The 144,179-nt window shown below is 38.8% G+C and overlaps 4 protein-coding genes across 5 annotated transcripts in view; 2 read left to right on the forward strand and 2 right to left on the reverse strand.

Moving 5' to 3' along the window:
• LOC145779319 (dynactin subunit 1-like) overlaps nucleotides 1–21,340 on the forward strand; it is a 23,132-nt gene extending 1,792 nt beyond the window's left edge. The window contains exons 2-28 of one of the 2 annotated variants that reach the window (XM_082590875.1): nucleotides 1,977–2,071; nucleotides 2,800–2,856; nucleotides 3,600–3,637; nucleotides 4,977–5,224; nucleotides 5,701–5,809; nucleotides 6,083–6,208; nucleotides 6,480–6,608; nucleotides 6,724–6,878; nucleotides 7,652–7,778; nucleotides 8,077–8,214; nucleotides 10,410–10,559; nucleotides 11,102–11,260; nucleotides 11,961–12,059; nucleotides 12,734–12,911; nucleotides 13,273–13,420; nucleotides 13,924–14,092; nucleotides 14,329–14,460; nucleotides 14,957–15,091; nucleotides 15,794–15,952; nucleotides 16,357–16,482; nucleotides 17,054–17,216; nucleotides 17,722–17,830; nucleotides 18,234–18,430; nucleotides 18,764–18,888; nucleotides 19,243–19,384; nucleotides 19,734–19,915; nucleotides 20,474–21,340. In XM_082590875.1, the coding sequence (XP_082447001.1) occupies nucleotides 1,977–2,071; nucleotides 2,800–2,856; nucleotides 3,600–3,637; nucleotides 4,977–5,224; nucleotides 5,701–5,809; nucleotides 6,083–6,208; nucleotides 6,480–6,608; nucleotides 6,724–6,878; nucleotides 7,652–7,778; nucleotides 8,077–8,214; nucleotides 10,410–10,559; nucleotides 11,102–11,260; nucleotides 11,961–12,059; nucleotides 12,734–12,911; nucleotides 13,273–13,420; nucleotides 13,924–14,092; nucleotides 14,329–14,460; nucleotides 14,957–15,091; nucleotides 15,794–15,952; nucleotides 16,357–16,482; nucleotides 17,054–17,216; nucleotides 17,722–17,830; nucleotides 18,234–18,430; nucleotides 18,764–18,888; nucleotides 19,243–19,384; nucleotides 19,734–19,915; nucleotides 20,474–20,653 (3,775 nt within the window). In that variant the 3' untranslated portion in view covers nucleotides 20,654–21,340. The remainder of the gene's footprint in view (nucleotides 1–1,976; nucleotides 2,072–2,799; nucleotides 2,857–3,599; nucleotides 3,638–4,976; nucleotides 5,225–5,700; nucleotides 5,810–6,082; nucleotides 6,209–6,479; nucleotides 6,609–6,723; nucleotides 6,879–7,651; nucleotides 7,779–8,076; nucleotides 8,215–10,409; nucleotides 10,560–11,101; nucleotides 11,261–11,960; nucleotides 12,060–12,733; nucleotides 12,912–13,272; nucleotides 13,421–13,923; nucleotides 14,093–14,328; nucleotides 14,461–14,956; nucleotides 15,092–15,793; nucleotides 15,953–16,356; nucleotides 16,483–17,053; nucleotides 17,217–17,721; nucleotides 17,831–18,233; nucleotides 18,431–18,763; nucleotides 18,889–19,242; nucleotides 19,385–19,733; nucleotides 19,916–20,473) is intronic. The other variant, XM_082590876.1, reaches the window with a different exon arrangement.
• An 11,240-nt stretch (nucleotides 21,341–32,580) lies between these two features.
• Nucleotides 32,581–92,354, forward strand: LOC145779530 (uncharacterized). The gene is made up of 28 exons (XM_082591135.1): nucleotides 32,581–36,193; nucleotides 38,067–38,144; nucleotides 41,495–41,680; nucleotides 61,646–61,762; nucleotides 65,464–65,556; nucleotides 66,483–66,579; nucleotides 66,800–66,879; nucleotides 67,546–67,599; nucleotides 68,313–68,425; nucleotides 76,007–76,101; nucleotides 80,206–80,321; nucleotides 80,778–80,899; nucleotides 81,437–81,528; nucleotides 81,735–81,892; nucleotides 82,776–82,859; nucleotides 83,533–83,669; nucleotides 84,139–84,218; nucleotides 84,831–84,893; nucleotides 85,916–86,032; nucleotides 87,487–87,715; nucleotides 88,188–88,290; nucleotides 88,623–88,716; nucleotides 88,999–89,147; nucleotides 89,852–89,990; nucleotides 90,423–90,665; nucleotides 90,974–91,055; nucleotides 91,133–91,243; nucleotides 91,780–92,354. Exons 1-27 carry the CDS (start codon nucleotides 32,741–32,743, stop codon nucleotides 91,215–91,217), a joined length of 6,459 nt encoding a protein of 2,152 aa, XP_082447261.1. The 5' UTR covers nucleotides 32,581–32,740; the 3' UTR covers nucleotides 91,218–91,243; nucleotides 91,780–92,354.
• Nucleotides 92,355–101,633: 9,279 nt separating this feature from the next.
• On the reverse strand, nucleotides 101,634–109,519 carry LOC145780366 (uncharacterized). Its single transcript, XM_082592065.1, has 6 exons — nucleotides 109,386–109,519; nucleotides 106,938–107,082; nucleotides 105,517–105,647; nucleotides 104,680–104,799; nucleotides 102,823–102,888; nucleotides 101,634–102,027 (listed from the first exon to the last, which is right to left on the reverse strand). The coding sequence occupies exons 1-6, from the start codon at nucleotides 109,507–109,509 to the stop codon at nucleotides 101,750–101,752; spliced, it is 864 nt and encodes a 287-aa protein (XP_082448191.1). The 5' UTR covers nucleotides 109,510–109,519; the 3' UTR covers nucleotides 101,634–101,749.
• Nucleotides 109,520–110,421: 902 nt separating this feature from the next.
• LOC145779955 (gamma-butyrobetaine dioxygenase-like) lies at nucleotides 110,422–125,788 on the reverse strand. Its single transcript, XM_082591649.1, has 10 exons — nucleotides 125,644–125,788; nucleotides 124,242–124,378; nucleotides 123,838–124,063; nucleotides 117,657–117,732; nucleotides 117,225–117,269; nucleotides 116,582–116,703; nucleotides 115,396–115,606; nucleotides 114,654–114,776; nucleotides 112,523–112,627; nucleotides 110,422–111,731 (listed from the first exon to the last, which is right to left on the reverse strand). Exons 1-10 carry the CDS (start codon nucleotides 125,724–125,726, stop codon nucleotides 111,624–111,626), a joined length of 1,236 nt encoding a protein of 411 aa, XP_082447775.1. The 5' UTR covers nucleotides 125,727–125,788; the 3' UTR covers nucleotides 110,422–111,623.
• Between the last annotated feature and the right edge of the window lie 18,391 nt (nucleotides 125,789–144,179).

Here is a 144,179-nt window from a genome sequence, read left to right on the forward strand (position 1 = left end):
ATCTTCAAGCCACCTAACGGAGTGGAAGGTCTGCGTGTCATGGATGACGAAACCAAAGACTGGCTGCTCTCTAGTAGCCTTCCAGTGTAGTCCGGGAACATCGTGAATCTGGAGTGGTAAAAGGATAGATCCTCGGCCCCAGAGGCTCACACGACGACGACGCCATATTTTAAACTGATTGTCCTGCTTCATAATAATAATCGTGTTTTTATTTGCGCCCATTGCGATAACATACAGTACACTGCGATCACAGATGCGATACAACAGGAAGCAGCGAAGTGACATTTAGTCTTCGAGTCAGCTGTTCCTCTTATTTTGGCTTGCCATTAAGAGTCTTTACCGAGATATAGCCGCGTCCTTTCGAACGGCGCGCAGACATTCTCACCACTCGGCTATCTGGTATCATGCATGGTATAACGTCCGCGTTTTGTCACTTCTACCTTTTTCTAGATCTCTGCTATGTTTGTCATATACTGTTTTATTGTTGTGATGTTCAGAATTAAAAACAAACTAAACGGCCACAAAAATGCGCAGCCTAACGATTGAGTCACTTCAGGTGAGAATTTAGCTTAAAAAAAAACATACCTCTTGGAAGTATCGAACTCATATCCTTGGGAGTGCGAGTCAGACGCAGACCACACGCGCCACTGAATCACTTGGCAAAAATATTTGAATTTAGTTAATTTAGTTATTCTGAATTTAGTTATATATGCACATTATGCAGCTTTTTTCAGCAACAGTGCGCATGCGCACTAAAAGCGATGTAAAGATTATAAAAAAGGCATGGAACGGCTGTATTTACGGCGCCGTAAATGCAGCCACTTCCTTTAAAATAAGTAATATGTAATGTAAGCCAAGCAAAACTCAATCACTGAGGTGTATTTTCAGTGGTTCTTGTAACTTGATAATGTTTGTATGAGCAATGTTTTATTTACAATATTACTAACAGTAGGCTATATTGTTCCATCGCCTCGATTGCCCTGTTCATTTGTAATTGTGCTGATGTTGAGTTTGCATTGTTTCTTTTTTGTTCTCCATAATGTTGCCTGCCTGCGACTCAGGCATTTCGCTTTTAATTGTTGCTTCTGCTGCGTGCCAGGAAACGTTGTGTGAGGAGAGACCACTTACCTTTTTGTGTTGAATTCTGTATTGGTAAAACAAGCGATAGGAATGCCAGGACACCTTTGCAATATGTGTGTACTTTGGATTTGAGTTTAACCGTTGTGAAGTTCATTAGTGTGTACAAAAAGTCAGGTTTTTATCCCCACTTCAGACTCAATAAATAAAAGATTGCAAGTTATGGTTATGACAGGAAGAAGGAAGGATTGTAAACAAGCATTAAGCTCCTACTTTTTTATCAAGACCGATTGGTTACTACAATGACAAAAACAACAAAACGAAAACTTTGATATTCAGTTAATGTTAAAGCTTTCTGACAATTGTAAATCGTGTAAAAGCCAAATCCTTACTGAAGATTTGTTTTTTTTTATCTATAATACTTACAATAGGCTAGTAACATGGTGTGGCTTATGTTTTCTTACCAGTTTATCCCCCAGTGATACAATGAGGTGGTTTGGTCACTGTTATTATTACTGTACTTACTAACACTAGTGTTCAATTGTACTGTTAGCATTGCCCATACCAGCAGTCACTGCCTAATTGATGCATAGGGCTAGGCCTACCAATATTGCTTTAATCCGATAACATAATTTTTGGTATTGTTTTTTAGTATGTAATTTTTACCTACCCTCGTCCCTCACTGTTATTACATAGTTATTTACTTTTGCGTGTGTATTACTGTTTATACCAACTGTTAACTTCAATATAGTTATTGTCTTTATTAGTTTATTATACAATTGAAAGATGAATGAGCACTCTGCTTTGCAGCATCTCATATGTGATTATTATTATGATAAAAACTAGAATTGACAAATGATGATAAAGATGATGAAAATAAATGTTTCTATATTTTGAAGGGGGAAGTGGATTGGAGTTACATTAAACCAACCATTGGGAAAAAATGACGGTGAAGTTCAAGGAAAACGATATTTCACCTGCAACCCAAACTGTGGTAATTACAATATTCATATAGTTATGCCACGGCAGTGGACCTTGTCTAAACAATATTTACGTTTTAAGGACTTAGCAGACACACATGATATATATATTAATATGAATAACCAATAAATACTATTATATTATCTATTAATACTACCAAAAGTGCTCAAAGCAAAAAGCCAAGCAGAGCGAGTTAAATCAAATATAGTTATTACTCTCTAAAGTAAACCCTTGACACCCTGTTTTACGCATCAAAAGGTCCTAAAAAATATACAAAAGCAATTAATTGATAATACCTGAAAAGATATTAAACATTACTAGACTTGAACACCTTATTACTATATGATATAAGTATATAATTTAGCGTGGTGATTTTTCCATTTGTGGTATTGGTAATCCAGGAACCACATTTGAATACTTTCACTTACCTTGCCAAAGTGCTCAAACTGTGAAGCAGTGAGCTATGCGCATTGCGCAATGCAACAGCAAGATGTCTGCTAGCAAAGTGCTCGATTGGCGAACCAAGAGCATATTTTTTTAATGCTTGACAAACTTTTTTAAATGTACCGATTGCGTTTTCTCTGTAAGTTATCTGTTTCTCTACAAGTTCTCTTTATCCCGATTTCACTACAATAGGGATTTCTCAGTGTCACTTACTGTTGAACCGTTCAAGTTTCACTGAACACCATCGAAAAGGTTCGACAGTTTTTGGATGGTTTTAGACTTGTTCAGTTTTTTCAGGAGTTTTTGTTCGGCCACCACAAGTGCAAGTACTGGACTCACCTCAATTACCTAAACGTAAGGCAATATAAGTAGATTAAAATTAATAATGATATAGACAATATTAAGTTCAGGTCAGATATATCATGCTTGTTTGTCGTATCCAGGCTTACACCCGGCGGTTGAAGATTTAGATTAAGTGGACGGGAAGGCAAGGAAGCCAATCTTCGTGTCCACCTTCAGGCATGCCTCTAAGTGTCCTGCCACAGACACAGCCGCATGCTCTTGAGCGGTGTCGAACCGGCGCCCTTTCGATTGCTGTTCCAGTGTTCTCACCACTCGGCTATGCAGCCGACAAATGTTAACACCGCATGTTAACACGGTTAACACCGCATGTTATCACTGTTAACATATCATGCTAACACCGCAAGGTCAAGGCAGACCAAAGCTTTCTTGGAACAAGCTCATGAGTCGAGATTTTGTAGCTTAGAATATGGTCTTCACCAATGCTGGATCATAAGGCATGGAAAGGAAGACTTTTCTCTCTACAGACAGACATTAATCCATCGCTTGTATACTAATCAACACTGGTTCATGATAATAAAGGCAATAAAGCTTAAAATGTATTTTGACTCTGTTTCCTTTGCATTCTTTAAATAATGATAATGGGCAGGATATTTTTCTAATATTATATACATAGTTTTCCTCCAAATGCATTGGCTATTCTTGTCTACCTTTATTTTTACAAAGATTAAGCTGACTTTGGTTGGTACGCTCTCATTGATACTACAACCATTACGCTTTGTATCTTCATTTGACAGGTGAAGAAACTCGAGGAATAGCATCAAAGTTGATACCAGTAAGTGGATGTTTCTGTCGAGTTTATTCAATTTATTAAAGCACAAAGCAATCTTGCATGCCGGTTTTATACACTAACCTGTCTTTCCCTAATCGTTTTTTCAAGTGATAGTAATCATTATTATTTGTTATTACAGTAAACATGTTTTCTGTTATTGCTTGCACTGACATAGTTACAACTTCAATTGCTTGTTAACTTGGCCCACATAAACAGCTTCATTTTTGGATATCCTGAACCACTGGCGTAGAGTAAGGGAGTGCAGGGGTGCGGCGCACCCCCTGCTCTTATTGGTATTGACATATGGTGAGGAAATTTCAAAGTAGAGCGTACAGTAACTTACCCTGCTGAAATAGTCACGTAACAATGTTTACGGCAATAATAAGTACCCTAAACCAGCTAAATTAGACGCGCTATTTCAACGAGGTCTTCCCACTGTGAGATCAATGATTCAACAGAACGCATTGTTTGCTATCAGACGCACAAGAATCGAAATCCGCTCATTAAACACATGAACACTCAACACTGGTAGACATTGAATCAATGTAAAAAAATGGGCTAATGTCCGCCAACGCCAGCAATTGTTTATCTCGGGCAAAAAAGCTAATTCAGTAGTGCAAAGGAAAAACTTTAAGTTCTGATCTGAGGGTTGAACTCAAACAAAACTAGGCCAGCAAATGTGCAATTATGACTGCCCACGATGTTCTTGAAGCAAAGATAGTTCGCTATGTGTGTGAATTAAATCGAAAACCGATAAAAGAAGAAAAGGTGTTTAATGGTCTTGGCAGCCGATATTGCCTGCATTAACGACGTCTCTTACCACCATTATTACCTAGCCAACCTGATATCATTGATTTATGTGGCTGCTAAGATTTGACATCGACTTCAACGAAATAAAAAAAAAATGATCAGTAAACAAGTGTATAAAGTTTAGAATTGATAAGAAACCAATATATTTGGAATTATTGCAAATAAACGTATTCAAAACTTTTACTTCAGCGGACGCCATTTCACAATCCGTAATCTACTGATTTTGCCGTAGCAAAATGAGTTAATTTTGAAGGCTGGCGAGCTGGAGACAACAGCTTGTCCCATGCCTAAGTCGAACCTGTTTTATTCAAGGTGAAAATCACTTGCTTAAAATCTCCACCTATACTCGAGTATATACAGTATGATATTTAATGTTTATACGTGTGATATTCTGATATAACTGCACCCCCGGCAATTTCTAAAACTCTACGCCTATGTCCTGAACATAAAATAGTTTTAGAGCTTTGTTGCTTTTTTTCTCATATTGTTTTATGAGGATAGGATATTACAATGAAGTCGATTCATATTGCAGCCTTCATCAAGGAGTGACAAAGAGCGGAGTTCCAGCCCATCTCGGCAGTCACGACTTGTAGCCCCTTCTTCTTTACAAAAACCTAAAAGTAGGTTATCATATGCCCCAAAACCTTCTCTATCCCCTGACCCATCTCCACCAAAGTCAGAGCCGGTTATTCCTAAACCTGTAGAAGTTGTACCAAAACTAGAGCCTCCTGCACCAGAGCCTGTTCCATCTCCAGCAGCTGCACCTCCAGTGTCGTATAGGTATGTTAGATCAAAGTTCATGTGCAATTGTGCATGGTGACTATGCTGGGGTTAATTCCAAATGATTAATAGATTTTGTGCATCTTTGTTTTCTCAAACTGGAAAGGTCTCTTTCATAATCTTGGCGGTTTTGGACAATGGACATTTGTGTAGGATTTGAACCACGACGGTTGACAATTTGAAATTTCCCTTTGAATGATTCAATTCAAGAACTGAGAGAAATTGCATTATTGAAGTGTGTTGTTAAAGCATACACTCTGAGAGCTGAACCGGTACTTCTACATTAAAAAGCTGGGTGTTTGTCCGTTTCTCCTCTCAGTTGTAGTTTAACTGTTAATTTTCAAAATTCTACTTAGTGAAAAAAGTAAAAATAAAGCATTGCACTGTTTCGATTCCAAGTATTTTTGCAATACTTCTATTCAATGCAGCAGAACCTCTCCTAAATACGTTCATTATCTTTATTTTTGACTCCTAAGCTCTATGCCCTCTCTTGCTCCTGGGGTATCTATGATCGAAGTTGAATCCTTGAAAGGACAAGTTAAGGAATGGAAGGAGAAATTTGAGACGATCCGTATCAAGAGACAGGTAAGCCTTGATTCAGTTGTAAATATCACTGCTTAGTGTATATTCAAAATGGTGTTTGCACTATACCGATATAGTGATGCTATCAATATTGATATTCATTTCAAGATGTTGCAAATTGTTTTGAAGTATATAGTACACTATTTAAGAAGTAGGCTACTGATTTGTTTTAATTTATTCTTAGACGAAATGAGTGCTATTGTCTTGATTTGAGTTTTCTTATCACTGAGTTAGCTTAATCAGATCAGATAGAAATTATATCAGCATTGATTGCAGGAAGAAAGAGCCAAACTGAAGGATTTCGAAAAGATGAGAATACAAATTCAACAACTACAAGATACAAAGTCTCGCACTTCGGAACAGATGCAAGAACTATCCAAGCAACTTCGTGAAGCAAACAAGGTTTCACATTGTACAACTGCCGAGTTTAAGTTACTACACTTTACAGTTTTCCTGTTGGTAAAACCATCTAGATAGAAACCGCTTTTGCATTACATTGGTCGTTTTGTTTTTACCAAGAGTTGTGTGTTATGGTTGTGGTAAAAAGCTAATGAAACATTAATCGTGAATAGAAACCCATTATGCGTTGTTTCTGTGCAAGAAAAACTTTCATATATTTAGTCCGTATATATTTATCAACTGACTCTCAAACGTTATTTTCGCACCGCCTCAGATGAAGGATGAAGCCATTGAATCTAAGGATCGTTATATTGAGGAAATGGCCGATGTTCATGAAACTATAGAAATGGCTACTTTGGACAAAGAAATGGCTGAAGAAAAAGCGGATATGCTGCAAAAAGAGGTTAGTACCATTATCATATGTTCAGTGGCATCAGTTTACTTTTTTGGTAGAAAGGTTTTTAGGGAAAGTTAAACACAAACCGCATAGCTGAACGTTGCATTTTTCGTTTGACCAGGTTGAACATTTGAATGAAAAAGTTGAAGAGCTCCAAACTGACCTTGAGATACTGAAGGCTGAGATTGAGGACAGCGGGACTGAAGGAACAGCCACCAACTACCAAGTGAAGCAGCTGGCCGAGCAAAATACCAAACTGAAGGAAGCTCTTGTTCGGTATGAAGCGATTGCTATAAGTGGTCGTTTTTACGTCTTTTCAACGTCAGACGACGTGTAAACGATGTAAAAAACGCAACTTTTGCTGTCTGTATTAGCCGCAGATCTTCTCTTTTGTAAAATGCAACATTGTTAGATGTTATATTTATGTAAAAAGATGAACGGGAAAACCATTCCGTGGATCATGATCGATGGCATAAAAAATTAATGTGTTGCCATCCAAGAAAAACAACCCAGCGAGCAAATCAGTCCTTTTGTACAGTACATTGATTCAGCATCTGCAGACTTTGAATCAATAAAGGGCTAATTTGCTGCCTGGGAACCACCTGGTGTACCGGAGTTGTCTGGCGAAGCAATGGAGGCGCTCAACCGACACCTTGAAGGTTGTCAGTTCGATTCCCATCGAGGTGCATGACTTTATCTTGGGAATATACATATATTCCAAAATTGTAGCAGGTGACCCGGCAAGTTTACAGTACGAATAGTCTTTTGTTATACAATAATACCTGCTTATTATGCCCACCTCGGGACCGGACGATTTTGGGCCTATTTATAGGGGGACACAACTCTTTGCCACTCCTATACAGCCAGTACTTCCGGACGAGACCAAATTGAGCTTAACAAGCGGGTGGGCCTATTGACCGTAGGTTTAACAAGCGGGGACTCCCGTATTTTCTACGGTGATGTTGCAATAGGCTCTAAATTTGATGCTTATTTTTATGCTGATCTGTTTTTTACGTACTATTTTCTGAACGGATCTTGTGTTTGGACAGAATGCGGGACTTGTCTGCTGCAGAGAAGGCTGAGTATCAGGCACTTGAAAAGCAATTGGAGAAGCGCGCAAAGGAATTGAAGGAAGTCTCCCAGAAGAAAGAAAAACTGGAAAAGAAATTAGAAACAGTAAAATACACTTTTTGTCACTTGGACTTTCCGTATATGTTCAACTGATACAGAATATCTATTTTTGATTTTTATAATCTGTAGATTGCAACGGAAAGAAAATTATCTTGAGTTCTTAAATTCATCGACTTGTTAAGAGTCACGCAGAGCGCTTGCGTTATCAGATAAACGTTTCATCGTTTTTTTTTGTTTTTTTTTATTGCACGTGTAAATGCACATTTTTTATTCAATAAACCGAATGAAGCTGCAACTGAAATAAAAAGAATATCTTTCTACCAACTCTCCCATCTCCTTCCAGGTTGAGTCCACAGTGGATGAGTTGAAAGAGCAGGTGGATGCTTCTCTTGGAGCCGAGGAAATGGTGGAAGAACTCACAGACAAAAATCTTCAGCAAGAGGAGAAGATAGTCGACATTGAGGAACAAATCCACGATTTGGTAAAATAAGCTCTTTGCGCCTATTTTTTTTTTATTCCATGTACTGAACCTAGACAGCAAAATCCGCCATTTTTACATTGATTCAACGTCTGCAGACGTTGAATCAGTGTAAAAATGACGTATTTTGGTGTTGTCAGGAAAGGATACATAATGAATGACAGGCATACATTTCCTTAGCAAGACGTGACAATGCAATGCCGAATGAAGTTAACTTCACTAAAACAACTAACCCCTTTGTGGGTATTGAAACTTAATTCTACCTAACCGTAAGAGTTGTTTTGCTCAAACTGTATGGTTGGCCGTACCGCGATTGGAATGTTGGTATGGTCTTGTCTGTAAAGCAACTTTAAGCATGTTGTTGTGCAACTTTTGTTTGTTGCATATGTGCATCAAAAACATATACAACACTACTTAGTACCATTACTTATTCCAACTCTATGTCTCTTCAAAACCAAAAAAACCCACTAAAACAACAAATAACTTTCCACGAAAGCGTATCTGTGCATTTCGTACATATACGCAAGGGAAATCCCCAACTGTGCGACAACCATCGAGGAATCTCCCTCCTGACAATTGCTGGAAAAATTCTGGCTCGTGTCTTACTGAACCGCCTCTTGAACCATCTCGAGCAAGGCCTCCTCCCTGAAAGCCAGTGTGGATTTCGCCAGGATTGAGGAACTGTAGATATGATCTTTGCGGCCAGACAGCTTCAAGAAAAATGCATGGAGCAACACCAAGACCTCTACACTGTCTTTGTCGATTTGACAAAAGCTTTTGATACAGTGAGCAGAGAAGGATTGTGGAAGATCATGCACAAATACGGATGCCCAAACACATACATCTCCATTGTAAGACAATTTCATGATCGAATGATGGCCTACGTTGTTGATGACAATGAATTCTCTGAAGCCTTCCCAGTTACAAACGGCGTTAAACAGGGCTGTGTCCTGGCACCTACCTTATTTAGCATGATGTTTTCAGCAATGCTAACAGATGCTTTCAGAGATGAAGACTGCAATGGTATTCCAATTCGCTATCGTTGTGACGGAAAACTTTTTAACCTGAGACGCTTCAAAGCAGTCACCAAAGTGACCGAAACTGTCATTAAGGAACTTCTGTACGCGGATGACTGTGCCCTGAACGCCTGTTCCAAAACCGAAATCCAACAACAAATGAATAAGTTCTCCTCTGCTTGCGATAATTTTGGACTAACAATCAGCACTAAAAAGACAGAGGCAATGTATCAACCAGCCCCTGGAAAATCCTATAGCAAACCACTCATCACTGTAAACGACCAGAAACTACATGCATGTCAAAGTTTCAAGTATCTCGGTAGTACTCTTTCTAACACAGCCACCATTGACCTGGAAATCAACAACAGAATCGTCAAAGCATCTATCGCCTTCGGCAGATTGAGGTCTAACGTATGGGAGAGGCGTGGAATCAAGCTGCCCACAAAGCTAAAAGTTCACAAAGCTGTTATTGTGACGACCCTTCTGTATGCATGTGAGGCCTCGACTCTTTATAGGAGACACGAAAGGCAGGTGAACCACTTCCACCTTTCCTGCCTCCGAAAGCTGCTCAAGATTCGATGGCAGGACAAAGTCCCAGACACCGAAGTTCTCAGTAAAGCAAACATGCCCAGCACTCTTACCCTCGTAAAAAAGGCACAAATAAGATGGGCTGGGCACGTCCACCGGATGCCGAACCATTGCATTCCTAAACAACTGCTCTACGGAGAACTGACTAACGGCAAACGTCATGTAGGTGGTCAAAGAAAACGCTTTAAGGGCACTTTAAAAGCTTCCATAAAAGAATTCGCCATCGACGTAGACTCGTGGGAAGACTTAGCCGCAGAACGACCAACATGGCGCAGTCTTATTTATAAAGGCGCAGAATCAGCTGAGAAACACCGTACGCTATCTGCTGTCAGAAAACGAGAACATCGCAAGGCCCGAGCCTCAAACAACCCTGGCCCAAGCCAACCATCCTTCCAATGTCCATTCTGCAGTAGAAGATTCACCGCACAGATAGGCCTCATCAGCCATCTCCGCACTCACGTAGCCTACACTGACCAAAGCCCACACTAGAAAAAAAACAAAAAAACTTGATCTCAGTCTCATTGGCCATCTTCGGAAACGAAAGGCGAACATCATTATCTGTGCATTTCCTACAACGTCGTCTAAATTTGTCAGGAATCGATCAACGAAATGAACGAGGAGCTGCTTGAGAACGCACGCGACTCAGAGCTCGAACTTCGGGAGGAAGTTGATCTCATGCGGGCAAAAGTCCTCGAGGCCCAACGTCAAACTGAAGCTGCAAACGACGCTGTGGCCGATTATCAGGTATGCATGCGACCCTGGTTCGACACCTCGGAGAGGTAATCAATTTTTTTTTTGCGTAAATATGGAAAGGGGACGGAAGGAAAGGAAGCCGTTGTATCCATTTTCAGGCATGTCATTACTGCTTTTGCAGGAATGACAATAAATAATGCTTGCCTTCTCCAGACCTCATTCAACTGGGTCAGCATAGCTCTATGCGTTATACGCGTTAGCTCTAGGCGTTATACGTTTAACTGAAGTGTCACTAAACTTACTTTAAGAAGCGTATAAAAAATAAATTTCCCTCACACACCATCAAAAGATTTGATGGAAGCTTATCAGTACGAACACCGCTCAAGAGCATGTAGCTGTGTCTTCGGCAGGACACTTACAGGCATGCCTGTAGGAGTGTAGGTGGATATGAAGATTGGCTTTCTTGCCTTCCCGTTCACTTCATTTAAATCATCATCTGCAACCACGAGGCGTAAGCCTGGATACGATTAGCACAGTGCATATGTTTTCGAAACCTAACTAACTTTTGTCTCATTTACGTTTTCCTTTCTCAGGATACAATCCAGAAGTTTCGCAAAGTGGTCCAGGAGCTGCAGGAAGCCAACCACGATTTGAGAGCGGCCCAGAGTGAACAAGAGGAAAAGTCGGACTCGGACACTGCAAACATTCAAGCACCAGCATTTAATTATCAGATTAAAATGGTGGAAACTAAGGTACCTTTCAAGCAAGTGGCTTGTGGTTGTAAATCAGTGATGTTCAAATGATTGATTGAATTTTTATCCTCGGACTGGAAAAGCTTCTTGCAGAGCTTAATCCTGGCAGTTTCGCATACTTGTAGAGGCTTTGAATCACTGACGCAGGCCCGGTCACCGAGATTGACAGAGTGAAGTTTCTAACTGTTGAAGTCTTGTTGCCGGGGAATTATTCCACCCATTAGATGCCGCTGAATGGAGAGCACTCCTTAAAGTGCGTTGTTCAAGCGCACACCCCGAGAGTCGTACCAGCGCCGGTTGATCTTGAAGCTTCTTCGTTCCAGAAGGCACGCGCTAACCAACTGAGCTATCGGGGCGGACAATGCGCCCAATTTCGCTTTGACAAGCATATCAGATATTTACAACATGCATTAAGAGTTATCGTTTACAGCTTATTGTAATAATAACCACTCATATATATTAAGCCTTGATTTAACTTCGAGTAAATGTGTTTCCTTATTGAAAGTCTGGTATGACCCGACCTGAAATTGAACCCAAACCTATCAGTACTAGAGCCGAAGGTACCAACTACTCAGCCTCTGAGCTAGTTTTAGATGATTATTAATTATCTTACAAAGCCAAACGCACAACACTAAGCATTGCTGTTATTTTGCAAACAACTTTTTTGAAGTTTTCTTAACAAGTTCTTGTGATGTGTTAGTTTCGTCATCTGAATAGCATGCTTCACCGCACACCACCCGAAAAATCAATCAAGCGTGGCCGAAACCCTCCAGCTTCGCAAGGCTGCTTGAACGTCGAGGTTACCCGTAGCTGTGTGGGTTTGCACATTACACTTAGCCACTTAATAAGTTTGAAGTGGTTTTGCCCATTTTTGCTTCTACTAAATTAACAGAATAATAACAGTTGAAAACTCACGGTTATGGTTTTTCAGTAGTAATAACGTCTTGGTTGGTGGGAGTAGATTTTAACTGAACTCATTGCGTGCCGTTATTTTTCAAGATGCAAACGTAACTATACACAGTGAAGCTTTGCAGTAGTTTCTTATAGTTATAAATTGTGTTCAAACTATTGTCTACTGAACTGTGAAGAGTTGCTTCTCATCGTGCTGGATTTTGGAAAATCCCTGTAAATCCCTGACTTTGCTACTGCACCACTCAACTGCTCAACACCTCTGACATTATTGCTTCTTTGAGTTGTTGGTTTCCTTACCTTGGAAACTCTTCAAACAAGATAGCTGAGGATTTTCGCTGGAACGGACAAATGCTGTTTCCTTCCCCTCATCTTTGCGAATGCATTCATAGAACTGTCGTAAGCTATGGTGCGATTTCCAGCAAGCTTGCAAGAGTTTTGTACGTTTCTGGGCCACACTTCAGCATTAGTTTCAGTAGAATATTAAAAAAATAAGTAAAATCGTTCGTTTTGTGTGAGCTTGCTTTCAAATAAGGATTATAATTTTCCAATTTCCATTACCAGGCTACAGCGCGTTCCATAGACCATGACCTGCGCAAACTGGATGTGAGCCAAGCCAGTCTCCACACCAGCCTGCTGCAGATGTTCATGCCATCCAACTTCACCAGGAGGGCGGGCGACAGTGACTGTATCCAAGCTATCCTACTGGTCAAGCGCTTTTCGTCCAAGGCGGAGATTATCGGTAGCTACAAAGTTTATGGTTGAAAAGTTATTCAAGACACTGCGTTTGCACGACCAAAAAGTGTTAGATCCATGTTATAATCCCGCGTTAAAGGAGTGCACAATTAATCTATGACACCGCATTTAGCCGCCCTGGCTTGAGGTGAATGAAGAATCACTTCTTTATATCAAATATTACTACAACATTGTTGCTGCTGAGCTCATTTTTGTATGGATCTCTATCGCTAAGAACACGTGGACATTAATTTTGTGCAAGACTTCTTATTTTATGTCCCGTTTCTTCTAGAAACTAGCACTACTTTTATTCCCGCGACTAGCAACATGTTTTTTTGAAATTGAAGTTACATTTACACTTGAAACAGGGAAACACATTGCCGAAAAGTTTGATTTGAGCGCGGATGTCGTGAAGGACGTGGCATTGCTGGGCGTCAGAGGAGACCAGTTAACTTTTGCGTCATCATTAGTCAGCAAATTAACCGGGCTTCAGATAATGATGGACTGTTACGATGAGTAAGCTTTTTTGTCATCTTTTTTACGCACCGACCGCATAACAAAATGTGACATAACGCATTAAGAATTACGTTGATACAACGCAATTGTAGCGTTACATTAATGAAAATAAGTCAACTTTTGGAGTTTCATTTAACAACGCAATTGTTACAACAATGAATGTAGAGTATTTTTACTGCGATTTTCTCGATTTTGTGTATGCTGACCGGTTTTTGTTTCATACATTACCTCTTCCATCCATCATGAACCTCCACTTCACTTCTCCCAACTCAACGTTTCTCTATCCTCCTCCATTCCTTCAGCTCAACCGTGATCTTCCACTATCGTTGCTCCCATTTTATTACTATTTTGACTCAATTCTTCTCGTGTCTTAGAGTGAACATCCCTACCACAATTCCCTTGGCACAGAAACTTCAACAAATCAAATTCGTAACGTATTCTGCATAATATTGTGTCTTTTACATGGCAAAGATTCCTAACAATTAATCGGTGTTTTCTTCCAGGGCATTAAGCAAGTGTTCTGTGGAATTGTTCCAGAAGATTGGAACCCTCTACACCGAGATGGTGCCTTATGAGAGGGTGTTTGATCATTTAACTGACTTGCTGCGAAAAGACACGCTGGATGAGACCACTAACACAGACAGCGTCGATAAAGCTGTGCTCTTTTTCAAGGTTAGTCCATACGCATAAGTATCTGCTCTGTTGACAATGCCGATTATACCAAATAATTGCTGTTGAGATTTGCATATGAAGTGGAAGTAGTCACATTACTCACATTATTCCATCCAGGTGCTGCAGCCATTGGACTGTGTTGCTATCAAGCGCTGGTGATAAGCTTTTCTATTCATCCTTTCATTGCTCTCTGTGTTAATCAAAACGATGTTAGCATTGGCATATTTTTCTTTCAGCATCTTTATAGCGTTCATTTGAGCCACGAAGAATTTGACTGCACCAAATCCATGGAACAATATCTCAGCCAGTGCCAAGTCTTGCTCACTGCTCTTAACACCAACACCACTCGGCTCAAGTCCTTCATTCAGGTTTGCCAATTTCTTATTGAAAACATTATTTACCTTTTTTACTCGATAAATTTGGGCTTGAACTTTTAGAATGTTTCGTTTAGTTAGAATATTTCGCTCATCCGTCTTTAACCCAAGCTAATTTGATGTTGCTTGAAGTGTAGTTGATGCAATAAAATACCTCAAGCAATGGTTTTAGTTTGAAGTTATATTACAAAATGAAATGATCCTTGTTGTGTTTCTGTAAATATGGAAATTTGAAACGATTATTGAAAACTGATATGTTTCGCGCGTATGCATCACCATAACATAGATTATGATTTTATTGTCTTTGTTTGTTTTTTTCGACTAAGAAACGACAGTTTTTATAGGGGTGCTATCACAAGCTGTGGCTGCCCAGACAGCAAATCAGTCGTTTTTACATTGATTCAACGTCTGCAGACGTTGAATGTAAAAACGGATGGTTTGCTGTTTGGGAAGGTAAAACAAATTCATTGATTCATGTTTTTATGACCAGGCCGGTCACGAGACCAGTGACGTAGCGATACTTCTGAATGACGTGGCTACGTCCTGCAATGACGTGAAGCAATTTTGCAAGAAGATCAAGAGACGAATTCCTCAGTCTTCCTCAAGGCTCGACTTCTCACAAGAGGTACTTCCACCCAGACAACAATGATTCAACGTCTGCAGACGTTAAATCAATGTAATATGACCGGTTTTGCTATCTGGGCATGCTGTTTACTTATTTCTTGCTGAGAATATGGAAATATTTCGAAAGCAATGTTTTGGATTTCACCCTAACATAACCATCCGCATGATATTGTTGTGCAGTGCTGTTTACGTCAACATAACCATCCGCATGATATTGTTGTGCAGTGCTGTTTACGTCAACATAACCATCCGCATGATATTGTTGTGCAGTGCTGTTTACGTCAACATAACCATCCGCATGATGTTGTTGTGCAGTGCTGTTTACGTCAACATAACCATCCGCATGATATTGTTGTGCAGTGCTGTTTACGTCAACATAACCATCCGCATGATGTTGTTGTGCAGTGCTGTTTACGTCAAACTAATTTTTTATGTCCTTGGTAATATATTTTTGTTAAAAATACGGAACTGTAAAAAGCGCGGTGGTTTTGGTTTAACTTTAAGGTAACTATATTGTGCCCAAAATATATGCTCTGGCATTTGAAATGTTTAGCTTTTAGTGCTACTAATATTGGCAGCGATGCATTGATAAGCTTTCACGAATTATGTTTTTGCCGTTTTAATCTTTTCAATTCAACACTTCGCAAAATTTTTCCAACAAAATATCATTGTGATCTTTATTATGAATACATTTGATCAACAGGTCAAAGATCGTTTATCGAAGAGTCTCAAGTGCTTCACTTCCGTACATAACCTCGCTCTGGCCTGGGTGCAGTCATGTGCCAAGGTTAACAGGCCTACAGATTCGAGCTCACTATCCGTGGTGAAGATGCAGGAGCTCTTGCGGAATGTAGCCAAAGAAGTATGATCTTAATTTTTGCTTCATTACAAGATGTGGTGACACTTTTGCATCTTTGTGTGCACTAAAACTCTCAATCTCTTAAAATTTTGAGATCAGTTATAATTTAAGAGGCTGGACTCGGTATTTTTTAATCATCTCTTCGACTGCATGTGTCAGACTCTGTGCTATTCATAGTTTACCTTGAAAGTATTTTACATGTTGTGGAAACATGATTTGGATTAAAACTACTTTGTTTGTGTTACAGATTGTCTGTTATTAATTACAATTTTTTTTTATCGTAATATCACTATATTAATATAAAATTCATGGAAAAGGCGATGTTTGTATGTTTTAAACTTATTATCGGTAATCTTGCATCGTCAAAGCTTTTCTTTATGGCTTGCTACCTGTACTTTCCTCGGCAGGTCTATGAAGGCGAAGAAGTGTTTGGAGCTGTACGCGTATCCTTAGGCAACACCATGGCAACCATGAACACCCTGGTGATGGCAATGCAGGAGGGAGAGTACGACACAGATGCTGCTTCTCCTAAGGTGAAGAGGAATCTTTTTGTCTGGTCATCTAATTTCGTGTACGGTTTGTAATCTGATAATCGCTTAAAGGAAAGAATCGGCCACCCTCACTACGGCAGTGGGGTAATACCGATTTTGGATGATGACGTAATAGAGCAATGTGTTTCAACGTCGTTGGTGAATTAACGGCTCTACGAGTAAATACACGTCAAAATCAACCGACGATGATCCAACTTTTGAGTCGTCTTTCGTGGGACAAAATTTCCCAGGATTTATCATCCGGACTGGGAGAGTCTTCATCCTCGTCATTGATAGCACTTGCTAAGTATGCGGCCACACTTTTGACTTGCAGAACCAAGTACAGCAGCCATAATTTTACAGTTTTTTTGCAGTTCTTTGTTGTGATTAATGAGAACAGTTGTACCGTGAAACAATGTATGAAACGATTGGAAATAGTAAGAAGAACAAAAAGAAAAGGTTATAAAATAGTTAAAAAACAACGGCTAAATAACAACTACCACTGACTGCTGTGCACCAGTCCAAACATGCTTCCAGACCGCTGTTTCCTAAACTTTTGTTCATTCTTTTCAAGATTCAAAATCCTGTTGAGAAGCGCTCCCAGGCGGTAAAGTTGGAGATGTCGGATTCAGAGGGACTCTCGTCAAAGTTGGAGGAGAAAGATCAAGTCATTTTGGAGCTGAGAAGGATGTTAAAAACGAAAAGTGATGATGTGTCCGAATCAAAGATCAGGATCGGTAAGACTCCGATGAACAAAGTGATTCTCAGGAGCAAATGGGTGGAGCGCCTGGTTAAGCTAATCCAAAAATAAAGAGCCCAAAAAGTCCACACTGAACTCATGTTCAGCAAACGTTTCAAAAACTATACTGTCTTCATTAACACTGAAGATGAAGACCGAATAGTTTTCGAAACGTTTGCTGAACCTGAGTTTAGTATCTACATTTTGGGTTCTTCATTTTTTTATCAGATTAACCAAGTGATTCTGTTTCAATATTTTGTATGGGAAAGAAAAATGTGTCAACAATATTGTGCTCATCTACGTTTCGCGCAGCATTTTGATGTGCGAATGCTCAGGACGAAGTCACAAAAGTTACTTTTCTCTTTAAACAAGCATTGAATGGGTCAATAGTTCTCATGAAGAGTGGATTTGTTTCTTCTGTGCTATGGCAAGCTTGAGCACTTTGCCGTGTTTCGCATTAGAACTTTGACCACTATCCTGATATGAGATGTCTTTACTTTCAGGTATGTTGGAGCGGAAAGCAGAGAAGGCCGGCAAAGAAGGAAACGAGAAGACGAGTTTGTTGCAGCAAAAACTGGATTCCTTGACCGAAGATTTAAAGAAAAAAGACAAGTTAGTTTGTTATTTAATTCCCAGAGTGTCAATTTACCCGCAGAGGTTTTGATGATTGGTGGTGCGGCACTGATGCCACCACCCTCAGCTAGAAGCGGTTTCTGCACCGCATATGTGATGGGTTGTGTAGACTCGGCTTTTTTCTTAAAGTTTAAGCTATGACAACTCAAATTACAGCGTGAATCTAAACTCTCACCCATTTTAACACAAAGATTTTAATTTTCTCGTAAACCTAACTCTTCCTTCATTATCAGCTAACTGTCTGTGGTATTAAGCAATTGTTCCACCTTTGCGTTGTGTACCGCAGAACTGCAGGACCTTTAGAAAGTAAACCTATACTGCAACCATGCTAACCCTTACGACTCTTTATAAATCATTTCATCTTGTTATTTTTTGTAACTAGAGAGTATGACGAAACATTGGATGCATTGCAAAACGACATTGACACGCTTGAAGCGGAGAAGGCCGAGCTGAAACAGCGGTTGTCGTCTCAAGCCAAGCACAATATTCTCTCGGATCTGGGAATGAAATCCCCCGGAATTGGAGCTGCTGCTGTCGGCGCAAGAACAGAAATTTCTTCGGTCCTAGCAAATACAGCAGGTAAAGTATTATTCCACTTACGCCCGGTTGGCAAAATTGGTTCTTTTTACATTGATTTAACGTCTGCATGCGTTAAATCATTGCAAAATAAACCAAATTTGCTAGCTGGGTGTTTATACAGAAGACATATCTATGGGGTTTTTCGAAATTGCAGATTATGGTTTTCTTGGGAGAGTTCGCTTTATTGTGTAATCTAAGCAGTTGATGACACCCGCAGTTAAAACATGTGAAGTTGTGTTCAAGTGTATGTGACAGAAGTGTTAGCTTGAAAAATGGGCAGAGAAATGTGAAATTCATCGCCAGTCTAAGCAGCTGCATTGTTGTTCATTGCAGGACCGACCAAGATCGCCGACTCCCCAATGTTGCGTCAGCAGATCGAAGTTTTGCAAACCGCGCTAAGAGTCAAACGCGCTCAGTGTAGTCGACTTGTTGGCGAGAAAATGGTGCGAGATTTGAAGGTAAAATTTCAGTTTCATTCCAATATGTTTGGCTTCCACACAGCACCAGGGTTTTAATTTTCACAAAGGTAATTTTTCTCTCGAATTTAATTTTCATACTATGTTGAATCACGGTTGAATCAATGTCAAAAAACTGATTTGCTGCCTGATATCGGCGTTCTAGAGTAATTGTTTACTTTCGAGATTAAGCTTAGAGTTTTATGTCGTTTCCTCGTCAGTAGACGTCTGTCTAACCACGTTGAAATATTAAAACACCAATTATTGCTGGCAGAGGCAACGCAACCTTAATATTAACATTTTCTCGCTATTTTCAACCCTTGAGTTACGATTAATGAAACGTTCTTTTTAATCCAGTCACTCACGCCTCTCCGTCTCCCTCAAGTGGCGATAACGCACCCAGAAATCGAGAACGTTCGTTCCCAACTCAACAAGTTGTCAACGTCATTGAGCGGATATGCAACACCGCAGGTCATTGACATCAGCAAGAGGAAAGCAGGTAAGAACTGTGTTGGTTACTGCCCAGACAGCAAAATCCGTCATTTTACATTGATTCAACGTCTGCAAACGTTGAATCAATGCAAAAATGGCGGATTTTGCTGTCTGGGTGCAAAAAGAAGAAGGGCCGACATTTAGACAAACACTTAGTTTGCGGTGTAGTCAACCCCAGAACCACGATGCCTTTGTGAGCGCCTAATCACTTGCTTTAGTATTTTTCATTCAAAAGGCAAAAACATCAAATATTCATCTGAGAAAACATGCGAAAGTAATTGAACAGCGTTAGATCTGGCTTTTTAATCAGATGAGTCTTGTTTGGTTTGCGATGATTTTTCATCTTTTTGTCGTAGGTCCATATCCAGTGGGTAGCAGCGCCCCCTGCCGGATGGTTGCTGACCAGCAAATGAAACTTCGTGTCCTCGCCGACCAAGTTGAAAACCTCACCATCAAGACTCAGCAAGTGCTCGCCAAAGGGAAGTGCAGCGAAGTTCGTACAGATTTTGTAACCTTCCCGACCCCCCAGTTTGTTAAGGTTAGTCATGAAAACTTGGTAAAATTTCATAATTTTTTTTTTCGAACACCCGTGAATGTTATTGTGCCCCTAGACAGGAACCCTAATTTATCTTTTTGTAACTAGAGACTCGGAGTCTCTCAATAAGCTAAAGAGCTCAATAATCAAAAAAGCCTACATTATAATAACATCACTGTTTGTGGCAAGTTTTTTGATTAACGTTTTCTGCTGCTTATTGGGGTGATCCACTGATGTGTAATTTCATGACATCATGTTTTTTCTTTCTGCGTTATCCAAACTCTAGTGTAATCGACCTCCGTCCTGGTATTTTAAAGTACTATGCTTGGCTGGATCCAACAACAAGGCTTGACATTCGTGGTCAAACAAATGGCGTCTCCAAGATAAAAATTTATTTCCTTGATACTCAACAATGCGAAAAGAAGTTTTTTGTGCCTCAGTTGCATGGCGTACTGCACTCAAACTGTGTGCGTTGGTTTGCTTTCATTGTTTGTTCATTACTAACTACTTCATTATTGTGTTCACCGTTGTATGATATCTTTTCTTTATATTCCTTTGTAGAGTTTGACTCCTGCTTCTGCGCAATTGGTTGGAAAGTTGCAGTTGAACGAAAAAGAAACTTCGTCCAAAGCTCGCTCGGGCGGGGTTTCGAACCAAGGGCAAAAGTTATTCCTCGATCTCAAACAGATGAACCAACTGCACGGGATGGCGCTCAAGCGAGCGGTGACGATATCATCTTGAGCTTGTCCAATCACCAAAATCTTGATAAGCATTTTCTTTATTGAAATCTTGCAATGACATCGGTTTAATGTAATTTTTTGGCGAAAAATTGGCTGCTGTCTACACTTCACCAGTTCAGGGCAAACAAAAGCTTTTGTGACGTAGTTTCGTCGTCATGAATTTGTGTCCTAACTTTTAACCTTGCTATCATGACGTCAATATGTTTATTCACCCATGACGGACTTATTTTTTCATTTCATTTCAGTGTCAACCAATGTTTAGTTCAACGGGTCCAGTAGTTCTGTCGTGATATAATTTCTTTCTAAATATCACGAATATCCATCGAATTAGTCCACTTCACCTTGTGAGTAGGACTGTTGAAAATAGAAGTAAACAGCAGATAACTCGATTTTTTGGTAAACTATTTTGAACCACTCGTGACTATGTTGTAACATTTAATTTACCTTATTTTAAACTTGATTTTTTTAATTCTTTGATGAATTTACAGAATTGATTCTTTTTCCTTTTAATAACAAGACAATTACGTGATTGTAGATTTATCTTTCAATAAGTTACAAAAAGTTTTGTTTGCATTTTTTGTCTATTTTTGTTTACAAACATTAAAACTCCATATAAACAACCCTACCTACGTTATTACTTGAACACGGTAATGTGGTTGCACTTCAAAATATAATGCTTCTTGTTGTGCATGTGTTGTGCATCCCAGCCTATCTTACCATCACTAACATGCTGAGTTGATGAAGATGTTAGGGAAGGTGTAGCGAGGAGATTATTTAAAGCGAAGCTGATATTTGGACTCAACTGAGTTGTTTAAACCATTTTTTAAAGCCTCTGCTTGTCTTCCAAAATTTCTGTTGACCTTCTCAGTTGCGGTCACTGGCTTGGAATGACCTTCGGTTTCTATAAGACTACGTAGGCAAGAAACTGTTTTTCCTCTGTTTGAAGCTTCACCAAAAATATGGGTCTGTTCGCGTACCATGCGACATAATCTTAAATTTTCTCCCCCAGGCATGACTTTCCTTGATAGCATATACATTATAGGCTACACTACGGATTATTTATGGTAACTCAATAGGTCAGATCAGTTTGTTTTTATTTCTGACCATCACAACGAAAAAAACAATATATAACAAACATAGCAGAGGTCAATAGCACTGTATTAAGCCCATCTTTATAAAAGACAATGTGGTAGCCTATTTAAACAGCCCCAATAACGCACAACACGACCAAGCAGGCTAATGCCACGTTGTTTAAGGTTACTTTAACTTCCCTGTATTTTAGTCAAGATTAATTTTTTTTTTGGTATCTAAAAATTTGAATTGACTGAAAGGAAAAAGCCAAATCTTGTGAAGCTTACCACTTTTGTCGGGGGGAGATGCGGCAGCGCCACTATTTTTCGATTTAACTTTTTCACTCATCCTTGCCAGTTATAGATTGTAATCCAGTGGACGAAGACACAAGAAGGCCAATCTCTGTGTTCACATTCAAGCATGTCATAAAGTATCGTGCGAATGCAGTTGCGTGCTCTCGAACCGGCAGCTTTTGGAGTAGATCGCTGATCAAACGCTTTTGGTCCGTTAGTTTTGTGTTTGTTTTACGGGACATCTTGGCTACAATTATAGTTACAAATTCCAATTCAGCGCAAGCTTCCATGTCTTCTGATGGCCAAATAATTAATGCAAAGATTGGTTCATTCTTATTTGTCGACTTTGTAAAGGTCATATGCCTTTTACAATGTTACCAAGTTGACATATCATAGTTATGAGCAATCACTGGTCTATTTTGAACTTTACGCGGACAACTAGCAGGGCGTTTAAAACGAAATGTTTCACAAAAAAACATAATTCGAAAAAAATAACTTTGGTTTAAAACGAAAATTTATTTTTGGTCATTAACTCGTCCGGGACGAAAAATATACCATCGGTACTAACTACATTAGTCGATATAGGCCTACCAGCAGGTTAATGAATGGGAAAAGATGGTAAAACCAGTTTGAAACGTGCCTGAATAGTAAATCATGTTGTACCGTAGGCTATACGTCTGCAGAGGTGGGCAGTAGGCCTAACTAGTTACTTTTTGAGTAACGGTAACTTCGTTACTATTTTCCTAAAGTAACGAAACGCGGTAACTAGTTCCTATTTTAGCACTTTTTCAACAGTTACAAGTTACTTTTGTATTGAAATTTCAGTTTTTAATTGCCGTTTATTTCTCTGCACGTGTTTGTGTCTTGCTTAGTGCGTGTTTGCTGCGTTTTGCGCAATAATGCATTTTTCTCGCAGCTGTATCGGCGGAGCACTGCGCATGCGCGGTTCTACTTTTGTTTTGTGGTCTGGTGGAAAAGGGTTGCCACATTGGCGAATTTATCGCCAAAGTCCAGAAATCTGGCGATTTTTTAAGACGTTTAGCTTCATATTTATGATTTGGCTCTTTTTTGGCGATTTTTGATAACTGATTTGGCTAAATTAATTGTTTTTGGCGATTAATCGATATGTACCAAAGACGGGCAAGACACAACAATACAACAGGGTTGAGCATTATAATATATATTTTACATATTTACAAATGAGTTTAACAGTCAAACGTTTTCGGTTTAACTTAAGCCCTCATCAAAAACCTGAAAATATTTATAAAAATGCAGTAAATTTCAACTTCTTGAAGGTAACTAACTAACTGACTATAAGCATCAAGAAACACGCAGCGATTAAAAGCAATTTGTTAATGCTTATTGTCAGTTAGTTAGTTACCTTCAAGAAGTTGAAATTGAATGCCTCTAAAAAGATTGTCTGACGTTAAAACCAGCAACAGCATTGCTGTTTGCTTGCCGTTGGTGGACGTTCTTGTGGAAGCAATACAAACCAGATTTGGTCATTGGTTCGAGGACAGCGACTTTCAGCTTGCGACTGCATTCCACCCACAATTTAGACTCATCTGTGTTTAATGCCTGATCATTAAGCGACACTGCTGAATTGAAGATCAAAATAAAACAGAACATGCTTCAAGCAATTGAAGAAGCAAACTGCTCTGCTGAAGAGGGGAGTAGCAGCGACACTGAAGTGGATGGTGGTAGGTAGAGCCACGGAGGACTTTTTGCACCACTTTACGCAAAAACCAAGAAAAGAAAGCAATGCGCGTTGAATCTGTTACAGGAGTATTTGGAAGCGGACCATGCTGAGGACAAGTTAAGCGGATCCAGATTCACAATTGGACCGATGAAAAAACTGTTTTAAGAACATAACACTCCCATTTCGTCAAGTGCTGCAGTAGAAATATTGTTTTCATTGCAGCACTTGTTCATCACCAGACTTTATTCGTTCATCCCCGACGCCGACACACGCTCCATCGACCTGACACTACCAAGACAAGCATGGGTGCGCCTCAACCGTCTCCGTGCGGGCGTCGGGCTTTTCCGCTCAACCATGCACCAATGGGAAATGGCCTCTTCCTCCTCTTGTGAATGTGGTGCCGAGGAACAGACCGCAGACCACATCATTGATTGATTGATTGATTAAATCTTTATCCTCGGACTGGGAAAGCTTCTTGCAGAACTTAATCCTGGCAGTTTCGCATACTTGTAGACTGAAGACTTTAAATCACTGACGCAGGCCCGGTCACCGAGATTGACAGAGTGAAGTTTCCGATTGTTGAAGTCTCGTTGCCGGGAAATTACTCCATCTATTAAATGCCGCTAAATGGAGAGCAGTCCTTAACGTGTGTTGCTCAAGCGCATGCCCTGAGAGTCGAACCAGTGCCGCTTGATCTTGAAGCTTCTTCGTTCCAGAAGTGAAGCGCTAACCAATTGAACTATCGGGGCGGACATCATCAATGACTGTAACATCTTCAAGCCACCTAACGGAGTGGAAGGTCTGCGTGTCATGAATGATGAAATCAAAGACTGGCTGCTCTCTAGTAGCCTTCCAGTGTAGTCCGGGAACATCGTGAATCTGGGGCGGTAAAAGAATAGACTCTCGGCCCCAGAGGCTCACACGACGATTGGGCAACGACATTTTAAAGCCCAAAAGGGCAGGCCTGAGTGACGAGCACTTTGAAATGCTCGTATTTCTCAAAGGAAATAAACATATAAGCTACTGAGTATTTTTTTTAAATAAAACCTTGTTGGTTTTGTAGTTGTGCTGTTATGTTAGCATGGATGGCTCTAACACTATATATCAAACATTGCGGTTAAACTGGACTTGCATGCAGAGCTGGCCAGGTGCAGAATTTTATGTTTAGATTTGTGAGTAACTGAAAGTAACTAGTAACTGTAACTAGTAGCCTAACGGTAACTAGTTACTTTTTAAAATCGGTAACTGTAACGGTAACTCAGTTACTATTTTGGCCAAGTAACTGTAACTGTAACTCAGTTACTTTTGAAAGTAACTTTGCCCACCTATGTACGTCTGTAGTTAGCACGGCCACAAAACTTTAACAGCAAACAAAAAGAAGCACACGCGTGGTAATAAATGACAGCCTCATGAATAGTGTTGTGGATTGAATTTGCCAGTTCCAATATTGATGTGGATGAGCAGTCAATCTAGACATCATAATAACATCATCACATCATAATAACATAATAACATAATAACATCATAATAATAGTAGGATGGAGAAACAAAACCGGACATAAAAGAAACCCATCCTCAGGCAAAGTCCCGTTTCAATGTGGCGCAGGAGAGCAGGTGTTGAGCTCTTTCTATGGTCAGACTGCACATCACACAGTAGCCTACGACGATTGAGGTTCGAGATCCAGTTTAAGTTATTGTTAATATCCCTGCTTGTTGTTTTCATGAAGTTGATTAATTGAGGAGATTGATTATGAGAATTATTGTCCTCGGACTTCTTGGCAAGTTTATCCTGGCAGTTTTACATGCTTGTACAGGCTTTATATTACTGACGCAGGCAGGGCCGAATTTAGCTGATGGGGGGCCCGGGGCACTTTTAGATCGGGGGGCCCCGTGCAAAAAAATTTTTCAAGCCTACGGCGCGAAAAACCATTGCTACGTCTACAGTAGTATCAGTCCAGTGCTGCACAGCATTTTGCAGAAACTTTAAAGACCAAAAGGAAAAAAGTAACACAAAATCACATTTTTTTCCACATAGGGGGCCCTTCAAAAGTCGGGGGGCCCGGGGAAACTGCCCCCTCTGCTCCCCCTAAATCCGGACCTGGACGCAGGTCCAGATTGACAGAGTGAGGTTTCCACTTGTTGAAGTTTTGTTGTCTTAAAGTTTTTCATCCACTAGGTGCAGCTAAGTAGAGAAGTAGAGAGTTGTCTTTGAAATGTGTTGCTCAAGCGCACACTCACGGGGAGTCGAACCAGCGCCGCTTGTCTTGTCGTTTCTTCGTTCATGAAGTCGAGTAGCTTACATTACTAACTGAGCTCTAGGGCGAAAATTTTGGCTATAGCCTACTTCCTCCCTAATGAGTAGTGAGTACCTCACAGAGCCCACTAAAAATACATTCAATATCCCCGGTTGTTTGTGTTTGTTTGTTTTATTATCTTTATCCTGCATTGCGGGAAAGCGGACTTGAGCGCTATGCATCGGTATACGCCTTCCGACGTACACCTGACCCACGCTGCAGCCGACTGCAATGTTTGTTTCCGGTTATCTACTCTACATATGACTTAAATTTGCTACTACCCATTACTCGAAATCGATCACTGGGAAGAGGCAATTATCGTAAAGTTTCTTGCCCAGAGAAACAACAGCAAGTGCGGGTGGCTGGAGTCGAACATGCAGGGTCTCGACTGCGAGCCCAACGCGCTAACCACTCGGCTACTGCAACACTGGTTGAAAAGTGTTAGGATTATACACTCGGTTGGCTACCACAGGGGTTGGGCTAACATATTGCAATTAAGCTAGAAAAGCGAAAACAGTTTGTCTGAATCACAAGAAAATAAATTTTTCTTGCTTTTTTGATGGGGGACACCGGGACATGTCAACCCGTGCTTCCCTGCATCCTGGATTCGCTGTTGTGGTGGACAATGATGAGCAATACTGAAAAGAAAGTAGGCTACTACAGTCATAGCTATCCATTCTAGTTCCTACTTGAAACCGGCTGCTTATCGTTTTTGTTATTGTACAAAACAAAACAAGCCGCGGTAGCTCAATTGATTAGCGCGTCACTTCTGGAACGAAGAAGCTTCAAGATGAAGCGGCGCTGGTTCGACTCTCGCGGTGTGCGCTTGAGCAACGCACGTTGAGGACTGCTTTCCATTCAGCGGCATTTAATGGATGGAATAGTTCCCCGGCTACAAGACATCAACTCCATGTGTTTTATTGACAAGTAAACAACAATTCAAGTAGGCTACATGCCCACTGCCTAGGTGGGTAAGAATTGTCCAAAATGCTTCCTTTTCAATGTCGCTTTAGCTGTTTGAATAAATTTTTAACATATAGCACTATAGCAGGCTAGAAGCGACAGCAGCAGAACCCATTCTTTCTAGCTGACCACGACAAACAAATTGTTTTGTGTTCTTTTCTAGATAATCATTAACACTTCAGGTCTTCTGTGGACCTAAACTAGTTTTTATGAAACAACTTAAGGTGACAGGATTGCCTCCGATCTAGACATTATTATAGAGAGTGTTGTATAGATTTTAAGAAACACAGTAGCCTATAAACAAAAGTAGGTAAATTTAAGGATAGATTAAACAATATTGTTTTTTATTGTTTTTGAAATATTTTTTTGCTGATGAGGCCACACTTCTAGACTAGTGGTACCACCTTGTTGCTGCAGCCACTGCAGTGTTTAACTTAATTGACAAAGCAAGTGTTACGTCAGGTAGCAGTTATAGCTTACCGCTTGCCAGTTTGTAATACATTGCACACGCAACCTGGTTCTTTCAGGCAGGGCTGTTAAAAGGTTAATTTCCGCCCGGTGCCCCCTGAGAGGCCAGAGTCTTCCAAACAAGACACCTCAAAAGAAAACACTTAAACTTCAAAGAATAAACATCGTTTTTTCTTGACCGGACTTCTTAGAAAAAATTCTCCGAATTTTTTATTTTGTATCAGATTTACGATGTCATCACATTATTACCTGACTTATTCCCGCTGCGTTATATAAGAAAGAATGCAATCGGTAACATTTTTAAATCTTTTGTGTGACCCGACCTGGCATCGATCTCTGACCTACTGTACCAGTTCCAGAGCCGAAGGCGATACTCACTTGGCCACTGAGTTGGTTCCATTGGCTTGTCAATGGAGAAGAATTGGCTATCGAAAGATATCACCACCATGTTTCATGCAGTCTTTCGCGTTATGCCCATGCAACTTTGTAAGGCAATCAAGCCGTTGAGTTGTTTTTGCGTCAGATTACATCTAAACCTACTCATAAAAATGAGGTTTTACAGTAAGTCAATCTCACACACGCACAATGTAGTGGTGGCTGGTGGCCAACGCAGTGAAGCCAATAACGCAATGAAAAAATTTTGCGGCGTTCCAGACAGAAGTCACATTGAAGCAGATTTGCACTTGGTACATTGGGAGACACGGTCGATTGGGTCTGAAGCCGCAATTCGCTTTATGCTGGCTGAGGCCTCAGGGTGAATGTAAATGTTCAAGCTAAGCTCTTTAAAGTTCGTTAGAAAAACGGCAAAAAACAACAACATACGCGACGTGAAGGAGAGAGTTATGAATTCAAAAGACACCAGTTGGTTTTCAGAAAGGAAAAAGCGCATTTTCGTTTCACGATTTTCTGTTCTTATTTCCCTTTTTTTCTGTACAGATAAGGGATTAGCTAGTAATCCTGCGTGAGAAGCGTTCGATCGCTAAGCCATATCGCTAGCGTTGTAGATTCAAGTGGTTTTCACAAAAAAGCTCAAGCCAAGTGTAGCGGAGTCTCATTGTAAGTGGTATGCTGGACAAGCACAAACAATTTTCGAAGTGGAGACATAGCAGAATAATATAATTTCGGGAGAGTTCGCTTTTGTGTATCGCAGGCAAGGCACAATGGCACAAGAGGATTGAGCATTATCATAATATAACAAATAGTTTTAAACAGTCGAACGTTTCTGCTTAGCCGAAGCTATTAATGAACTTTGTTTACAGGCTTTGAAATTGGAGTAGGCTACAGTGTCATCATTTGTTTAGGATATGCTTTAGCTCAATCTATCAGATAAACTGGATTTTTTGTGTTGGTTTGTTCAATTTTCTCCAAAGCTACAACTTTTCATTAGTTAAACAACAGACTCTTTTTCAAAAATCAAGTCAGCTGTGATCAGATAATGTAGCGATTAGTATTTTCTGTTGTCTACTGAAGTTGTGCAGATGTAGTTTTCTTTGGTAGCTCCGTGATGAGATGCTTTTCTTTGTAAAGTGAAAAGAAATTCCTCAACTTAGGCCTACTGGTGGGATGCGCTTTTGCTTCAATTACCTGTGTACTGTAGACAAATCGTCAAGTTACCTTTAGGGTTAAATAGCATGATGCGTTCTACTAGTGCAAATTAAGCTGAACTATCACAAGATGTATAAAGTGACAATCTGCTTTTATTCTGACGTTTGGTCAATCAGACACGACTGACTTCTTCAGGGAGCTAGACCAGGTAGTGTCTAGCATGGCAAAACACAGGACCATGTTGCTGAAATTAAGTAATCATGCAAAATGAAAATTCAACTTCTATTTAACTAAATACCTGGTGAAAAACCTCATTCAATTTTTTACCATTATTGTATTGGTGGGAGTCACCATTATTGGCAAAGGCTACACTAAACACGTTAACGTACATTTTCAGGCTAGCCTACATCACAGGCTATAAATGCCACTGAATGTGTTTTGTTTATCTTTGAATAAGCGGTTAAAAAGTTGTTGTTTTTTCATCGCTTTTACGTTCCCGCTTACAACGCTGAGCTACGCTAAAGCAATGCAAAACTGACGTTCTTTCGTCAACAGAGTTAGTTCGAGCAAATAAAAGTAGTTGTGGGTTGTGGTCACAGTGAGACACAAAATATCTATTCGGGCTGCCGTTGAATCAATGTAAAAAACGACTGATTTGCTGTCTGGGAATGTTGATTGAACAAACTTTCTGTTCTTGTATCGCTTCGGCAAGGTCTGGTCGACTTAAACCCAATCATAAGAACAAGCTGCCATGTTTGAATTGTTGGGATATTTCGAATGACCTCCCGGTTCATGTTTTGTAGTTGAGTGAATTGTTTGGTCAACGTCAAAATCTACGTAACAGCGATGATTAATTTCAACGAGTATCAACAGATTGACGTAATCGTGGATTCAAGTTTATTAATCAATCCGTGTTGAAAATTTTCTCCGCAGTTACACAAAACATTTGATAGTACTGTAACTATGTTTTTTTCCAATCCTTCTACCCAAGCTTTGAATAGCTTTCGTTGCAACAGGTTCTAATTTTCCGACTCATTTTCCAGCTATGATGGCAGGAAATGGATGGACTTTTTCCGGCCTCTCAGCATTGTTTGAAGTAAACTGTCGTGTTATGAACTCAGACAACAAAATCCGTCATTTTTACATTGATTCAACGTCGTCGAATCAATGTAAAAATGACGGATTTTGCTGTAGAAATAGACAAGGTTAAATGATTGAACAACACTAAACCCTAAAGCTACGTTTTCTTAATGTATGCAGGGAAATCGATACAAGCTGTCTTTTCAGCTCAGTTGGCAGAACTTGGTAACGACGTGTAATGATGATAATGCTGTGAACTACCAAGTAGCACTTTTCAACTGCTAATGTTTTTAGCGACTGTATTTTTTCTATCTTGTATCACGGTTATCTGCATCGTAAGAAATAACACAACTACAGTAATACCATTTTTGAAGTTTTTAACATAACCTGGATTCGACTTTGACACTGAATAATTTTGGAATCGAAACTTGTCATGCCAAAAGCAGAGACAACTAATTGTCACTTGGTTGGTTTTTCACGTCCATTTGGTGTTTTTCGAAAGTTTGTGTGTTTAAAATATCAATTTTTGTACCAGTGGCTGCAAAGTTTTCTTAACGAAATGGAAAGTAAAGGCAGAAAGATTTGGGTATTGTCACATTGCTTAAAACATCAGTAGGGCTTAAAGCGGTAACTCTTTATTAAGCAAAATGGGCTTTCTTGTTTACTTTGAACTTCATAGGATCAACTGCAACTATTGCTGGAAAAGCAGACTGCTTGATAACTCGTAAAAGTGACGTTTATTGCAATCAACATCTTATAGCTTAATGTAAAAAGAACCAAATTTACGAGCTAGATTGTGAATATGGGCATAGCAATGATGCAAGCAATTGAAAAGTGCAGACAAGAAATACGTGGCAGCATTATTATTATTATCACTTTTGGGAATAATCATGTCAGTGATCCGGCTGCTTTTGATGAGCCTGGAGATAGATAAAGTGCTGGCGCTGCATAGCTGAGTGTGAGTCCTGGTGTGACGCTCAGAAGGGCGCCGGTTCGACACCGCTCAAGAGCATGTAACTGCGTTTTCGGCAATATACTGATTGACATGCCTGAAGGTGGACACGAAGATTGGCTTTCTTGCCTTCCCATCAACTTATCTAAATCTTCAACAAAAGGCTAATTAGTCTCGATACCACATAAATAATGCAGTGCTATTCATTCCTTACACTTTTTCGACATATCTTCAGAGCAGAGCAGTGATGATGAGTTTAGATGAATTACAGTGGTGATTGTTAATATCGTTATGCGGTTATAATCACCTATTTAACAGAACTCTGCAGAATCGATTCCAAAACTTGTTGTTACAAAATACGCAAAATACCCTCAAAGAATTTAACACCTAATGGAGATTTAATTCACGGGTTAGCACTATTTTTACTAATTTTGAGATCAATGATTTGTTTTATAAGCTGTGCTTTGCTCAACATTAAACTAAAAACTTGTCATTGTTTGCATCGTCGAGTCACATAGCGTATTTGCAGTGCGGCTATTTCCTGCTTTACAGGTCAAAATAGTTCTGATACTGTTTGACCAATGACCAGAGTGCAATCGCGTGATATGGCACAAGCATAGTCTGAGAGCACGTCGATTATGACCAGTCATCAGAGCATCAGATCAGTATTCTGCCAACAACATGACGTGATTTGGATACGTTTGCATTTGATTGAACAGAAAAACTTTTTGCAGGTTTTCACGAAATGATTTTTTTTCATTCAGAATAATTTTTAAATATATATATTTTTTAATTGATTTTTTTATTAAATGGTTGATAAAACTAAGCTACTGTACTCTATTACACACAATTAAAGTAGTTTTCTTAACTGTAGGTAGCTTTGTAAGGCTGTAAGATTAAATAATGGACAACCTTGTTGAGTTTTGCTGAAGTTTAAGAAGATTTCTGACGTGTACTTAACGTTGTGTGATGGAATATCTACTTACATGGAATATTAATTTTGGATATATTCGAAAATGAAACATGAAGTTCAAGACCTGATTGCTGGCAACATACTTGCTATGCTGGCAAATCAAATATAAACGCTTTTTCTGAAATGGATAAAGCAGCCCAGTTGAATAACTCTTCGCAGACGAGTCGAAGAAGAGGTCAGGAGTTTAATTTTCCAGGCCGATCTTTCCCAAGTTCTAGGAGTCCTTCTCCCAATCGAAACGTAAAAACACGACGAGCGGCGTTCGAAAACAACACTAAAAATACACCTGCTGTGAAGGTAAAAACTCAACCAACAAATGCACTCAGAGCTGATGACTCTCGAAACTTATCGCCGTCCACACGTGATAATGGAGACACAGAAACTCAAATTAAAAAGCATCTTTCAAATTTCACTGTTGCAGAAAGAGCGCAAAGTACTGATAAGCCTGCCACCGGGGAATCTTTAGTGCAAGCATTCAGCAGAACATCATGTGACGTGGAAGATTGTAGAAATGAACTTGCTAGTCACAATGACAAGAGTACAAGTTTAGAAAAGGCTAATAGGATTTCCGGTACATCCAGCATCGATCGGGCTGCAGATGTGCGCACTGTCTCAGGATATGGATCTGTATTTACTAAACCGACAATTCTAACTGAGAATGAAAAAGCGACTTCAAAAAGTAACGACGTCTCTGGTACAAAAATCTTTAGTAGACGCAGCCGTGAAAGGGCAGCTGTAAGAAATAAAAGGATGCAAGCACAAAAAGAAGAGACGATTCAAAATAGTGATGAAATGAAAACCAAAACAACAAGTAAACAACAATATGTACCTTCTTACGTCCTACCAGTAGCAGCTGCTTTTACAAAAGTTCAAACTGGACCAGTAATTGGTGTTTGCAAGAGCCAAACTCGGACGGCTGCTGTACGTCAAACGTCAACAGTGTTAATGAGCGATTCATTGAAAAAGACGGACCAAGTCAAAGACAAAATCTCGCCTTCTCGTGTGAACCTCAGTAGACGTTCTAGCAGTGATGACGAAAGCTCCACATTTGCACCGAAATCAAAACTGCCCTCAAGTGGAAAACCGCAAACTTCTGGAACTTTCGACAATTCACCAGAGAAACAATCTAGTCGAGAGGCAAAGCGATCCAAGCGACGCCTTCGCAAAGCTCATCGGCCAACAAGTTCTCAAGACAATCAGTTTTCAAAACATTCATCAGTGCAGATGGCGAGCAATATTGCGCAGCGAATGCAGTTTTTCCAATCTTCCGACTCTCCCCAAAACCACAAGCATGATTTGGGAGAGTCTTTAAAAGGAAACACTATCACAGCACCAATAACCCGTCGAAGTAGAACGAAACACCGAAAGCAAGCTTTTGCAGAGACAGAAGAAAAATATTCCACACTCCCTGCTAATTTCAGTCCTTCTGATGTGCGAGATAGTATGAGCAACAACAGTCAATTTAAATCGGGAGATTTAAGATTTCAACAAGCAAATACACCAAATAGCAAACCCAACCAAACCAGGACGCTAAATGAGTTAATGATTACACACAAGCAAATACTAGATAGCGAAGATGACAAAAAGAAAAATTATGTGTTACGACCAAACAGTGTAAATCAATCTAAAAGTTTCCTATCTAACCAACATAGCAGGTCATCTTCGACTGGAATTGACAGATCTGACATTGCCGGAGGCTCACTAGAGTCAATTGACAAGACACCGCCTTTGCCACCCCAGACCAAATCAAAGCAGGTTGAAAGTTTACGAAACTTGTTTAATTCTGAAGACGTTCCTAAGATTGAGTTTGGTCAAGCCTACAATAAACAGGAACATCAGCAGCGTTCGACAATAATTAGCAAAAATGTTACTGAGGGACAGAAATCTAACAAGGACCAAACAGTGCATAGCCAACCGATGCTGAAAGCCGTTAAGCTTAGCGAACATTACTGGCCAAAGGATGAAGCCACAGAAAAGTTATTTATCCGTAACAGTACCCACTCAAGTGAATCCAATAAAAAAGCAAGCCACACTTTAGAAACTGTTGACGAAATGTCTGATCTTTCAAGTCAAGCTGTAACAGACAGCAAAAAGACTGTGTTGCCTGGCAGTAGCCAATTGCCCTGTTCACCGAAAGAGACTAATCTAAATGACCCAGTTGTTATATCAGAAATTGAAAGGTGGTCAGAACGTTCTAAAAAGCATTCATTGTCTTCAGTAGCCAGTCAAAACCAGGACTTGCGTAAGGGTACGTCTAGCGCGACATCTAAAGCTCTTCAAACTGCCAGTCATTATGATGTAATACCTGAACGGACAGCGCGTTCGCAAAGTCTTGACAGTGGGGCTGACGCATATTTACGTGACAAGTTACCTTCGTCGCAATGGAGCTTTGATGACCCTGATTCTAAGTTGAAAGCGTATGAAAATTCATTAACAGATGCTGACACAGTAGTTGATTACCTACCTTTGACCGAAGAAAAGTCGGAAGTCAATTCTGCTGGTAGTGTCGATTTCAACCCAGTCAATGAAGAAGTTGTAAACTTTGCGCCTATGCGAACTATATATCTTAATGGTGCTCCTTTGTACACCCCTCCTAAGTTTTCTGAATCAAACGAGCATTTACAAAAGTCAAGCATAGTGTCGTCAAGCCAATTGGATTACAATAAATCAAAAGATGGAAAAGCTCATCAGTCTCAACTAAACCGCTCGAAACCAATAGATGTCAACAGCACTCGCTTCACAAATTTGAAGCCCACTGCTCAAAGTGAAAGCAACACAACACAACCGATTTCTACTTCAACAAGAAAAAATAGTGTCGTATCACGGTCAGCAGCACTACCCCGAAGCTCAGTGCCTTCCTCGCAAGATATCGACGCAAGTGACACCGACGAAGGTTGTGTCATAGAAGAAGCGGCCGGCCCAGAATCGGCTGCAATGAAAGCTGCGTTGTTGAAGCATCCAAGCTTGGCTCAAGGAAGCTCAAGTCGAACCGAAGACAGGAGTGAATTGGGGGTGTGTGGTACCCCCAACAGCAGAAGAAGACGAAAGTTCTCCGCTGCTGGTCAGAACAACTCAGATTCCAGCAATACAAGTAATAACAGTGAGTCATCACGTTCTCTCAGTGACCCCATTCCCAATCGAAAGAAGTCAATAAATGGTGCAGATGAGGAAACGGGCCCGGTAGATAGTAATTTTCAATACCCCTTAAAGCCGGGGGGTTGCGTTCCAAAAGAAGAACTGGAGTTAAATAATTCGACTAGCGATTTATCTGGCTTCAGTGAAAACAATTCAATCCAAAGTGATTTCAACGAAATGGAAACCTTTGGTGATGAACCTCACGCCATTGAACAAGCACTAGCTGCATATGACGCTAAGAAGTTATCAAACCCAGCCCAGAAAAGGTCGTTTGGCAACACTATTCCAAGCGCGATCGTAGACTCCAGCTTATTAAACAAAAAAGCAGAAGCTGAGGTGGATAAAACTTCAGTATGCAGTTCTTCCAGCGAAGCAGTTTCGTCTGAATCAGTAGACCATGACGATGAATCGTCACAAAACAGAAGATATTCCTCCAGTCATAGGAGTAACTCCAACCGTAGCTGGAGCAGCAACGATGACACTGTTAGTAACATGACGCAGTCTCTTGAAGAGATGTCACATTCAATGTACGCTGACAACCGTGTCTCTCGGTCACCAAGATTGACTCGAAAATTAAAGAGTGCCAGAGCACGGAGAAGAGCAAAAAATTCTCGAAATCGCGACGACAATCTGCAACGCACTTCATCAGAAACCACTGATTCTTCATCTACAGCCAGTGAGTCGGACCCTGTTGTGGACAGTGCTCTCGAACAGGCTCAAGAACAATTTCAAACTATTTATGACAGTATGTCATCAAGAGACGCTGACAACTCTTCGGCTATCACAACCGCTGTCGCACATTCCAGGTCGTGCAGCGCTCCAGCGACCGGGGACGACCTTGACTCCCTGTTGTCCAGAAAAGCGTCAGGAAGAGGTCGTAGACCTGGTATAGTACAAGCCCCCTCTCTTTCCGACGTTTTGCAGAAAGATCCAGCACTTCAAATGAACTTGGCAGCAACAAAACCTTTATCAAGTTCAACAGATGGACTACTAGCAGCAACATTTCCCCGAACTGTCGCAAGTCGTGGATTAGACTACCAGAAGTATGGAAAAGGAAGGGAAAAACTGGTAAGATGTGCTTTGTTGGAATAGTTGTGATGATATCAAGTTAATATCTTTGTTTTGAAGAACTTAGCCGCAATAATACCTTTCCTGCACAGTAATATTGCAATTTTATTTGCAAAGTCGATGAAAACGTTTGCCCAAAATTTCACGCATCAGTAACTGGTAGCTTAACCTATTCGGATACAAATGTGCATTCCAGCTAGCAAACGTTGACATGGTTACATCGTTTCAACGCCAAGACGTTAAAACGACTTAAATTGGTATCTGGTGTCAACTAACTGTGTGCTCAATCATTAACACAGTTTATTTTCCAACCATCTGCCATTTGTGCTCTTTCTTATCGTTGTTTATTTGCATGTAATGTATGTATTTTGTGTGCTGCTGTGTGTGCAGCGACAACACCTTTTTGTTGACATTGCATGAAATGGAGTAATGTATTGCTATTTGCAAGCTGGAGTGTTGTTCGACTGGAATATTGTAACAAAGATGTGTGGTAATTGATATTACTGGAAGAGCAATGGATTTGTTTTTCCCTCGTTTCCAAAACAGTCTCAGCGAAATACTTTTCATACGTTTTTGCTTGAAATGTTTCTCACAGCATTATTTTAGTTTTACAATGCAAGTTAACCGCATTGTTTATCTAAGAAAGATTTGAATTGAAATGACTAAGTTCAAAGCATGTATAATATTATATATCCCTTTGATAGCCAAGAAAACTTTTTTAGATTAGATTTAAGATTAAACATTCTTGAATGCCATTGACTTGCATTTCTTTCTGTTTGGTGAAACTGTGGTGTAAAAAGCTAACATCAGTTTAACTATTACAACTCTGCATGTTGTTTTGCATGCCTAGTATCGCACCAGTGCTTGTATCTCACTGGTTTCTCTTGCAAAACTCAAAATTATATAAATACATCTTTTTCGGTTGTTGAAAAACTGCCATGTGTAATTGTGTAATGGGCCTTAAACGCTTACTTAATAAAAAAATAAAGTAAAAAAAGGTATCAATTCGTTTAAGTTGTCATAAGTTATGAAAGTATTGGGATATCAGTTTTCGAAACAAGAACCTTTTCTTGATCATCTCTTCATTCCTTTGTGTGTGAATTGCTGTCACCGGAAAAACTAATTAATTGGACTAAAAATAGCCTGAAATGACAAAATACGTCATTTCTTTCATGAACCTCTCATTTCACGATGAGGCTGAGTTGAAGCAATTTCACTTCGGTCCGAAACCTGGCGCTTTGAACGGTTACGTCACATGGAAAATCTAGGAATATTTCGATGCGGAGTATTTCGAAACGTTGTTTCAAGTTGCCCTGGTGCAAAGATTGACAATTTATATTGCTTAAATTCTTAACCAGACTGTGTGCAAAGATGCGCCTTTTTTATATAAACTTTTTTTCTGAAACCGTTTTTTGCCTTAATCCGTTCAGCCAATTTTGCCTCCGGTGAACTCAATATGTCTCAATGTTTATTGAACATGACTGAAGCAAATCTAAAGAAGAATTTAATTCTTACCTTTACAAACAACTAGTTTTCTTTTTAACATATTTCGTCATGCAATGTAATTTGCTAACTTGTAAAATTACTTAAATCAATGAAAAAAAAAAAAAAACTTTTCAAAAAACTCGCTCAGAGCCGGCACAACAATCGTGTTCACTTTCTTCACTTGTATAAAATAAAAGTTTGTTTGTTGACGGGTTTGTAGCCCTCGTCTAGTTAACAAAAAGATCTGATGTAAATTAGGCCTGTTGTAGAGATGTTCATCCAAGATGATGATTTCTGATGGGTGAAACGTGCGATGTGCATGATGTTGGGGGGAGGGGGGCAGCAACATATTTATGCTTAACCTGTTTAATTGTCATTGCATTTACAGGACATGAGAAGACACGTGGTGGGAAACTTACTCGAAACGGAGGCATCGTATGTAAAGTCCCTGCGGATATTATTTGAAGTAAGTGTGCCAAGGTTATGTTCATTTTTGTTTTCTTCACACACGGTAAATAACTGCTGAACACAACTTGTATGAGGTCACAGCAAACTCAGTTTGTTCTGCAGCAACTCGTCATATATCCCAATCAATATATTCAAATCAGCCTCTTTTTTACATTGATTTTACGATTTGCAGGATGGAATTTTCGTACAGGGTCTTGATAAATGATAAAGAAGATTTTTTTAGATATTTCATCCCACTGCTCTCAAAACCTTTGATTTCACTTAAGCTAATGGCTAACTGTACCATAGTTCAGTAAAGTTGACCACATCAAATTATCACTCGCAAATCTACTGCTGCTGTACAACATTTCAGTTCCACATTTTCTTGAAGCTATAAAATCAATATTTTATTGATTTTGCAAACTTTGATGCTGGGCAACTACACTGAAGAGTTGTGTTTCAACATACATGCAGTCTTGATCTGATTGCATAATATAAAGCTCTAGCAAGTTTTGAAGCATCTTCTCTACATGAGCCCCATCTTCTTCACATCTTCTCTACATGTCATTTAAGGAAAAGTGATGATTTTTACAATTTCATCAAATAAATTTTATGTGTAATTGGAAACAAAATTTAGACTTTTTAAATGCTCTAATTGTTCAACTACCTTCGCCTTTTAAACTTTCACTGCCGTTTTTCGTCTATTGGCCCAGGCAGCTGAGGACTTGTTGGTACATCTCGCTTTGTGTTGTAGCCTGTGATGCACTTTCATTTTCACGGCGAACACATTTGTGACAAACTCAAACATGAAAGACCCTGGTTACTTGACAATTTGACAGTGATTGTTAAGTTATTCTGAATACAATCTTGTCAACAAAAAACGGTGATTTTTTGTTTATTTAACGTATACAAAGTAGTGAAAAGTAAAAACATTGTTTTTAGAGCTTGAAGTGGGAGAAAGATAATAATTAGATGCCCAGGCAGCACATCAAACTTTTTTACATTGATTCAACGTCTGCATATGTTAAATCAATGTAAACAAAGGTTTGATTTGCTGTTTGGGTGGTCATTTCCTATCTAGAGATGTTGAAATATTTCACAATGCATTGATTTATCCTCTGCACACGAATTTTGTTGGCAGAATTGAGGTGGATCTGTGAACAATAAAGAAGTATCTTGATTTTCGTCCCAAAATTGTTTCAGCAACTAGCCCAGTCCACAAAGTTGCCATTTTCATATCGTTTCATTGTCGCTAGACGTTGAAACTACGTAAAAATGGCAATAATGGATAGTTGCGAGAGTTTCTTCTATGTGCGTTACTAACCTTGGGCAAACATAATCTTTTCCCATTTGGGCTTCAGAGTTGAAAAGTTACAGTAACGCAAAATGGCGTTGGCTTTACGTTGCTTTTTCTTCCAGCGAGAAACTTATGTCACAGCAACAGTCTTGCATAACTTTCAAGCGAGTGCATAAGTCAATAAGTTTTGTAGATTGTGATTTGTGCAGCCTTCAGCTTCATCTTTTGAAGGATGGAGACAACTAGAGACGTTGAATCAATGTAAAAGGATTGATTTGATGGCTGAGTGACACACGCAAAGCTGATCTTACAATTCGAGAGAGTTTGTGAACATTCTGCTTTAATATTCAACACACGATTTACGTTACAGAGTTTAATCTTCACCTTTTACTGGACAAATAGAAGGCCGTTTATTTAGGTTATAGAAGCTTTGCACGCAAAGTGCTGACTTCTTTGTTGATTCAAATGTCAAATGCTAAAATTAAACAATATAACGCGGATGTGCTACTGCTCGCGCAGCAAATCAATCGTTTTTTTACTTTAATTTAATGTCTGGCGGTGAATCAACGCAAAAAAGTAGTTGATTTGCTCTCTGGGATGCCTTCAAAGTTGTAAAATTGGCAGTTTTGACATTTTGATGGACTGGAGTAGCAACAGAACCTCAAAGCATGCTTCCGCAGCCGTTGACAACAACATACTATTTTTGAAGAAGTTATTGTATAAAAGGCAATAAACACTAAACAGTTATAACCCCTTTGTGAAAACGGGTAGGTGGTTGCTTTTGTTAAGTAGGTGAATATTTTCCCTTTTCTTGTCCCTTGATTAAGTGCTTTGATTATATTATTTGTTTTGTAACTTTTTTATATTTCGGATAAATTGTCTCACAACCTGCGATACGTTGGACACATTGCAAGAAGCAACTTATAGGAAAATGTAGTGTTGACTGGGATGCTGCAAGGCAAAAAACTAAAGGACGACATGAATGAAATGTGCTTACATCAAGTAAATGACAGGATCAACAAGCATGTTGGAATTATTAAAAAAATAAAGGATACAGTATAATGAAGGGAGTACATAAGGAAGGTCACTGCTAGTCAAGCATGACCAATCGGTTGAAGAAGAAGATATTGCAAAATGTATCGTGGTTTCTGAAATGAAGTACAATGCCTGGCTGTTCTCCAGTTGCCTCTAGATGTTGTCTGGGGTAGCCAACAGACAGATTCTTAACCCTGGAAGTTGAAAAGACCACGTGACGATGACAAAGCGTTGAGTCAATGTAAAAAAGAGCTTGGCTGAGACCAAGATCGTGTGACTGTGTCTTGGCAAGGTGCAGCGTCCCAGACATCAAATCATTCGTTTTTACATTGATTCAAATTCTGCAGACGTTTGTAGACGTTGAATCAATGAAAAAAACGACTGATTTGCTATCTGGGAAAAGAATACTTTCGTGTCCTTTCATTCAGGTCTTTGTCGGTTGCGTAACCAAGTGGTGAGAGTCCTGGTTCGACGTTTTAAAGGGCGCCGGTTCGACACCGTTCAAGAGCAGTTGTGTTAAACAGGACACTCAAAGAAATGCATGAGTGTGGCCACGAATATTGGCTTCCTTGTTTGCCAGTCCACTTAATCTAAATATTCAACCACAGAGCGCAAGCCTAGATAAAAATGACTTATAATTACAAGAAATCAATGAAAGCTGTAACACTGCCCACTGCTGGACAGTCAATCGGCCTGGTGATTGACTGCCAACTGTTCATGATTTGAAGTTCATCAGAAACATTTCTTCAACGTATTTGAACATTGATTTAAAAAAACACCTGTACATAGATTTCATATTAAATCTACAACAAGAAAACTATTTTATGAAATGTATCTTGCTACCCAAACAATTAATCTGCACATGCGCATATTAAGACTTTTAAGAATTTGTCTTTTTTTCTCTTTCATTAACATGCCGGTGTATCACTTATTTTAGCTGGTATCAGCTTATTTAAATTTCAGAACCATTCTAAAGTACCGTAATCAAAGTTTACAACCCTGCGCTGAAAGCTTTGTTTACATCCGTCTTTGTTTAGACGTATTATCAACCATTAAAAAGACCAGAGAACCATTCAATATGCGAACCAAGATTGGTTAATGAAATCTTCTTTCAAATTCCACAAATCCTTCAGCACCACGAGAAGTTTTATGCAAATGTCCTTGACTGCGTCGATCATTGGGAGCATGAGAACATAAAGATGGGAGAAGTTTTCATTCAGTCGGTAAGTTAAGTCTGATGCAAGTGTTTGTTGAAAGTGAAATCACAATATTTGGAAGATGGCCTTGCATGGTGATTGGTGATGAAGGCTTAAATAATCTGCATTCAATATTAGTGGATTTATATTTGAATACAGCTGGATAATTGCGTTATTGGTTGTTCCTAATATGCTTGTTGTTAACGAGTAAGCGTAGGCTACGATATTCTACTGTGGTTTTTCAACATGGCAACTTTGAACACTAAAGCATTGAAAAGCTTCTGTACTAGACTGGTATAAGGGTGACGAGTTTGCCACTTTTCTTTTGTTAAATGTCTGCCATGAGTTTATATGAGCTTGTTCTTAATGATCTCTCGTACAATTCTGCCTTACGTAATGCTTTATGTTTATTGAAACTTGGCGTGTCTGCACTGAGTTTCAAGTGGAGTCACAACTGGTTTGATTTTGGTAAATATGTTGATGTGTCACGTGACTTTGTCTCCTGGCTAGTTGTCGACCTGTGTCTTGTTTCACGTTTTCCCAGTCTGGCAACATTCTGAAACGTTTTACTAAGTCGATTCCGGATATGACATTTTGTTGTACTGGTATATTACTTTAAACAAAGTGACTTGCGTTCTTCTGGTGACTGTAGGCTACTAGGTTACCTCCAAGTAGCCTATAGTCACCAGAAGAACTCAAGTCGTTTTATTTATCAAATGCCTGGTGAACAATTTCACTTTGTCTTTGGTATATTACTTTAATGTAAAGTGAACATAAAAATTGTTGTTATAACCACAAACAAATCCCTTCAATACGTTATGTTTTTGCAATTGTAGAAATTAAGCCTGTGTGGTAAATTTAGTGATTGTACCACGTTTCTCTATTGCTGTTCAGTGATGTCATTAAATGGAGCTGGTGACATGAAGATGCAATGTTGCAATAAGATAAAAGCATTGCCGGGATATTTGCCTTCTCGATGCTTTGTCACGCTCATCTGACCAGACTTAAATTGTAGTTAATGTTGAAATATTGCAACAATTGGCTGATTGCTTGACAACGCGTTGCTGGGAAAACGTGTGTTGGCTGAAGGAAGATATATAATAAGATGATGAGAGATGTTGGCGCTACAGTGTTGGGGTCATTGCAATCCAAACTCTTTTTTTCTGAACGAATCTCCTTTTGATTTATTTTGAATCACTATAAACGTTCTAAAATCTTTTTGTTTCAAACAGCCCTGTTAGAGAAAAGTCATATCCATTAAATTCATGGAGTTTTTCATTGGATGACACCCAGCACGCCACGTCACTGAGCCAGGGACATATAGAGAGATTGTTCGTCATGATTCATCACAGACGGGATTTGCACTTAAAACAAATTGGGTTTGTGGTAGCCCTAGACCGCCAAGAGATTCAGACATACGGATAAAACTTAAAAAGACTTTTGATTATTCATAGAACATGTGGGTGTATTTGCTTATTCATTAGCAACAAAACCAATTGAAATACTTTTTTAACTGTAATTAAGTGAAAATTGGGATATAAGTGGATTTTTATCAGAGTAGGCTGCTATCATTAGGCTACACTATGTCGTCTGCGTGGTCGGGAGGTGAAAGCGTCTGCACGACACCTACTGCGAATAGGCGGCTACATCTCTCTAAGATACTTTTGGGATGGTTAAAGGTGGGCACGAAGATTGGGTTGCTTACAGTGAGCCATAGTTGCTGTGTCTTCCCATCCACAATCTAAATCTTTAACCACCAGACAGAAGTCTTATCCAGTTATCATAACACCCGAAATAAAGGTAGCCTCAATACTTTTGGCTGCCCTTTCCGCTGAAGTCAACTACTTTGTAATATATATTATAACTTATTCGGTGCGAAATACATCCAGCTTGTGATGAGGAATGATCTGTAATTAAAAGATCTATTTCATGGTTAAGCGAGCTAAATTCAATGTGGCGTGTTACATTCGTTTCATGGATAGCATGTATGTTGCAATGTTGCATGCTATATATATATTTTACATACTATCTGGTATCTGCTATGACGAGAACTCAACATTATGCCAATGAGCAAAGATATGAAGTTTACAAATATATCAACGTTAACACAGCTTTATGTGGCAAAATAAATACTGTATTGTTTTCTATCTTGCTTAACCCCTTCTAAAAGCTCTAGCACTAACTTGAGTCATAAGTGACATAAAGATGTATTGTGCAGATGTAGCCTTTGTGCGTACGTGGAATGTGGATGTTTACTGCATAAAAATATAGTCTTTCACTAAATTGCGTTCTTTTGCTGGTGGAATTTGTTTGCATTAGTCTATTAGCTGCTGATCGATCAAATATATAGTGCGCTCTTCGGCAAGCAGAAATATTGTAAACAAACCAAATATTTGAAGTATTTTACAAACGTGAGTGTTGTCAACGCTTCTTTCAGCTCAGCAATGTAGGCTATCAGCAACAAGGATACCTACCCTATTGATAGCTTAATTTTAAATACCTTTGATTTTAAAGTTTGACTGAAATTTATTTAAAAGGAAGATTTATCAAAAGTTTAGAATTAATTGTTAGGTATAGTATCGAAAAAGATTTTGATTTATAAATATTTTAGTAAAAAGAAGCAGTCCAATCCTTTGTAGCCTACGGCCATGTCTTTTCCCTTGTGCCAGGGCTTAGCAATCGAACATGCAGAGGCACACAGTTTACATAATGCTTTAATACGTCTTATTGTACTTTAATATTAATTTAACAAGAGTACTGTTTGTATTAAAGTAGGCTACTATGTGAATTGAACCGTATGTCTCGATATTCAACTAAAACACGAGTAGCTTTAGTTTCAAAAAAAACTTTGTTAATTGGTTTAAATCTTATTGTTAATCAATTTATTTCGTCTTTAAGTTAAGATTCACCTTCACGCATTATTGCCATCTGCTACGTTGGACAGACTTTTATTGTTTTTGCTGCCGATGCAGAAATGAAAACAATCTGAACTCAATTTAAATAACTAGGGACAAATCTCCTACTTGTTCTTGAAAAAAAATAATCTTTCCATCATTAATGTTCCTTGGCAAACATCAGTATCAAGATAATTAATGGGTTATTGAAATTCCATGAATGTGCATCAACATGCCAGTAATACGTTTAACTATGCACTTATCGTTAAGACAAATTGATGAGAAACAAAAGTCAGAACCTCTAAGCAGGCCTTGGTATATAAAAATTCTTGCCTAAGCCGCTGGAAATGTTTGTGTTTTTTTGCTACACCTAGTGAAGTCCGTGCCACATTCCCTGCTATATATAGCATTCGTACAAACGTGTACAAACTCTACATGTTATTTTGTAGGGCAATGTTTATTCTTAGTCTTGTCACCTGGTTTATAAATGTCCACGCTCTTTCGATGTCCTCACAGCACAAACAAATAAGTTTTTAATTATTGTTTCTGACTGTAATGATGCACAAATACAAAACTAATAGCTTGGGAAAATGTTTCAATCAGTTATAAATCTACCAACGTTTCGCACACTGTACAAGCATGCATCCTCAATGCAACTCATTCACTGTTTACTTATTTTATACACCATGCCATGAAAAGGTATACACTATAAATACAACAAACTATTTTATTTTTTGCTGACAAGATTATTAGCCTACAATAGGTTGTGCAGAACGGATGCAATCGAACAAAATATAATTTTTTAAAGTATTGCTAAGGTGGGTTTTGTATCATCACGTTTAGATTGCGAGCATTTCTTCTTGGAAATCTACACAGAAAAGTTTAAAATTTCTGTACATTGAATTAATACATTCAATGTCCTGTATACCGACCACAAGATAGACATGTGGACCTAACAACGCTCAATGAATACACAATCCATTGACTGCTGCGCCTTGATGTAACAACGTGATCTGTGGCGGCCTCAAACGCAAGAAGAAGATTAAACAGTGATTTTGCATTGAAATTAGTATCAGTAAATGTTTTCATTATTTAAAACTAGTTACCTGAAGAGGGTTTATCTTTTTTTAGGTCACGTTTTATTGAAACTACTAAAGTTGAAGCATGACAGACTTGATGACCAAAACATTTAGTAGTGCCATAGCAATCATATTCCAGACAGCAAATCAGTCGTTTTTTACATTGATTCAACGTTTACAAACGTCTTCAGACGTTGAATCAATGTAAAAACGGCTGATTTTCTGTCTGGAATGTCATTAAGTTTCTACTTAAATATTCTGGCCATTTGTGTGTTTGACTATGTCTTAGTGTTTGATGTCTGTCAAGTCCTTGTCATCTGATCGGAATGCAGCCTTTTTGGGTATTCCCCTTGTTTTGGCATTCTTCCTTTTGCTGCTTGGTGTGTTTGCCAATCTGAGCCAAGTTGCGATAACAAGGTTATAAAATGCGTCCAAGACAGTAGGCTGTATTGTTATGTTGATATTTGACGCGTCTTTTCGCGTTCTCTGCTTGTGATTCATACGGAATTTATAACGAGCGCAAGACAATACCTTCCACAATAATTCATTAAGGGATGTTCAGGGAATCACGTCACTTGCATGTAAATATTTGAGTTCTCCAAAACTTCATAAATACCTTCTGGGTAGGATTACTCATCGTGTCTATACGGGCCTACAAGTGAGAGGTCAACAAGGATTGCGGCCATAGGAGGCAAGTGGGGTTACAAATGGCCTCCTTGTTATAGTTTTTATTCAAATGTTTTGTTTTTCACAAAAACAATAAGGTTTCGGGACCCAGAATTAAATTTTTTTGTCGAAGTTTCACCTCCCTGATTTCTCTCCAGAGAGAAAATCAATCGTTTTGTTACATTGATTCAGCGTGTGCAGATTGCAGATTCAACGATTAACTAAAATTAACCACAATTATAGTTGTTATTTTAGAAAAACATGCTTTTAGGCTTTCTTACTCTATCTGCTTGCTTTTTTCCTAAGTCATACCTTAGAACTTGCGCTGTGGGTTATGTTGTTGCGCCCATATTGCTGCTTTATCTTCGACCTTTCGAAAGTTATTAGAGACACTTCAACTAAAAAGTTGTAAACAGAACATAACTGTTTTGAACTGCGATGACTCTATATGTTGTGGAAATATGATATGATATCAAAAATGCCACTCTTATGAATTCTTTTTAGTTGTTGTCATTTTTGTTTCTCCGCTTGACTTGCAATGGGTACAATCATTGCTTTATTTGCCTTCAGACGTCATTGGGACAAAGAAAAAAGTTGTAAAATACATAACTCTCCTAATTTTGCTGTTTTCAGAGGGACTTTGTTTAAAAATCGACAGAAAAAAACTCTTGCGCTACCACGCAAGTTATATGAGCAATGAGCACAGTCAGCATTTTGGGTATGAATCACACAAGACCATCTCGAGACTGAATGTCTAGATATGACGCTTCTTGAGGGATTTTTTCGACTCTAATAATGTTATGATATTGTTCTTATTTATTAGACATCCTTGTTTTGATGTTGTTTGCCAGTGATACAACTGATAAGACAGAAGCTTGTTCGAACTTCGGTTGTAATGTAATCGTTCTTATATAAATTTAACGTAAGTGTAGAACACGAGTTTGTTGTCCAAAAACAGTTAAATTACTTTTGAGTGTTTTTAGTTATCGGGTAACAAAAAATAACAGTTTTCAGCGATTTTTCATTTTTGGGGAAAACTGTCATACTCTCGTTTCGAGATTTCAATTCAAAGTGAAAAGGAATTGATTTGTTGACCGGAGTAGTTTCGCTTGCGAAACATCGTTTGCCCCTTTTTGCGCTGTTTGCCCTCTTTAATTAGACTGGTTTCGGCCGAAATGAAGGTTTGAATCCCCATGATTGCTTAAATCTTTATGCCAAAGACTGCGGAGTGGAAGGTTTTGATAAAGCATGCAACCAACATCTAAAAGTGAAATAATCGCTCCAAAATGTTTCGTTCAGCCGTCGTCTTTCTGGTTAGGCTACCTATGATGTTGATCCTACCCATTTCACCTTGAGAGTGTGCTCAGCTGCATGTTTTCATCTCCTTTGTAGAATAAACTAAAACTTTTCCTACAAACAAACCTGTAGCCAGGTGATGTATTTTTCGTATGTTAGCATTTTTTAACGTTGAATCAAAGTAAATATGATCAGGTTTTGGTACCTGGTGACTTTTCTTGTGTCAACCAACTTGTTAAATAAAGTCACTTTCTTACATCACTGCATTCTTTGAAAAACGATTTTGATCTTTAGCTATACATCTCTTTGTGTTGATTAACCCAGTCAGCAAATCAGTCCTTTTTTACATTGATACAGCGTCTGCATACGCTGTGTCAATGTAAAAAAGGACTGATTTGCTGGCTGGGAAATAAGTAAATAACATTCATCTTACTTTTCCACAGTTAACACTTGCTCAATTGCCAACTTCATTGACAACAAACGTTAAAATGATGCAAAGCTTACACCTGTTGCTATCTGAGAAGACAAGGTGGGCTGCCTGCTCACAAATCCAACAGCTGTTCAAACGAGAACATGAACTGGAACTGTAGCCATCAATCACCCAGGGAGCAAATCAGCCTTTTTTTTGCATTAATTTAACGTCTGCAGACGTTGAATCAATGTAAAAACGACTGATTTGCGGTCTGGAATGATATGGATTTGTACGAATGCAGGTGGTTAAGATGTAAACACACCGGTATAGAGTTGAACTTCAAAATGATTTTCAATCGCTGGAATCTTGGTGGACAAAACGTCTGACCTCTATTACACTCTCATACATCAGCAACAGTGGTTTAAAGAATTAGCAACGTTTGTTTGAAGTCCTTAATGTGACCCGACCTGGAATCGAACCCGTGCTTTCCAGAAACAGAAGCAAAAAACTAATTAATTAGCCACAAGGTCGATAACCTGACATCGTTTTCTTTCAGAGTTGCCAGCTCACAAGACATCCACGATACAAGCCAGCACTTTTGTTTGTCAAATTACAAAATATGTGACGAGCATGTACGATGCAGTGTTTACCGTTGGTAATTTTGTAATTCCGTGTGCGAAGTAGTCAGTGATGCATAAAAGTGCACTAACGAATTTTTTTAAAAGGATACCAGAATACGGGTTTGATTGATTGCTGAAATATTTATTTTCAGACAAAGAGAGTTTCTTTTGGCATTTTTGCCTTTCACCCACATGTTGAAGCTTTCAATCACTGAAACGGGGTGAGTTCACCGCCCAACAAGAAAAAAATTACCGAGTTGTTTTTGAGTCGATTTTTCGTATAAAGCGACATCTGTCTTTAATTTACCTTTTGTTTTGTCTTCAAATTCGCTGTTTTTACGTCGTTTTGCCTTATGAAGCGGCATTTGGTTTCAGTCGGATGGTTTTATTTTGTGAAGTCTTGGAGTATAGATGAGCGTTGCTGCAAGAAATTGGAAGTGCGTCATTTCCATCAAGCAAAATTTATCCTGTTTACAGTGAGTCAACGTTTGCAGACATTAAATCAATGTGAAATGGACAGATTTTGGTCACTTGCCTTCAAATTTTTGCTGATTGAAGAATTGTCACAAAAAAGGCTCATTTTCTACTTTCACCAAGACTCGAGCCGTGGTCGAGAAATTCTGGTTTTCTGTTGTTTGTTGACTTGGGCCCAGCAGCCAGATGACGTAAGCAGCATTATGAGTAAGCTTACGTCATAATGGTGTGTATGTGATGTCTTTTTCGCATTGATTTAACGTCTTGCGAGACACCAAATTAATCTAAGCTTAGTCAAATTCATCAGCTGGGAGTATAGACTTTGTACTACTGCCTTGAGTTAAACTGCGTTTTAATAACACGATACAATTTAAATTCTATAGTAAATGAGTTTATCATTCTCCTTACAACAAATTGAAAATCGGGACGCATTCTGCTTTTTCATTTATTGGCCGGTTCGAGGAGTGGCTTTTCTTCGCCAAAAACGCAGCAAAGAATCCCTTTACTTAAAAAAGTATTTTTTTAAAAGCACTGGCAAGCTTAGTTTTTCATCATTTCTAGTTTATTTTCTTATTATGCTTTCCTTCTGGTGTAACTGTTTCGTATGACACTAAACACAAAATTGATTTACTTCAAAAGAAGTTACGTAAACCAACTTTTGCAGTTATTGTGGCAATGATGGGTGGTGTATGATGTCCTTTTGAATGTGGGTTGCTGAAAGTTCGATAAGATGATATGTGGTTTGGGGTATTTTGTTTTGGACAGTTTGTCGGTTTACCGCTCCCCATTGCCATTCTCGTCAGGACATGTTGGCTTTTGCTTTAGTCTGTTTTGCTCTTATGCGGTTTGCAATGTACCTCAGATTTATCGGGGCTGTGTCGAAATCTGGGAGGTCTTGTTGGGTTTTTGTTTGAATCTCCAACAGGGGAATCTTGTAGGAACGTCGTGACTTTCTTGTAATATTAAATAAAAAATAATTTAAATAAATTACTGTTTTTGATTTTATTTATAATTTTTTTTTGGTTGATTTATTTGTTGTACCACTGGGTAATTTTTAACCAAGTTTTGAACTTTCTGCTGCAAGTATGTCGTTGCTGTCTTTCTGCAAATATGCATTGGAGGAATATTCCCAGACAGCAAATCAGTCATCTTTTACATTGATTCAACGTCTGCAGACGTTGAATCAATGTAAAAGATGACTGATTTGTTGTCTGGGTTGAACATTATTGAAAATCATTCTTTGGATTAGATTTCCGTGTACCAGCAATCAAACGTACTGTGGTTCGAAATTGTGCATCAACTATGCCTGAGGATTAGGGTGGCTCGTTTTTGAACTTTTTTTTTAAATTCTCTCGGGGTAGTAGGGAAATGGTGCCAATGAGTGAGAAAACAATCATGACAAAATTTGAGATTTGTAAAAAATTGTCTTCAGCCTCCTCATGGGGCCCAAAAATCGAAAAATGGGGTCAAAAACGCAATTTTTTTAAAAAATATTTTTAGTTTGGGTAGATACAATATTGTTTAGATATATCTAAATAACCTATAAAAAAAAATTGAAGTCATTTGAATGATTCCTTCAGCTTCCTCACAGCTTCTAAAAATTTTCATTTTGCTGAAAATTTTGCATTTCTGTTTGTGGTTACATAACTACAAACTTCGTCAGTGACGTAAATTCAAATAAAAGACGTCACTTTTTCCTACCAAATTAACCCAATTTCATTAAAAAATGACGCAACAGCTCAGGGCAGGCCTATAAAGAGAAATACAATGACGTTTTATAGCTGGCAAAATGTCTAACGCAATTATGTATTATGTACCCACCCACAAAAATGCGAAATTTTCATCAAAAAGGAAATTTTCAGAAGCTGTGAGGAAGCTGAAGGAATAGTTCAAATGACTCCAATTTTTTTTCTTAGGTTAATTAGATATATCTAAACAATATTGTATCTACCCAAACTAAAAATATTTAAAAAAAAAATTGCGTTTTTGACCCCATTTTTCGATTTTTGGGCCCCATGAGGAGGCTGAAGACAATTTTTTACAAATCTCAAATTTTGTCATGATTGTTTTCTCACTCATTGGCACCCTTTCCCCACTACCCCGAGAGAATTTAAAAAAAAAGTTCAAAAACGAGCCACCCTACTGAGGATACACCAACTCACGTGATGACGAGCCGTTTACGTTTCGCGCAACCCCCCAATATACTTCTTCAGAGTTGTTGATGATGTAAAATATTTTACGAGTCAAGTCAAAAAAATATTGAATATAAAAACTATAAATTTTTTACATGTACTACAAAACTGCTGTTCCTTCTTTTGTAGATGTTTCATTATCTTATCGCTGTTTGACGTCATGATATGCAAATATTGTTTAAATAGCTGCAATGCCCCCAAAGCTAACATTTGGCGATAGCAGAAGTAAATAATCTGTAATTAAAATTTGTCTCATTTTTCTTTTATTAAAATAAACCCGCCCACCATGCAACCACATATTTCGTCTTTTCTTATCAGAGCGTTATGTGTGTTTTTTGTCATTAGGTTGAGGTTGAGTGCCAGTTTATTTCAATTCTTGATACTTTTAGGTCAAATATTTGTAGTGATGCCATTTTAAGTGTGTCAACAATGTATCTCTTCTATCTATAGTCTACGTGCTTAAGTAGTCAAATTTTTGTCTAGAACTGTTGCAATATTGTGTAAAATGTTTTTGAGTATCAAAGGTTGGGTTAGCACAAAGAGAAGGCTACTTACCACCAACAAACAAGGTTTTTCATCACAACTAATAAGGACAATATTGTGCTTTTTCGCCGGCTTAGGCGTTTGTTACCAGGAAAGTGAATTTTTTGACGGCTAATGATACGACATAGTGTTAATTGCAGATCTAAGGAAAAACTTGCTCACGTAACCCAACCTAAAATTGTACAAACATTTTTGCGACTTAACATGACAAAATTATTAAAAGTTTTGAGGCTATCTCCGCCCATCCCAAAAGCTAATTAGTTCTTTTGTTCTTTTAAGTTTTTTTTCTTCTATCTCTCTTACAAACTACGATGCTTATATTTTTTGGGAACAGGGCGTGTCGCTGCACAGTGCTCTATTTTAATCCACCTCTGCAAGTTGCATTGGCAGGGAGGCCCTGAAGGTCCTTTTGGACCCGGGTCCTGAATTTTTCCAATTTATTTGTTTTAGATTAAAGACATTTACCTTTTTTTGTAATGCAATTTTATATGATAATTGATAATTATTCAAAGGAATGCCACGTCTTTTACGTGGCAGTGACACAACGTTTACATTGATGACGTCATCACGTGCGTCATTCTGTTCAGACCGCGAAGAGGTGCTGCCTAAACATTTGTCTAAATTTAGATTTGCGCTTGTTGAAACTTTAGAGATTTTTTTCGAAGTGCTGAAACTAGCAAAGCTTGTTTGTTTGTTTTGTTTGTTTTTGTTGTGACGTCACAAAGCTGTCAATGGCGCTCTGCTGGTTGTCAGCAGTCCCGTTTTAGAACAAGTGGCTGCTGTGGCAATATTTGACAAAACTGCTCTTAAAAAGTGAATTCTGTGATTCAACTTCACTTGATGTCTATTCAACGTCAAAAATTGCAGCTTGCAAGGCTGTGTTGTGGATAACGGAATAGGTCGAACTCAGTTTTAATGGCGCGGCCTTAAGTGACGGTAAAATGGACGTTAAATCGCGCTTTTTGTTTGCAATGGTTTACAGTTTTCAACATTGAATACGTGCTTAGAAAAGCTTTTTATTTCTTGTGAACACAAGAATCAAGACGAACCTGCAATGTGAAGGAATTAAAACGGTGTATTCTGACGTTTATTCAACGTTTTCTGAAGTTTTGCCAATGGTATGATACCAATTTCTCCCAGATTATGGTTGGGTATATGATGAATTGCGTTGAGCATAATATGGCTTATGCAATCTGCATGATGGATGAGCTTTGGTTTTTTCACGATAATAATCGCTTTAACCCATATCCTCCTGAATCAAAATTTTTTTGCAATTTTTTGTATGTATATTATTTTTAAGGTATCTTAACCAAATTGAACAATATTTTTGAAAAAAAAATTTGGTGGGGACAATTATCAACAATTTTTGGCCTGTCAGTTTAAACTGACGTTAGGAGCAGGAGGGGGCATATAAAATAAATACGAAAAAGTCTTCTCGGTCAGTGTATAGTCTAATACGTATTCAACCAAAGCAATAATGGAAAAGGACAAAAAAGTCAAGAAATCACTACATGTTAACGAATCAAATAAATGTCACAGTATCAATAGATAGGAATGTTCTTGGTTGATTCAACGTCTGGCGATATTAATTTATCGTAAAAGTGTACTTTATATTGGCTTGAAACCATTTCGTCTCACATGTTCAATGTTCACCCGGCTTGAGTTCAGCTGAAAGAGCCCAATTCTGACATCATCTATTTCATGTGGTTGTTCCAGACAATTGTTTACCAAATCAAACGTCATATAAAAACCGTTCAGGTCTACTGAATCTTACGTCATGGAATTTTTCCTAAAAATGAGCCAAGATTGCACCATCGTTCGTAAGACTTGTATCACACCTGTTGAGAATTACTTCACAATGTTTCACTATGATGTCACAGTAACTGCGTACGTGAGTTTGAGATATTGCAATGTATTCTGGTCATTCGTAAAATGATTGCTTGAAAGTTGGTAGCATATTTAACTGTTTGCTTAGTGCTTGCCAGCTGGACGAAAATTCCGTCTTTATCTAAGTAGTTTGTATTGTAGTGACAGGTTTTAGAGGCGTACGGTGTTGCGTCCCATTTTCGATAGCCGAGGGCTATTTTTACAGAAATACACTTTTTGAATAGACGTTTCAGAAGAGTGTTTCTCTTTCGGTCATTACATACAGACGAACGGTTCCGGGAATTTTATGTTACAATTTTCCCACGAAGAGATTATGGTTTACCGCTGTGACCAGTGGTACTCCTTAAAACACTGAGGATGTAGGCCAACATTGCAGGTTTCACAAAAATAAAGGGATGTTCCAGAACATCCTGGTTTGGCGCAGCGGCGTTGCTTCCCTTTTATGATCCAGTGTTGGGCAGTGCTGTATTTTATATGGGGTTGCGGAGATACCCTGGGTCCCGGATACAGTATATCTGGAACATCTTTTCGATAAAGCTGGTGGTAACTTTCAACAACTGCTCTTCTGAAGCCCAGATCATCTAAACGAATTTCACCAGCATCGGTCTTGCGATGGTGATATATTTGAAAAGCATTGTTGACTGCCATATCAATACAAAAACGAAATAATGGCCACCACCATTTTTTGCTTCTCAAGTTGATCATATACTTTGAAACATTTTCATCCAAACGGTCAACACCACCCATGTGTTGGTTGTAAACGTGTATTACATTTGGCTGCTGAATATCAATCTTTTTTCTCTCTTGGTTACTATATCGCTTCGCTTTTTGCAGTGGGTCTTTTCCTGCAAGGTTGACAGAACATTTACTACTTTTCTGTCTTTCCATCGGATAGCAGCAATGTTATGTGATGTCTCCACAGCAACATCCGAGGCAACTCTGTGTAACTTGTCAACTTCATTAAATCGCTTGAGGAGAAGATTTTCCATGCGGTTCTCTGGTTGTTCCTGTAGCTGCAATAGACTTTTCACGAAAGTATCGCAGAAGTCCCGGACTTGTGAAAAAGTTATCCATAACCACATGATAGTTGGAACTGGACTCGCTTTGTGGAGGTAGATGTTGCATCAAATGAGCTACTTCTGCAGCACCCATCCCAAGCCCAATATCCTTGTACTCTTCCAGCTGGGAGTCTTTTCCTGCATAAGGGCGGAATTGTACGCAGTAGCTTGACGGCTTCGCTAGCAGTAGCACCCACAGTTTATAGCCAAACTTTATAGGCTTCCCATGAATGTATTGTTTTGCGCCATGTTTCCCAAAGCATGGTACCATGCTTTCATCCACACTCACATGTTGTTCAGGTTTGTAGTTTGCAAGGCATTGTTTGTACACTGCAGCAAAGAATGGCCGGAGTTTGGAAAATTTGTCACTTTTGTCTAATTGCTGGTTGTCAGAGAGATTGTTGGGAATGCCCCCATTCCCAACGATATCCAATTCAGCATTAGCCAACAACTGTCTACCACATAGATTGTCTGGAATACAATCCATTTCACCACCATCATCTTCATCTGTATCCATGCCATCATCTTCAGGAGGAAATATAACTAAATTTGCTTTAGAAACGACTTCTGATATTGATTCTTCATCAGTTTTTAAACTTTCAAGAGCTTCCAATGCTTCAAAAACTGTCAATGTGTTGCTATCATGCAAATGTTTTGCCATTGCTATGCTGTATGAAATCAAAAGATGTATGATATATCACTACTTTTAACTTCAAAATGAAGCAGTTATACCATATTATGTTCACCAATTGACCTAGATTAAGTTTTCGTTTTCTAATATATCAGCGTTTTGCTTGAGAATCAAGATGTTGTCAAAATAACCCCTAAACTCAACTATTCTGCACATAATTGGTAAAATCATTTACAATTTACATGCTCCCTTCTGCTCCTAGCGTCAGTTTAAACTGACGGAAGCGGAAATGGTACAAAACTTAAACAAACAATTAATTTCTTCTAAGTATGCAAAATATGGATACAGCAATGTTAGTTCTAACTAATTTCGTGGTTTATGTCATTATAACATGATCCAGTAAAAATTGACACCGCTATAATTACGAACAACAAAAAATATCCATTTTGGAAATTTGATCCGTTATATCCAGTCGAAGAATCAACGGAATTTCACTAAATGTACTATAGTGTTAGGTACAGACCTTACGAACCTCATAACATTCTAACTGAGTTTCGACAAAACGGTTTGTAATCTAGAAACCATCTAAATGTGCTGTCAGTTTAAACTGACGGTAGGAGGATATGGGTTAATGAGCGCAAATTTTTTTATTGAAATTGTCATGGTGTTTTTCTAAGTATGAAAACAGACGTAATCATGAAGTCCTCAATTCTCGCTGTTTGCTATCCCATAAACCTGGTTTCCCAGACTGCAAATCCATCATTTTTACATTTATTCAGCGACTGCAGACGCTGAATCCATGTAAAAATGACGGATTTTGCTGTTTGTGATAATATACGTCACCACAGCTCAGTGCAGTCAACCAACCAACTGCAACTTCAAACAATGGAAGGTGTTTATAAATCCATCCAATGTGCTTTATGTACTTAATAGGAACCTGCAATTAAATGAGATAATGGGTTTCTATTATTTTGGGACACCCTGTTTCAAAAATATTCTGATTTTTTTTTATTGAAATAAAAAAATTGTAAAATCTAAATTAGCCTACTTTTTTGACTAATTATGTTTAAAATTAGTTTTTGGGAGTAATCCTACACTGTACAGTATCACTTTTTTTTCTCCAAAAATGTTGCCTTGTATAAGTTATTGTATTAAACTCATGTAAGAATTGAAACTACGCTTCCAAAGTGAGTAAAAGAATGTCTCACTCCAGCAAAATTATTGCTTTCAAAAATGGCAGATTTCTTTCAGTTTTGCAATGCAGCTGTGCTACAGCAAGAATGAAATACCTACTTTCTATATTTATTTTACATACCACCACAAATGCGTATACCTAAACAACTCATTGTGTAATGTATAATCACAGGAGCTGATACTGTAGTGACGTAATACATTGTACAAGCAAATTACTTTTTTTTGCCAAAAGCATGACAAAAAAATATGAAGTGCGAAGAATAATTAAAATTCTTGGTATAAGTGATGTGGCAAGCAACAATTTCCTGGTTTTGACTTCGAGCAAAAACTTTAGAGTTTTATGTCATTTAATCATACGCGCCGACTTCCGGGGGGCGGCGCCCCCCGTAAATTTATGGTTGAGGGGCAACAAAAATGGTTATTATAAGTGGTGTTTCAAAGATAAAATACCCGCAAAACAGCAGCTGATCGGTGATCGCATGGCTTTCTCATATGGTATGGAAATTTCAAAGTAGATGGTAGAGTAACTTACGCTGCTGGAATAGTCACGTAACTATTTGCTGTGAGATCAATTATGATTCAACAGAATGCATTGTTTTGTTCGCAATGTGTGAGAATTAAATCGATGAAAGAAAAGGTGTTTAATGGTCTTGGTCGCAGATATTGCTTGCATTAACGACGTCTCTTACCGCTATTATCACCTAGCCAACCTGACATCATTGTTTTATGCGCCGCTAAGGTTTGACATCGACTTCAACGATCACGGAATGTTACGTAATTAGAACGACTATATCCTACACGCAAAAATAGAAAAGATTGACCTCTTAAAACAGCTCTTTCTGCTGTTTTGTCTCGTGAGCTTTGCATATTGCTCAACAAGTGCATAGTTTAGAATGGACAAGAAGTCATTAAATTTGAAAATTACGTTTGAATCACTGCAAATAACGTATTCAAAACTTTCACTTCGGCCGACGCCATTTCACACTCCGTAATCTACTTCGACAATGATTTGCCGCAGCAAAAAATGTGTTCATTTTGAAAACTGCCGAGCTGGAAACAACAGCTTGTTCTGTAAGTTGAACCTGTTTTTTTGAGTTGAAAATCACTTGCGAACATCTCGACCTATACTCGAGTATATACGGTATTCGATGAAATTTCGATAAAAAACAGAAAAGAAAACATTTCGCCGTTGTTAGCACTTTGAAGGTAAGTAATTAGCAAAACGAGTGAAACGAGGTTAATAAAACTGGTAGCGGGTTTTCACTCTGCTTGAGATCATGATTTTTTTGCGTTTTGTTTCGATAACTTCACTGTCTTGATCGTTGTCATTCACTCGCACAAAAGAAAATGAATCGGCTTGTTTTCCAACTGTTCCAATTATGAGCTAACAATATCAAAATTTTTACGACTAGGCGTAGAGTACTGCATGCGTAAAACTAATCGTTTCAAGCAGCGGTTCTAATAAATTCGGCTTGAGACCTAGGTGTCAATGTAAACAAGACGGTAAGCTTTATCAAAGACTATTTTAATTGAGTAAAATAGCGTTATTGTTATGACGTCATCACTTTTCTCGCCCCCCAAGGTTTTTTGAAAAGTCGGCGCCTATGCATTTAATGATTCGTTGAAGTTTTAGATTTGTGATCGCCCATAGAGGAAGTGCTTTAGTGCCTGATCCTTTCTATGACTTTTGCATCTTTTCAATAATTTCCCGGTTGCATTATCTTACATATCATTCAGTTACACTGCAGCCAGAGTCAAGTCAGTCACAGCAATGCTAAGGCTCAATTTCAATCGCAGCAAGCTAAACCAGAACTAGAAGCATGGTTTAATATGGAACGGTGTCTCGTTTTGGGATAGTTTCCGAGTTTTTTCGCCATCAGCATTTATATATATTGATTTTATTTGAATAAGACCTTCTGATGATCCGTTAGTTGAAACAATTTGTAAAGGCTTCAGATAGTAATAACTATATTTGATTTAATTCGCTCTGCTTTGCCTTTTTGCTTATCATTGAGCACTTTTTGTAGTATTAATAGTTTTCATTGTTTTTATGGTACCCGGTCAATTGGTCGAAAGACAATTGGTCGACAGTCATTTGGTCGACAGACATTTGGTCGACAGGACGTTTGGTCGACAGACATTTGGTCGACAAGACATTTGGTCGACAGGACATTTGGTCGACAGGACGTTTGGTCGACAGACATTTGGTCGACAGACATTTGGTCGACAGGACATTTGGTCGACAGGACGTTTGGTCGACAGACATTTGGTCGACAGACATTTGGTCGACAGGACGTTTGGTCGACAGACAATTGGTCGACAGACATTTGGTCGACAAGATATTTCGTCGACAGGACATTTGGTCGACAGAACGATTCATTTTAGGGTTAGGGTTAACTAACCCTAACCTAACCCTAACCCTAACCCTAACCCTAACCCTAGCCCTAACTCTAACCTAACCCTAACCCTAACCCTACCCTAACCCTAACTGTAACCCAAATGTCCTGTCGACCAAATGTCTTGTCGACCAAATGTCTGTCGACCAAATGTCTGTCGACCAAATGTCTTGTCGACCAAATGTCTTGTCGACCAAATGTCTTGTCGACCAAATGTCCTGTCGACCAAATGTCTGTCGACCAATTGTCTGTCGACCAAACGTCCTGTCGACCAAATGTCTGTCGACCAAATGACTGTCGACCAAATGTCTTTCGACCAATCGACCGGCCACCGTTTTTATATACTGTATATATAAATCTGATAGACCAAACCAAGTTAGGCTAAGCAATTCTATAGTATGTGTTGTTTTTGAAAGCAAAATCCCAAAACTTGGCACCGTTTAATTTTTTTTCTGGTTTGTTTACGTATAAGATTTTTTCAGCACTTTCACAGAATTATTGCGAGCTTTTTAAGCTTCAAGCATCTAAACTATGTTGTGTTTTACATTTTTTAAGAGAAAGTTATTTTCTGCTTCACTGCTTTGCGCAACCCCCCCCCCCCCCCCCAGCCATCTGATCAATCATTTCTTTCAAAGATTCAACGTCTGCAAACGTTGATTCAATGAAACAAAAGGCTAATTGACTGACTGGAGAATAAGTGACAGTATTCGCTCGCATACTGAGGCAGAGGTTGCCGTTCGGGTCGGTTGCGCACCGTTAGGTTATTTTTGTAATTTTCCTTGCATTTTGACTTATCATGTTGCATTGTTGTAACACAGTTTGACAACAGCTTATACGAGTTGTACTTCACTGTGGACCCTTGTTTTTGATTGATAGGCAAAGTGAACTGTTTGTCGACTTCTGTGTTTCAATAGGAGCTGAATTTTCTGACTTCTTATGCTTCAAGAAAAAAATGGCGATTGCAGGCTACCATTAAAATCTTCAAGGATTAAATTACGAAGTGTAAACATGTAAGGGCGTGCCCATTGCTGCGCAGCTGGGTAAAATATTCATTGATTGTTTTTGCGTTTTGGATTGTCGAAAACTTATTTTTTCAAGTTTAATAAATATTGCTTTTCTGCGTACTGCGTATAAAAAAAACTAATACTAATAAGTGGTGGTAATTTGATTAAATTCCTTGTCGTCCCATCCACAGAATCTAAATTTCCACCCTCCGATTATTAGCTTGGTTTGACAAGCATTTTTAGGAACGATCTGCTCTTTTGTCATGATAAAAAGTGTTTTTGACCACTGAAACGCTTGAAATACATGTTCTTCATAAATTTTTGCTGTGCAGTTTAATGTCACTTATTGATCGAATGATACAAAGAGTTGGAGGTCTAGTTGAATTTTTGGAAATTTTTATGTTATCATACGCAGAAGTTTTTGACACATTATTAACAGACGTGCCGTCTATGCAAAATCTGCTAGCTGATGATAAAAACTTAGCATGATAACAGAACTGACTTGCCCTTTTGTATCAAGCTCACCACTTGAAGAGATATGTTTTACGTCGATAGAACGTTGTTTAACGTTCGACTAGGTCTCCAAGTCTTTTATTCATATTTTGTGTCAAAAAACACACCCATTCTTACGTCAAGTCACGCATGACCTGATATGACAAAATTATTCACGGAAGAGCTTGCTGATTCATTGCATTGCAATGCGGAAGGAATGAAGACAATGAAAAACAATGCAATGCCTTGCTATTTGCAAAGTCAATTTTTGTCAAAACAAATTTTTATCAACAATACTAGGTCAGTAGAACATTGAAAATCATAGGATCCGGGTTTGTACTAAAAACTATTTTACAGCTTGATACGATTTTTACTTTTAAAGAATACAAAACGTCATTGGTTGTCGATAAAGTTGTTGTTTGCTGAATATTCTTTATTGTTGTTTTGTTATTGTTTCTTTATTGTTCCCCAATTAAATTGAGTTGGTTTGCATTTGTTTTTAAAATGTTTAGTTTTGAAAACTGACTTTTTAAACACAAAGTGTTTGCTTTCACAAATCCTGTTTTAATGTTTTAACTGATGATTGTCACTGCGCGACAACCAAAGTATTTAGCTATGAATGATTTCTCGGATTGGTTTGAAACAGGCCACCATGGTTTGAGATCTTTGGTGTGAAATTTGTGGCTAACAGCGCTCATTTTATTCGCAAATCTGCATAAATGGGTTTGTCCTGTGGACATTTTCTGGTTGTCAGGATAAACCGAAAGTCATTATCTCTGTTCAGCTTTGTTAAACAGTGAATTAAAAATATGGTAATATCTTGAACATATATTTGGCATTAAAATAATTGAGTTGAACAACATAATCCAAGGCTCAAGCTATGAAGCAGCAATACATAACAGTTCGTTTGTTTAATCAAACGAGTTTTCATCAAAACTTCGATGCTTTAATCCAAGGCTCAAGCTATGAAGCAGCAATACATAACAGTTCGTTTGATTAATCAAACGAGTTTTCATCAAAACTTCGATGCTTCAGTATAGTTGGAATAACGTAATTTAACCCTTATTCATCATTGTCAATAACAGAAAAATCCCTAAGGTATACCAATGATATCTCTTAGTTTGTTCAGCAGTTCCAATATTTTTGTTTTGCAGTTTAATAAAGACAAACTGTTGGAATCCTACACAAACTACATCAAGAATTACCTGAACGCGAAAGAAGCGGTCAATGTCGCCATAGCAGCCAAATCAGCATTTAAGATCTTCTTGGAGGTATGTTAAAACTGGACGTTAACTATTAACAGTAACGGAAGCTGTTTCATTTTGAGACTGAGAGGTCAAAGTGCTACCCTAGTTTTTACACCTGAGGTCAAAAACGATAGTTTTAACGGCTTGACGTTTTTCCGAGAGTGACTAAATCCATTTTGAACGGGACTTCGGCATGTGTTCGTCCAGCTCTCGTACCTATGACATGTACGTTACGTGTATATAATATTTATTAGGTGATATTTTCCCTTTTTATGTTGTTTATTTTACTTGGGAAGGGGATACTTTAGATGTGCTGCAGTGTTTAAAACCGTTACTGTAGGTTTAGGTCAGACATTGCAATAACTTCACTGCATTACTTGTGTTTTGTACATATCAAGTAATGAAAATATATGACAGACGTAAGTGAAACTTGAAATTTGTATTATGCATTCAGATGTGAAAACGATCGTCTCCGGTTGGCACTTTTCACTTAGAATTAGATTGAGAATATGAACTTCCACCTACATTCTTTAATGTGGCACACTCCCTTGATTTAAAATTAAAATTTAATTGTATTTCTCTTTTATTGGTTTGATAAAGCTTTGGTAGAGAGTTTGCTTTGTTGAACCATAGAGAAATAAAACAAAGTAACTTTATTGAGTTTAACATGATGTATGACATACACAAATATAACATAATTAAAAATAAAAATGAACTCCAACATTTTCGACACGTACGTGTGTCATCATCAGTTTTTATTGGCTTGTTGAACATTCAATTACAAAGTGCTAGGTATTCAAACTTAAGTTCACTTTAACTGTTTCATTGCTTCCACATCTGTAAACGTTAAAATATTGCATGAGTAAGGTGTATTCGGTGGTCGAGAAGCCATCCCCTTCGGCTAATGGCCGATTCATGATCTCATTATTATAAATCCTATTTGTCGTTGGTCAACAACAAAAGAAATTTAAAGACTCTACATATTATTGTATTATGATTATGTCGCTGACAGATGTGTATTTCTACATTAATACAGTCTCGTTAAGTAATTTATTGCCAGCAAATAAAAATTGGCTTGTAAATATTAAGCCAACGACGATCTTAGTTGGAGCCAATATTAAAGTTGCAATAAAGTCCCTTTAGTTTGTTTGAACTTGTGCTTTTAAAACTCAAGAAACGCCGAAACGCTACAAACAAATATGACCTCCCCAGGATCTTATCCAAGTGATAAAATCCATCATTTTTACATTGATTCAACGTCCGCAGACGTTGAATCAATGTAAAAAAGACGGATTTTGCTGTGTTAACGACGTGATGGGCATGGTGGGAGAAAGCTTTTCATCTCGGATATTTTACCTGGATAGTAACATAAATTGTTCTCAGTTTCTCAAGTAAACGTTCCATTAAAATCATAGAGACTTTGCTTTTCCCAAATGAAATCGCTAGCTTGATTTTCAAGAGGGCGTTGCTGACATGATACCCAAAATGTATTGGAGTACTAACCTTTACGTGAAGTGAAAGATGCTTTTTTCAAAGTGTGGCAACCGCAGTGGAAGCATTTTCAAAAAAAGCAACTGTTTCAACAACATTTGAAATTGAAGTTTATATGAATTTGACTTTTATACTTATTTTTTGCAATTTACAGTGGTTCAGAATGATTCGTATTTCTCGCGTTATGCAATCCAAACATCCAGTTTTCTGTGCATGAAGCTTTTACACGTTATTTCATTTGGCAAGGCAACAAGCGAATAGCGTAATATTATATGTGTATTTTTATGAATAGTGTGCATTTTAGTCTGGGAAGCCCTTCATGCCTTGTTGTAAAATGAATAGGTTATTTTCAAAAATTCCAAAAAGTCCCGTAGCACACCTGGGAATCTCTCGCGGAACTTAGGTCGTCAAAAACTACATTCTCTGAAATGCTGCTCAACTAAAAATGCATCTCATTGTATGTGAATAAATGTGATTTCAAATAGTTTTATAACGCGATTGATTTGAGAAGCTCAATAATCTTGTATTTTATTTTGGAAAATGCTGCTCCCACTTCACCACCACATTTTTAATGTCGTTTACAGTCACAACACACAAACAAAAGTTATAAAAGTTAATTTCCTCTGCATCAAAAATGTGTCAAAAACAAACAATAAGTGCGATATAATGCACCTACCCAAAAGCCAGCTTCATTCTAATTACAATGAAGGCGAACAACCCAGTTTAAGACACCGTCTTATTGGATTAACTGATGAATGTTTGAAAATCAAAAAATAGCTTAATGAAGATTACAATGGGTTGTTGCATGCTTTGTAAGTTAAATTTATTTATTTTGAGTTTGTGTATTTACATCAACTGGTTCAAAGTTTGGCTATGACCATTACAAGGAAGCAGAAGTGACAAGTTTTACTGTGAAATCATTTTTTCAACGCCTTTGTTATTTTGTAATATATTTTTAACGTTAATCGACATGTTTTCATAGTCACACTGTGCGGACTCGAGCAACTAGGCCATGTTGCAGTTTGATTTGAAACAAAGCACATTTGCATTGTGTAACCAATTTGAAACCTGTTTATAAATACATATAGGCCTATTTTTAGTAAGTATAAAACAAATACATGGACGCTCTTGGCTTATGCCGAGTGAGTACTTTACTGGAGGCACCTTGCTGTGCATTACGCAAAGCTCACTGCTTGCGTTTGAGCACTTCGGCAAGGTTGGCGGTAGTATCATTTTTGGAGCTTGAGTTCCACAAATGGGAAAACGTCACACGGAAGTATATATCTCCGTGGCCATATCCAGTGCACCTACTGCACTGAGGAGGCTGGGAGGCCGAAATGTCTGCAGTTAAAACACATATAATAGTAAATAGACTTATCTGCGGTGACTAAATATTTTTAAATTTAAATTTTAACATTATGACGCTAATCTCCATTATAAATCAAAAACGAGTGTCGCTTTAATTTTGTCAAACCACAAGTCATCGGGTGTTTACTTTATCATTAGGCAGTTCAAGACTTTAAAGATGTGCTTTGATCCTAAAGGTTTACGATCATTGGTGACGTACATTTCCAATATAGAATGCTCTGATCGAATTTTACTTTCCTGAAATGTTTGTTAATGTTTCGTTGAACTTCTGTAGCTTTCGCGAACTTTAGCACAGTTTTATTAGCATCTTTTTATTTTTTCCTTTGATTTCCAACACAATTCACGACCAATGTGTAAATATAGTAAAGCTATTCGACGGTGGTTCAAAGCTGTCCGTGTGCAATTGAACAGATCAAACAAAGTTGTCCACTTAAATGAATAATGTTAATGGAAGACTGAGGAAAAAAAATTCACCAGAAAACTCCAGGCCATAACATTGTTTGTGCAATCCTCTCTGACTGCAAGACAATGCGTATCTAAAACAATCAAGGCTGGGTGCCAAAAGGAACTTTACCTGAATTAAACGAATAAAATAGTTCCACCGAAGCCATCTAACATGCAACAGAATATCTTCTAGTTCAGGCCTCATATACCTGAGGTTTAAAATCTTACCATCTTAAAATAAAACAAACAAACAAACATCAAATAATATGCACAAATCACACGTAAGTAGCATCATGTACAAGTGATAGAATCAAGCACATACTTCATTAGCAAAGACAAAAAAGAATATGGTATATTGCTAGTAGCCTACTCTAAATAAATCTTCAAATGATTTAAAAGTAAAACAACTATTTCTTTTTTAGCAATGCCAAAGAGAGAACAAAGAAAAACAAGGATTGTCAGACCTCATGATTAAGCCTGTACAAAGAATCCCCAGATATGAACTAATAATAAAGGTACCTGTATTGAAACTACTATTTATGTGACGTACTTTCTTATTTTTTTTATTTTTTTACCACCTTGGGAATGCTTGAGATTGCTGTTTATCTGTATGTTCGTTTAGCAATTTGGGCTCCTTCCCAAGACTAACCCTGAGAGCGTCTTGAATCGGGTTGTTAAGGAGTCCTCCTGTTCGGCCGAACGCAATTCGTTTAACCCGTTACGGTTGCTGTTTCTATTTGTTGTCATTCGCCTTGTAAAGTGCATGTTTTCGGGACTCACCACGAAGAGGTTGACAACATAAGCATTCTGCGCTTATTGAGTAATTTGGTTTAAATTGCGTAGATAATTTACTTCGCAATTGTGAGGCCAACACAATTTATGTCTTCTGCAATTCGTTTCTCAAAAATAATTATTTTCTTGTGGTTTAGAGTCTTTCTATGAGTTGCTATCTTGTGGTTTTATTCAAATTCTGCTAAACTCTTCACACACAAAACTTAAGGATGAATTCATTTAAAACTAAGTTGGTTTTATATTTTGTATCCTGGTGATTTAGTGCCATACAGAAGGATTCATCATAGCACATGACCAGGGAACTGTGTTCCGAAAGCTAGTGCAACTCGCTAACGTTACCACAGCGAACTCGCAACATCAGGCTAAAACAATGTGAAAAAATTAACAGAAGGAACCCTCAGCAAAATTGTGTTTGCTTTTCTTGAATGAATTGCGAATAGAAAAAACGTTAGCAGCCAATCTTCTGTATTTGGGATTATTTTAACCGTAACAGCCATTGAAACAGCTTGCATCTCATTTCAAAATACAAACTGATTTTGTGTGCATTAATTTAAACGTTTTGTGAAACCGTGTATGTTAGAAATTAAACATTACGTCCTCTGATGTTCAACAAACTCTTTCAACATTGTATTTCCGTGTGATTATTTAGGATCTTTTGAAACACACGCCAGAGGGACATCCAGACCGGCACAGCTTGCTCATGGCCCAGCAAGAGATTCATGACCTTTCCGTACAAATGAACAGAGGTACCAAGCTTGGCGACTTGCGATCAACATCATGCTGTTGTAGATACAAAAAATGTCTAAGATTTATTTAATAATTTTGGAAATCAATAAAAAAAGTTTTGATTTTATTACTAAGAAGCCATAGTCATGACCGAACTCTTGGCAATATGTTTGTTTCAAATTTAAGCTGAAATAGAAATATAAGTTTTTGTGTTTGAACGTGTTTGAAAAATCTGTTCAGGTGAAAAAGTGGCAGAAGCGGCCGACCGTCAAGCTCGATTGCTCCAAGAAATCGAACAACTAATAGAAGGAAATGTTGATGTAAGTTCAATCAAACTTTGTCATGTCCAACTGTCCAGGCCTATGCTGGATGGTAGAAGACTGAGATTAAGTGGACAGCAGTAGCGGATCTAGGAAGCGGCGATTAGGATGATTGCTCCCCCCCTCCTTAAAACGCAGAAAAGTAACTTCAATCAGAGTACATTTGCAAGGTCGGATTAATGTACACCTGCGCATCACTACGTTTTTTCGAAATTGCCCCCCTCCCCCAAGGTCTCTTGCTAGATCCGCCTTTGGGGATAGGAAGATAAGGAAGAAAATCTTTGTGCTCATTTTTGCACATGTCATCACGTCATACAGACACAACTGTATGCTTTTGGTGGGTGTCGAACCATTGTCGTTTTGAGATCGTGCAGTCGTTCTCATCACTTGGGCAACCATCCAACAATTTAATTGATTGGAGTACATTTAAAGCCAATTTAATTTTAGCAAACCGGACCAATGACTGCGAGCTCTGTGTTGAGGTGAAGCTGAAAATCCTCAAATTTAAAAATTCACACAAAGCACTTCTTTACTTTCAGCTGCAACTGCAACTGGTTTTTGCAAACAGTTTAGAAGATGCAAATCATAGCTGTGTCAACCCAGTTTCAAAATTGTTGTTTTGCTGTCCAGCTTTGGGTTAAACTCACAACTATTGCATATTATTAGATTGCTGGCACTTCAAAGCGGAAATTTCTACATCAAGATATTTGCAGCGAGCTGGTAAGGTTCAATTTCTTTCTATTTATTTTTATTTTCATAATTATAATAATGTTATGGTTTTATGTATTATCGCTCTGCAACTAGGTACTAAGGTCTTTTAGCGACTAGGCTCATTTTTAATTTTATATCAGGTTTACAATGCCATCATATTATTACCCGATTCATCCTTACTGCGTTAAGCAAGAAAGAACACAATCGGTACCGTTTTTTTAAGTCTTTGGTTTGACCGGACCTGGAATCGATCTCAGACCTACCAGCACTACTGTAGAGCCGAAAGCGAAACTCTCGGCCGTTGAGCTTGTTTATTTTCAGAAATGTACAATTCTGTATATAAAGCCACCGGGCTGGGAGGAAACATCTGCTTTGCCATCTGCCTTGGAAAAATCCAAGATATAAATATTTTTGACATTGACTCAACGTTTGCAAAATCAAATCAATTCAAAACGGACTGGTATAATTAGGTTTGTTCCGCGTATGTACCGCTTAGCCGATTTTCAGCAATTTCTCAGAATTCGGTCAAATGTGCAGGAGCTTTTGCTTGCGTTTTTCTTCAATTCTTTTTTCAATTGCCTCACCTGAACCAGGGATAGACGCCCTCAAATGAGTATCTAGTTCAAGTATTACTTTTATATTAACTGTGGATAGTCGATTCTGCTTTGTCATTAAATTTCTTCACACGCAACTTCTATTGTTGGTGTTTCACTAACTTGCAGAAAAATGGAAGTAAGAAGGAAAGAAGTTTGTGGCTCTTCAATGACATGCTGATGTGCACGACTTCTAAGAAAAGTGGAAGAGTTTCATCTTTACGGAGGAGCTCCATGAATTTGTAAGTTGGCCCATCTTTATGGTTGTTCTTTCCTCAGTGATCGGTCTAGTCTGAATGACACTGGACGAGAATGCGTGGTTGCCGAAGTTTTAACAATCGCCCAAAAACCGTTTGAAACCTGAAAGCTGTTGAAATTTTGCCTGTTTATTCTTGTTCAAAAGTAGCCTTCACCTGCTTGTGGAAAGATTCCCGATTGCTCGGGAATGCGAATAAATTAAGTTACGTGACGAAAGTCCTTCTGCACGCATGACAATTAACCCTAAAGATCATTCCATAGCGTTGCGTGTTGTCACGTGAAAAACTATCAAAATAAGGCAAGGTACTTTCCTAATCCTTGTGCTATAAACACAAAACTGTGATTTTAGTCTATGAAGACCAACCAGAGCAATAAACTCAGTCATTTTTTAGATTAATTCAACGTTTGCTGACATTGAATCTATGTCAAAAATGGCTGAGTTACTGATTGGAAAAAGTCAAAATCGATGTGCTTTTTGAAGAAGTATATTAAACTGTACGTTGAAAACTTAAAACGACTCTATTAGCCGCGCATTGTCCCACGGTGTTCTTCGCTACTCATCAATGCTTAATAAATTTAACGAGACATGTTGTTCTCAGGGGTGTGACTGACAGAGGGCACGAGGGACAACCTCCTCATTAAAAAACAAATAGGAAAAAGCTTGGTCTCCTGCACTTATATTTTGCATCAATAATACGCCCTTAATGTGGCTATTGGTTCCTGATTAGCAACGTTTTTGCCTGTACAATAGTAGTCTCACTAATGACTACTCTTTGTTCAATTCAAGCATTTTCGTATAAGTAGTTCTTGGCATACTACTGAGTTGATTGCAATACAGCTTACAAGAAATTGGCACAGCCTATTTACCGCTGAGTACGAGACAAGCATATCCCTTGAAGAAGCAAATAGTAGCTAATAATGCTTGTAGGATATCTTGCTTAATAAAACATGACGAGTTGTCATCTTAATTTATGGCTCCTCAAGAGAAGTATTTGTTGAACCTGTGTTGTCAGGTTCTTTGTAGTTGATGTATTTCTAAAATTTGCCAAGAACATGTTAAAAGAACAACCACATACTTTTAGTTTGTTCTCAGCCACCAAAAGTTGTCTTTAGATATCAATTTTACTGTATTCATTCCAGTGTTGCCATATCGTTTTCAGATTTCTAATTTGCTGAAATATTTACTGTAGTTTACTTCCGGAAAACTTGGCATTTGCAGGCTTGTTAGTGTTAGAAAAGGGGATTGTGAGCAAAAAAAGTTGAGAATCAATGTTGTGGACTTTGAAGTGAACTTTTTTACTGTATATTTGGTCACAGCGGTAAACCATAATCTCTTCGTGGGAAAATTGTAACGTAAGATTCCAGAATCCGTTCGTCTGTATGTAATGACCGAAAAACAAACACTCTTTTGAAACGTCTTTTCAAAAAGTGTATTCCTGTAAAATTAGCCCGCGGCTATCGAAATTGGGATGCAACACCGTACACCACTGAAAAACTTGTCACTACAATCCAAACTACTTAGATAAAAGACGGAAATTTTGTCCAGCTAGCAGCACTAAGCGAAACAGTTAAATTTGCGACTAACTTCAAGCAACAATTTTACGAATGATCAGAATACATGGCAATATCTCAAACTCACGTACGCAGTTATGTGACGCAATAATCCATATGCATTGTGAAGTAATTCTCAACAGGTGTGATACAAGTCTTACGAACGATGGTGCAATCTTTGCTCATGTTTTAGGAATTTCCATGACGTAAGATTCAGTAGACCTGAACGGTTTTATATGACGTTTGATTTGTACAGAGATTGGCCGTAACAATATTCTTGATGGAGATTATGATTTTAACTTCTGCTTTTCTACGGCTTTGTCACGCTTGACTGATTGTAAAGCATGACGTTGTAGTGTAAGATCATAAAATTTTGCTAAAAATTTGTCCGTCACAATCTTCTGTTCTTATGTTTAGCAGCAGTGATAGCAGAATGTCAGGCCGTAACTTTTTGCTAAACCAAGTGTTAATGTAAAAACTTCGTTTGAGAAAGAAAGCACTGTTATTAAATTTATGAGTCTATGAAGATACACCAAGGCGACATTTTTATTGAAATAAAACGCACTACTTTGACAGGTTAATACACAAATGTGAATGGTATATCATTTTTTTCAGCGTCGAATATTTAACCAGCAATCCCATGGTGAAGTGCCATTCTACTATTCAAACAATTTTGCTTTTTAGTGTTGTGTGCTCAGAAAACAATGGAGTCATTTGAACTTGTTTGTAATAATATTTAATCAAACATACGCCACAAGTATGTTTGGATACGGTAAAAAAGAAGTTACTTGCATCTAAAATGCCTGATAGAAACAAGTAGACTACTCGAGAACATCACGTAAATTTTCAAAATTTAAGCCTTTTTTTAACTTACACCAAAATAAATACAGCTTTGTTTTCTTCACTGGTCTAGCCTGAACCACTGTTATAAATTTATTATCCTAGTCGTTGAAGTTGTTCGTTTTTGAAAAATCGTTGCAGCTTGGTAATGACGCTGTATTACTAGTCATTTTGAATCTGTTTTGCCATGGCACAATGCTTGTCCTCGGTAGATATCGCCTGTCGATCCGATGATCTATCTGGCGTTTGGGGTTCGAGTGGCATGGTAGCTTGCGCGACCATGTTGTCAATAAGGTAAAGGAATTTTTTGTCAAGACATGTTTAAAAGTAAAGAACCACCTGGCATAACCTTAACACACACAAAAAAAACATTGCACAAATGCTCAGCTTTTGTCCAGGCCCTGTTGATTTGCAAAAACATGGTTATGCTACAGTATACACCATGGAGATACAGGAAAACATGCAGTTGTTTAATCAAAGTATTTGAATCATTGAAAACCAACAGTTGAGGACGTAGCGTTACAGAGTTGTGAGAATCGAACAAGCATGCAAAAGTAGCTCTGATTACATCATTTAAATGTTTTCAGACGTCACTAAAACGGTGTAAAATATTAACATTCGCTGGCGAGTTATGCAGAAAAAACATCTTCTTACATTGTTGTGGCGCTTCTATAGCTTTTAAACTTCCCAACGTCCTTGAAGCTGCTAAAACAGAAAACTTCAGTGAGGACTCAGACAACTTGACACTGAAATAAATGGCTTCTGCTGAAGAGGTGGAACCTTTGTGTTCACAACAAGGTGCTAAAAGTTCAACTTTTTTTTGCATTGCTGAGTCGACTTTTTCACTTGCCATCTTTGAGTTATATTCACTGCAGTATAGTGCCAAGAAAACTATTGTTAATTTTTTGTCATTGACTCATATTACCTTAAATTTTAAAATAATCAGAAGAATATATATATAAGTCTTCTTGCATAAAAATAAGAAGCAGTCATTTCAACTGATTCTTCGTAATTTTAGGTTTTTGATTTGAAGCAATATTTAAACTGCAAGGAGTTGCTTTATATTCTCGTTTGTTTTGTTTTTCAGCAATATTTATTTGTTCGTGTTTGTTTGCAACCACACTAGGTTCATGTTAGGCTTCAGTTTATTGCATTATAACAAATGATAAAAGTATAGTAAACATGATGTTATCCCAAATTCAAAATATCGAAATTAATATCAATGTTCTGCATAACACTGCCATGTGAAATCTACCTAGCTGCCGATTTTGTAGGCTAGCCGAGTGGTGAGGGCTCGTGCAACGATCGAAAGGGCACCGGTTCGACACCACTTAAGAGCATGTGGCTTTTCTTTGGCAGTACATTTAACGGCATCCCTAAAAGTGGACACGAAGATTGTCTTCGTTGCCTTCCCGTCCACTTAATCTAAATCTTCAACCACCGGGCGTAAGCCTGGATACGACAAAAAACAACTTTTACTGCTGCTGTATAATATGATGACATTTTCAATTCTATACTTAGAAATATCCATAATCTACACTACAAATATCCTTTTAATAATCCGTTTCATTCTACGGCATATAGTTTTGGTCTTTTCCTTTCGAACCTTTATTGCTGATTTCCAGAGAGCAGTTTTATGATGGTAGGGCATATCATTTAATGTTTTTCGTAAAAAAATGTATTCTAAAACTACCTTCTTCATTGGAGCATAATGTGCTGGGCTCTGGAACCGATCGCCTGCCCTTTCATCTTTTAAACGCGTAGTGGGCACCTTGAGAAATACAGAGAAGCGACAAGAGACCAGAGAGCAAAATTTGTTTTCATGGATTTTGTATGGCAACCGTTTGTTGTACGTGTTTACCAAAAGCGTGAACATTATGTACATTGACAGATAATTATCGATAACAGCTTTATAAGATTGAACTGCATAATTCAAAAAATAATACATACAATAAAATAGCTACATAACTTCAAACGTTTTCGGCAAAACTTTCTGCCCTCTTCAGGAAAATACCTTAATTCATCTAAACAAAAACAAATATTCGTGAAATGTTAATAATAAATGACTTAAAATGCACTGACCTGCGTATAAGCAACAACTGACGAACAAACACAAAAGGTGGTAACAATATGTCAAACTATGCGGGAGTGTGGTCATGAGACAAGATAATAATAATAATAATGTTATGGTTTTATTTATTGTCGCTCTACAACAGCTAAGGTCTTTTAGCGACAAGGCTCATGTTTAATTTTTATATCAGGTTTACGATGTTATCACATTATTACCCGATTTATTCTAACTGCGTTATGCAAGAAAGAACACAATCGGTACCGTTTTTAAAGTCTTCAGTTTGACCCGACCTGGGATCGATCTCAGATCTACTAGCACCAGAGCCGAAGGCGAAACCACTCGGCCACTGAGCTGGTTATAAGACAAGATAGTGAGCGGAACAACATAAAGGCAATCAAGGAAAACCACTAAGCAACATAAAACAAACGTAATCTAATACAATTTCAACAGAAAAGATGCCCCTCCAGCGAATAATTGTTTGTTGAGCCTGGGGTTGTGCTGCTTTATTTGGAGTGCCTCATGAATTTTAGTTTCAAACTCTGATTGACAGTTGCGAATTATTTTGAATGAATCTAATGTAAATTTGATGTTGGAACAAATACCGCAGTCATAAATGTGGTCATTAATTGCACTGTGTTTATTGATGTCTTTTAAATTTAGGTGTTTCGTTGCTCTAGTAACCAAGTGTCTTGTGGACATACCTATGTTTGTCATGTTCGTGTCACACGAACAAGTGAATTTGTAGGCAACTACATTATGTACATTACCAGTGAAACAAGTCGTATTCCAAGTTTTAAAAATCACACCCTATAAGGTTTTGCCACTTTTTTCTGTTGCTAGGTTTGTTGAAGTATCGTACCTTGTGGCTGGTCTTCTATTTTTTGTCTCGAACGTTAAAAAAGGCAGCGTAATGTTCTGAAGACAACCTGGTCTACCTTTCCACGTACTTATATTTGCAGATGTTGAAATAAAGTTAAAAATATTAAAATCTTGAACAAGTTGAATAATTTATACCCTTGTGGCGCCAAAAGTCGATACTAATGGTCACTCCAGAAGTATTTGGCCTGATGGAAAACCACTCGTCTGCGAGTTTATGTAAATGGGTTGATTTTGTGAATAAAGTGCCACATAAAGATTTTTTTGATTTATAATACTTTATGTTGTAACTGAAATTAAAAAATGAAGTTTTTTTTCTGTCTCCAGGGTTTTGTAACGTGTTGCGTTTTTAGTGGTTTGGTTTAAATTATCTCTGTTACTCTTAAAAGATGAATCTATTATGAGAAGTAACGATAAATCTTTAGACTCTTGAAAAAAAAGACGTTTAGGAAAAAAGAAAAGCGACTTTGTTTCGATACTCTATTCACATGTTTCAGTTGATAGTACATTGAAATATCGCCATAAAGACGTAATTTATAACCTGGAAGTTTATCAGACCCAATTGACTTGGTGATAAAATATAGTGGCAGCTGCAGTATCTTTGTTGTGAACTCATTTATGGTCTCTTGTGATTAGATAACAGTTTTTTTACATACCACAAGAGTGTTTTTAAGTTTCTTTCACTCTTTTGTAATATCCAGCACAATAAGTTAAATGCTGCAATAGATTGGACACGCAAGTGTAACTTTTTTGCTTCCTTTGTGAAGTCGGTATTACTGCCCAGACAGCATTTTGCTGTCAGGGGCCTTACAAAACATGAAAATCTAAATTGAATAAACCGCTTCAGCTTGTGGTAGCATAGTTTAGAGAATTGCCAGAAGAACGGACATAGTTTAAGAAGCTGGCTTTATTGTATTTTTGCCTTATGTTTTACAAAAATGTTTTTTCTAAATTCATTCCAAAATTAGTATCAGCTGTAAAGAGTTATATGAAAACGAAAAAAATATTTTCAAATTGATTTTTTTTTTAGGTTTTTCTGAAATCACCAAACAGGTTTGAATCGTTGCATGCCACTACATCAACCACACACCAACACACCACATCAACAACACACCAACTGCACCATGTATCGTTTTATCTTTGATAAGTAGAGTGAGCAACATGCGATTGTGGCAACTTGTTGAAGAATTAGAGCTCGCATTGGCTACATTGATTCAACCTCTGCAGACGTTGAATCAATGTAAAAATAACGGATTTTGCTGTCTGGGAAGCAATACTTCCACGGAATCTTCAGTTGCAGTGATCTCAGGTCAAGATCAAGAAACCAGTCGCTATTGTATTTGTTGACGTTGAATCAATGTAAAAAAAACTGATTGGTTTGCTGGGTTTTGTTTGACAATTGTTTTGCTGCAAACAGAAAACGAATAGTCAGAAATCGTTGGTGGTTTATTGTTTTGCAAACATCTGAACAAACACTTCTGCTCTCGGAAAATGATCATCTCGTACACAAAACCACCAGTTCAGTGACCTGATGGTTGGTATCCCAGCATTTGGCTTCGAAGAGCCAAGGTTTTAATTCCAGGTTTGATCCTACCAAAACTGTAGTCTAAAGGACTAACAATTGTGTTCTGTTTCTTGCATAAAACAGGAGGGTAAACCGGGGTGAAATTAGACCACATTGAGTGATGATGAAATTTGCTGTTTAACAGCACAGTTACGGAAATAGATTGCATATTCTTTGCGGACAATTGCAAAGACACCAGAACGTAATATTGGCAATTGCCGTGAGAGCAGTTGGTTATTTTTCAGGCAAAATCAAGCTTGCCTCATGCACTTAAAATAAAAGCGTAGCTCGATAACCAAACACGTTCAGAAACAAGCCAAATCCAATGTTGAAAACTGATTTATTTTTAATTCAAAAACGTTTTTGAAAGTGGTTGATAAAACCCAAGAACAAAATTTAAAAAGCTTGACTCAAAACCTTGCTATTTCGTAAAGGGACCCATCAACGTCATCTATATTGAAAATTGATTTTATCTTCACAAATGGGGGGAGGGCCAATTTCTTCCTTGCTGCGTTTTTTTTTATTCTTTTTATCCACCTCATTTTTTTCTGCAAACCGATTCTTTTAGATATCATTATGGCTAATTTTACTGCCCGCAATCTCTGCAACGTAGAAATGTTTACAAATAGAAACAAAATCTTTTATTAACCTCTGGCTTTCCAGGTTTTCCATGTCTCCAGACCGAGTGATGGTGGATTTCACTTGCAGGTACAAATTCATTTGGAAATTTCCGCTGGATGATGTGGATTTGCTGAAAGGTATAGTGCGATCAAGCCCTATCAATAACCTTTTGTCTGTAGATGTTTTCAGTGGTTAGATAATAACGACTGAATTGCCTCGTAAACATAAAAAAATTAAGTGACTATTTATTTTCCATAAATTCCGACCTATAGCTCGTATATCATGACGGTACAGTATTGAATTTCTGCAAAGTAACTCGGAACCGAGTTTATCAGAAATGAAATCCTTGCAGCATTGTTCTTTCCACCTTCAGCACATGAGGTTGCCACGTACGTAAATGATTTTGATTGACAATGAAGGCGGTAGGCACAGGCAGTATAATTTTTCGCAAAGGAGTGTTTACATTTTTGAACCACTTTGCTCTTACGTTTTGAAAACGTTTTGCTGCATTTTCAATGTTGTTGGTGTTTATCGAATTGAATCTTGTATCTCGTTTGTGTGTTTATACAACGTGAAATGATGTAAAGTAACTAAAAAGGCGTGGCCTGTTTAACCTAATATCTTATTGTCCGCCTTCCTGGATGAATCTCTAGCTCAAGTTAGTAAAAGCTGCGCTTTTTTACATCTAGACGTTGCAATGATGCAAAAAAGCAAATTTTTGCTAGTTGGCGTGTTTTAGAAGATTAAACCAAATTAAACGAAAGGTTGGAATTTCAATTTGCCTTGAGCTTCTTGGCTGCAAACGAAACAAAAAATAATATGCACTTTTTAACCTTTTACTGCTTATGTAATGTTGTTCAACAAAAAAAAAAAAAACCAACGTTCAGTTTGTTTTGTCATTATCAAAATGGCAGGCAACGATCACGCATGATTGTAGTGGAAAACCTTTCATCTGTTGAAAAACAAACTTGGAAGAATCAACTGTGTTACTCTGTGATTAAACGATTCAGAGTTAGACTTTCTCACTTCACAAAATCCAGCAATTTTTTTATAAAATGAACATCTGACAACATTCAATCATCTTCAGTATAATTTGATAAATTTTGTTTGTTGGATTTTAAGAGGAAGAACTTGGCAATGGCAAAGCTGCATAAACACAACTTTAGACCGAAGCTCTCTATGAAGTTAAGCGGCAAAACGAATCAATCGTCATCATACATCCAAAGATTGTTCTCTTCTTAAGCTTGTTCTCTTCTTCAAGATCCAATCACTTGCAACAACGCAAAGCGAGGTTTAATTAAGTTTAAGGAAGCTTTGTTTGAGTTCCTTTCGCAAAAGTGGTCTGTTGGATAACCGAGTGATGAAAACCCTGGTTCGATGTTCGAAAGGGCGCCGGTTCGACACCGCTCAAGAGCATGTGGTAGTATCTTTTTAGAACACTTAAAAACAAGGTTGAAGATGAACATTAAGATTTGCTTCCTTGCCTTCCCGTCCACTTGATCTAAATCCTCAACCACCGGCAGTGAGCCTGGATATGACAAATCTTCCATCTTTCGACTGGCGATAATTTTTGAGCTTTTATTACGATGACAGGATAGCGTTGTTCTGGAAGTTGAATAAAAATGTTTTTGTACAAGAGAAAGCTTTTTTCAATAACTTAGATAGGCTACAATATTTAGTTTGACTGAGCTCAGCGCAAGTAGAAAAACTAGTTCATTTCGGAAGCGTCAGCCATTTTCATGCATGACACTTGAAGAAGAAAAATGTGCATTTTAGCAATAATGAAGCAAAATGAAGCTCGAAATTGATGCTTCTAGAGTTCAACTTAGTTGTGAAAGGCGTCAAGTTTAAGCCATCCTGATGAAATCAATCAATTTGATTGATCTTACGAAGTGAAACAAATGATAAAAATTGATTGAACGCTCCAAAGACAGATGTACAAGTTTACAAGGATATCGTTAAAAAAGTTTTAATGAGTTTTGTTCATCTTTCTGTGCATGGTGGCCAATGATGTTTAAACTTTAAGAAAAACATTGAGAGGCGAGACCCTCAGTCTTACTGACACGTTCGACAAAGATGAAGTTATTAAAGTAACCAAACATCTGTCCAAGAGAGGCTATATATATAATTTGATTTATAACTTAGTTTCGTTATTTCATATATGTTATCTTTTCATGTTTTCTAAATGTCCATCCAGGATTATCAGATTGTCTTTCAAAGTAGTTGAGATTTTTCGCAACATTGTTTAAGCTATTTTGTTAATGTGGCGTGGTCTTGTGACGCGTTAGCAGCACCGCCCAACTTACTTAGTAAATTTAGCACTTCGCTTCATCAAAACTACACTTAATTTCTTTCCGCACTACTGTACTTCAATATATCTTCATTTTAGTGGCATGGCCTCGTTTATTTGTTTTAGCTTGACCCCATGTACTTGCCACTCATGGTGACATGTTAGAAGTGTTTTGCACTGTTAAACCCATACTGAGGGTGCTATCTCAACTAGAAAAATATGGCCTTATTTACATCATATTGATGTTCCTAGACATTTAAACTGTGTAAAATAGAAGGGTCTTGCTGCTGGAGAGTTCGATCCACAAAAGGGCTTCTGCAAAGCAATAGTTGAAATATTTGATAGCCTTTGGCAAATGTAAAAATTGCAGTTTGCTCTTTGAAGTAGAAGTTTTATTGCTACTTGCTTCATTAGGTTTCTAAGAAACACCACTTCTAAGAAATCTTTTCTAAGAAAGATAAATGAAAAGAAGACGTGCTAAGATCAACCTTTCTTCTTCCGGTTATATGACATCACAAACTTGAAAGAGCTATACCAGAGGTGTGTTATACTGAGGGTGTATTTAACGGAAAGATCAAGTGGTTTGTTAGGCTACAGATTGAAGAGTGCAGCGAACAAATGGGATGTGCTGGCTGTGATGTGAAAGTTTGGAATTCCTTTGTCGTGACCATTCAACTTATGGATATTAAGCGGTCGGTGCTTTCTACCACCAGTTTCAAGTTTGATAAAGTTATATTGCAAGGAAATCGGTGCGGCACCTGTTGGAGGAGATTATGTCTTGGGAAGACACGTAATGACATGCTTAAAAAAGATTGGTTTCTTTATTTTCCCCTTTTCTGAATCTTCAATTTCCGAAGATTATCTTGAATGCGACAAAATAACCTCTCATGTTTGTAATAGCTATGAAGTTCTGAATAGTGAATATGCTTGCAGCCAGAATACAGTTCCTTGCAAACCTTCAGTTGACCAAATAAGGTAGAGTGTTACGTATACGCCGACTACGATTGAAAATCTAGTCTTTTTAAGGTCATTTGATCCTTCAACCGATCATGTTCGATGTACCATTGTCGACATGTTAGTGACCACTGGATGACCCTTATGTTGATTCTGTGGTAGCCACTTGTAACTCTTAAGTAAAACAAAACACAGATAGTTGGAGCCAGCGTCTGCTGCTTGAATATGGCGAGTAGCAGCACATCAGCTGTGGTAGATTTGTTGTTAACTGCGCTATCTATGGCTGTGTTTTGTTATTCTGAGGTTTTTTGTGGAAAATGAAAGTAACAAAGACTATTATCGCGACGTTTAACATTTTTATTTACACATAGTATTTGTTCAACTAACTTTAATAAATTTTATTTACACATGTTTTTAATATATGTACAATGCGATAAGCGTAACAAACTCGCTGGACCAGCAGAATTACAAAATATAAAACACACATGAATTCTGTGACAAGAATCTTCTGGCCGTTTTCTTTTTATTTCTTGTTCACTGTGCGTTTTTGCTTATTGGTCATTGCTGTGGTTACGGTGCATCCTGTACTCAAGGCTTAGGTCGGAAGCTTATGCGTTAATCGAAACTTATAATTCTTTATTTCAAGGTTTAATAATGTACCGGATCTTCGACAAGCTAGTGGTCGAAAAGTTATCCGCTTGCAAATTAAACATTTCCTCTATTCTTTCATCTACTATAGTTGAATTAAGAGTAGGCTATGACATAGTGATTGACTGTGGGAATCCATATCCTCGGACAGAGAACGTCTCTTTGAAAGGTTTATCTTGGCAGTTTCGCATGTTGTAGAGTAGAGATTTGATTTGCTAAAGCAGACAGCGTATTCTTTCATATTCGTATTCGGTCAAACTGCCAAGCTTGTGTAATCTCTATGGCCTGACAACTCTCCTTTGTACAAACTAAATTGTGATTCGGTCTTAATTGATATTTTATTTTACAGGAAGTATTGGAACTTCTCAACAGCCACATGAAAGGTTGCTACAGCAGCTGCAAGCCGACCAAGAATCAATTCATAAAATTGAGGTCCTCGCGGAAAAAATAACTCTTCCTCATTTGGTAAGTCTCCAAGACGTTAATTGCAGCTACCTACTCTTTTAGCAACAATAAAAAAAAAAAGATCTCAAAATCCGGAAACTAACCTCGTGCAAAGTTTGTTTTTGAAAACTATAGGCTACTGCTATCATCTTCAGTGCCACAAATTGTATACGGTGCTGCTACATCTTCATCTTTAGCTCGACAATAAAATATTTTTTAAAACCTTTCTTACACATGGCTTTAGTTTCGCCAGTTTGGATTACATACGCTTTTTTATCGTGACATTTCATTTCTACTGAATTTTATTTTTGTTCTGGACCCTACTGCAATAAATGAATGGGTTCAAGATAAAGAATGTACTCAGATGCGACTCTACATAGCTGCACTGACACTGTCTGCTTTGTCAAGCGCTGAATAAAATGGATATCTGTGATGAACACAGCGCTATATAAAACACATCGTTTTATAATTATTCAGCAACTTGACGAAGCAATAAAAGACCTTCTTGAAGTTTCTAGCAAACGCATCAGTGAGAAGCAGCAACTGTCGCGTCAAAGTCTGAGCTTACCTGGCCGATTGGAAATAGGAATTCCTACACCGTAAGTGCAGCAGTCAGGTAGCAAACATTTGCAGTTTAGGAAATCGTTAAACACAACTTCTTTCTAATTACGAAAACAATACATATTGGTTGTCGTCGTCGACTAAGAGATCCCCCCACCAAAGTCTTCCAAAAGTAGTGTTGCTTGCACAAATCGTATAACCGAATTCCACCGTATGCCCAAGTAGGTGACTTAACAAAAATGCATCACAGCAAAAACAAGCCGTCGGCTCTCGGGCTGTTGTAGAAAAAAACAGAACGCAGTTGGCCTTCAAAAGTTGATTTCTCAATTTAAATTTGTCAACATCTCATGATGGTTAACAAAATGACATTTTGTTTGCTTTTTTACATTGAATGCATCATAAAATAAATAATAATGTGCTGCTTCTCGTTATGATTTGGTTTTGTTGAATTACAGGGTAGAACAACCAATTTAACTAAGTTGCCTGAGCTTCTCAGTGTGGCTTATTGGTAAAGAACATGACTTGTATTATCGGAGACACACTACCTTTTATAATAACAATCGAGTTTTATCCAGAGATGGAATGAAAGTATTTCAATTCGAGTTCACGACCGAAGATGGCAAAGCGCAATTCGAACACCTATTCTGGAATGCCAAGAAAAATTTTAGTGAGTTATGTTTGATTAGGTAGCAACAGTTACATGACTTCGTTGTCTCAACGTCATTTTCCACAATTTGCAAATTTTTTTCGCAAACTTGATAACACATATTTTACATAAACTTTGAAATCAAATTTTTACCCATTGTTTGAGAATTGGTTTCTTGTTGAAAAGCTTACAGTACCAAGGTAGAGATCATTTAAATTTTGTTGCAGCTTCGTACAAACGAAAATGGGAGCCGACATTCGTGAAAGCAATTCCAATAAGTAAGACGAGAAACGGGATGCAGTTTTCTTGTGCTGCCCCTAACATAGACACCTCCCCCGGGGCTAGGGAGGTGTGGGTTTGCAACACAGATGGCTACGTTGGCCAGGTAGGGGTTACGTTTTAAATTACACAAGGATTTGTCTGAAGTTTATCTAAGGTTTTGTCTGAGAGTGACTGCTTGACTTGAAGACCTGGATGTTTACTTTACAATGGTCACTTGGCAATTTCCCGTTGCTGTGATGTTAATATTGTGAATCTAAATTTAGTGACATTTTTTTCCAATCTTTTTTGTGTTTTTTTTTCAACTGTGTTGTGTTTCTGTTTAATGATATATTTTACTTATCCTTATGGGTTAACAAATGACGTGCCATGGCTACCTAGAGATACGGCCTGGACGACTTATTTGTTATATTCTGCAGACTTCAAGATTTTGCCAAATTTTGGTAAATGTCTGAATGGAAGTTTCTGAAAACAATGATTTAACATTTTTTTTACTGTTTTTTTCAGGTGACAAATTAGGTTTTAATATTATCAAACTTTGCGAAACATAAACGATTTTGTGAAGAAATTTTCAGTCAGACTGTTAGCCGCTTGCTAATAGCCTGATTGAACGTTTTTTAATTTAAGTTTTCTCATGTTTTAATGCTTCCCCAAAGCAACAAAAAGCATTCATATCATTACGAATTAGGAAAAAGTAAAAAAAATGTTAAAAAATTATTTTCAGAAACTTTCATTCAGACATTTACCAAAATTTGGCAAAATCTCGAAGTTCTGCAGCATATAATAAATAAGTCGTCCAGGCCGTATCTCTGGGTAGCCATGGCACGTCATGTGTTAACCTATAAGCAGAAACGCTTTCCAAAATCAGAAATATGCGGCAAATCAAACCGCACTTCCAGGTAGGATGACAATAGGTAGCCAGGTGGCCATGGACCCACACAAGATTGGAAAAGCTTTCCTCAAACATTTGTGTGCATTTGTTATTTCAGATTTGCATCTTATCCTTAGAACCGGAGCCAGTGCAGACCCAATGCTTGACAGTTTGTAACGCCAAGATTTGTTGCATTGAACAGGTAATAGACATAAAGCTATTTAAAATAGTTTGCTATTTAAAAACGCAATGCTTTCTTTCGTATAACTGTTTGAATGAGAGAGTGCAGACTCGACGACCTCCCACGCCTTCAGGGCTGCGGTCTTTCGCTTTCTCTCATTGGATGCAATTGCACACTGTACGTTTTGTTTGTATCTACTGTACGTTTCGCATCCAAACAAAAATAAAATGACCATCTAGACATAAAGCTATGGCACTTAGAGAAAGTACGAAAATTTTTTCAACCATCAACTGAAGCAACGTATATTTTACAACGCTGGATTTTATTGCTTCCTGTCTGCTCAGTGGCTTATTTTTTATTGATCGTATTTTTGTGATGCTGAAAATGACTGAAAAAGTTATTTTGATAAAGATAGGTCGTAGTTGAATGATTTTAGAACTGTGGTTTGCAATCTTTTAAAAATGAGAAAAAATCAGCAGAAGAGATACTGATTTTCCATCTTGCAAATTTTATTTTATCATATGCCAAGCCATGAAGAATCGATAACGAAAGACATCATCTACTGTATCTATCAACAGTCTATCGTTTTATAACACGTTCCAATACGTTTATACTCAATCAATCGTTATAAATGAACAATCGTTTGTTGGCGATTACTGGTCGCGACTACTTCTTAACCAAAATGATTTGCCAGGTTCCAACGTGGGGAGGGAAACCGCTGTCAGCGATATCTGTTCAACGAGACATATCGGCACCAAAACAAGGGATCGCACAAACTCGGCGCCGGTCCTCAACGAACAACCTTGCTAAAGAAATCATTGCTTGGGACACGTATGTTCACTGTTCAGAGATCATGCTCACTTTTTGTATGTAAAAATAAATCTCTACAATCCAACCTGCCGTTCAACTACTGCCGAGTGATCGTATGATTGGTGTTGGTATGATTTGTTAAACGTTTTGTTTTGGCCAAACAATTTCAACTGTTTGTTAAAAAAACATATTTTGTGGGCCACTCAAGATTCAAGTTTATTCGTTGTATTCCTATCTATAGACACTGTAATTTTGCAGTCAATTATGGCCACGTAGACACGGCCTGGTTTGCCACAATTTGCAAATTGTTGCTTACAATCTAATTGAAACTTTTGCATTTAAAAGTCGCCCAAGATTTCATACAATCTAGCAAAGCTACTTCTGATATGCACAACAGCGACATCACGTGAAAGTTTAAAATGTACCACCAACACGTTCAAGTATTCTTTTGTGGAAATAACCTAACGCTTTTCATTCATTTGGTTTTTAGGGACGAATCAGAAGAAGAGGATAACAGTCCAGTGAGCACCATAAGCAATTCCAGTCAAAATTGCACGATTCCGAGCATCGGTATGTTCACATTAACTCCGTATCTCTAATCTGTTCTTCATCCGAGGTGTAGTTTGTAATTGTCTACACTACTTTTGAACAGCTCTTTTATCCAAGAAGTTTGTTGACATGTAATCAAAGAAGTATTTTAATAAAAAAGGACTAAATACTTACATCAAATGCGTTTAGGTCTAAGGGTTATAATTGACGTTACGCCAGCTTCACTGTAGATACAGGCGAACTATATCAGCAGGCCGTTGCCACAAATGTTTGCAAAGACATTTTTTCTGTGTTGCCATGGCTTGAATTGCGTTATGCAACCCGATTACTTTGTCATCGTTTGTTTATATTTTTATGGCACAGAGAAATTTCTTCTCTCCATATATTAGCAATTTTATTGTTAAAATTTAGAAATGTATGAGGAATAATTCGTGCGCGTTCGTTTGATGCGTTTCTAAGTGAAAATATTAGACCTTAGCAATTTACCTTAGCAACTTACCTTTTACCTTAGCAATTGAGGTTTTAGCTTTGAAAATATTAGCTTAGAAGGAGCTTGTTTTAATTTAAAGCCTCCGCAAAATCGTTTACTTGACTAAGACACAGCCATTTAACAACAAATTATTTCTTGTTAAGTTTTTCCTGGCATGAAGCCTTTAAAGCAAAAGTCAAAAAGTATGGATTGGGGTATTGATTCAGGTACAGTCAGGGATGCTGGAATGCTAAATCAAAATTATTGACACTTTTATGTTGAAGCGAAGAATTTGTCTTGATTTTAACCAATAGGCGGACCCGCATATGATTATACATGTAATGTGTTTTATTTTTGCCTGAAAATTTAATCTCTTTAATTTTTAAAAAATCGGTTGTACTTTGTTTTATTTTTAGCGCAAGTTTATAAATAATATTCATATTTTTTTGTATTGATTGTCTTGCTGCTGTTGTTTTTCGTATAAAAATCATGCAGCAGGCATACAAATGTTAACAAAGTGAAATAAATCTTGTGAATTCAATCGCTCAATCACCATGTGCTTTTGTAGAGTGTAATGGACAGTTACTCTTGTGCTAAAGATGTAACAAAATCTTTGTCTTTAGAAATGTAGTTTGCATTATGTCTTTCCAATAACCGGTCAACAAATCCTCTCAAATCCTCGTGATAAACCTGTATCTCAAAGTAACTGATAATAATTTTTGCCTTCGAGAACTTCTTTTGAAATTTGTTTCAGCATTCACAAAATAGGAAAGCATGACTAATCGTAAATATTTTTCAAGATCAAGCGGTTTTGCATGAATAAGCAACGTTTTCTATAACACACAGTGTGATAGTTGAGAGTGCTAATATACTGGTTAAGTGCCCAAAAGTGCTATTTGAACTGACTGTTATCTGTTCTAGGCTGCTCAGATTGTGATAGGCAACATTGGTATGGATTAATATTCAATCTTACGCTCTTTTCTCTTGCCTGAATGCATTTTTTATGCAAGTGCAACCTTTACTTCCCTTGCAAAGGAAAAATAATAATCGAAATTTCTTTCTTGCTCTTTTGCTCTTTGTTGTTAGTTGGCAGGCCTGCATTTTGTTCAAAGTAAAGCTGTCTCTAAGACTCTAACACGTTATAGGTTTGGGCTGTAGTGAGGTTTTCTTAGATCTTTGTGTAGCGTGTACGTAGATATCATGGGTTTGTCCACTGACGACCGTAGTAAATCTTCTACCGTATCACCAGACGAAGAAATTATTCTACCAATCATGAGTCCCCTACTTTCAAGTCCTTCATTGTGCAAAAGATTCGGCTTTTCAGTCAACAGCATACCTTCTATTCTTTCAAACTCTATCACTAAAGGTAGGCTGACAACTACTTGCCACTGGCGATATGCTGAATTTGTCTCAGATGAGTTTTAAGTATTTGTTTTGCTAGGTCAGGTCTAGGCCATTATTTTTGATCACTTTGTCATTCAACTTGATTCATCCGAAACCGCTGGATCTTATTTGTAGTCTTCCACTTTTCTTGGAAAAGATGGATTACAAAAACAGGAAATACCTTTCAAAATCTTGTGCTTACATTTTTTTGTTGCTTTATGAAAACAATCGTTTCATTGTAATGTAATGTAGGCCTGAGAAAACAGCTCGTTAGTCACGTGATTCATCAATAGGCTATTTTTGATAGTTTTTAGATATTGTAAGAAATCTGCAAGTGATCTAACTTGGTTTTTGTTTACTCGTACTGTTTTACTTTACCGTTTCTTTGCGAGTCTCTCCTGCCCTGTGCAGCCTGTGGTTGACTTACGTAATGACAAAAACCATGCTCGCAGAGACGAAAAGGATTACTATAACAATATGAAACCATGAAACAAAAACCATTTTTTGTCAAAGCACCCGGCAATCTTTTAGGAGGGTTTGAGTTAATTTCGCAACTTAATTTCATGCAAATGAAAAAGTGTACATGAAAATACACATTGCAGTAGTCAGAAAGGAAGAGCCATAAATTTCTAAACTCCTTTTAGAGACATGTGTGACGTGAGAACTATTTTGGTTAACAATAAAGATAATAAGAGCACTGTTTCATGTTATTATTAACTTAATCGTCATTACGTTGCACACGTCTTTAAAGAGTGGTTGTTTAGAGCCCCCCCTCTCCCCCTACACCACTGATACATTGCTTCTGCAAGAGAACCAATTGATTGATTGGTTTATTTTGTTGTGCAATATTATAACAGCAAAATCATTAAATGATGCAGCACGCTTAACGAACACAATTGAAACAAAGAAAAATAACAAATGTACACTGCATCTTTGAAGTAAGTAAATCACAACGGGAAGCTGCGAAGTGACCATGACGGTCTTCGAGTCAAGCAGCCACCATCAGCCAAGTCGATGATAAACATTTAATAAACATTACACTAACATTTAAATAACATAACATTACACTAATAAACACCAAGGTAGAATCTTCTTCTACCAAGTAAAATATTAAAACTCTGCTGCAAGACTGCATAAATAATATTACTACATTTGCGCTGGCAACGTGGCCAACGGGTGCCACCTTGTCACTATAGAGCAAACGTCTGGTGGTGTTTGTGCATGCTTGTAGCTTATTGTCTAGTATCATTTCTTAATACTGTATGTAGGATTGTTCAAGATAACCTAGTGCAATTGGCACCACTTTCCATTAAGTTGAAATGCACCGTAAGCTTTCAACAGAATTGAAAACTCAAAGAGAGAGCTCTCAACGAAAACCTACCGCAGCTTGTTCGTTACAAAATCGGTGTGTTTTGTTACACTACAATTCTGTTTTAGATTCTTCAAACGTGGTCAGAGAAGTCCCATCTTCCGATGCTTTTGGAAATCGCGTTCCCAACTCTGGGATGCGAGAGATTATCGGAAGTGGAGCTTACAAGAAAGACAGCGATGGCTCTACTCTTCATGGAAGTCTGGACGATCTTCTCTCTGACAACAGCAGTAGCATCAATGGAGGAAGAGCGCTTCCAAGTAACGGGTCTATGTGGCTTGGCACGGAAGATGGAAAGTAAGTTAAAGAATGAAATGAGGTTTAACTTTAGGAGATGGTTGTTTTGTTTTTTCCTTTCATTGATAATAAAATAAAAAGATTAATCCGGAGAAGGATTGAAGTTACAGGACTAAAAGAAAAACCAAAAAATTGAGTAAAGTTGTGATTAATATTGTAGAATAAGGTGGTTGTTCATACGCCTGTGTAACCATAGGCTTGCACAAGTGGAGGTTCCTCAAATTAAACAAGATCTTTAACACTTTGTAAAAAGTTATGGTTTTACGTTCAGTCAGAAACAACTAAAGCTTCCGAATCCGCAGTGAAATGACATCCTGAAAGCAAATGCTTGCTGTTTTGCCCTCACAACAGTGTCGCAATTTAAGGTCAATTGTAAATGCAAGATGGGCTAAATTAATGTCCAGTTGATTGGCATCAAAACAAATATATAATTTCCAAAAAAGTCGACCAAAACTTCAATTTTTTGCTACAGAATAAACATTTATTCCACCACGGAAGCTTTGAGGACGAGCAACCATCCAGATCAGCTCAACCATTCCGCATCAGTGCACTGCATTTTGCACCATGAAGGACAGGTAAACTTTGTAGTGGCGTTGGCAGGGAGGTACAGGGGATAATTTAGATTCGAGCCCGAGATGATTTTAAAAGGGATTTTTCCAAGGGGCCCGGAAAGTTGAAGACAATGCCACACATACTTTGGCTTCTATGCATTTGAGCAGCGTCTTGTTTTGCTGACTGAGAAATGGTATTGGCACCGGGCTTAAATTAGTCTCTAAATGACCCTGAAATAATGAAAAGCTTTTGTCTGTTGTTGAACCGCTGGATGGAATATAGTGTCAGACAAAGCATCTTGATAATTATATGTTTTCGTATTGTTTTTTCACCTTCTATACTTTGAACTTTAAAGGTATTCGTGGCGCTCAGCAACGGAGATTTGGTTATTTACCACCGCAACCCGTCCAATGGCAAGTGGGAGCTCAACAACAAAAAGTGCATGACAGGTGACTTGCAAACTACAACAAAATTATAAGCTATGATTTCTAATATTTTTTGACAGGTGACTTGCAAACTACAACAAAATTATAAGCTATGATTTCTAATATTTTTTGTAGCATCAACTATTGAAAGTAATTAGCAGTATTGCATGTTTACACACTCCTGTTGAAATTGTTCTGAATTCATTCAAATGTTTCGTCAAATAAACATACCTGGTGCCTTCAAGAAACTAAGATAGGTGTTTTTTGACTCAGTTAATCACTAATTTTATTGCATTTTTCCACCAGGTACTTCCCCAAACAGCCCCATTACAAAAATGGTTGTAGTCAACGACAAAGAGTTGTGGTGTGGTTGCCAAAACCAAATAGGAATCTTGGATGTTAAAAATCACAACCTACAAGCGCTTTTCCCAGTGACTCAAGACAACAAAAAACAGGTACCGGTAATCAATCTTGGTAATAATGGCGTGTATCTGTGCAGCGTTGTAACCATGGCAGATACTCAAAATTTTTTATGCCCTGTTATTGGTTTTTGCTTTTATTCGTACATTTTTATTTTCTTTCATCACGGCACCTATTAATAGTTTTTGTCCACATTATGATTTAAAAACAAAAGAAGTAAGAAATAAAACCTTGATGATGTAGAAATTCTACTTTTTGATTCAATTCTACACTTTTTGTTGTTTATAACTTTAATTGGGATGTTCGTGACCCATAATTGGGTCGCCCAGCGACCTGATGGAGTTTCCCAAGTTTTTGTAAATAAAAAAAAAATACAGATCGTTTGTTGTGGCTTGCAAGGATTTAAAAATATCTCATGCTGCCCACGGCCCATCTAACTTTCTGTTATCTGGCCAGTTATGAAAAACGTTAGAATGTTTTGCATCAGCTTTACTTACTCTGAGGTGCGTCTTCAATTTCATTGCTGAGTGCCAAGCAGGAATGAGATCCAGTACCATATTCAAAAAATCTTTGGTGTGACCCGGCAGGGTGTCGAACCTACGCCTACCAACTCGGAGGCGGACACTCAAACCACTGCGCTACCGACTTGGTATTTCTATGTCAGTCTTACTTTTGAAGCAAAACTATGAATTTATGCAAATGCGTTGAAAAATTTATCCATCGTTTCTGCATTCAACAGATCTATTGTATGGTCTGCTTTGGGTTTGGAGTCTGGGTGGCATTAGACAAACGGCCTCAGATTAAACTATTTCATTCGGTTACCCACGCTCTCATAACCGAAGTGGACGTTTCTCATCCCGTCAGCAAGATGTTGGCAAGTAAGTGGAATTTAATTTTATTTCTGTAATATGACATTTCCATAGAGCGTGACATGTGAAAGCAAATGACAGCCAACCTTCGGATCGGAGATGGAACGTGATGATGATGAATATTTGAGTAGTATTACAAGTAAATTACTAAAAAAAGTCATCATGCTTGGCTTGGTCAACGGAGGAAGAGGAAAGGGCTGTCCCAAAATAAGATGGCTCGATATGATGACGAATGACAGAAAGATGGACATGCAAGAGCTAAAAGAGGTTGTGAGGAATCGAGAGCTGTGGAGGGAGATGATTTACAAAGTGACCTAGAGTCAAAATCGATTGAATGGATGATGATACCAATTTTGATGCTGAAGCAGCTGTAGAAGAATGAGGCTGCTCAATATAAACGCTTTAAAAAACCTTGATCTAACAATGTGCAAAACGTTTTAGGCGCAGATGCGATTATACGACAGCACAAAGCAGCTTGCTTGAGAATAACTTCCTTGTTGGTGTGCAACAACCTCGTGTGGGTGGGAACCAGCGCTGGAGTTGTCCTCACGATGGCGCTACCGACTATAAATGTTGCCACCACGTCTCTCCCGCTCCCAGTCATGCCACAAGGTCTACCATACGGACACACGGGACATGTTCGATTCTTAACTTCTGTCGAGACTCTGGATCAAGGATCATCAGGTTTGTCTATTAGTTACCTGAAGCTATAGCCTAATTCATTTTTGATAAGCTCTGTAACGAAGGTTTTTCAAGTGGCCTATGCCTCATCCTCAAGGTATCAAGGTTACATTTTTTGAGGGAGGCCCATGTATAGCTAGACCAAGGAATTAGAACAAACAAATTTTTCTGATTTTGTTTGGAAACCTTTATATTTGATAGCTTATTTACAGAAGTAGCAACGTAGGGTAGCCTACGTTACCGTCGCGGTATGTAGTTGCTGTCATCCTGTGTTTGAGTAGCAATTTTTAATCCGTGGTACATTTCAACAGAACAATTATCGACCCAGCAAAGACAACATGCAACTTCGACCCCAGCGAAAACAAACACCCTGGTTATTAGCGGAGGAGACGGGTATGTGAATCGGTTATCCGTTGACACAAAATGAATTGGGCTATGACGTTCTAACTATATTTGTAACATACGTATAGCTACGAAGATTTCCGGATGAACTCGGCAAACGAAGTAGCTGGGAGAGAGGATAGCACCAACCACTTGCTTGTGTGGAAGGTTTGATAAAGACGCGCTGCTCTGCGAGGCAGGTTGGTCGAGTTGCTTTGTCTCGTAGCCACAGTTGCAACATTTATACAACGTAACAAGAGGTGGTCTTTGGAAATGTTGAGGCCATCTTAGACACCAAACTGTTTAATTGCTAGAATCTTTGTTTTCGGACTGAGAAAGCTTGAGGTTTTGAACCATAGACGCAGAATCGTCGCCCTTACAATCCCACCCCCAAGGAAGGCTAATTAAAGATACGTCCAAAAATGACTCGAGCGCTCTTCCAGAGATTTGAACCATCGTTAGTTGCCATTTCTATGTTGTGTGATTGCTCAACCGACTGAACTAAAAAAATCATTCTGTCAACACTGGTAAATTGGCTTGCTTCAGTAACTTCAAGCCTCCAAGAATGGGAAACTGATTCCCGACAACCTTCACTTTTGAAGCTTGATCAATCTACTGCACATGGCGGTATTGACAGCCTCTAAAGAGTGTCGCGTATGTCACAAGTAAAATCGCCAAGATAAAGCTTTTGGTTTGCATTTGTGTATCTACGGTACTTAACCGGTCTTTTTTCTAGATGATGTGGCGAAAATAACTTTCCCAAAGAGAGGAAAGAAAACTGAGTGCCGTAGCGGCCTTGCACGCATGCCGAGAAACTCATATGCGCATAAATCGTAAACTCCAGGTTACGCACACAAGACTTTTTCAAATGACCAGCCAATGTGCCAGGTTGCAACACTCAAGAGAATTGGCAGCAGTAGCATGGAGGACTCTATACCGTACCGCTGCTTTTGAAATTATTGGTTCAATTTGCTTGACAATATTACAAATGTTGGAGCTGTGCGCATTTTTACGTTACAAAACCAAGGAGGTGACAAGTGCCCTTTATTGTGATATCCACATAGACAAATGGGTCCTCCAATCTCATCACTAGCCTAAGCTTCAGCCGTTCCATAGACTTGCTTAAGATTGTGTACCCTGACAAGGTCAATATGACGCGTGTTAATATGGTAGACAAATTGTTGCGTTAAATGTTCTCGCAGTATTCTCGTGTTTGGTACAACTTGTGTTGCCACGTTTGTTTTATCATTGAATTATTGTTCTAACGTTGAATTTCACTGAATCTATTTGAAAATATACAAATTCTCTCTTCACGTTTGTCTTCTAGCTCGGGGTAACGTAAGTTTGGCGGTTTAGCCACACAGTAATGGTGGTGCAAAGTAAAACTGAACAACAGTCGCCACAAGTAATTGTTTGTCGGTCATGTAAGAGGAATTTTAAGGTGAAACATATTGCACGTAATGCAAGGAACTTTATATTATACACAAGCCGTAATAAAGTTGCCGGTTGACGCGAAAACACTTAACTTTGAAGGAATTGTCATCATCCGTTTGTTCCATCTTCAGTAAATGAGACCTTGGGTTTGTCCCCGCTAGCAGTGGTCCGCCAGGTTTTGCAGCCTATTAAGTAGGTATGGAGATTTAAATGAAATCAATCACTTTTCAGACATATGAATGTTCAAAGATCACACGACCCTCATTGTAGGTGTTGAAACCGTCGTAATAATTCACATACATTAATGCTATAGGCCTACTAATTCTCAAGCATTGTTAGATTGGAAACGTACGTAATTGTAATTTATAACAGAACTGTCTGTGCATGATTAAAAACACAGAGCAGAGCACTAAAAAGAATGAGTACAAAATCATTGGGGCACAATAGTTAAATGCGATCGGAAATGCGGTTTTACATATAATGACATTTCACCAGTCAAACAAGCAATTCGTCAACATCGTTCAGCCACAACGCGCGTGGTAGTGGCAAGCTCATCACAATAAAACCCTACATGAGAGCTTGATTGTCTTAATTTTCAAACCTGTGCAGACATAAAGCTGAATGTGATGGTATGAGATCAACACGTGGTAGGTTGTTAGCAGTAAAACATCATCACTCGACGTCGGTTTGTAGGAATTGGTGCGATTGTTTCCTTCTCTTTTCGAGGTTGCATGCATCAGCCTTTCATCTATTCAGAAATATAGCACTGGTATTCATAAAAAAGCAGGAGCGATGCACGGGCAGAATAGTCTGTAAAACAGCCGCCATCAATAGGAAACTCATAGTGCCACAAACTGGAGTCAAGAGATAACTGATGAATGAAATAACTGCGGTCGATCTTCCGCTGAAAAAAAAAAACAGTTCTGAATATGAGCAGAAATGTCTAGTTATACAATTTGGGTAGAAAGGTAACTCTTTTAAACCATAAACAAACAAGTAGGTTTGTTTGTTTAAATGTCTAGTTATTTGGGCAAATCAATCTTACCATGATGTTTCGACATCTCACCAGTCTACAAATTTTACATAATTGTTATAATTTATGAGATAGCTTATATTGATATTTTCCAGTAAATGTAAAATGTATTATCATCGATTTTGGAAACTATTGCATGTGGTCAGTGGCGCCGCCAGACCTTCAACATTGGGGGGGCAAAATATTGACAGTGCAAGACAGTAGCATAGTCAAAATTTTTGAAAAGGGGGGTGTTGACAGCCGGCGGGTGAAGCCCGATGGCGTGTTCGCCGAAGGCGACACTTAGCGGCGGGGGGTCTGGGGGGCCTCCCCCAGAAAATTTTGAAAAATTACTTTCAGTTTGGTGCATTCTGAGAGCATTTTCAACAAAATTGTGGGTATGAGTATTTCTGTAAAATGGTGCTGTCCGGTGGCATAGCAAAATGATAAGATCATGTTTTCTTCGGCATTTTTCGTAAATAAAGCTAAGTCTCTATGTTTTCTTGTTGCTAATTCCAGACTGAGATATTTGAATGTTTGGTATTGGCAAAACTCGCTCTTTTAATGCAGTTTCGTTTAAAATTAGGCAAACTTTGTTTTAGAGACATAGGTTGATTGCTTTTTTTTGCGAGATTATTACAGTTTTATTATTTATCAACTTTCTCCTTCAAAAAACGATCTTATTCCGGTAAGTCACTAACTTTTATGCTCTTAAGTCAACCCAAAGTTTAGAAAATGTAACGTCATAGAGGTCATACATCTTGATGAGTGTCAAACAAAAAGCTTTGAGACAATGAAGTTACTTTAGGCTATTTCTGATATATTCAAGTTTTGTATAACGAATAGCTGTTTAGATGTTAATCTAGATCGAACAAGCGATCTCAGCAGTTGCAGATGGCTTGCATCTTCTTCGTTTGAACCTTGTTCTTCGCCACTTCAAGGGTCGAGGGGCTCTGCCTTTTACCACCCTTGGGCAGTGGCGGCGACGCGGTTTAAATGTTTGGGCAGGTGTCGAGCAGCCATTGAATTGATTCGTCATCCAGTTCACGCAGTCCACGCACACCATTTGGCGCATGGTAGATGGCGCAGTTACAGATGGTGTGGTCTGCGGTTTGTTCCTCCATGCCACACTCACAGATCGCGGATGGAGCCATCCCCCATTTGTGCATGTTGAAGCGAAATAGTCCGACGCCAGTACGAAGGCGGTTGAGCCGCACCCAGGCCTTCCTGGGCAAATGCATTCCGGTTGGATGGTGGCTGGTGTCGGAGATGAAACTTTGGAGTCTTGAGGAGTTCTTCTTCCACTCCGAGCTCCATTGGTGGTCCGCCCAGGTTGCCGCACTGATGGATTGGTCTTCAGCACTTTTCATCAGGAGTTGTGCGGCACGTACAAATGGGTGTCTCGATTTCAGTCGCCGAGGTTTCTCGTTCACAGACTCGTAGAGACTTGAGTAGAGTAAGTGGTTGGGGTTCGTAGCTCGACGAGAGAGAGACAGGATGGCTTCTTCACGACGAAGCTCAGCTGGTTGGATGCCTGCAAGGACAGGGAGATTTTCCGATGGTGTAGGTCGCAGGCATCCTGTCACGATACGCAGGGCGTCGTTTATGGCAGTGTCGATTTGATGGCAGTGGGCACTGCGGCTCCAGACAGGTGCACAGTATTCTGCTGGAGCGTGAACTAGCGCGATGGTGGCAATGCGCAGGGTATCAACTCCGGCTCCCCAGCCAGAGCCGGCCAGACGCCTTAGCAAAGCTGTGCGTGTTGAGATCTTTTTGCGTAGTGACTCCAAATGTTGACGGTAAGTGAGCGACCTGTCCAGGACTACCCCTAGATATTTAGGGTTTGGGCAGAAGGGCAGGGTTTTTCCATTGGTGCTGATCTTGAGCTCACGCTTTGCTTCCCGGTTGTTTAAGTGGAAGGCTGTCGTCACTGTTTTGGTTTCGCTGAGCTTCAGTCTCCATCTCTGGAGGTATGCCGAAAGTGTCGACATGTCCTGGTTTAGAGTCCCTTCTAATGTTTCCCAATGATTCGACAAGTGTAGAATGGCCAAATCATCGGCATAGGCATACTTTGCGGATACCGTGATTGGCAAGTCGTGGGTGTAGATGTTAAACAGAAGGGGGGCCAGGACAGATCCCTGAGGGACGCCATTTTTAAGGCGTCGTAACCTGCTTGGTTTACCACTTCCGGTGGTGAGAGTAAAGCTTCTGTTGTAAACGAGCTCCATGATCATGCGGACCATGTGTCTGTCCGGGAGCAGGCGGAGCAGTTTGCAGGTGAGGCCTTGGTGCCATACAGTGTCGTATGCAGCTGTGAGGTCGAGAAACACAGCACCAGCCTTCTTCTTTGCCTCAAAGCAGTCTTCGATGTCTTGAGTCAAGAGAGTGACTTGGTCCACAGTAGATCTTCCATGTCGAAAACCAGCTTGCTCCCGGGGCAAGAGTGGGTCTATAATTGGTTCGACTCGAGTGTAGATAAGACGTTCGAAGATTTTAAAAGGGATGCAGAGAAGAGATATAGGTCGATAGCTCTTCGGATCCTCTTGTGGCTTATGAGGCTTAGGGATCGCGACTACTTTGGCTCGTCTCCAAATTTTGGGGATCTTGAGTTGGCATAAGCAGGAAGACAGGAATTTTCGCAGCCAAGACTTCATGGCGGTGCCAGCATGGAGTACAAGTTCGGGGCAGATGTTATCGGGACCAGGGGCCTTACGGGTCTTAGTAGATTGTAGGGCAGCGGTGAACTCATCCGACGTAAACTCATCAGAGATGCTTTCCTCGTCTGGTGTTGGGATTTTCCAGAGATCAGACGTTTCCCTCTTTACAAGTTTGGAGAACTTGCGATCGCCTATTTTGTAGGTCCCATTTTTCACCAGTTCTGATGCGATGTTATTGGCAGTAACGGGGCATTGGCGGGAGGGGCGTGCTGAACGACCTGTAAGGTTATTGACAGTACTCCATGCTATCCGGCTAGAGTGTGTAAAGTCGATAGTGTTGACGGTGTTTTTCCATCTCTCAAGCCTCCTTGAGTCTAGCCGATCGAGCAGTTTTGTTGCGGCTGAGGTAGAGGCAGCACCTGGTGAGGCACGAACATAAGAGCGGTATAAATTTTCGCACTCTGAGTCCCAGCACGGCGTGTAGTTCTTTCGGCGGCCGCGAGGGATAGCTTGTTTAGCTGCGGATTTGATAGCACGGCAGAAGTCTTGGTAGGCCTCATCCACGTTGGCGGTAGAAGGTGATGGTAGTTCCGCCACATTTTGATTGGTTATGAGGCTGTAGCGATTCCAATTGGCCTTTCTAAAGTTCCATCGCTTCACTGGGGCACTTGGGATGGGAGAGACAAGCTTAGGAGCAGTGATGAGCGAAGGTCGGTGTTGGGAACGTGGGAACTTCTCCAGCACACGTCTGTCAGGAAGAGAGCTGTCTGTGTCCATGCTTGCAAAGGCCAGGTCAGGGTTGGTGCCCGTTCCCCAGCGTCCGGACCAGAAGCTGGCTGGATCTTTTGGGTTGTAGAGGAGGGCGAGGTTGTTGTTCGCAGCCCAAGTAGCCAGGCTTTCTCCGTCGCTGTTGATGTATTTGTAACCCCAGTCGGTGTGCTGGCAGTTAAAGTCACCAGCATAGATACTGGGTGAGGGGAATGCGGGTATAGATGATGGGTTCAGGCGTGAGGATGGTGGCTTGTATACATTGATGATGTTGTAATTTTCAATGCTCACACAAACCCATTCTATTTCTTCATTGACTGAGGAGTTTGCAAGCGTCCAGTTCAAGCTCTCATGGACGAACGTGGCGAGGCCATGTTTCCTGCTTTGGGTTGACCCAGCTAGTGAATAGTGTGGAATTACTAGCTTGTCTGCAGAAGTGCAGTGGGTCTCCTGGAGGAGGATGACAAGAGCTCGGTTCTTATGAGCGAGCTGCTCGATCACATCAATCTTGCTGGATGTGATGCCCTCAGCGTTCAGCTGTAAGATGGTGGGACGACGGTACTTGTCGACAGTGGGACTGCCGCGCTCTGAAAAAAGCGGTTCTCGTGGGGTCTTGTGCTGAGCGCTCCGGGTTGAGGTTCGGTTTTGACAGTCTTCGTTTCGCATTTTTATAATGCTACTTACAGGGGGGACCGCGTGAAGGTGACTGTTCTTCCCCCCCTTGCACAGCTTGCATCCTTGCACAGTTTGACGAGAAACTACATCATAGGCTACAACTTTTCTTGTAAACCATGTATTAACATCCGTAAATTCAATTTGAAAGGTTGAAACCCCCGAACCCCCCTCCCTTGGCTACGCCACTAGTGCAAGACAGTGGTATATTATTTAATTTCTCTTGTTTTCTACCAGGGCTGGAAAAAATGTTTAGCTTCCCGGGAATCTGTTTTTTAGAGAAAAAATTTCCCGCGGCTTACAATCACGATAATGAGAACCTTATATTTTGCTGATCTCTGGAGCTAACGTAAACCTTAAAAGTCATGTCGACATATTCTTGATGCCCCCCTTATCGAAAATTGTTCTTTGTAATACCGCTTTGAAGGAGGATTACGACTATGAAAAAAAGAATAAATTTTAAACTTCATTTTGAATTGAAAAGACATGACGTAATGTCTTCCAACCTTAGTTATATATTTTTTCATTACGTAACGTCTTACAGGAATAAATTGAAAATCAGTATGATCACTCAAAATGAAAGCAATGGGACTACGAATCCTCACTAAACCAATCAATCAATGGTCTTGTTGCACTGAAGATGACAACCTTATATTTTACTGATCCCTGGAGCTAACGTAAACCAGGCATAGATCTGTTGACTCAATGCAAACCCTTTGAAGGTTGGGGGGGGGGCTGTCAATTCAACTTTTTTGTATCAACAGTTGTATCTCTAAAACCACTGAGGCTGCGACTACGAGATTTCTTGACTTTTCCTAACTTTTATTCACCTCTATTGAGCTAAAATTTTGAGCGAATAAAGGTTATAAATTGAAAGACATAAGGCATTTCTCAGCACATCCTCTGAAATATTTCATATTCTATTGTTCAAAATTTTCCCACCAGCTGGATGAAAGTAGCCTAATTAATTTGGCCCATGTCTCGTTAATCCTAACTGTTTCACAGCGTGAAGGGCATTGGCTGTATGTAAAATAATGTAAAAAAAAATAATCACAACATTACTATGCACGTTCTTCATTACTCTACCAAAAAAATAATGTGTAAACTCACGATACAAATTACACTCATAAGTGACCTCAACATTTCAACGTATATGAGCAGTTCTAAAATTCACATAGTTTTAATTTTCGGATATGCTCAGCGTGAATAATTTTACAAAGTGAATCCCAAATTTTGAAACCGTGCCAAAATAACATAAATATCACTCCTAAAGCATAAGAAGAATTGACAGCCCCCCCCCCCCAAACTGAGCAAGACCCCAGGAGCCCAATACTCTACCAAAAAAATAATGTGTAAACTCACGATACAAATTACACTCATAAGTGACCTCAACATTTCAACGTATATGAGCAGTTCTAAAATTCACATAGTTTTAATTTTCGGATATGCTCAGCGTGAATAATTTTACAAAGTGAATCCCAAATTTTGAAACCGTGCCAAAATAACATAAATATCACTCCTAAAGCATAAGAAGAATTGACAGCCCCCCCCCCCCAAACTGAGCAAGACCCCAGGAGCCCAACCTTCTAAGGGTTAAAAGTCATGTCGACTTATTCTTGATGCCCCCCTTATCGAAAATTGTTCTTTGTAGTACCGATTTGAAGATGGATTACGACTATGAACAAAAGAATAAATTTTAAACTTCATATTTGTAAAATTGAAAATACAAATTGAAATTGAAATTGAAAAAAAAATTGAAATTGAAAATACATGACGTAATGTCTTCCAACCTTATCACATTTTTTTCATTACGTAATATTTACCACCACCAAACCACTTTTGACGATCGAATTTGTTAATTTATTATTCGGTAATATGTTTAGATGATGTCACGTCATTACGCTGATTTGAGATATAATTTCATTCATGACGTCGTATGGATGAAAAACTTTTACAAGTTTTATACTCTGCTGAGATTAAAGAAGAAACATAAATGATAAATATTGGAGAAATTGAGTCTCCTTTACAACTTAAGAATCGAACAACTCAAAACTGCTGAAACAAACGTTTTGTTTAAGTGAAAGAATCACTGCAAGCAACCAATGCCAAAATGCGCGCCGAAGAAGTCATGGGAGTGTGAGGTGTCAAAATTTTAACAGGTTGTTATTTTTCTACATCAATGTGACGTTAGTTAAAACTTTAAAAAGTCTATATCCTTGCTTCTGTAGAAAATCTTTTAATCTACTGTACAATTTAGTCATCAAGGTTTTCCATACTTTTTTTAAAGAGAGAGCTTTTACCTCCCCCCCCCCCCCCCCCCCCTTGCAACTTGAGTTGACTTACTTACTTAGGTTGGGATCCAAATATTAAAAAAAAAATTAATATGTATTAATAAAAAAAAAAAAAAAAAGATGATGCCCAAAACATTGGGGGGGCAGCTGCCCCGTCTGCCCCCCCTCTGCCGGCGCCACTGCATGTGGTGTTGCAATTTAGACAGAATGATAAGTTCCGATTCAACATTTGCATAAAGTAAGTGTGAAAAGCACAATTGGTGAGCATAAATAAGCTTATTCACTAGCATGTAGGCTAGTGAATAAGCTTATTTACTATATATAATATATACTATTTCAATTGTTTCTTCCAAGTCCCAAGTTTCTTCTAGTGTGAGTGTGTCATTAACAACTTTTGCTGCAGCGTCGGTAATTAGCTGTTTTTTTATAATTTGATCAAGCAACATTTTTTCTATTGTGTTGTCTAAATACTGGCAAGCTGGTAACAAACTACGCAACACAACTACATAATTGTTAATTGATTTTCTTGAGTTTTGGGCTCGTCTTCGAAAGGGAACCCTTGCAGTGATTGGGTTTTCTTTCTAGTCGAAGTGATTCTCTAAAACTTTCATTGTTCGTGAGCACTATCTTCTTCCCCAAATAAAGATTCATCCACTATTAAAGCGGAACAAATTCGGTGACCTTCTGCTTCTGACAGAAATCACCGCGAAAACAGAACACAAAAAATCATCCCCTCCTACGCTCCTCTAACCCATCAAACATGATGACGATACATCTGGAGGCATCGAAAAAAAAACATTTATCTGAGTGAGATTCAGATGCTCCTGATATTTCACATGAACTTGCTGAAATCAAAAAAGTCATCCCAACGCATTTGACCTCGTTGAGCTCTCTGCACGAGTGTTGACGTTGCCCGAAACAAGATCTTTCAAAACCACAGATGTATTTCTTCTAGTTCTAATTTCTAACACTAGACGGTAATTAATCCTTAGAAAAATGCTGCTGTTGAATGTGGAGCTCAAATTTAGTCTATAGTCTGTGGGCTCAGCCTACGTGTTGCATATACAATGCAGAAACCACAAGTTACAGACGGAAGAAAATTTGAGATGAAATGGAAGATTTCTATGATGGAATGGAAATGATGTGGAAGAAAATGTCAGGATGGAAAATGTAAAGAACGTCTTCCATTTCATGCCGCCCCATATCCTGGGTAAATGAGAGGCTACCAACAGCAGATTGTTTAGGCGACTGATTAAGCTGATTCTCACCAGCTCAGTGGCCGAGGAGTTTCGCCTTCGGCTGTAGTGCTAGACTGCTGGTAGTTCGCCCCGTTAGCTCAGTGGTTGCGCACCCGATTCAAGATCAAGCGGCGCTAGTTCGACTCTCGGGGTGTGCGTTTGAGCAATGCATTTCAGGACTAAGCTACTCTTCAGCGGTACCTAGTAAATGGAATACTGTAATTCTCCGGCAACAACACTTCAACAAAATCGAAAACAATCTCAGTAACCGGCCTGGGTCAAAAGCCTCTACAAGTATGCGAAACTACCAGGAATAGCCTATCAAGGTTTTGTCAGTCCGAGGATAAAGATTCAACAACCAACCAAACCAACCGCCTGCTGACTGTATCCTTTCTTGCATAATGCAGTGGCGATAAGTCGAGTAATAATGTGGTGACATGGTAAACTTGATAGAAAATTAAAAATGAGGCCTGACGCTAAAAAACCTTAACAGTTGTAGAACCACAATAAAGAAACCATAACATTCGATCTTCTATATTATTAAGGTGATCGTCTGTTAACTAAATCCAGCAATCATGGTTTTTATGACTGTTGCAATAAATTCTCTATTCATTGATAATGATCTATGGGCTAATCAAAAAACGAAAATTTGAAATAATTGCAAAATGATATGCATAGTCAATAATGAGTTACACGTTCGAACTTTGATAAAGACTGGTATTGATCCACTTGTTGGAGTAGGCCTGGTGTTTCTGACGTGTAAATTATTATTTGACTGAGTGTTTGCAGTATTGCTTTCGGTTGTTGTTGTTTCGGTGGACTTGTTTGTAGAAAAACTTTGTGTTGAATTAGTCGTTGCGGAAGTTAGTTCGTTTTCTGGCTTGGTTGAAACGTCCACACGTAATGCAGAACCTAAAAATGCAAGGAAAAGATAAGCCAAAAACTCGCAAAGTGTTCACAAGTTCAAATACTTTGTTATCGCAGGGGTGGATCTAGCAACTACCCTAAGGGAAGGGGTGGTAAGTGATTTCAACAAAACACAATGATGTATAGGTTTACATTAATCCAATTAACTTTGCAAATAGGCCACACCGTAATGAAGTTACTTTTTCTGTGTTTTGGAGGGGAGGCGATCGGTCCAATTTTTCTCCATGGATCAGCCACTGTGTTATCGAGTACATTTTAAAGAAATGACTTGGATCAGATGAACGAGAAGTCACTGCTAAGCATTTGGTGACATGTTTTTTAAAACACAACAACGTGCTTTTGGCAATGATCAAACCCATGACCTGTGTTTTCCACACGCTATCAAAGCCAGTTCAGGTCAGAAGGCTATATCAACTACTCATATGCATTTCTTTTCAAAGCAGCTAACTGTTTATAATCATGGGAGAAATCAATCAACTTTTCTATAGTCGACGGCATGCCGTTGAGTGATTTGACAAAGACAGAGCCACATGCTCTTGAGCGGTGTCGAACCGGTGCCTTATCGAACGTCGAATCAGGGTTCTCACAACTTGGCTATGTAATTGACAGATCATAGCCAACCCAGGGCCAAACCCGTTTTCAATCATTTACAAAACTAACGTTAATAAACGTATTTTCAATCTACGCATACACCACTTGGTTTTGTTTCTTCTTTATGAGAACTTTTCCCTTGTGTACGCACAGACAAATGTCCTCTGATAATATAGTTAGGAAACCCACCTGCCGCATTTGAAGCATGAAAGGAAATGGTGACATTCAATTCATCGTATGATGCATTATCAACGCCTGAATAAATACAATGAATAAAGTAATAATGTTAGACAATGACTTTAAACATTGAAGGAAGATGATGGAGTAATCACAACAACTAAAAGGAAATAGCTATCTTTCTGTTGTGGCAGTGGCGTAGCCAGAGGGAGGGGGTTGGGGGTTACAACCCCCCCTTTGGCACGCGTGTGACGTCACGACATTGAGAATGATGCTATCAGTCTAAAAAAAAATTTGCCTAATTTTAAACAAATCTGCATTAAAAGAGCGAGTTTTGCCAATACCAAACACTGAAATATCTCAGCCTGGAAGTAGCAACAAGACAACATAGAGACTTAGCTTTATTTCCGAAAAATACCGAAAAAAACATGATCTAATGCCTTTGCTGTGCCACCGGACAGCACCATTTTACAGGAATATTCATACCCACATTTTTGTTGAAAATGCTCTCAGAATGCACCAAATTCAATGTAATTTTTCAAAATTTTTTGGGGAGGCGAAACCCCCCCCCCCTTTCTAAATTCCTGGCTACGCTACTGTGTTGTGGCATGAGTGGATTTACAAAATGTTTATATAACTTTCCAAATATACAAAAATCTGTTTCATTTAGTTTATAATTTATTCTTCCTCACTCAGTTACATGATAGATCGTGGAAATCTTTATCCTCTGATTGAGAAAGCTTTTTTTCAGGGTTTAATCCTAACAGTTTCGCATGCTTATAGAAGCTGTAAATCACCGACGCAGATATTGCTGTCTACCAACTATTCCATCTACTAGGTGCCGTCAAATGAAGAACTGTTCATGATATGCGTTGCTCAAGCGCACACTCCCAGAAACGAACCAGATCTTGTTAGTTCCTTCGTTCATTAAGTTAGGCGCTTAACCAACTGAACTATCGGGTCAGAGCTGACAAATTAATTAACCTATTATAAAAGCCAAAATTGAAGGATATTCATGCTTGATTATCATTTATCATTAGTATGGAGCTGGTCCAGATCTTTACCAGATCTAGACAAGATAATGTGGTTGTCTGGAAAGTTACCAGGACTTTCGTCAAAGAACCATTGCTTCTTTGTCACAAAACAATGTTTTTAATGTGTACGCCTTAAACGTAAACCTAGAATTGATAAACTCAATTGGGTTTTCTGCTTATTTAAAAATGTAAACCGCAGTGAAGAGGACTAAACAGCAAGTAAAGGCTATTCCAGGAAGAAAAAAAAACAAAAAATAATTTCATCCCAGTGATTTGCAGAGCTGTTGAGTCGGAGGAAAAATGTGCGACTGTTTTTATATTGTACTGTTTAATTTCGTGTGTGTATTGTTTTTTATGTTGTATATAACATATATTTGCGTTCAACTCCGATACCGTTCCATCTCATGTCAAATAAGCTATGACACCACCCGGGTGTGGCAGACTTGATGACCAGTTCGGTCCTTCTGCCACTCCTATCACCATCAGCAAACAACCTAGCTCACTTTGTAATCTTGTATTGTTTTTCGTTTTGTTTTTTTCGCATATGCTGGTGATGCAAAATAAAAGAACTTCTTCAGCGACTCCAACTCTGGACACGCTAAACTCACTCCGACTCCACAGCCTTGCTGATTTTGTTTTTCGCGTTTGGGTACCAGACAAAAACCAGAGACTTAGTCGAAAACACTTCGAAAGGAGCCAGCGGTGGTTTTCGATCTGTTGTGATTGACTGCGTTTAGTGTTTAAGTAATAATGGTCACACCTGACAAACTAAAAACCGAAAAAACATCGCTTTGATTTGCAATACATAATGCTCAATACGACTGATTTTACTTACAATACTTCTTTGTGTCGATGCCATACAAGTTTTTGTTGTAAGTACTTCTTCCATCTTTAAAACACTTTGAGGCTGCTTTATCGCAATTGCACAGCTTTGTTTTGAATGGAGTGTTTTCTCCTAAAACATCATGTAAGTTACTAAACTATAAGGCATAGTACATATAATAACATTATGCAATTGCAACTTAGTAAGCAAAATAGAACCATTTTTGTTGGAGTGTGTGTTCACAAAATATGTGTAACGGGAAATTTGTGATTTAAAAATTTGTAATTTCAAATCGCAACCTTGGCTGTGTTGGCCTGAAGTCCATTTTTATCAAATCTCCAGCAAAAAGATTTCAAATAGCCTAACAGAATTCCAAAACATTTTGCACAGAAGAATCTTCCTAATAATAATTATTGTTAATTGATTGTTCAGATAATTGTGTAGCCTATAGCCCTTTTCGTACTAGGTAGGCACTAGGTAATTTGCCTACTATATAAGTAGCTTAAAGAACTTGAAGTTCACTACACTCCTATAAATAGATGCTTTATCAACATGAACACAAGTTCACTCTTATCTAAATGCAATGTGTCTCTTTATTAGATGATAGTTGACTGTGTATCTTCGCTAGCTTAACCAAGCGTATGCTTTTGTGTGTCATTTCGTCTTTATTTTGAGGCTTAGATCAACGGCATCTTGCCTCCCATTTCAAGAGAAGAATTTTTAAAAAGCAGATTTCAGTAAATTCCTGCTTTGCGTCCTCAACAATTTTAACTGCTGATAAAGGTAGGAAACTGTAGACTAGTCTACACTGTTTAAACATACTACAAAGGCTAAACTAAAAAAAATTACCGCATATTATTTTCTTTTCAACGCAGTTGTAATTGTAGCCAGCAACTAACGGATGAGAGATAAAGTTTTCCCAGCCAATCTTTGGAATGGATTCTAATTCTTCATAACATTTGTCGTGCTGCATGCAACACCTGACAAAATATTGGAAATGAAATGGAATTTATTTGAATAAATCAAAGCAGTCAAACAAGTCTTAAGGTTAACTACCTTTTTTTCCACGTCATCTAAATATTTATAAATATGATATATAGTAATTGTAGCCTATATCTGTTTCAATTTTTGGATTGCATTTCCAAATTGATCACATTATTATCTTAATTTTTCTTGCTGCTTTATGCAAGAAGAACAGAATTAGTGACAGTTTTTGAAGCCGTTGCAATGACTCGACCAAGAATCGAACTCAGGTCTAAGAAAAGCAGTTGCAAAGATGAAAACCAGTTTGTTATAGGATACCGGAGTGGGTTAGCTTCACTATTGGTCAGTTTTGAAGCTGTTTCTTCGGACTGACAAAGCCTCTGATAGGCTATTCTTGGCAGATTCGCATGCTTGTAGATGCTTTGAACCACTGACGCAAAGCCGATTACGAAGACGGACAGAGCGAAGTTTCTTCTTGTTGAAATGTTGTTACTGTAAAATTATTCCAATCACTGGGTTCCGCTGAACGGAAAGCAGTCCTGAAATATGTTTTTCAAACGCACACCCCAGAGCCAAACCAGTGCCAGTTGATCTTTGTCTTGGTGAATGCAAGGCCGTTAATGGCCTCACTAATGCCCGGTACAAATAAAGGACTAAGACTCCATAAAGAAATCACCTTTAAAAACATTATATCAAGGGAAGGAAAATTGCCAGGTTCACTAAGTACAGTTATAATTTTCCGTCAAAATGTGTGAATTGTTCTTGAAAAAGAATCCAGAATAGATGCAAATGCATTATAGGCTATCACAGTAGGACTTCAAAGAAAATGTGATGCGTTCTTCGATCTTCCCTGAAAACATTTTAGGCCGACGAAATTCTCCCGGACAGTGGTCTAAAAGTTCCTTTGCACTTCTTGATGGAGCTACTCGGTAAATGCATGAATCTCGGAATAAATACATGGCCTCCAGGTAAGGCTCTTTTGTTTGGAGGAAGGAAGTCATGTGCGTCGGGACTAATACACGCCATAAGCCATACGGTCATTCAGACAACCAGTTAAAGAAAATTCATTTTTTTTTCACTTTTTGACATTTACCAGGTCATTTCTATATGTTCACACTGGCTATTTGAATAAATAAATAGAAAAAAGTAGTTTCATACTTCCTTTTTACAAGTAACAACAGGTTACCCATCTCCATTAAGTTTGTCAGGACTTTTGACGAAAGCTCGTTCTCTTGTGAGTTACTTAGTGCAATCACTATCAACTTAAAATATATTTGCTGTCTCACCAATCTGTGTAATCCAAAGGCAAACCCGATCCAGAAAATCCACAATAGCAGCCGTAGTTTCCGTAATTCCCCGGAAGTACAACCTTCGGCTGATAACAACTCATCACGACGTAGAAGTTGGCAAAGCTTCGTTTGTTTCTGATTTCTGAAATTGGTTCTGGCATTGTGACAATGAATTCAGTTAAACTTTTACTATAGTTGGAAGCTGGAGTTATGGTACTTTTTTGATTTTTTAATGAAATAAATTACAAGCTTGAAGAAGCTTGTGAAAAACTTGGTTGGTTGATTTGATTTTGAATCTTTATCCTCGGACTGAAAAAGCCTTGATAGGTTATTCCTGGTAGTATCACATACTTGTAGACTTACAGAGGGCCTTGACGCAGGGCGGTTACCGAGATTGGCAAACTGAAGTTTTCCGATTGTTGAAGTGTTGTTGTCGGGGAATTGTTCCATTCACTAGGTGCCGCTGAATGAAGAGCAGTCCTGAAATGCGTTGCTCAAGCGCACACCCCGAGAGTCGAACCAGCGCCGCGTGATCTTGAGCAGAGCGCGTAACCACTGAGCTAACGGAGCGGAAAAGCGGAACAAAAATGAACACTAGGCTTTGTAACGAATTTTTGTTTACCACGACAATTAAGTTTTCATATAATGTAGCAATTGTGGCATGAGGGTAGTTTCAAAATGATCGTCGGACCACTCGGCATGCGACAACTCAGCAAGTGCTTCAATTTAGCAATTACATTTCAGCTACTGCCAAGTCAGCAAATGAGATTTACGTGCTCACGTCGGACGTGTTTGGTCATCGCTTGCTAAACTGAATTTGCTGACTTTTGACATGCTAAGTTATGGCTTGCTCAGTTGTTACTTGCTCAATTTCATCATTTACTGACTTCAGCCACTTGCTCAAATGTTGCTAACTTAATTGTCACTTGCTCAGTTCACAACTGCTGTCTTGTAAGAGACTCTTTCAAAACGCAGTATTTTTTATTTCAAGCAGTCTAATCTTATAGGCCGCTAGTCCTTTCATATCTACATACGTGTTTGTCACAGGCACGACTGACTTAACCCAACATCATTGTCTATTTATGAATAACAAAAAGCCTGTGTCACCAGAATATCTGGCCCAAGCTAACGAACTTAGGCTACTTACTTAAAGCTGGGATAGCTATAAGCTACGCAATAACTGAAAATTTTGATTTTAGCCTACATGTAGGCCTAGCCTACAGTAAAACCTCATAAGGTAGTTTTAATTTGCTACTAAAAATACAATAATAATCGGCTTTTAACAAAACTAAACAGACTATAGACATAGAGCAGTGGTTCTCAACGGGGTGGTACCGCCCCCCGGGGGGCGTTTTGATTTTGCAGGGGGGGCGGTATGATTACCTCGGATTAAGGGGGGCGTTTTGATTATTAAGAGGCATTCTGGTTTAACCCATCTACCGCTCAGCGTAACGATTTTGTCAAAGAGCTCGTATCTTCGTGGTAGCATTTCCTACCTCATTCCTGGTGAAAATGGAATTCAGCTGTGTTGTTCTGCTCCATACCAAACAGCGAAACCCACTTGACATATCCATAAGAGGTGATCTTCGAATGTTTCTCACTGGCTTTACACCGGATGTGAAGAAACTGGAATTTTTTCACCAAGCCCAGGGTTCACACTGACTACCAGTAGGCCTATACTGTTTTCATGCTCGCAAATATATATTTGCTTTTCATCAAATATAGTTACTAGTCTCTAAAACCTTTACAGCCCGTTTCACCCTAAAAAGGTGATCATCAGAATAGAAATAGAAACATAATTCTATTTGAATAAGGACCTTCTGATGATCCCCCTTTTAGGGTAAAACAGGCTGTAAGGGTTTTGGAGACTGGTAACTAGCCTATATTTAATGTAATTACATCGCTCTGCTTGGCTTTTTGCTTGGCATTGAGCACTTTTTGTAGTATTAATAGTATTTATTGTTTTATATTCGCTTTTCGTAATTACCGGTAATCGTTTTTGTTGGGGGGCGTTAAAATTATGCCAGTTCATGAAGGGGGCGTTGTTCCAAAAAAGTTTGAGAAACACTGACATAGAGTTTCCCACAAGTCAGCAGTTGTGAACTGAGCTAGTGACAACTGAGCTAGCAACATTTCAGCAAGTGGCTAAATTTGGTAAATGATAAAACTGAGCAAGTCATAACTTGGCATGTCAAAAGTCAGCAAAATGAGTTTGGCAAGCGATGAAAATGCAAGTCCGACGTGAGCAAGTAAATCTCACTTGCTGACTTGGCAAGAGCTGAAATGTAGGCTAACTGCTTTGTCGCATGCCAAGTAGTCTGACGACCTAGACATAGGCCTACTACGTGACTTAACCGTTGGTTTTAGATTTATAATAATAGGCTATCACAACGCTTCTTCTGTTTTAGCCTAACCTTAAAATATCTTTAGTTTAAACTCGCTTACTTGCAACTTCACCAAAATGTAGACTTGGTTTGATGAAAATTAAACCAAGCGATAAGATTGCAACAGAAACAAACAGAAACAGCAGAATTGTACTTTTTCTCAATAAACTGTTTGATTTAAGCATGCTCTGCGCTGCGTCGTTCCACATCCGACAAGAAAGCTCGACATACACGAACTCAATCAGGAGTCTGAATATTAAACAGGAAATAAGCATTTCCGTCTGTCGTGGTAGGGTACTAGCATTATTGTCGTTTAGATTCATTGCTTCATCAATATCCACAGTAGAATGGTAGCATATCAACAATTATTGCAGGATTTTTATAGCCGAAAAAAAACACAAGTTGATCAGTTCTTGTGACAAGTTAACTACAGATTGTAGATCATGGAGATGCGAAACTATATCCGCTTTTAGCTTAATCGCAACCTAGAATTGTTACATTTGATGCATTGGTACGGAAATATGTTTTTTCTTTTGTTGGAGGATACGAATCGTCGTCTAACTCTATTGTTACCTTTTACCTCCCTGACTTTGTAGTTTCATTTCAATTACTTTTGCGCAGCAGCTGCATGTACACTACTACAGCTTTTGCATTTTTCTTTATTTGTGTGATTTGAATATGGACATTTTTGTCTGATACAAAATAAATAATAATAACTTATAACAGAGTAAAATCACAAGTTGACCAGTCCTCCTGCAAATCCAAGAAATCTGGCATTTATTGTTGTACCTTCTTTGGTAGATGAAAACGGTCTGTCGTTTTTTTTCTCAAAATATTTTTTCGGATGTTGTGAGCGTTGACTATTGAGGTTAAGTGAGCCTGTTGAGACAGTTCTGGTACTTTGGTCTTTTCTTAGAAATATCCCTGAATAAGTTCGATGGAAATTTGATGCTTTGGGCGAACTAGGCCTTCAAAATAGGCAATATAGTACAATAGCCTATAGCCCTATACTGTAGGCCTACATAGACACTGCTTCAACACTTGGTTGCATCTCTGAAACACTTGAAAGTTATGACTCTTTCACACAAACAATCAACCAAGATGTACTTGTTTATTTTACAGCATGTTGTGATGCGATTAAGGAAATAGACAGTGATGTATGCGCAATAATTGCGCATACAAGAAATGTTGACGCTGTCAGCGTAAACGCAAACGTTCGAAAAACCATACGCCGCATGCGTTAACGCAACGTGGAAAAAAAGTTGGCGGCGTCAGCGCATACACTAGCGCAAACTAATTTTGTTTGCTAGGTGCCAAACATACACACGGTATAAACCACTCGAAACATACAAGTTTTATTTTGAATTTCCACGAAGAAACACAAGCATCTGAAAGTGTTCATCTGACATTTTGCTGTGTTTTGGTTCCGATATATCTTTGCCCATTGAAAACATTCTTTCAACTGCAGCGCTGGAAGATATTGGCGTGTTGTAGCGAAAAAAATACATTAAAAAGTATGCGTTGACGCTATGCGCTAAAAAACCGCGAAAACTTTACGGCGCAAGCTCAAGCGCAAACTATCCAAAAAAAGTGGCCGCAAGCGTAAGCGCAAACAAAAAGTCTACGCCGCATACTTGCGGTGTAGAATTTGCGTCGTATATGTACATCTCTGGAAATAGATGATTAGATTAATAATATCCATTTTTTTTTCAATATTGTAAAATGTCGTCTGAATCATTCTATTTGGCGAAAACTTGACAAAAGTGCTTAGGCAGACGTCCAATGCCAGTTGAAGGAAAGTTCTACAAATGTACACATTTAGTTCCGAACATGATAAAAAAGTATAACGTGACTCTTCACTGAGGGCAGATCCAACAAGCAGTCTGAGGGGAGAAATTTCAACAAAAAAATGATGCATAGGTCTACATTTTAATTCGACCTTGTAAAAGCAACGTAAATGAAGTTACTTTTCTGTGTTTTCGGCGATCGCCTCTCCTCCCTAGATGCGCCATTGTATTCACCATGTTTAGTAAATCTGATGTCTAACATAAAAGTTATCTCTAAGTTATAAACAATTCAACAACATTTTTATATTGAAACATGTATTGTATAAACGTCATTATTTTAAGAAGTAAAATCGATTTAACAGAACTGATATCAATTAAGACATCATCGCCCCCAAAATATCTTAAAAAAGAGCATTATTGTATGTAGTACAGTATATATTATTGTATGTTGGCCCATGGAAGTCCACATTGCGTAAGCATTTTAATTAAATTCTGTATGTTTTCGTCTCAAACTAAATGGAAGAGTTGTTTCCAACTTTTGGTGGCACAATTGGCACATTCAGTTTTTTGGCCAGAGTGACGTATTTGCTTCTCATCTCATCCAGCTTCAAATACGTTCCCTTGAGTACAAAAAAAACTTTGTTACATTTCAATTTACTGTATAAAAGTCAATTAGGCCTAAACATGCAAAATTCTTTCATGAAATGGATCTTATACCTTGCTACTGTACAGTGTACACACGACTCAAGCGACGTTGCATGCAAGCTAGTGTTATCTACTAGGTGCCGCGAAGCTATCTCAGAAACTGATGCTTGACCACACACGCAGAGACTCGAACCATTGCTGTGATTAAACCGTTTCTTTGTTTGCTAGTCAGAGACTTCACTGGGAAAGCTTTTGGAACAGATTGATTGTATGTAAATTTTTACCCTGAAACTGAGAAAGTCTCTTAAAAAACGTAATTCTAGCAGCTTTCGTATATTTGCTTCAGTTTTGAACCATTGACACAAACCCGGTTACCGAGATAGGTAGAGTGAAATTTTCGCTTGTTGAAGTGTTGTTGTTTGGGGTTTATTACATCCACTAAGTGCCACTCAATGAAGAACAGTCCTTGAAACGTGTTGCTCAAGCGTGCATTCCAGAATCGAACCAGCCTTTCATGAACTTCCGGCTTCTTTGTTCACAAAGTAAAAGGCTTATTCTACTGAGACAAACTCAAACATTAATGAACAGAAAATGAACAAAAACATTGTAGCTAACACTTTAAAATCGATGAAATGAACAAAAACAGTGCTTGAGTTCAAGTAATAAACGAACACACTTGTTTTCAGTTTAAAACATTTCGAAGTGTTTCATTAATCTAACGACATTGCGCAGATTACTTTAGTGTGCAAGATTTTAAAATATTTACTTGCAAATGCCTGTGACCATCATTCAAGTCAAAGCCTTCTCTTCCGTGGAGCATCCGACGATTGTTGAAGCATACAAGGTCTCCGGCTTTTAATTTAAAACGAAACTAAAAAGACAAAATATGATTTAAGTCTTACAGACAAAGCCGAAGGAAGCCACTCACTATCAGTCATCGAGTGAAATGAACTACTTTCCGTTAAAAACTGCAGTGGATCCAGCTGTGACACTTAGTCAGATGCCTCAAAAACCCAACTATTACATAAACATTTCTCTGCAAATTTTATCGTATGCTTAATCACGTTTTCATGACTTAACCGGAGGCATAGTAAAAACATTATTTTAAATTCAGATAATATGAAACCAAAGAAGTTTCCAGAAATAGTTGATAAAACTACCATTCAACGTTTTATAGGCAGAGAAAACTTCTTCTCAAACCGTTGAAAATTTCATGATCAGATCACCGCTTCAATGCGTGATGGAAATCTACAGGAAAATCTGCATCAGGCATTGCAGAGTGCAAAAAACAGTGTTGCGTTGTGTTGTTTGTTTCAAGTAATTTAAGAAACTGAATATCTTCTGCCTTATCTTCTGGTAGCTATGTTTTGTTTTTGTTAATAAGATTTTCGCATTCTTAGCAGATATCATAAATCGTGTTGTCAGTGTTTCTCGAAATTTAATTAAAGCAGCAGATTCCTTTTTGGCATGTTTGTATTTCTTGTATTCATCAACCAAATGAATAATTTTGTTTTGGATATTTTTGTTTTGTCATCAGTGGAATGCAAGCAGGCTGCCATACTTTTGCTAGACATACTGCTGTATGTATCCCAATTCCCAAGCTGCGAGCTTCCCACTCTGGTGGTTACGGGGATTTAATTGAAGATGATATATGTATTTCTGAAGAACATCTCCAGTAGTTGGTCCAAATTGTCCTGTCTTAAAATGTTTTAAAGGCTACAAATTACCAAGCAAACCAACATTGTTCATTTTACTCTTCCTCAGCTCCATGATGAATAAATGAATACACACAGAATATTAGACAGAAGTGTATACAATACGTTTATAACCATACAAGATACAAGTAGAAAATGCTAACCGATCAATAGTGAAACCTGAAATGCATTACAGAAGGTTATCGTTAAGTTCAGCTGACTTAATCCATTTTTTGCCACATGATTTAGATACATAGACTACATTATGCTGTGTGAGAGATGCTATTGAAATTGTGGCAGACCGTGACCATCTTGCACTTGATCAGAGCTCTTTCTGAGCAATGAAGCATGTATTCTAACATCAAGTGCAATGTTTGTTTTTTTTCGCTTGGGAACCCAGATGTTATAGTTTTGCAGAGTGCAAAAAACACTGTTTTTTTGCACTCTGCAATGCCTGATGCAGATTTTCCTGTAGATTTCCATCACGCATTGTAGCGGTGATCTGATCATGAAATTTTCAACGGTTTGAGAAGAAGTTTTCTCTGCCTATAAAACGTTGAATGGTAGTTTTATCAACTAATTTTAAATTAACTTCAACATTACCAAGCCTTGTCACTCAAACCTACAGACAGTCAGTTTTAATTTGATGCATATCGTCAAATACAAAGTGTAGCCTACGTTTTAACGTAAACAGACAGCGATTATTGAGCCTCAAAATATACAAAAGCGGTGAAAACTGCCATTTATCTCCATTTAAAATAGAGCATAGCCATTCAGATTGAATTAACTTGCGCAAAATAATTTACTGGAACCAAGCCACTTCCATCAAGCATTGTTATGGTTTGAGACGTGTCAAAAATATTTCTTGCACGGTTTTGGGATTGTTTATTTTCCTAAGTGGACACAAACGTTGATGCGTACTCTTTCATTCACGGCAACTTGTTTTGAGAAAATTAAATTGCATAATTGCTTTTTGTATTTTGTTTTGTATTTTGTATAGTGATATTCTCAAGTTATTGGTAAAAACAGAATAACTGCAAAGCGATATTGTAGTGCTCAGGATAAAAGCACAGTTTGTAGGCTATACAGTACTTGGTATCAAACTCATACCACAAATCCATAAAGGAAACATTTGTACCTTTATACCGCAGAAAGCTTACTTCAATGCCGGCTAAAAGTTTCACAACAAATCGAAGTGCATACCTGAATTTCTTTTCGCTTGATGATTTCTGTAAATCTTCGGTTTGCGTTAAAATATCGGTTGACGTCCTTTCCTCGTACTTGAAGGGGAGAAGTTGTGGCGGGACTCCAGTTTACTCCCACAATCTATAAGGAACATGAAAAAGTGTATCCCAGACAACATGTCAGTGGTTTTTTACATTAATCAGTCATCACAAACTACAACGAGCTAGCAAAGGCTTTTTTTAGCCAACAAATAAGTCCTTTAAACATTGAATCAACGCCTACAAACTTTATATCAATGTGAAAAGAATGGATAGGTTAGTCAGACCGAATAATTTTAAACAACAACGTGTCACTGTTATTCTCACTGACTAGCTATGGGTTCAAAGGTCACTTCACAATTGCAGAACGTGGAAGATATGCGAATGTAGTTTTCTTGCAGATAAGACCAGACTCTTGAAGCAAATAATACTCTCCATTTCTGACTCCACTGATAAGTAGGCAAACAAAATTAGGCTGATAAGCACCTTAGACCCTCAGTGAAATAACGCTACTGTTTATAGGCCAACATCGTATCAACGACTATGGACGTTGCAACGATGTGAAAGCGAAAGCTTTCAACGCTGTTTTTTATCGATTTTCAAAGAACTCTTGACTTTTGACCATTCACTTTGCTTTAGCTAATATCTCATAAAATGCAATTTGATAAGAAGCAATAAAAATATTAAAAAACTTAACAACCAGCGGTTTCAGTTCACCAGACCTTCCCAAAGTAATCAAGAGCAATGTGTGGACGCTGATGACTGAGATATACTGGATAGAACGGCTCTTTTCTTTCGAAGTCGATTGTGGAGAAAAGAACTGGAATTTCAACTAAACTCTGGAAATCATCTGGAGATTCCTTCCGCAGAATTTCAGCTGCTTCAAACGCGTCTACGAATGTTGAATAACCACCAATGACACATGAGTCGAATCTAGACAACAACATATTTGTACAGCTAAGTTAGCTGCAGTTGACATTGACACTATTTGCTTTGTAAAGCGCTGAGGAGCAACGCATTCTGTGATGGATACAGCGCTATCATTAATAAGTAGCACACATTGTAATTATTATTACTAATTTTTCCAAAACAGTTACTAAAACCATATGTTGAACATGCTAAAAAAATACCAAGCATTTTGTAAGGCAATCCCCACAGATATATAGCTTATGGTAGCTTATGCAACTTTGAGGTGATGCTTGAGGTGAGGTGTACCAAAGACCGCTGAAAGGCTGATTTGGGCCCGGTGCAAACAATGTTCCTGGGCCAGCAAAACAAGACACCGCTGAAAGTGCACAGTATAGCAAAAGTAAGTGCGCGTTCATTCCACTTCTAGGCCCCCCTTGAAAAAGACTCCTAAAGCTTTATTAAAATCATCTCAAGCTCTGGTGTAACCACAAGTACCTCTTGGACACCATCACAGCATGCACCCCCGGTGGTAGCTTACAGCTTCGGGTCACGTGTGTTCGACATTAGAAATATCGTCAGCAATATCAGTTTTACATTTATCGGGAGTACGGCAAGCGATTGTGTCATGGAAAGGCACATGATGGCAAACACTGAGATCGGCTTTCTTGTCTTCCCATCTATTAATCAAGAACTCAATCTGTATACATACGCTTGGATGCAAGTTCATTTCAGTTTGTTTTTATTTCTGACCGTCACAACAAAGACCATATATATCAAACATAGCAGAGGTCTAAAAAAAGGTAGAAGCGACAAAACGCGGACCAGAAAACCCGCTTCCTTTTCAGCAAACAATGTCCCATTCTAATCTCATCGATAAAATTAATGTGAGCAGATTGATTTAAAAGGTATGAGTTAATATTAATATAGTCTGTGTTCTAACAATTGAGGTTGAGCATGTGTTTAATGATTTATTTTGGATAATTTAAGGTTGTCGCTTACTTTATGGCATGTAGTAGTTGAACCCCCACTCCGTTTTCATATTGCAACAAATCTTGGTGTAAGGCCAGAGGTTCGCCAGTGTTGCTGAAGTTTAAAGCATCGTCTGCTATAACATCAAATACCTGAAATGGATCGTTAAAAAAAAAAAATTTTGGAAGTGGTTAGCCTACTATATATGAAATGTCGTCAAACGGCTAGTCATTGATTAGCTTTTTTACCCATCACAAAGACCGAGGCTAAACAAACTAAGCCAAAATTAAAGGGCTTTACACTTGCGAAACGAAAAAGACCACAGTGCGTTTTATGCTTTTGCCAAAAATCAGCTTTTGCTTGATATGTTAGAACATTGGTCTTCAACTGGTGGGCCATGGTTCAATGAATTAATTGCGCTCGATTGTAGCGTCTCAACGGTTGTATACAATTTGAATCATATTTTGTGTGAGCAATTTTATGATATCGTTAAAGCTGATGCTTTCTTGTTGGAAAAAGTTCAGGAAGCCGCAAAATATTCATGGGCTGAATCTGGCAAATAAATTTGTTTTGTTTTTTGCCGTAGCTTTTGTTGCATGGGCCGCATAATTGAAAACCACTGTGTTAGAACATATTTTGGATTATGTATGAACATTAAAGTGTTTCTTCTTACTCTTCCATAATTTGTCTCATCAACATAGCAAATTTTTTCGGCAACCTGAAACAAAGAAGATAAGTAAATGATGACGTCATTAAAAAGGGCAATTGAAACACCAAAAAAAAGCAAAGAAAAACATGAAATAAGAATAAGCAAACCTTGAAATCTTAATCAAAACTTGAAATTTGAAATCTTATTAGTCACAGCGAGGTTCCCAAGCAACTAATGAAATCCAAGTAGGCTACAAGAGTTAAGCTAAACATGCAATGAAATCGCTTCCACTGCACAAGCGGAAACTAGTAATTTGAGAAAAAATGTGCCAAAATTTTCTCTCTTTTTCCCAAAAAGTAATCTAACGTTTTCAGGAACATCTCCTGCCTCTAAAAGCTAAAAAGCATTAAGTTTCAATAACTGCTATCACTCTAAAATTGGTTTTAGATCGTTCACCTCAATCACAGTATTGGGCTTTGTGGGAACGTTTTGAATCACGCAGAACCCGGATTCGACCACTGTCTTTAACCACCTACAGAGCAAAAAACACATTAATATTACTTCATGTCGCCTTACGACAATTCAATTTTAGCCAGTACTTTTTACATTGATTCAACGTCTGCAGATGTTGAATCAACGTAGAATTACCAATTTGTTCACTTTTTAGTTGAATGTCTTATTTACGAGTCTCCTTCAAGTCAGCAGTTGTGAACTGAGCAAGCGACAACTGAGCAAGTGACAACTGAGCAAGTGACAACTGAGCAAGTGACAACTGAGCAAGTGACAACTGAGCAAGTGACAACTGAGCAAGCGACAACTGAGCAAGCCACAACTGAACAAGCGACAACTGATCAAGCGACTACTGAGCAAGCGACAACTGAGCAAGCGACAACTGAGCAAGCGACAACTGAGCAAGTGACAACTGAGCTAGCAGCATTTCAGCAATGGGGCGGAAGTTGGTAAATGATGACACTGAGCAAGCGACAACTGAGCAAGTGACAACTGAGCAATTGACAACTGAGCAAGTGACAACTGAGCTAGCAACATTTTAGCAATGGGGCGGAAGTTGGTAAATGATGAAACTGAGCAAGTAACAACTGAGCAAGCTGAAACTTGGAATGTTACAAGTCAGCAAAATGAATTTAGCAAGCAATGATCAAGCAAGTCCGACGTGAGCACGTAAATCTCATTTGCAGACTTGGCAGTAGCAGAAATGAACTTGCTGAGTTGTTAAATCAATTTAACCTCAGTATTTTACTTAAGATTAAATGCAACCGTTATTATTTTCAAAAACTTTGGTAGGCTATAACAACAGCAGGAATCGAACAATTAAACGCTTTCGCACAATTTAACAATAGAACACTTTCGCATTTATTTGCGTCCAGTTTCCTCATCTGTGAGCTGCTTGTTCGGAGAACTGGTTTTCATGTAGACTGCTACTCATTCTGTTCTTGAAGGTTTTCATAAATAGTTTGTAAACATGTGAAAGTAGGCTAATGGGGCGATAACTTGCAAGATATTTCTTGTTTTCTTTTTTAAAGAGAAGAGGAATTATGTCATCCTTCCACTGTTCTGACAATTTTTCTGTTTAAAGTGCCTCTGACTGGAAAATAAATTTGCTAAATTTACCTAAGATACCAAAGAGATGACACTAACAAACTTTCCTGACCAACAAATCGTAAAAAATATCAACGGGCTACTAAGTTACACGCTTGCAAACTTTCGTTCACTTTCGGCAAATCTGGCACTCATTCAATTGCGAAAATAAAAACGGCAACCTCGCTGTGACGTCACCGTGGGTGGGAAGGATACATTCTTTCTCTGTGGTGAGTTTGTAAGGTATGGTACGACTGCTCCAAAACGTCAATGTGTGGGGCTCTATTGGTCTAAAGCATGTGCAAAATGAGAATTACCGAAATGAAAAAGTCAACTTATTATTACTATCAGGTTTAGATCAAATAGATTGAGTTTAAATGTTATCAAACAGCATCTCAATTCAATTGAAATTGCAGTTTTTCTAAACTCTTGTAGGGCTACAATTTGGATAATTTTTTATTTGTCCTAATCTGGCTATAGCCATTTGCAGTGTAACAGCAGTATCTCACAGACAGTACCCTTAATTTATGGTTGAGGTAATGCCTGGAAATTGCTGTTTATGTGACAGAGTCAGTGACAAAGACACGTCCTATCTTTTCATGCTTTCAAACAAAACAAGGTGCCGAGAAGAAAATAGTCAAAGTTTTCTTCAAGTGTTCGAAAGTGGGATGGACCATACAAAACTAGTCGTATATGTTCTCTTCACTTCAATGGAGATGATTTTGTTAACACCACCAACCCGATTTGGATCTTCTTAGCAATGAGTGGCGTGCTGGGTGGTCACAGCGGTAAACCATAATCTCTTCGTGGGAAAATTGTAACGTAAGATTCCCGAATCCGTTCGTCTGCATGTAATGACCGAAAAAGAAACACTCCTTTGAAACGTCTATTCAAATTTGTATTTCTGTAAAATTAGCCACCTGGCTGTCGAAATTGGATGTAACGCCGTACACCACTAAAACTTGTCACTACAGAACAGATTACTTAGCTAAAAGACGGAAATTTTCGTCCAGCTGACAAGTACTAAGCAAACAGTTAAATATGCGACTGACTTCCAACAAACAATTTTAAGAATAACCAGAATGATTTGCAATATCTCAAACTCACGTACGCAGTAATGTGACGCAATGAAAGACAATTATGAAGTCATTCAAACAGGTGTTCAAAGCGGCTGATGCAATATTTCATCAGGTCTTACGAACGATGGTGCAATATTTGGACATTTTCTAGCAATTTCCATGACGTAAGATGCCAGCTAGGTTAAGTAGACCATAACGGTTTTTATATGACGTTTGATTTGGTGAAAATTGTCGGGAACACTGGGAACTGTAGGTGGTGCGTTTGCCACAAGTGCGAGTCTATGTCCCAGCCCGATGAATGTGTATGTTGCCATGAAGTGCCACAGAAGAAAAAACTTTTGAAGAAAGACGCATCTAGCATTCTAGCTGTGTTACCAATTTGACCAATTTTGAGGCACACTTACATCCTGCAGTTCTGAGGACTTTTTTTTATGAGGAGCAGGAAGAACTGGAGAAAAAGCAATAAACCGAAAGGAGAAAACGGAGACCTATCAAAAGAGTAAGGATGCTACATTAGGCTAAAAATACCCTCAACGCTAAAGAATGCACACTAAACGAAGTGATTTTATTTCCTTGCAAGCAGTAGGCTATCGGTAATTAGTTGCTTACAGGCATGTAGCCTATTGGAGTGGATACTACAAGGTGGTGCTCTCGGAAGCAACAATCGGATTGTGCTGCCGTCATGCATTGTTTGGCGAATCCGAAACAATTTTCAAGTCCAGATGGCCGTTACACCGGATTTCAATGGCCAACTGAAGGCACATTATGAGAGAGAAAGAGAGCTTTTATATATTTATGAATAGTGATGAGTGATGATGAATTAAATATGAATGATGATTCGTACGATTTCTTCATTTTTCACTTCAAGTATATTTTAGGTTTTGTAGGAACATATCCAGTACAGTTTTATTAAACTGCAAAAAACAATAAATCTTCGAAAAAAGCAACCGCTTGTACCAACTCCGACCAAACTGTGATCCACCAATTACATCTAGAAAGCATTTGTTTTATCCGTCGCTAACGACGCCCACCCACGATGACGTAACACCACCAAAGTCGTCCCAGAGCAGTGAAATATGGAGTTTCGCCTGTGGTGGCGCTGCGGAACTGTCGTTTTGTATAAATTTCGCCCTAACCAGTCGAGCTTCGAGGTTAAGATTAAAAAGTTTGCTAAGCATAATTCTGCGCTAGAAAATGCTTAGAAAAGTTATTATACTTGGGTCCAACCTGTCAGGGGCACTTTAAATCAATTTCTTAAAATAATAAAAAAATAAAAAATTCAAAATGTAGATACTAAACTCATGTTCAGTCAATCGGATGTTTTTTTAATTGTTTCTAACACTAGTTGCAACGTTCATCTGATAAAATTGAAAGTAAAATTAACAACAAACAAGATGGTTTATTGCTTCACTGACGTTTCGCGCACCATGACAGTGCGCATCCTCAGAGCGAATAACATACAAAATAAAATTTCACCAGGTTATAGACTGCAGTGTGATTGAAGGCAACAAAAAATAAAACACGCAATATTTTGAAAATTGGCCAATGATGTGTGAGCGGTTACTTTCCACGTTAAATTATGTAAAAACTTCCAACAATAAACATAAAAATTCAAAGCAGTGACAACAGTAAAAAACAGTGCGATTGAAGGCAAGAGAAATAGAACACAATGTTTTGTTAAACAAATAAAGAACACAAAGAAATAGAACACAACAATTGTTTGTTTAGATGAATTAAGATATTTCCCTGAGGAGGGCAGAAAGTTTTGCCGAAAACGTTTGAAATTATGTATCTATTTCATTTCTGTATTAGTATAGCTTTGGTAGAGAGGTACTTTTTAAAAACCATAGACAGACAATCGATAACAACTTAATAACATTGAATTGCATAATTCAAAATTAATACAGAAATGAAATAGATACATAATTTCGAACGTTTTCGGCAAAACTTTCTGCCCTCTTCAGGAAAATATCTTAATTCATCTAAACAAAACAATTTTACGTTCGAAATTATGTATCTATTTCATTTCTGTATTAATTTTGAATTATGCAATTCAATGTTATTAAGTTGTTATCGATTTCTGTATTAATTTTGAATTATGCAATTCAACGTATTAAGTTGTTATCGATTGTCTGTCTAATGTTTTAAAGATTGGCTAATGATGTGTGGTTACTTTCGACGTTAAATTACGTAAAAAAAACTTCCAACAATAAACATAAATTCGAAGCACTGAAAACCACCAGAAATTCGAGACAAAATTAGATTGCAATAACTTTTCCAACTGTGTTTAAGTAGGCTTGAAGCCTGCATGTCGAGACAATAATGATTTATAAGGTTTTGGTAAAAGGTTTCCGTCGTTCCGGTTGAGTGCATCGCAATGTTTGGATGTGATGTTGATGAAGCAACTTTCTGCGGTGGTGCGTTGATAATAATTACTTTCATTTTTCAAAATATTTGTTTCTGACCAGTTAATTTTGCGACCCTCTTCTAGCATGTGTGAACAAAAGGCTGACTTTTTATGTTCTATATTTTTGACAGCTCTGCGATGTTCTTTGACCCGGGAATTTATACTACGTTCAGTTTGGCCAATATAAACTGCGTCACAATCATTACACGGAATTTCATAAACAACACCACATTTATTGTGAAAAGGGGTAGGGTCTTTTGGTAGTGATAAAATATTGGCGATGGTTCGAAATGGTTTCCTAGCGACTTTAACTCCGGCGCGATTCAATGCTCGCCTTATCGACTCAGAAACTCCCTGTATGTATGGAATGGTGGTGAAACTGTTACAAGTTTTGCTGTTGCTTTGTTTGACCTGACGTTTGGTCGAGAAATGAGTGTGCAGTTCTGCCGTTTCTGCCACTCATTTCTCGACCAAACGTCAGGTCAAACAAAGCAACAGCAAAACTTACAACAGTTTCACCACCATTCCATACATACAGGGAGTTTCTGAGTCGATAAGGCGAGCATTGAATCGCGCCGGAGTTAAAGTCGCTAGGAAACCATTTCGAACCATCGGCAATATTTTATCACTAATTCCGTGTAATGATTGTGACGCAGTTTATATTGGCCAAACTAAACGTAGTATAAATTCCCGGGTCAAAGAAAATCGCAGAGCTGTCAAAAATATGGAACATGAAAAGTCAGCCCTTTGTTCACACATGCTAGAAGAGGATCACAAAATTAACTGGTCAGAAACAAATATTTTGAAAAATGAAAGTAATTATTATCAACGCACCACCGCAGAAAGTTGCTTCATCAACATCACATCCAAACATTGCAATGTAATCAACCGGAACGACGGAAACCTTTTACCAAAACCTTATAAATCATTATTGTCTCGACATGCAGGCTTCAAGCCTACTTAAGCACAGTTGGAAAAGTTATTGCAATCTAATTTTGTCTCGAATTTCTGGTGGTCTTCAGTGCTTCGAATTTATGTTTATTGTTGGAAGTTTTTTACGTAATTTAACGTCGAAAGTAACCACATATCATTAGCCAATCTTTAAAACATTGTGTTTTATTTCTCTTGCCTTCAATCGCACTTTTTTTTTCTGTTGTCACTGCTTTGAATTTTTATGTTTATTGTTGGAGGTTTTTACATAATTTAACGTGGAAAGTAACCGCTCACACATCATTGGCCAATTTTTAAAATATTGCGTGTTTTATTTTTTCTTGCCTTCAATCGCACTGCAGTATATAACCTGGTGAAATTTCATTTTGTATGTTATTCGCTCTGAGGATGCGCATTGTCATGGTGCGCGAAACGTCAGTGAAGCAATAAACCATCTTGTTTGTTGTTAATTTTACTTTCAATTTTATCAGATGAACGTAGCAACTAGTGCTAGAAACGATAATTCAAAATTGTCCTGATGAACACCCAAACCTTTCAGTATTTTGTTTTTTCATTTTTCGTTAAATTCAACAAGCATAAAATATGTTGTTATTGCAACACTTACTCAAACACCCCTTCATCTGGATTTGATAAAATTTTCTCGTAATTCATCGTTGGAATAGATCTAGTTTCTTTGTCCTTTTTGACGTCAGCACTCCGTGATATTACGTCACAATCATTAAGTTTCTTTGTCAAGCAATCGTCACAGTAACAAAGACGACGAAGAGCGTCGAAGTTGTGAAAAGTCGTATGGTTAGAAATGGTTTCGTTACCAAATTCCAAAGAGATCTCTAAAACATTTAATAGAAATGTCAATAGTGCAGGATTTAGTGTTTAGCGTATCGCAAATTTGTCTAACAACTATGATTATAAGACATAGGCTGCCTTCAAAAACTTTTCACATTGCAATTAGAGACGACACAAATTATGTAAACAGATTTTTGGGTCTTAGGCTACTAATTGATTTACTTTCGTCGGATATAGTGACTTCTTGAATAAAAATATTCTTTGGTATTGAGGAAAGATTTATAGTCTTGTTTAACGCAAATCCTGGTACCAGGCATTTCTTGCAATTGCAATTGAACCTCAGCCACGTTGCGTGGAATCTGTAAAAAGTGTCAAGCAACGGGTCATCAAGTTTATATTTAATATGTATTACATGAGTGGACCTACATTATGTAACTTACTTTGCTATTTTGTTATGGACTGCGTTTAAAACACGAACTACATATAAATGTTTGCCCTTACTATTTACAGTTACGTCTGTCCACAGTCCACTGAGCATAATTTGCGTCCCGTACCAATGAGATCGCCGAGCTCCAAACCAAGACATTCTAAGAACACGCTGCGTTTTCGCCAAGTTCCTGAGCTCTTGAAAATCTTCCAGGTCCCTAAAATCACCCTAGACCTGATAGCTCAGTTAGTTAGTGCGTGACGTCTGGAACAAAGAAGCTTCAAGATCAAGCGGTGCTGGTTCGACTCTTGGGGTGTGCGCTTGAGCAACGCACCGGACTGCTCTCCATTCCCGTTAAGGGCTGCTCTCCATTCAGCGGCATCTATTGGATGGAATAATTCCCCGGCAAGAAAACTTCAACAATCGGGAACTTCACTCTTTCAATCTCGGTGACCGGGCCTGCGTCAGTGATCCAAAAGCCTCTACAAGTATGCGAAACTGCCAGGATTAAGCTCTGCAAGAAGCTTTCCCAGTCCGAAGATAAAGATTCAATCAATCAATAAATCAATCATTCAGCGGAATCTAAGGGGTGGACTATTTTCCCGGCAACAACACTTCAACAATCGGAAACTTTACTCTGTCAATCTCAGTGACTGGGCCTGCATTAGTGATTCGAAGCCTTTACTTCTACAAATATGCGAAACTGCCAGGATTAAGCTCTGCAAGAAGCTTTCCGGGTCCTAGGATAAAGATTAAATCAGTCAATAAAACGTCAACGTTACTGCGTTTGACAGAGATATAACTGACTAACAATTTGACAAAACTACCTACGTGACTTAATTCTTTGCTCTAAGAAAATATGGGTCTACAATTTGTTCATGTTTCCATTCATTATCTGTTCACATTTGTACGTCGTTTGGACAAGCAGGCTATTGTCCGTTGTAGGCTATAGTTTTTTGATAGTTTGGCAAGACCTGATGCGTTTACAATGACTTTACCTGTGATAGTATTATTTTATTTGGGGTTTCCCAGTCGTTGGACCACACCCACGTTTTATTAATAAACAGGAATTAATTACTTAACTGACATTAGAGCAAGAAGTTGCCTAAACAGCTCTTTCGTGTTCTATTGTTCAAAGCAGAACCCAAATCGCCTAACTTCAAGATGCTGATTCATTTCCAATGAATCACTACTTACTTGCTAATATGGTTATCCTCCCAGAAAACTTGACAAACATCTCCGTCTTCAACAATTGGAGCACTTTTTATTTTGTAAAACATTTTATCAATACGTAACTTACTTAGGCTAACCAAAAATTTTTCACTTTAAATTTAAAAACCTGTTGCCTATAAGAAAGGTTTGCATAAAATAATTTTTCGTATAAATTACTATTTATTGATTGATATCGGTTTCAGATAATATGAAACCAAGGAACTTTCAGAAATAATTGATTAAACTACCATTCAACGTTTTATATGCAGAGTAAACTTTTTCTCGAACCGTAAAAAATTTTCATTGTTTTTTGCACTCTGCAATGCCTGATGCAGATTTATCTGTAGATTTCCATCACACATTGAAGCCAGGGGCGCCGGAACGATTTTTGACTGGGGGGGCAAGATAACGAAAAAAGGGCACTTTTGTTTATTAAAAGGCCAATTTTTTCAAGTTTTAACATAAGATATAGCGATAATGCTAATCTATCAGCTCACTATGTATTGAGTAATGATAGCCTACAAGTGTCCGGTATACAAATAAGGGCATCATGCTATGTTATAATGATGTAACCTACTGTCAAGCCTTAAAGCAGCCTGCTGCCATGGCCGCTAAGTAGTGCTTGAATGACCGCCAGTGCTATACCTCCTCAATCGGCCAGGTTTGGCCGCCGGTCTCTTCTAGCCAATTATTTAATTTCGCAATGGAATGATCGTGGATTAACTGTCGAAAATATGTAGTAGCCTATCAAAGAGTGACGAAAAATTAGGTCAGTGCGTCATCATCGCCACTGTTGCATTGTGCGGGAATGTTTGTTATTGATGGAATATATCCATCTGCGATCACCAGCGCTGTAAGTCTAGTTTGTAATTCCTGACGTTTATTTTAAAAAAGTCTTAATCCGAAGTGCTAATTTACATCGGCTGGCAATATTGTCGTTTTTATGTCGATTCGATGTTGTCGGACATTGAATCGTTGTTAAAAAGGAGAACTAGGTTAGTTGACATCCGAGAGGAAAACATTTTTTGATCATATTTTGCAAAAATCATGCTTCTTTTAGTAATGTCCTTCACATCATTGAAATACTTATTTTATTGCCTTGCCGTCATCGTCAACACATGTCGAACGTTGTTTTACGTTGCTAAAAAGAATTCTAGGGGAGTGGCGAACTTCTAATCAGCCACATTGGAGACACTCGTGCGAGTGTCGTTAGATGGTCCCGCAGTACTGGATTACAATCCCGATAAAGCAGTTATTGCGTGGTGCAACGATTCTATTGTAGGACGTCGCCCAGGCCCAGACTTCAACAACGCTAAGTGATCATTTTAGCATTGTTGCAAGTTTAATTCAGTAGAACTCGGTTAATCCGGATTCGATTTGACCGGCGATTCCATCCGGATTAGGCGAAGATCCGGATTAACCGATGACGGTTCTATCAAGCCTGACGTTACTAGATACAGTAGAAGGGTATCGGTAAAAATCACCGAAATCGAACGCATTAGTGTGGTCATCTGTCAATTCCGAGACGCGCGATCACCATATTAGCGATAGAATTCTTTTGAAATGCAGTATGCATGTAAAACGAATGTATTTGTAGACTCTGCGTTTAACGCAAGAACACACTGGCAAAAGTTATATCTTTAGACATGCGTGTCGGAATAATCTGTAGTCACTCAAAACTTTTGAAAACAGTTACGGAAGACGAGTTTCTTTGGAAAACTTACAAAAAATCAAACAAAGTCTTCTATTGGAAAAACATCACCGACATGCCGCCGAAAATTCCACCGACATCTTTTCAAGTGACAGTACGAGTTTGGGCATTTGCGCACGAATTTTGCGTTAGGAGGGATTACTGTTCATGAAGAGAAGAAATCCGCAATGATTTATTGCGTCACATTAACGGAACAATAGATAAGAAATTTCTCGCTATAAGCCACGTTACGTTTTAGCATAAAATGGCAAAACTGTAGGGAAAATCCGGATAAAGCGATAGAGAAAGCGCAACTTTTGTCCGGAATAGGCGAAGATCCGGATTAAATAATCCGGATAATCCGAAGCCGTTTCTCAAGAAAAAGATTACAAATCATTTGTACTTCCAGTTTTATCCAGATTAGGCGAAGATCCGGATTAACCGAATCCGGATTAACCGAGTTCTACTGTATTTACTTCTGCTATCGTTATTTTTATTTTAGCCTCCAAGCACGCAGATTTGGCCACCGAGAAGGAGCTCCCGGTAGGCCACGATGGCTGCCAAAAAAAAACGAGTTTTAAGGCCTGTCCTGTGTTGCAAAATTTTGTGACGTAAATATTATTTTGAGGCAAAAATGAAAAATTATAATTAGGCTAAAAGCAAATAGCAGAAATTGTTTTATTGCAAAATGTGCAGTAGCTCACATGACTTTAAAAGGGCACCATTGCCCCCCCTGCCCCTCCATCTGCAGAAAAATTGAGGGAAGGGGGGGCATTCGCCCCCCTGCCCCCCCGCTTCCGGCGCCCTTTATTGAAGCGGTGATCTGATCATGAAAATTTTCTACGGTTCGAGAAAAAGTTTTCTCTGCATATAAAACGTTGAATGATAGTTTAATCAATTATTTCTGAAAGTTCCTTGGTTTCATATTATCTGAATTTTCTCAACTAGCTACTCTCCAAGGCGTATATGATCAATCAGAGTTGACTCTGTCAAGGTAACAATCATTGATGGTTCTGTAACCGGTGGTGAAATCTTCTAAAATGACTGAGACTTTTGATAAATTCTTATTTCTGTTCGAATTAACGTGTACTTTAAAAGGTCGTCGCTAATTAATTGGATACGCTATTGTATTACATTGTATTATAATCATTGAAATCATATTGAATTGATATTAATAACAATACCGTCTATTAATTTTCATTGCTTATGTAAGTACTGTAAATTAGTAGCCTATACTTCGGTAGATGTTCATTGTGATAGCTTTTTTGCTTTGAACATTAAGTTTGTTTTAACAAAAAAAAAACTTAAGCGAGTAATGTCGGTCTGGAATTGCATGCGGGAAGTGATTCTCTGATGTCTCTGGATTTATTAATATTCAATTGAACACTGAGAATATGTCCTTATAATGTTTGTAATGTATTGTATTGAGTTTAAATTTAACCGTTGTTATTGTGTTCATAAACGTAGTTGCACTGATGAGAATTTAATATTCGAAAACGCGTTCTGCAACACTGTTTTTTGCACTCTGCAATGCTTGATGCAGATTTATCTGTAGATTTCCATCACGCATTGAAGCGGTGATCTGATCATGAAAATTGTCTATGGTTCGAGAAAAAGTTTTTTCTGCATATAAAACGCTGAATGGTAGTTTAATCAATTATGATATCGGTTTGGTTTTGAATCTTTATCTTCTGACTGACAAAGCCTTGATTGGTTATTCCTGGTAGTTTCGCAGACTTTTGACGCAGGGCCGGTTGCCGAGATTGACAGCAGTGCCGGTCTTTGGGATGTGCAAACCGTGCGATCGCACAGGGCCCGCAAATTAGGGGGCCCGCACTTTACTCAGAAGATGCAGTAATTTTGTCATTTCCAATGGAAAAATTCAACAAGTGAATTCAACAAAGGAATTAGCAACAAGAAAACATAGAGACTCAACGAGTGCAACCTATTTTGTCCCCTGAACATTTCGTACCCTGAAAAGATCGAGAAAAAAAACAACAGAGCCGAAGTCGCTGATCGGAGTTGCCGCAAACATTTCAAAAGTTCTCTCGATCTTTTCAGGGAAAGAAATAGGTCGAAATTTGATTTTGTTACTCCGATTTCAGGGTACGAAATAGGTTGCATCCAGACTCAACATAGAGACATAACTTTATTTCCGAAAAAAATTTCTGGGAGCGGCCAACCAGACCCCCCGCTGCTAGGTGTCGCCCTCGGCGACCACGCCGCTAGTCAAACCACTCCACCTCCCCTTTCTAAATATCTAGCACCGCTACTGAATTGGATCATTGTCACTGGGGCCAGCAAAGCATATTCCACACAGGCCGCGAAATACCCTAAGACCGGTACTGTTGGCAGAGTGAAGTTTTCCGATTGTTGAAGTCTTGTTGCCGGAGAATTATTCCATTCACTAGGTGCCGCTGAATGGAGAGCAGTCCTGAAATGCGTTGCTCAAGCGCACACCCCGAGAGTCGAACCAGCGCCGCGTGATCTTGAGCCAGGCGCGTAACAACTGAGCTAGCGGCGGCGAACGATATCATTTTGTCAAACTATAGTTGTTGTCGTTTGGTTTGAGGTAGGTAATAATGGTTGATTTCATATTTTTTTTAAATAAACATTTTGTTCGACGTTCCATAGAGAGTCGGTTCATGGCATGCAGTAGTGTGCTCTACTTTGCAGCAATGGTCAGGATTTTTTCTATATAGGCTAGTTTCAGTAAACTGATTTATTAATTATTGTAGCCTATGTTTTCTACCTTTTTTTGCCGCTCACTAACCTGCCGCTCTTGGATTTGTCCACAACATCTACTAGGTAGCTGCGCCAATGCCTAGTCTACATACGATGAAAAACAGTAAGTTAGCTCGCTTTTGATAAATTGCATTAGAAGTTTGTCTTTTTTATTAGTAAAAAAAATATGGTAACTCTACCTATGATAACTCTGTTTCTCGACGGCCGATTGTATTAGCTAAATAGGAAAGCTGTCCTTTTCATTTTAGCTGTCCTTTTCATTTAGGGTTTTAGTTCTCGTCTCTGGAGATAAGCTGAATTTCTGAAAGTAAGTTGCGTCGTGGGTCAGAGTGCTTTCTAGATTATTATCTCATAAACCCATAAGATGACAAGAAACATCCAACTATCTACGAGTGCATATTGCATGTTTTACAGACACTGTGCTTGGCAAGTCATCAGTGTCCTACAATTGAGATAGACCTACATTTCCTGTAAATAGTTTAAGAAGACGTTTCAACCAAAAAAGATTTTTTCACGCTTGTTTGCGCATAAACGCTGCTGAAAGCCCTGCTAAAACCTTGGACCAACTTGGTTTAACTCTTTTATGTAATGCTTTTTTACCTGTAGCCTTTGCGAGTGAACGTAGTCAGAATCAGAAAGGAAGCACACAAATGGATCTGATGAATTTTTTCTCTACTGTGTTTCTCACTCATTGAATCTGCTAGATCTCAGAAAGCCTTGCTTCAAGGATTGTTCGATCAAGCAGTGAGATACAAACTGGAAAGTTTCAGATATCGCGTGTGCACGTGAAGTTCAAAACGAACACAACGCGAGTCATTTGAGACAAATCACAATCACTGGATCAACAATGAACTTGTTTGCTTGGTAGACCAGGGCTAGGCTATAAGCTGCACTATTCAAAACATCACTTCTGTTGCGTAGATAGGTTTAATTTTTTTCTTTGCTGAGTTTTGAGTTGAGCAGTGCATCTGACTTTCTGAGACGTTATCTGCTGCACTTTATAGGTACGGTAGCTACAGTGGCGTAGCCAAGGGGGGGGGGGGGGGGGGTTACAACACCCCTTTTGGCACGCGTGTGACGTCACGATATTGAGAATAATGCTGTCAGTCTCTTTATGCTTGAGAATGATGCTTTCAGTCTAAAAAAAATTGCCTAATTTTAAACAAAACTGCATTAAAAGAGCGAGTTTTGCCATTACCAAGCATCTCAGCCAGGAATTAGCAACAAGAAAACATAGAGACTTAGCTTTATTTCCGAAAAATGCTGAAGAAAACATGATCTTATCCTTTTGCTATGCCACCGGACAGCACCATTTTACAGGAATATTCATACTCACATTCTTGTTGAAAATGCTCTCAGAATGCACCAAATTTAAAGTAATTTTTCAAAATTTTCTGGGGGATGCCACCCCAGACCCCAGCCGCTGGGTCGTCAAAACCCCCCTTTCAAAATTCCTGGCTACGCTACTGGGTAGCTAGCCTATATCCAGACATTAAACTACGTAACAAAGGTAACAATCGGGCAAGACAACAATCTTTTTTTCAGTCTACAGGTATCACAATTTACACAAATGCTCACAAAACAAAAATGATCACAAAGGTGTAAATTTCCTTACAAAAAGTTCAAACAGTAGCCTACTGCTATAAGGTCGAGCCTATTTCGGTGTTTTTTTTCTTCTGTCATCAAAAATTATTTATCCACTGCAAGCGCTGAGATTGTTTATCACATTAGTTTCAATGAGATAAAATTGAAAATGAAACTGTTTCAATCTGTTACTTTGGAGCAGGCTACTCTTGGTTGGTTACTGGTTGGTTTTGAATCTTTATCTTCGGACTGACAAAGCCTTTTATTGGTTATTCCTGGTAGTTTCGCACCGGTTTCGCATACTTGTAGAGGCTCTTGACGCAGGGCCGGTTACCGAGATTGGCAGAGTCAAGTTTTCCAATTGTTGAAGCGTTGTTGTCAGGAAATTATTCCATTCACTAGGTGCCGCTAAATGGAAAGCAGTCTTGAAATGCGTTGGACAAGTGCACGCTCCGAAAGTCGAACTTGCGCCGCGTGATCTTGAGCCGGGCGCGTAACCACTGAGCTAACTCTCTCTGTACCTTAGGGCGCCGGCAGAGGGGGAGCAGGCGGGGCAGTTTGGCATCATCTTTTTAAGTTTTTTATATTATTACATATTGTTATTATTTTTTTAATATTTGGATCCCAACCCGAATTCAACTCAAGTTACAAGGGGGGGGGGGGGGGGGGGAGGAGGGGGGTAAAAGCTTTCTCTTTCATTTTAAACTTGCTCTTCTTGCTGCTGTTATTGTTACTACGATTTTGTGATTCTACTCACGTACTTCGCCTGCTGCCTGGCACGTAACAATTCACGTAACAAGGAGATCGAGCTGTCTGACTTTCTTGAAGCTGATGAGCGCCTCGAGGCTGGTGGGTCATTCACACTGGATGCAGTGGCGCCGGCAGGGGGAGGGCAGCCGGGGCAGCTGCCCCCCCAATGTTTTGGGCATCATCTTTTTTTTTTTTTAATACATATTGATTTTTTTTTTTAATATTTGGATCCCAACCTCAAGTAAGTCAACTCAAGTTGCAAGGGGGGGGGAGGTAAAAGCTCTCTCTTTAAAAAAGTATGGAAAACCTTGATGACTAAATTGTACAGTAGATAAAAATATTTTTTACAGAAGCAAAGATATAGACTTTTTAAAGTTTTAACTAACATCACATTGATGTAGAAAAATAACAACCTGTTAAATTTTTGATACCTCACACTCCCATGACTTCTTCCGCGCGCATTTTGGCATTGGTTGCTTGCAGTGATCCTTTCACTTAAACAAAACGTTTTGTTTCAGCAGTTTTGAGTTGTTCGATTCTTTAGTTGTAAAGGAGACTCAATTTTTCCAATATTTATCATTTATGTTTCTTCTTTAATCTCAGCAGAGTATAAAACTTGTAAAAGTTTTTCATCCACACGACGTCATGAATGAAATTATATCTCAAATCGGCGTAATGACGTGACATCATCTAAACATTTTACCGAATAATAAATTAACAAATTCGATCGTCAAAAGTGGTTTGGTGGTGGTAAATATTACGTAATAAAAAAAATGTGATAAAGTTGGAAGACATTACGTCATGTATTTTCAATACAAATTGAAGTTTAAAATTTATTCTTTTGTTCATAGTCGTAATCCACCTTCAAAGCGGTACTACAAAGAACAATTTTCGATAAGGGGGGCATCAAGAATAAGTCGACATGACTTTTATGCCTTAGAAGGTTGGGCTCTTGGAGTCTTGCTCAGTTTGGGGGGGGGCTGTCAATTCTTCTTATACTTTAGGAGTGATATCTCTGTTATTTTGGCACGGTTTCAAAATTTGGGATTCACTTTGTAAAATTATTCACGCTGAGCATATCCGAAAATTAAAACTATGTGAATTTTAGAACTGCTCATATACGTTGAAATGTTGAGGTCACTTATGAGTGTAATTTGTAGCATGAGTTTACACATTATTTTTTGGTAGAGTAATGAAGAACGTGCATTGTAATGTTGTGATTAATTTTTTTTACATTATTTTACATACAGCCAATGCCCTTCACGCTGTGAAACAGTTAGGATTAACGAGACATGGGCCAAATTAATTACTTTCATCCAGCTGATGGGAAAATGTTTTACAATAGAATATGAAATATTTCAGAGGATGTGCTGAGAAATGCCTTATATCTTTCAATTTATAACCTTTATTTGCTCAAAAGTTCAGCTCAATAGAGGTGAATAAAAGTTAGGAAAAGTCAAGAAATCTCGTAGTCGCAGCCTCAGTGGTTTTAGAGATACAACTGTTGATACAAAAAAGTTGAATTGGCAGCCCCCCCCCCCCAACCTTCAAAGGATTTGCATTGAGTTAACAGATCTATACCTTAAGGTTTACGTCAGCTCCGGAGATCAGTAAAATATAAGGTTGTCATCTTCAGTGCAACAAGACCATTGATTGATTAGTTTAGTGAGGATTCGTAGTCCCATTGCTTTCATTTTGAGTGATCATACTGATTTTCAATTTATTCCTACAAGACGTTACGTAATGAAAAAATATATAACTAAGGTTGGAAGACATTACGTCATGTCTTTTCAATTCAAAATGAAGTTTAAAATTTATTCTGTTGTTCATAGTCGTAATCCTCCTTCAAAGCGGTAATACAAAGCACAATTTTCGATAAGGGGGCATCAAGAATATGTCGACATGACTTTTAAGGTTTACGTCAGCTCCGGAGATCAGTAAAATATAAGGTTTTCATTATCGTGATTGTAAGCCGCGGGAACTTTTTTCTCTAAAAAACAGATTCCCGGGAAGCTAAACATTTTTTCCAGCCCTGGTAGAAAACAAGAAAAATTAAATAATATACCCTGTCTTGCATGTCTTGTACCAGTGGCGTAGCCAAGGGAGGAGGGTTCGGGGGTTTCAAATTGAATTTACGGATGTTAATACATTGTTTACAAGAAAAGTTTTAGCCTATGATGTAATTTCTCGTCAAACTGTGCAAGGATGCAAGCCATCTGCAACTGCTGAGATCGCTTGTTCGATCTAGATCAGTGTTTCCCAAACTTTTTTTTAATAGCGCCCCCCTGGACAACGAACAGAGTATCAAACGCCCCCTCGACAAAAAAAAAGTAAAACCAAAGTTGTTTTCCATTCATTACAACTTAAAGTCCAACTCTAATGAGACAGATGAGGTTGGTGCAATGTCATTAGCCTCTTGATATCGGGTTCCAGTTTGGATAGGAACAATCTTAAGTCTCCCCGTCTAACTTTGTCAAGACGGTTTCTTTTGTTATCCAAGTATTGTCATGGCACTGCAAGCACGCTCCACCAAGTATAGGCTGAGAAAGGCTATGATAAAAACTTTGACCCGATTCCACACGTGAGGGTATTTCTCTTTGATTTGGTTCTGCTGCCATAACTTTTGATGCAAGATATTGAACTTCGGTTTGAGTGCAAAATCGCTTTGCAATGTTATCAGTTTCTTCTCAAGAATTCCATGTTCCGAAATATCACAGAATGGGTCGATTATTATCCAGTCAGGGATTTCAAACTGGAATACATCCTGGAATCGAATACTTCTTGAATATGATTGCTGTACGTCTCTACATCAACATTAGATATGCCTTTGTCACTGGTATCAAGTTGATGCAAGCTTGAGATTTGGAAAAAGTCTCGTCTCCCTAAATTTCGCTGATACAACACGAGCTTATTACTGAAACCAGACAGTGCCGATTTCACTTTGATTAGATTTGCTTCGTTACGGTACCCTGAAGGGATACATGTAATTCATTAAATTTGGAAAATATGTGGCACGAAACAGCTTAATCCGCTTTCAGGATGTTGCTCTAGTTCGGTACCACAAACCTAAGTTGTTTCTAGTAGAACACAAGAGTCGACTTGCCTTCGCTGAGAAACCCAACATCGGGAGCTCCCACTTTCGCATGTAAGGCAACGTCGACCAAAGAGCGTGAGGACTATTCACCCTCCCACAAAATATGTCTGACAAGGAGGCGATATCATTTCTCACAACCAGAAGGTCATTAGCAAGATCAGGGTGACAACTCTGTAGAAATTCCGCGACAGTTTCAAACAGCGAATAAAATCGCGCAAGGCCATTTCCCATGGAAAGCCATCGTATTGATAGCCATTGCATGATAACAAAATGCTTTGCAATCCTCTTGTAAATGCCCCGATTTACTCTCAGCGCCCCCCAATCGCCCACTTTATAGCTAGCGCCCCTTTCATGGTTGCAAATGCCCCCAGGGGGGCGCTGGCGCCCACTTTGGGAACCACTGATCTAGATTAACATCTAAACAGCTATTCGTTATACAAAACTTGAATATATCAGAAATAGCCTAAAGTAACTTCATTGTCTCAAAGCTTTTTGTTTGACACTCATCAAGATGTATGACCTCTATGACGTTACATTTTCTAAACTTTGGGTTGACTTCAGAGCATAAAAGTTAGTGACTTACCTGAATAAGATCTTTTTTGAATCAACCAAGGAGAAAATTGATAAATAATAAAACTGTAATAATCTCGCAAAAAAATCAATCAACCTATGTCTCTAAAACAAAGTTTGCCTAATTTTAAACGAAACTGCATTAAAAGAGCGAGTTTTGCCAATACCAAACATTCAAATATCTCAGTCTGAAATTAGCAACAAGAAATCATAGAGACTTAGCTTTATTTCCGAAAAAAGCCGAAGAAAACATGATCTTATCCTTTTGCTATGCCACCGGACAGCACCATTTTACAGAAATATTTATACCCACAATTCTGTTGAAAATGCTCTCAGAATGCACCAAACTAAAAGTAATTTTTCAAAATTTTCTGGGGGAGGCCCCCCAGACCCCCCGCCGCTAAGTGTCGCCTTCGGCGAACACGCCATCGGGCTTCGCCCGCCGGCTGTCAACACCCCCCCTTTCAAAATTTTTGACTATGCTACTGTCTTGCACTGTCAATATTTTGCCCCTCCAATGTTGAAGGTCTGGCGGCGCCACTGACTGGATGAGATTGCAAAGGAGATGTTGTGCAGCGAGGAGCCGATTGAAAGCGAAGATGATGAGATAACTGTTGAGGAGAAAATCGTTTCGTTCGAGGAAGCCCAGCGGCATGGAGCACTGTCCGGAAGTTCATGCAGCAGAGAAGCGGGAAGCCCATGTGATGCAAGCATGCGATCGGCTAGACTACGATGTGCACAAAATCCGCCGAAAGAACATGCGCCAGCTGACGGTTCCTCACAATTTTGGGCTGAGCTACAGTAGATAACTTGAGGGAACATATTACATGCACATATGCATACTTTTTCCTTTTTATCGTTTTGTTTGTAGCGTTCATTGTTTCGTTAATATCGTAATACTGTACTCCCATGTGGCATAGTAGCGAGGGTGAGGGGTGGCATAGTAAATATATTTTCTATTGATTTTAGTTGGTGACGATCAAAAATGGTATAGTACGAGAGTGGCATAATAGCAAGGTGGCATTGTGCGCGAACGGGCTTGTTCTTCTCTATTTTCTTTGTTCTAACTTTTTACGCTATGAAAATGAATAGAAACTATCGTGCAACTTCTGTTTTATTTCATCCTTTTTTCAAACTTCAGTGACCAACAAAACAAACGACCAACCTTTTCTCAACCAAACTAAAAACTAATGAATTTTTCTCAACGTAGTCAAAAAATGAAACGTGTAACTTACAAAAAATGTGAGATCATCTGAAGGCAAGTGCGAGACTAATTTAGTTTCTCGCGCGGGCTTGCGGTGATCGAAGCCAAACGTCACACCAGCCCTCCCCCAGATGAACCATGTGATATTCCAAGAAAAAAATGGTGAATTGACAAAACATGAATGATGTACACAAAAAATAATGCAATACATAAGAAACCGACATTAACATAAATGATGCTCACTTAAAATGATGTTCAAACTATCACAGTTGCAGAAACCAATTCCTTACTAGCCTACAATCTATGATAAGGAGTAAGCTGTAGGTTACTAAACTCGGACGGAAAAATCGAATTCGACAATTGATAACAACTTCATGAGGCATTAGTAAGCTTGTATCTTTTGAAATTGATGCAAATCGAGCGAACTCAGAGCATGGGTTCGCCTTGACAAGTGCTAACACAGAATGAATCACGCAGACACAATAACAAAATGATTACTTTGATCAGGGCTACAAGTCGCAAAGCAAACTTAAATTAATAGTTAAACTAAACATCGTGCCGGACAGACCATTCGCAGTGCTCAGCAATGTGTAAGGAAGGGTTGCAAAGGGTGGATCTGGTGTGCTGTGTGTACAAAGGGCAAGTACGTAATCGACGCAAGCTGATGACTCGCGCCTACTAGGAATTTCTCGTTCGAGGGAAACAATTGCAATTCCCTATCCCGAGCACGGTCGGGGGTTACCAGGATCTCGAGTGAAGAGGCTCCGGCTGATCCGATCAGTGTAGGGCGCGTGCGCCCCCGAACATCTAAAGGCATCACAGACCTGTTATTGCTCATCTCGTGCGGCTGAATGCCGCCTGTCCCTCTAAGAGCGCCGGCAATCGTTCCTTCGTGGCGGCGCCGCCGGAACGGCGTCGCCGGTCAGCGAGCGGCCGGGTATTTATCAGGTCAGAGTTTCGTTCGTTATCGGGATTTACCAGACAAATTGATCCACCAACTAAGAACGGCCATGCAGCTTTCCTATAGAAAGATAAAATATTATTCAGGATAACATACAAATGGATTAGGGTTTGTATCTTGACGGCGGTACAACCACGCGGCCAGCACGCGTTTGCACAAAAGCCTGCCAACTATCCTCTTCCCGAGAGCCTGGGATTGGTTAAGCCTTGCTGCCGTCCTGCCCGTTGCTGACATTCCGTTCTGGTTTATCGGTTGGTTTATAAAAAACTTTCAGTCTATCGACAGAAACTGATTTTTCTTGGCTGTTTATCAAAAGTATAAAATATTTTTCATTTCGTTTGATTACTTCGTATGGTCCGCTGAATCGGGGACGTAGTGGGGCCTGTTGGTGGTCGTTTCTAACTACAACATACTTGCAAGACCAGAGGTTTTTGTCCACATATGAAGTCACTTCACTGTGAACGCGTAGAGGTGTAGGGCGGATGCTGGCGAAGTATTCTTTTAGTTTGCGAACGAATTGGTGAGTATCAACAATCTGATTCGGGGATTCCCTAAATTCTTGAGGCAACTTCAGTGTTTCACCATAAACAAGTTCTGCAGGTGAGCATTCTAATTCTTCCTTCAGAGTGGTACGTATCGTCAGTAGAACGAGGGGTAGATTTTGATGCCAAGTGTCTGGATTCTTTTGCATTCGAAGGGCATCTTTAAGCCTTCTGTGGACAATTTCGACGATTCCGTTGCTTTGAGGATGGAAGCTTGTTGACGTAATATGCTTTATTCCCAGGAATTTCATAGTGTCATGCCACAGTTGACTGATAAACTGGCCACCACGATCTGGGGTTATGGATGACGGCACCCCATAATATTGGATCCAGCCATGTAGAAATGCTTCGACGGTTGATTCCGCTGTAATGTCTTTCATCGGTGTAGCTGTGTACCAACGAGTGAATCGATCGATGACCGGAAGCAAGTATCGGTAACCGTTGCTGGGTGGAAGTGGACCAACAATATCGATATGAATATTGGAAAATCTACGAGACGGTAAGGTAAGTTGTTGAAGCTTTGCTTTATGATGTCTAATGATTTTTCCTTTTTGACATGTGGGGCATGTTTTAACCCAAAAGGCGATCTCTTTCTTCATGAGGTTCCATACAAATCGTTGTTGAATTAACGATCGAGTTGCGTTCACACCAGGATGTGATAAGTTATAAATCTTGTCGAAAACAAGTCTTTGAAAATCGAGAGGAATAATCGGTCTTACTTTTGGCATAGATGTATCGCAGATCAAGGCCACATCGCAGTTTTCAAGTGGAAATCCCTTCAGTTTCAGGTTGGACTTTTGTGGGTTGTTTAGCACTTCACGAATATACCGTCTTTTGTTTGAGCTTTCGCAATCGCAGCATAGTCAATTCCTTCCTGTCTACATATAACATTGTTAATTTCAATTCGTGACAGAGCATCTGCAGTAAAATTAGCTTCTCCTTTTATATGCTGGACATCATTCGTGAACTCCGCAATGAAACTCATTTGTCGTGCGCGCCTTGCAATTATTGGGTCAGATTTGGAGTAAAATGCAGCGACTAGTGGCTTGTGGTCAGTGAATAAGGTAAAGGTCTTACCTTCCACCAAGTGATAGAAGTGCTGCACGGATAAATAAGAAGCCAGAAGCTCCCTATCAAAAGTAGAGTACCTTTTTTGTGTGTCATCTAGTTTCCTGGAGAAGAAAGCAATTGGTTTCCAGGTTTCATCATGTTTTTGTTGCAAAACTCCACCTATGGCAACGTCACTTGCATCCACCTGAATACTTGTTGGCAAATTATTGTCAGGATACACTAGTAGTGCTGCATTTGCTAACAATTCTTTACTGTTTTCAAAACATTCTTTAGTTTCGTCAGACCAAGAAACAAGATCCTGGTTTCTGTTTTTGGGCTTCTTCAGCAAGTCGTATAACGGGGCTAAATATTTTGACAAATTTTCCACAAATCTGTGATAGTAGTTGATAAATCCAAGATATGAACGCAATTGCTTACATTTTTGAGGACGAGGATAATCTTTGACGACCTTTACACGCTCTTCTAAGGGAAGAATTCCGTCCGGTGTTACGATATGTCCAAGAAAGTTGAGACGTTGCAAACCGAATTTCGACTTTGATGGATTAATGGCTACTCCAAATCGGTCTAAGCGTTGGAAAAGTTCTTCGAGATGACGTTTGTGATCTTCTGCAGAAGAGGAAAATATTATTAAATCGTCTATGTAAGCCATTACATTGGTTAAGCCTTGCAAAACATGATCGATGAATCGTTGAAATGTAGCACCCGAGTTTTTAAGACCAAACGGCATGAACAAGTATTCGAAAAGGCCGAACGGGGTTGTAACTGCAGTCATCGGAATAGATTCCTCATCCAGCGGAATCTGGTGGTATGCCTTGACCAGGTCGATCTTTGAAAATATTGTTGAGCCTTGTAACCTGTGAAACAAGGTTTGAATTTTTGGGACCGGATATTTGTCTTCTACTGTCATTTTGTTTAACTGTCTGTAATCACCACACATCCTGTAAATAGACCCATTTTTGCTTGATTTAGGGACCATATGTAGAGGACTAGCAAAAGGTGAATCGGACCTTCGTATAATGCCGGCTTCCATCAGATCATCAATTTCCTTCTGAGCATGACGAAACTTCTCGGGAGTTAGAGGGCGTGGTCGAGCAGAACAAGGGTACCCACTAATCACTATTTTATGCTTAATTCTATGCTTCGGTGGGTCTTTGCGGTTTGGAGGTCTGGTTAAATCAGGGTACTTAGCCAAAATCTTCATAAAGTCGTTTTGTGGAACAAATGGTCGTGGAGCTTGAAGGTTGCATATCATCTTTTCCACCAGATATCCGAAACACTGTTGCTCTTGATCTCTCAAGCATTTTCGATCGAAGTCCAGCGATAAGGAAAAGTGAGCCAAAAAATCCACACCAATAATATTATGGGATACATCTGCAATCATAAAAAACCATTTATACGTTTTATTAGGACCGATCTCTACCGTCACGAAGCGGTAGCCGTAGGTTGCAATGGGAGATCCATTGGCAGCCGCCAGAGTACGATCAGTAAATTTATACTTCCGCTCAGTTTTACTCGGTTTCACCACTGAAATTTCAGCACCAGTGTCGATAAGAAATAGAGTTCCGGTACGTTGATCTCGAACATGAGGAAGTGGGCTTCTGTCTTGGTTCTCCACATCCGCCACTATTGACGTGGATTCCATCCGTTTCCCTGGTTAAATGCTCTTGGACGCCATTCGCATGGTGCTGTGCATCGGAATGCTCTATTGCCGAATCTCTGATGATAAAAACATAATTGATTAAGATTTTGCCTTCCTCGTGACTGAGGATGGTTGTGCTGGTTAAATCTAGGTGAGCGAAAATTGCTCGAGTCAGAATATCTATGATAAGGTGATTGGTATTCAGAGGTTGAAGGCTTATTAGAAGATGAATGTTGTTTCAAAATGATCTCCATTTTCTCCTCCAAGTTATTAAGACGAGCTATTAAGACGAGCTATTAAGCAGGCGCAACCTGCAGCAGGAAACACGGCCTCGCCACGTTTGTCCATGACCGGCTGAGCTGGTCCTTGGTTGACCAATCCCAAGCTCAATCGGAGATCGAGTGGCTCTGTGTAGATGTAGCAGGCTACAACATCGTCAATGTCTACAAGCCCCCACCTTCGCGGATAACATCAACAGCCATCCCAGTGTTCCCCCACCCCAGCCTCTATGCTGGCGATTTTAACTGCCACCACACTGACTGGGGATACAACTCCATCAACAACGACGGAGATAGTCTGGCCGCTTGGGCAACCAACAACAACCTCGCCCTCTTACACGATCCTAAGGGCGCACCGAGCTTCCACTCCGGTCGTTGGAACACTGGCACGAACCCAGACCTGGCTTTCGCAAGTGATGACCCCGATGATCGCCAGCCGGACAGACGTGTGTTAGAGAAGTTCCCAAGGTCTCAACACCGACCCTCGCTAATCACGGCCCCCTTGCTTGCCACACCTATTCCGAGCAAGCCTGTCAAGCGATGGAACTTCAGAAAGGCCGACTGGGAATACTACAGCTTCCTCACAAACGAAGCTACGCAGTACCTCCCATCCCCACACACCATCAAAGTGGATGAAGCCTACCAGGACTTCTGTGATGCAATCATATCTGCGGCAAAAGACTCCATCCCGCGAGGTCGACGGAAAAACTACATACCTTGCTGGGATGTGGAGTGCGACAGGCTTTACCGCGACTTCCTCCGTTCCCCCCAGGGTACCGCCACCACCAACTCAGCAACAGCCCTGCTGACAAGATTGGATTCAAAGAGGAAGAAGCGCTGGACAGAAGCCATAGACTCAATCGACTTCACGCACTCCAGCCGCACAGCTTGGAGTACACTCAACAACCTCACTGGCAGATCACGTGCCTCTCGTCGCCAATGCCCCATTTCAGCAAATGCCATCGCCTCACAACTTGTGAAAAATGGAGTGCACAGAACGAGAGACCGTGAATCAGACAAGTCCGTCCTCAAGGAAATGACGGACCTCTGGAAGGTCCCAACACCTGTCGAGGGCAACATCTCTGGTGAGTTTACCCCAGAAGAATTTGCCTCCGCCCTCCAGCACCTAAAGCCAGGCAAATCCCCGGGCCTTGACCACCTATGCCCGGAACTAATACTCCAAGCTGCCCCCTCTATGAGGTCCTGGTTAAAAGAATTCCTTTCCTGCTGCTTGCGTCACCTGCGCATCCCAAGAATCTGGAGAAGAGCCCTAGTGGTTGCAGTCCCAAAGCCGAAGAAGCCCCCAGGGGATCCGAAGAGCTACCGCCCCATCTCTCTGCTCTGTATCCCCTTCAAGATACTCGAAAGACTTATCTACGCCCGTGTCGAACCGATAATAGACCCTCAGCTCCCTCGGGAACAAGCCGGCTTTCGCCACGGAAGATCAACTGTAGACCAGGTCACCCTGATGACCCAAGACATCGAGGACAGCTTCTCGGCAAAAAAGAAGGCTGGCGCCGTGTTTGTCGATCTCACGGCTGCCTACGACACTGTATGGCACAGCGGCCTTACCTGCAAACTACTCCGTATCCTTCCTGACAGGCACATGGTCCATATGATTATGGAACTTGTGCAAAACCGCAGCTTTACCCTTTCCACCGGTAGCGGCCGACGAAGTAGACTACGTCGACTCAGGAACGGCGTCCCACAGGGCTCTGTCCTGGCTCCCCTCCTCTTTAACACTTACATCTATGACCTGCCTGACACCATCTCCAGGAAGTATGCTTATGCAGACGATCTGGCTCTCCTGCATCCAGCCGGAGATTGGCAGTCAATGGAGAGGAACCTAAGCCAGGACATGTCAACTATATCAACATATCTCCAGAAATGGAAGCTACAGCTCAGCAAGGCAAAGACAGTGTCGGCGGCCTTCCACCTAAACAACAAGGAAGCAAAACGTGAGATCAACATTACCACCGATGACGAACACCTCCCCTACTGCGCCGAACCCACCTACCTCGGCGTAACCCTGGACAGGTCACTCACGTACCGACGACACCTGGAGTCACTGCGCAAAAAACTATCTGCGCGCGTTGCACTTTTGAGGCGGCTGGCGGGTTCCGGCTGGGGAGCTGATGCGAAAACCCTTCGCACAGCTACCTTGGCCCTTGTCCATTCTACCGCTGAGTACTGCGCACCAGTGTGGTGCCGCAGCTCTCACACCCGCCACATTGACACCGCCATCAATGACGCACTACGCACTGTGACTGGATGCCTGCGTCCCACTCCAACGGACTGCCTTCCCATCCTTGCAGGCATCCAACCTGCTGAGCTTCGCCGTAAAGGAGCCATGATTTCCCTTGCTCGTCGCGCACTGGACCCCGACCACCTCC

This window comes from Aplidium turbinatum, chromosome 11 (genome assembly GCF_918807975.1).
Source record: "Aplidium turbinatum chromosome 11, kaAplTurb1.1, whole genome shotgun sequence".
In the NCBI taxonomy this organism is placed as follows: domain Eukaryota; kingdom Metazoa; phylum Chordata; class Ascidiacea; order Aplousobranchia; family Polyclinidae; genus Aplidium; species Aplidium turbinatum.

Coding starts and splice junctions, on each gene's coding strand:
- LOC145779955 (XM_082591649.1), bottom strand. CDS start 125,726: ATGTTTTACAAAATAAAAAGTGCTCCAATTGTTGAAGACGGAGATGTT. Junction 117,270..117,656: donor AGCCCAATACTGTGATTGAG/GTGAACGATCTA, acceptor TCTTTGTTTCAG/GTTGCCGAAAAAATTTGCTA. Junction 114,777..115,395: donor CTCTTGATTACTTTGGGAAG/GTCTGGTGAACT, acceptor TGTTCCTTATAG/ATTGTGGGAGTAAACTGGAG.
- LOC145779530 (XM_082591135.1), top strand. CDS start 32,741: ATGCAAGCACAAAAAGAAGAGACGATTCAAAATAGTGATGAAATGAAA. Junction 38,145..41,494: donor CCCTGCGGATATTATTTGAA/GTAAGTGTGCCA, acceptor GTCTTTGTTTAG/ACGTATTATCAACCATTAAA. Junction 66,580..66,799: donor TTCCGTACAAATGAACAGAG/GTACCAAGCTTG, acceptor AAATCTGTTCAG/GTGAAAAAGTGGCAGAAGCG.
- LOC145780366 (XM_082592065.1), bottom strand. CDS start 109,509: ATGCTTAAATCAAACAGTTTATTGAGAAAAAGTACAATTCTGCTGTTT. Junction 102,889..104,679: donor CATCGACACAAAGAAGTATT/GTAAGTAAAATC, acceptor GTATTTATTCAG/GCGTTGATAATGCATCATAC. Junction 102,028..102,822: donor TCATGCTTCAAATGCGGCAG/GTGGGTTTCCTA, acceptor TTGCATTTTTAG/GTTCTGCATTACGTGTGGAC.